Source organism: Tachyglossus aculeatus, chromosome 17 (assembly GCF_015852505.1).
Source record: "Tachyglossus aculeatus isolate mTacAcu1 chromosome 17, mTacAcu1.pri, whole genome shotgun sequence".
Taxonomy (NCBI): domain Eukaryota; kingdom Metazoa; phylum Chordata; class Mammalia; order Monotremata; family Tachyglossidae; genus Tachyglossus; species Tachyglossus aculeatus.
This window is the reverse complement of record NC_052082.1, coordinates 35896509-36020375: the sequence shown is the minus strand read 5'-3', so window position 1 is coordinate 36020375 and position 123867 is coordinate 35896509. Positions and strand designations below refer to the sequence as shown.

The 123867-nt window shown below is 48.8% G+C and overlaps 1 protein-coding gene across 3 annotated transcripts; it reads left to right on the top strand.

The window, feature by feature from the left end:
• The first annotated feature begins 2410 nt into the window (after window positions 1-2410).
• Window positions 2411-122502, top strand: KCNIP3 (potassium voltage-gated channel interacting protein 3). 3 transcript variants are annotated; one of them, XM_038759253.1, is made up of 9 exons: window positions 2411-2557; window positions 26230-26395; window positions 109764-109888; window positions 110682-110751; window positions 111196-111266; window positions 118797-118904; window positions 121086-121190; window positions 121590-121652; window positions 122245-122502. In XM_038759253.1, the coding sequence occupies exons 1-9, from the start codon at window positions 2543-2545 to the stop codon at window positions 122290-122292; spliced, it is 771 nt and encodes a 256-aa protein (XP_038615181.1). In that variant the 5' UTR covers window positions 2411-2542; the 3' UTR covers window positions 122293-122502. The 3 variants fall into 3 exon arrangements, with proteins under 3 accessions (XP_038615181.1, XP_038615180.1, XP_038615182.1); XM_038759252.1 differs by lacking the exon at window positions 2411-2557 and adding an exon at window positions 10232-10289; XM_038759254.1 differs by lacking the exons at window positions 2411-2557; window positions 26230-26395 and adding an exon at window positions 72995-73097.
• The last annotated feature ends 1365 nt before the right edge of the window (window positions 122503-123867 follow it).

The following is a 123867-nucleotide window of genomic DNA, read 5'->3' as shown; positions in this document are numbered from 1 at the left end:
CAAGGTGATCAGGTGGTCCCACAGGGGGCTCCCAGTCTTCATCCCCATTTTCCAGATGAGGTAACTGAGGCCCAGAGAATAATAATAATAATGATGGTATTTGTAAGCGCTTACTATGTGCACAGTGCTGTTCTAAGCGTTGGGGGAATACAAGGTGATCACGTTGTCCCACGTGGGGCTCCCAGTCTTCATCCCCATTTTCCAGATGAGGGAACTGAGGCCCAGAGAAGTGAAGTGACTTGCCCAAAGTCACCCAGCTGACAATGGGTGGAGCCGGGATTTGAACCCATGACCTCTGACCCCAAAGCCCAGGCTCTTTCCACTGAGCCACGCGGCTTCTCTACCTCATCTGTAAAATGGGGATTGACACTGTGAGCCCCACAGTGGACAGGGAATGTGTCCAACCTGATTTACCAGCATTCATTCATTCATTCGTCCATTCATTCATTCATCCAATCATATTTATTGTGTGCAAAACACCGTACTAAGCGCTTGGGAAGTACAAGTTGGCGACATACAGAGACGATCCCTACCCGAGAATGGGCTCACAGTCTAATAATAATAATAATAATAATGATGATGGCATTTATTAAGCGCTTACTATGTGCAAAGCGCTGTTCTAAGCGCTGGGGAGGTTACAAGGCAATCAGGTTGTCCCACAGGGGGCTCCTCACAGTCTTCATCCCCATTTTACAGATGAGGGAACTGAGGCCCAGAGAAGTGAAGTGACTTGCCCAAAGTCACCCAGCTGACAATGGGCGGAGCCGGGATTTGAACCCATGACCTCTGACCCCAAAGCCCGGGCTCTTTCCACTGAGCCACGCTGCTTCCCTAGAAGGTGGAGACAGACAACAAAACAAGTGCTTAGTACAGTGCTCTGCACACAGTAAGCGCTCAATAAATACGATTGAATGAATGAATGTGAACAGATGTCGTCAGAACAAATAGAATTCAAGCTAAATGCACCTCATTAACAAAATAAATAGAATAGTAACTATGTACAAGTAAAATAGAGCCATAAATCTGTATAAACATATATACAGGTGCTGTGGGGAGGGGAAGGAGGTAGGGCGGGGGCAATGGGGAGGAGGAGAGGAAAAAGGGGGCTCAATCTGGGAAGGCCTCCTGGAGGAGGTGAGCTCTCAGTAGGGCTTTGAAGGGAAGAAGAGAGCTAACTTGGCGGATGTGCGGAGGGAGGGAGGGCATTCCGGGCCGGGGGGAAGACGTGGGCCGGGGGTCGACGGCGGGACGGGCGAGGACGAGGCCCAGCGAGGAGGTTGGTGGCGACAGAGGAGCGGAGGGTGCGGGCTGGGCCGGAGAAGGACAGAAGGGAGGTGAGGTAGGAGGGGGCGAGGGGATGGACAGCTTTGAAGCCGAGAGTGAAGAGTTTTTGCTTGATGCGTGGGTTGACAGGCAGCCACTGGAGATTTCTGAGGAGGGGAGTAACACGCCCAGAGCGTTTCTGCACAGAGATGATCCGGGCAGCAGCGTGAAGCAGCACTTAGAACAGCAAGCACTTAACAGATACCACAATTATTCCTGTTATTATCATCAGGTAGTCATCGCTCATCCGCCCACCACAGTAGAGGGTATTTTCAGGTGACCCTTAAGCTAGCCGGTCTTGCATCTGGTCTCCCGAGCACCGTCACCGAGCGGAGAACCTGAAGCTGCCCGGATATCAGAGGCAGGCTCCCGGAGCGGACCATCTGTCGGTGACGCAAATGTCTGTGGAGCCAGACACGTGGGGGAGTTTGCACGTGGATAGCAAACCTAGTCAGTGTCTGGGATAAGCTCGCTCTCACGGGTCCCCTCTCGGTGTCATTTTTGGGGAAAGGACTCCTCCATCTCTTGGGGGGCACGAGTGTCGGAGGGGATGGGGGGCAGCGAGGAGGATGAGCTGAATGACCCCAGAGTTCAGCCTTCAGCCGCTCAGGTTCTGGCCGGTGCGGAGTGGAAGGCGGGAGAGGAGACCGGGTGATCGCCTCTCTCAGTCCTTTCCAGGACGAAGTCTCCAGAATTCGGAGACGGCTCTCCGCTCCTTACAAAGCCGGTTTGGGAAGCAGCCTCTGGAAGGGGTGGGAGTTGAGGGGGGCAGGTTTGTTTTGGAAAAACACTCGGATGCCATTCCGAGTGACCGCTCGCAGCAGAAACACGGAAGGCAGGCTCCAGCCCGAACCCCTCACAAGGCCGTGGGCCAGAACGGCCCCTCCGCCAACCCCGAGGAAAGCCCCATTAGTGTCCACTCCCATCAAGGACGAGGGCAGAGCAAACCCGGGACGGGCAAGAACGTTGGTACGAACACTGAGACAGAGACGGATACGGGGCAGAGGGAGGAGAGGAAGGAGGGGCAGAGGGATGGAGGGAGGGAGGGAGAGAGGGGGAGGGAAAGAGAGGGAGACGGAGGGAGAGAGAGATTTGAAAACAAGTCAGTCCAAGCAAGCGAGAGCTGCCAAATCCTCCCGTGGCAATCCCTGCGTGCTTCGGCATTTTATCGTACGTTCCCAGGGAGCCCGAAACAGAAGGGTTTCCGGCCACCAAGAGGATGCACCAAGATAAGGTGATTTTCTTTTATCCCTTGGGGCAGGGAGGGTGTTTCCTAAGGCCGGGTGCAGATCGCCAACTTCACATCCTGCTGAATTGTCCCTTTCCCAGAGGGAGCAGGGCCGCAGCTGGCCCGGTGTGACTCCTCTTACCCCTTTCTTGCCGCGGTAACTGAGGCCATGGCCTGGCCAGGCCGGGGGAGAGGAGAGCCTTCTCTGACGGGCCGGGCACCCTCCGGGGCACGGGCCGAGCGGGTGGCGAGTTGCTCTGAAGCGGCCGATGAAAGATTTGAGGGGAAAATGGCCTTTGTGAGTGTTCTGCTGGTCCCCAGGAGCCCGCAGGCCCAATTGAGTATAGGGGGGCGGTGGCCGGGAGACCGGGGGCCTCTGGCTGCAGATCCGCTCTTTGGTTCAGGAAATGGTGGCACCATGGGGAGGGACCGTGTGACTGGGGAACCCAGAGTTTTCTCCTGGTGCTTGGCGGGGCGGGAGGAAGGCAGGGCTGAGGTCCCCTGGGCTGGACGGCGGGCGCCTGTTAGCTCCCTGAACCGAATTTCCTTTAGGTTCTTCCAGCGCAACATCCAAGGCCTAAGCCTCTTCTCCACCCCCTTCCCTGTTGCTTCCACACATCTCTTCCCTGCCAGGAAATGCCCTCAACTTCCAGTGAGAGGGAATCACGGGGTGGGAGCGCCGGTGCTGCGGGAAGCGATGGTGGTAGAGGAGCATTTTTATCAAACCACCAGCCCGGGGGGCCCAGGCTGGCGTGAGTGGATCCAAGGGCTGGGATCCGACAGGGATCTGGAGGCGGGGGGCGGATCTGGAGAAGCGGCGTGGCTCAGTAGGAAAGAGCCCGGGCTTTGGAGTCAGAGGTCACAGGGTCAAATCCCGGCTCCGCCAGTTGTCAGCTGGGTGACTTTGGGCGAGTCACTTCACTTCTCCGGGCCTCAGTTCCCTCATCTGGAAAATGGGGATGAAGACTGGGAGCCCCACGAGGGACAACCTGATCACCTTGTAACCTCCCCAGCGCTTAGAGCAGGCTTTGCACGTAGTAAGCGCTTAATAAACACCATAATTATTATTATTATTATTATTCTACGGGAGCGGGGATCATGCAGGGGCCCGGGGGCGGTGGAGGGTGAGGATCCAGGGCCTCCCCGAGCCCCTCCATGGGGGCCGGAATAGGGCCGGGCCGGGCGTGGAGGGGCGGATGGGATAAGGGTCGCAAGCAGAAGCCCGGGAAAACTGGTCTGGAAGTTTTTCCCAGGGTGGGCGCCAGAGACGAGTGGGGAGAAGGGAAGGTGGGCGGCCTGGAGGGCTGTCAGAGGGAGAAGCAGCGTTGTCTAGCAGGTAGAGCACAGAGCTGGAAGTCTGAAGGACTCCTCCGCTTCTCTGCTGTGTGACCTTGGGCCAGTCACTTAACTTCTCGGTGCCTCCTCTGCGAAATGGGGATTAAGATCGTGAGCCCAATGTGGGACAGGGACCGGGCCTAACCCGATTTGTCTGTGGCCACCCCAGCGCTTGGTACTGTAAGCGCTCCACAAACAACGCAATTATTATGACGATAATAGCAACAATTGTTATTAGGGTAAGGGCCGTGGCCGCCGCTCTCCACGCAGCATCTCTCATTCAGTCAGTCAGCTAGTGCTATGTACTGAGCGCCCACTCTGTTCAGAGCCCTGGCTGAATGGCTTGTGGGAGGAGCTGACGGTCTAGCGGGGATTTCCCTCCGCTTCCAGGCATCCTGGGCGCTTCCCTTCTCGTCCCTCCCGCTCGTGTCCTCCCTGCCCGCAGCCAGCCATGTCCCTCCTTCCCACAGGCATCCTTGGCCCACCTTTCATTCATTCAATCGTATTTATTGAGCGCTTACTGTGTGCAGAGCACTGTACTAAGTGCTTGGGCAGTACAAGCAGACCGCTATTCCTGGGTTCCCCTCCCACTCCCAGACAACCATGTGGCATTTGTGCCCCTCCCACCCACGGAAAGCCATGTCCCACCAGCTTTGGGCAAGTCGCTTCACTTCCCTGAGCCTCAGTTCCCTCATCTGGAAAATGGGGATGAAGACTGTGAGCCCCCCGTGGGACAACCTGATCACCTTGTAACCTCCACAGCGCTTAGAACGGTGCTTGGCACATAGTAAGTGCTTGACAAATGCCATCATTATTATTATTATTACAAGTTAATCAAGTCAAACACATTCTCTGTCATAAATGCCATTAAAATAAAAAAAGTGGGCACGCCAAATCTGCTGCTCCTCCTACTCCTACAGGTCACCGGCACTTGAGCCGATTCATCCATTCATTCATTCAGTCGTATTTATTGAGCGCTTACTGTGTGCAGAGCACTGGACTAAGCGCTTGGGAAGGACAAGTCGGCAACATCTAGAGGCGGTCCCTACCCGACAGCGGGCTCACAGTCTAGAGGGGGGAGACAGACAACGAAACAAAACATGGGGACAGGTGTCAAGTCATCAGAATAAATAGAAGTAAAGCTAAATGCACATCATTAACAAACTACATAGAATAGTAAATATGTAGAAGTAAAATAAATAGAGTAATAAATCTGTACAAACATATATACAGGTGTTGTGGGGAGGGGAAGGAGGTAGGGCGGAGGGGATGGGAAAAAGGGGGCTCAGTGTGGGAAGGCCTCCTGGAGAAGGTGAGCTCTCAGTAGGGCTTTGAAGGGAGGAGCCAATTTGTACATCCCAAGCGCTCAGTACAGTGTTCTGCACACAGTAAGCGCTCAATAAATACGATTGAATGAATGAAGGAAGAGAGCTGGCTTGGCGGATGTGCGGAGGGAGGGCGTTCTGGGCCAGGGGGAGGACGTGGGCCGGGGGTCGACGGCAAGACGGGTGAGAACGAGGCCCAGTGTACATATCTGTACCTATGTATGATACCGAATAACATACTTAGCTAGGCTGTAGCAGAGACAACACGCAGAACTTGCATTGTCAACCCTTCGCGTAATGGAAATTTTATGTTAAGGACCATCTGAACTCATTTAACAAGCAAAGATGAACAAACCTATGTGCTAATTCACTCGATTTATAATATGCAGCAATTAATTCTGGACTTTGCGTGTCCTAATAACATTTAACACATTAAGTGCCGAGCAGGCCGAGCAGTTTCATAGCACGATGTGTCGTCATTCCGCACTATTCTAGGCGCTGGGGAGGTTACAAGGTGAGCAGGTGGTCCCATGGGGGGCTCGCAGTCTTCATCCCTGTTTTACAGATGAGGGAACTGAGGCACAGAGAAGTGAAGTAATAATAATAATGATGGCATTTATTAAGCGCTTACTATGTGCAAAGCACGGTTCTAAGCGCTGGGGAGGTTACGGGGTGATCAGGTGGTCCCATGGGGGGCTCATTCCCCCTCTCCCAGGTGTGGTGTCTGCAACAGAGAAGGGTCTCAGTCTTGGAGGATCTCCAAGCCTCTACCAAAGTTAGTGGGTGGCCCTCATTCGTATTCGCTGCACAGTTTTGCCCAGTCAGATTCATTTATCATTCCAAATATATCAGGATGACTTTTGCATTGGATTTGCCTTTCTCTTTTACTGATTTAGCGAAATTTAAGGTGGTAGCGTTTCCGAAATAATGATTAAATCACCGACCCTGGGGCGAATTCACTTCTAATTGTAGGGGAAGGTGCCTTAGATTGAGGAAGGCAGCCATTCAGGAAGAAGGAGGCACCCCTTTTCTGGAGGGAGGTGCCTTCCCTCAAATTAATTCCTTTCCGATCTCCCAATCTGTTAGCTCTTGCCCTGAAGGCGAAGTGGTCTGATCTGTCTGACAGCACCCTGCCTGTCCGAGGGGCCCGACTTCGGAATGGACCCGCTCACCCGCGATGGGGATTCATTCATTTATTCATTCAATCGTATTTCTTGAGCGCTTACTGGGTGCAGGGCACCGTACTAAGCGGCCGGGAAGTACAAGTCTGGATGGGAATCAGAAAAGTGTGAGCCCAGGACCCAAATCCCTCAGTACCCAGACATCTGGAAGGAAGATGTCTGAAGGGAGATTGATTGATTGATTGATTGAGTGGTGAGTTTGGGAGCCGAAACTCCTCGAGGATCAGGGGGCGAAGATGCAAAAAACAAACAACAGCAACAACGAAACCATTCATTCATTCAATTGTATTTATTGAGCACTTACTGAGTGCAGGGCGCTGTACTAAGCGCTTGGGAAGTACAAGTCGGCAACATATAGAGACGGTCCCTACCCGACAGCGGGCTCACGGTCTAGAAGACAGCCCCAGCTGCTGAAAATGGCCAGCGCTTGACAGACTGCATGTGTGGGTGTGTATGTAGAGAAGCAGCGTGGCTCAGTGGAAAGAGCCCGGGCTTTGGAGTCCGAGGTCATGGGTTCGAATCCTGGCTCCGCCACAGGTCTGCTGTGTAACCTTGGGCAAGTCACGTCACTTCTTTCAGTTCCCTCATCTGGAAAATGGGGATTAAGACTGTGAGCCCATGTGGGACAACCTGATCACCTTGTATCTGTGCTCTACACATAGTAAGCGCTTAACAAATGCCATCATTATTATTATTACTCATTCAATCGTATTTATTGAGCGCTTACTGTGTGCAGAGCACTGTACTAGGCACTTGGGAAGTACAAGTTGGCAACATATAGAGACGGTCCCTACCCAACAGTGGGCTCACAGTCTAGACATCTAGTCTAGTTATTATTATTATGTGTGTGCACGTATGCGTGCACAGTGCATAGCGCAGTCAGGACATGGGTTCCCTCACCGACTGTGAGCCCGCTGTCGGGTAGGGACCGTCTCTATATGTTGCCAACTTGGACTTCCCAAGTGCTTAGTACAGTGCTCTGCACACAGTAAGCGCTCAATAGATACGATTGAATGAATGAATGACCCGTTCAGACGTACACACCTGTGAAGAGGCGGTTCGTCATCAGTGGTGAAGTGACTTCTTCAGCACTGGGATCCTTCAAGTCACTTTTAAGGTCAGACACCCAAGATCTAGGGTGACACTCAAAGAGCCTAGGGCCCACCAGAGCTAGGACCCTCTGGGACTCCCCTCTAGTGCACCTCAAAATTACCCCAGTAGCTTTTTGGGTTCTTTAAATGGTGTTTGTTCAGCTCTTATTATGTGTCAAATGCTACTCTGAGGGTGGGGTAATAATAATAATAATAATAATGGCATTTATTAAGCACTTACTATGTGCAAAGCACTGTTCTAAGCCCTGGGGAGGTTACAAGGTGATCAGGCTCCCAGTCTTCACCCTCATTTTCTAGATGAGGTCACTGAGGCCCAGAGAAGTGAAGTGACTTGCCCAAAGTCACCCAGCTGACTATTGGAGGACCCAGGATTTGAACCCATGACCTCTGACTCCAAAGCCCAGGCTCTTTTCCACTGAGCCACACTGCTTTTCAGAAGCAGCACAGGGTAGTTACACGGGCTTTGGAGTCAGAGGTCGTGGGTTCAAACCCCGGCTCCGCCAGTTGTCAACTGTGTGACTTTGGGCATGTCACTTAACTTCTCTGTGCCTCAGTTCCCTCATCTGTAAAATGGGGATGAAGACTGTGAGACCCCCGTGGGACAACGTGATCACCTTATAACCTCCCCAGCGCTTAGAACAGTGCTTTGCACATAGTAAGTGCTTAACAAATGCCATCATTATTATTATTATTACAAGTTAATTAAGTCAAACACATTCTCTGTCCTGCATAAGGCTGACAGTCTAGGCAGGAGGGATAACAGGTATCCCCATTTTACAGTTGAGGACACCGAGGCACAGAGAAGTTATAGGACTTGCCCAAGGTCACTCAGCAAGCAATTGGCAGAACTGGGATTAGAACCCAGGTCCTTGTGACTCCCTAGGCTTCTGCTCTCTCCACTGGGCCAGATGTTCCTCCGAGCCTGTGCCCACCGGTCGGTCGGTGACTTTTAGAATTGGAAGCAGCATGGCGTAGTGGAAAGAGCCCGGAATTGGGTGTCAGAGGTCGTGGGTTCCATCCCGCCTCCGCTACTCATCTGCTGGGTGACCTTGGACAAGTCACTTCACTTCTCTGTTTCTCGGTGGCCTCATCTGTAAGATGGGGATTAAGACTGTGAGCCCCCCGTGGGACAACCTGATTACTTTGTATCTACCCCAGTGCTCAGAACAGTGCTTGGCACATAGTAAGCGCTTAACAATTACCATAATAATAATAAGGGCTGGCTGCAAAGATCTGGAGGAATCTCTAGTACCCGCTTTGCACATAGTAAGCGCTTAATAAATGCCATTATTATTATTATTATTATTATTATTATTATTATTATTATTATTATTATTTACCCACTCCTGCCTGTGATAGCCAATTCTACCCATGCCCAGAGCAACCTTTGTATTAAACAAACACCCAGTGTTTACTTCTTCAAACCTTTCAAAGGGAGCAGAACCTGTGACCTCCCTAAGGACGGCAAGTATTGTTCCAGGACCTAAGAAGCACTTAGCATTAAGTTTATAAGTTTTCAAGAAAATGAAGTAAACTGGCACGAACAGAATTTTCAACTTGATGGAAGACTACGAGCCGGCAATTCCGGATCTGGTCATTTACACCCAGGTGTTCCTCTCCTCCCCGTCCTGAATCCGTTGCTAGGCTTCCCTTAGCCGGTCCTCTGGGAGATCCTGTGAAATCCCGGCTCCGCCAGCTGCCAGCTGCATGACTTTGGGCAAGTCACTTCACTTCTCTGGGCCTCAGTTCCCTCATTTGGAAAATGGGGATTAAAACTGTGAGCCCCCCGTGGGACAACCTGCTCGCCTCGTAACCTCCCCAGCGCTTAGGACAGTGCTTTGCACCTAGTAAGCGCTTAACAAATACCATCATTATTATTATCCTTCCTTGGGAGCTCACTAATGCCTTCCCTGTGAAAACTTGCTTCCCCTTCCCATTCCCTTCAGTTATCCAGCTGGGACCCCTCCTTCCTTGTGGCTGCGAAGTTCCTCTCCTCTTTCCTATCCTCCTCCTCTCCTAAAACTGGCTGTGCAGTAGCTAACGTCCCCGACTTCCCATATTCTAAAAATGTCTGGGCCTCTCCCTCTTCTCTACAGGCAGGGCTAAACTGCCGCCGATCTCAGTGGATTTGAACGGCTGTTCGCGGTATCTAAGGCTGTTCCACACCTTCCCCCTGCTTGCTTCCCTGGCTGGAGATTTGTCTCTGGGATTTGCTGGGCCCGGGATGCAATCTGGCCGTCTCCTTGCCCTTTCCTGGGTGGAGGCTAGGAAGGGAAAGGAGCTGTCTGGACATCTTTTGACACAAGCCAGAACATCTCCCGGCCCGGAGCCTGCGTATGAATCTCCGCTCCATATGTTGGGGGGTGGGGAGATGGGGAGTGAGGAGGCGGGGAGAAGGATGCAGAGGAACCTGTAGTTCTCACTCTGTCTGGAGATAAAAATCAAACCTCTTTGCGCCGGGAGAAATCTGGTAGGCCGGGAGCCGAGAGTCCTGTCTCTCCTGCCCTCTCTTTCCGATTCCTCGCTGTTCCTGCAAACCCATGGCACAGAGATCAGGCCAGTCAGCCAACCTGGACCTGCAGCCACTGACCCTGGGTCATTCTGGGAGAGGACGAGGTCCTGAGCCAGCTGCTTTCCCTGACCTTGGCATCCTAACCCTCTCTGCTTGGTCCCCATCCCAAATCCCCGCGACTGCCGCTCCGCCGGCGCCCACGACCGCTCCCTGCCATCTGTGCCCGAGATGGAAATAGACGGCAGGGAGCCGAGAGGATGGTCTTGTCTGGAGGTAAAACATCTTGGCACTCCCGCCTGCTGATTGGCATGGAGAGACCGGGGTAGCGTAGCAGGCCCAGGGAGGGGGAAAGGCCGGGGCTGAGACTGAGCCCGGGGGAGAAACTGGCAGGATCCCCTCATCCCCCTCCTCCCTCATCTATAGATAAGAGAAAAAACAACTGGAAAGGTGGGGATGTGGCTGACGAGATGTTTTAACGGGTGTCAGTCAACATGTACAGAAGCGTTGTGTGTGGGTATGATTGCCCAAGTGCTGAAGTGATGCCGTAGAGGTGCTGAGGTGGTACTGGGGAGAAAGTGACCTAAGGAGAAGAAACATTAATCGGAGAAGACCTCCTGGAAGAGGGGTGGTGGTTTTCAGAAGGGCTTTGAAGATGGAGAGAGCTGGGCCCCGGCAGAGGGAAGGACGGAAGCGAGGGGTCGGGGGTGGAGAGGGGAAAATGAGGTCCGGTGAGGAGGTTGGCTTGAGGGGAATGAAGAATGCAAGCTGGATTGTAGTGGGAAGAGCGAGTGGGTAAGTGAGGGAGCAAAATGGAGGCACATAGGTGATGAGGAGTTCCTGCTTGATGTTGAGAGAAATAGGTAATCACTGGCCCAGTGAGCAGAGCATGGGCCAGAAGGACCTGAGGGGTGACCTTGGGCAAGTCACTGCACTTCTCAGTGCCTCAGTTGCCTCATCTGTAAAATGAGACTGTCGGCCCCACTTTGGACGTGGACTGTAGCCAACCTTTGAACTATCTCAGTGCTTAGAACAGTGCCCGGCACATGGTAAGTGCTTCTGGACTGTGAGCCCGCTGTTGGGTAGAGACCGTCTCTATATGTTGCCAATTTGTACCTCCCAAGCGCTTAGTACAGTGCTCTGCACACAGTAAGCGCTCAATAAATACGATTGAATGAATGAATGAATGAATGAATGAATGAAAGTACTTAACAAAATATCAAAATAAGCTCACCTCCTCCAGGAGGCCTTCCCAGACTGAGCCCCTTCCTTCCTCTCCCCTTCTTCCCCCTCTCCATCCCCTCATCTTACCTCTTTCCCTTCCCCACAGCACCTGTATATATGTATATATGTTTGTACATATTTATTACTCTATGTATTTTACTTGTACATAGCTATTCTATTTATTTTATTTTGTTAATATGTTTGGTTTTGTTCTCTGTCTCCCCCTTCTAGACTGTGAGCCCACTGTTGGGTAGGGACTGTCTCTATATGTTGCCAACTTGTACTTCCCAAGCGCTTAGTACAGTGCTCTGCACACAGTAAGCGCACAATAAATATGATTGATTGATTGATTGATTGATTTAGTCACTGGCAAGAGTCACAGTACTGAGGACTAAGGAACTTCGGTGGAATTAGTAGACATTCATTCATTCATTCATTCAATCATATTTATTGAGCACTTACTGCGTGCAGAGAACTGGACTAAGCGCTTGGGACGTACAAGTCGGCAACATGTTGAGACGGTCCCCACCCGACAACGGGCTCCCAGTCTAGAAGGGGGAGACGGACAACAAAATAAAGCATGTGGACAGGTATCAAGTCATCGGAATAAATAGAATTAAAGCTAGACGCACATGTTACCTGTCCTCAAGGACCTCGCAAGCCAGTGAGGGAGATAGGCAAGAAAATATTTTTACAGATGGGAGGAAATGGCAGAACATAAAGATATTTTTAGACTGTGAGCCCACTGTTGGGTAGGGACTGTCTCTATATGTTGCCAACTTGTACTTCCCAAGCGCTTAGTACAGTGCTCTGCACACAGTAAGCGCTCAATAAATACGATTGATTGATTGATTGATACGTAGATGGATGCTCTGTGGGCTTGCGACTACTGAAATGTGTAGGTGGCAAGAGAGAGCTGAAGAGAGCTTGGAGGAGCCAAGTGGAGAGGTAACAAGTTTCTAGACCGTCTCTATCTGTTGCCGACTTGTACTTCCCGAGCGCTCAGTCCAGTGCTCTGCACACAGGAAGCGCTCAATAGATACGATTGAATGAATGAATGAATGAACGAACAAATAAGGCTTTGAAGGTGGAGAGAGGGATAGTCTGTCAGAGATGATAAATACGACTGAACGAATTGGAGATTACGGAAGCGCTGACCGGGCCCTGCTTTACTCCACTGGGAATTATTGAGGAGTTGACCAGGATGAACCAAGCCCACCGCTCCGCTGGAAAAGGGGAAGGGCTCAGAGAGGACACGCTCAACTCTGGTCCGGTTAACCGTCCCATCATGATGACCTTTCCAGGGCGGCCACATCTGCTTATGAATTTCCAATCAATCAATCAATCAATCGTATTTATTGAGCGCCAACTGTGTGCAGAGCACTGTACTAAGCGCTTGGGAAGTACAAGTTGGCAAGAGGGCAGGGCTTCTCCTGCTATCCAGTGATTTGGGAAGGTCTGTTCTCTGCAGCCGGACCGGAAGATGCTACGGGTTAAAACATGTTTCCACACCTCTGGGAAACTTTCATCGCAACAGAGTGTGGCTCATCCAACGTCCTAGAAACAGTCATTCAAGGATTACCGCGTACAGGTGACAACTCCCTAGAAACTCTGTGCACATATTCATGATATATTTTAATAACAACAATAATAATAATGGCATTTATTAAGTACTTAGGATTACTGTATACAGGTGACAACTCCCTAGAAACACTGTGTACATATCCATAATATATTTTAATAATAATAATAGTGGCATTTATTAAGCGCTTAGGATTACTGTATACAGACGACAACTCCCTAGAAACTCTGTGTACATATTCATAATATATTTTAATAACAATAATAATAATAATGGCATTTATTAAGTGCTTAGGATTACTGTATACAGACGACAACTCCCTAGAAACACTGTGTACATATTCATAATATATTTTAATAACAACAATAATAATAATGGCATTTATTAAGCGCTTAGGATTACTGTATACAGACGACAACTCCCTAGAAACTCTGTGCACATATTCATAATATATTTTAATAATAATAATAATAGTGGCATTTATTAAGCGCTTAGGATTACTGTATACAGATGACAACTCCCTAGAAACACTGTGTATATATTCATAATATATTTTAATAATAATAATAATGGCATTTATTAAGCGCTTACTATGTTCTAAGCGCTGGGGAGGTTCCAAGGTGATCAGGTTGTCCCATGGTGGGCTCACAGTCTTAATTCCCCCTTTTCCAGATGAGGTAACTAAGACCCAGAGAATAATAATAATAATGATAATGGCATTTATTAAGCGCTTACTATGTGCAAAGCACTGTTCTAAGCACTGGGGAGGTTACAAGGTGATCAGGTTGTCCCACGGGGCCTCACAGTCCTAATCCCCATTTTCCAGGTGAGGTAACTGAGGCCAGAGAAGTGAAGTGACTTGCCCAAAGTCACCCAGCTGACAGTTGGCGGAGCTGGGATTTGAACCCATGACCTCTGACTCCAAAGCCCGGGCTCTTTCCACTGAGCCACACTGCTCAGCGTCTTCCCCCTCTAGACTGTAAGCTCCTTTTTTATAATAATGTTATGGTATTTGTTAAGTGCTTACAATGCTATTAATGTTATTATTATGGTATTTGTTGAGCGCATACTATGTACCAGGCACTGTACTAAGTGCCGGGGTGGATCGCGTTGGACACAGTCCCTGCCCCACACAGGGCTCACAGTCTTATTCCCCATTTTCCAGATGAGGGAACTGAGGCACAGAGAAGTGAAGTGACTTACCTAAGGTCACGCAGCAGACAAGAGGCGGACCGGCGCTTAGAGCAGTGCTCGGCACATATTCATTCAATCGTATTTATTGAGCACTTACTGTGTACAGAGCACTGTACTAAGCGCTTGGGAAGTACAAGCTGGCAACATATAGAGACGGTTCCTACCCAACAGCGGGCTCATAGTAAGCGCTTAACAATTTCCTTTATTATTATTTTTATCTGGGACTAGAACCAACGACCTTCTGACTCTGAGGCCCGTGCTCTATCCACTAAGCCGTGATAGACAGCGGAAGAGAAGCAACGTGGCTCATTGGAAAGAGGAGTCAGAGGTCATGAGTTCAAATCCTGGCTCTGCCAATTAGCTGTGTGACTTTGGGCAAGCCACTTAACTTCTCTGTGCCTCAGTTCCCTCATCTGGAAAATGGGGATGAAGACTGTGAACCCCCCGTGGGACAACCTGATCACCTTGTATCCTTCCCAGTACTTAGAACGGTGCTTTGCACATAGTAAGCGCTTAATAAATGCCATTATTATTACGGGGATGAAGACTGTGAACCCCCCGTGGGACAACCTGATCACCTTGTAACCTCTCCAGTGCTTAGAACGGTGCTTTGCACATAGTAAGTTCATTCATTCATTCATTCAATCGCATTTATTGAGCGCTTACTGTGCGCAGAGCACTGTACTAAGCGATTGGGAAGTACAAGTTGGCAACAAATAGAGACAGTCCCTACCCAACAGTGGGCTCACAGCCTAGAAGGGGGAGACAGACAACAAGACAGAACATAATAACAAAATAAAATGAATAGAATAAATATGTACAAATAAAATAAATAAATTCATTCATTCGATCACATTTATTGAGCGCTTACTGTGTGCAGAGCACTGTACTAAGCGCTTGGGAAGTACAAGTTGGCAACATACAGAGACGGTCCCTACCCAACAGCGGGCTTACAGTCTAGAATATTTATTAAGCAACTGTTCTAAGCGCCGGGGAGGTTACAAGCAGGTCAGGTTGTCCCACGGTGGGAGCTCACAGTCTTAATCCCCATTTTACAGATGAGGTAACTGAGGCACAGAGGAGTGACTTGCCCAGTCACAGTTGACAGTTGGCGGAGCAGGGATTTGAACCCATGACCTCTGACTCCGCTCTCTTCATTCATTCATTCGTATTTATTGAGGATTCCTCAATCCCCAGGATTCCTCCCCTTGGGGACTCTGGCCAGGAACTTCCACTTGAGATTCCTCAATCAATCAATCAATCAATCGTATTTATTGAGCGCTTACTGTGTGCAGACCACTGTACTAAGCGCTTGGGAAGTACAAGTTGGTAACATATAGAGACGGTTCCATTGAGCCACACTGATGATGGCATTTATTAAGCGATTACTATGTGCAAAGCACTGTTCTAAGCGCCGGAGAGGTTACAAGGCAGTCAGCAGTAAGCGCTTAATAAATGCCATCATTATCATTATTATTATGGGGATGAAGACTGTGAACCCCCCCATGGGACAACCCGATCACCTTGTAACCTCTCCAGCGTTTAGAACGGTGCTTTGCACATAGTAAGCGCTTAATAAATGCCATTATTATTATTATTATTATTATTATTATTATTATTATTATTATTATTATTCATGGATAGACAGACAGCCGAGGGGATGGAGAGACAACAAAGAGACACTGACAACCGAGGAAATGGGCCGACAACTAGGGGACAGACGGCTGGGAGGATGGAAAGACAGTTGACGGGGGGCCAGGCAGCTGAGGGGACTGAGAGACGGACGTTCAGAGATCATCAATCGTATTTATTGAGCGCTTACTATGTGCAGAGCACTGTACTAAGCGCAGAGATGTCCAGAGACTGGAACCACCAGCGGTTTGTTCGACTGAAACTGAAAAAGGAGATGACCTGATTTTGGTCATCAGTGAGACCCAGATCCCGATGCCGCCACTTCAGCAAGCGGTCATCCATTCATTCATTCATTCAATCGTATTTATTGAGCGCTTACTGTGTGCAGAGCACTATACTAAGTGCTTGGGAAGTACAAGTCGGCAACGTATACAGACGGTCCCAACCCCCTACCCCAACTTCTAGACTGGGAGCCTGTTGTCGGGTAGGGACCGTCTCTATCTGTTGCCGACTTCAACTTCCCAAGCGCTTAGTACAGTGCTCTGCACACGGTAAGCGCTCAATAAATAGAACTGAATGAATGAATACCCCAACCCCAGGGGCAGAGTTCAGGGAGCTGCCAGCCAACTTGGAGGGGCCTGGGTTAGGTGACAGAATTGCCTCCAGGGAGAGACTGGGCACAGACTGCCTGGCGGCGTCTGAGAAGCAGCGTGGTTCAGTGGAAAGAGCCCGGGCTTGGGAGTCAGAGGTCGTGGGTTCGAATCCTGGCTCCACCACTTAATGATAATAATAATGGCATTTATTAAGCGCTTACTATGTGCAAACCACTGTTCTAAGCGCTGGAGAGGTTATAAAGCAATCAGGTTGTCCCACGGGGGGCTCACAGTCTCAATCCCCATTTTACAGGTGAGGTAACTGAGGCCCAGAGAAGTGAAGTGACTCCCCCAAAGTCACCCAGCTGACAATTGGCAGAGCTGGGATTTGAACCCGTGACCTCTGACTTAGATGGGTGACTTTGGGCGAGTCATCTGGAAAATGGGGATGAAGACTGCGAGCCCCACGTGGGACAACCTGATGACCTTGTATCTACCCCAGCGCTCAGAACAGTGCTTGGCACGTAGTAAGCGCTTAACAAATACCATCGTTATTGTTATTCGGGTGCGGAAAGATTTAAGCGTACTAAGTGGTGGAACAGATACAAGCTCGTCGGGTTGGACGCAGTCCAAGTCCCCCATGATTACTCACAGTATCAATCCCCATTTTACAGATGAGGTAATTGGTGCATAGAGAAGGTAAGGGACTCGCCCTAGGTCAGCCAGCAGACAAATGGCATTCCCTTATGGGCAGGGAAGAGAAGCAGCGTGGCGCAGTGGAAAGAGCGAGGGCTTTGGAGTCAGAGGTCGTGGGTTCAAATCCCGGCTCCACCCATTGTCAGCTGGGTGACTTTGGGCAAGTATCTTCACTTCTCTGGGCCTCTGTGACCTCATCTGGAAAATGGGGATTAAGACTGTGCGCCCCCCCATGGAACAACCTGATCACCTTGTAACCTCCCCAGCTTTGCACATAATAAGCGCTTAATAAATGCCATCATTATTATTATTATCTACCAACTCCGGTATATTGTACTCTCCCGAGTGCTTTGTACAATGCTCAGCGCACAGTAAGCACTCAATAAATATGATCGGTTGATTGACTGAAGCTCTGCTATCAATTATCAAGAGAAGCAGCGTGGCTCAGCAGAAAGAGCCGGGCTTTGGAGTCAGAGGTCATGGGTTCTAATCCCGGCTCCACCAATCGTCAGCTGGGTGACTTTGGGCAAGTCACTTCACTTCTCTGGGCCTCAGTCACCTCATCTGGAAAATGGGGATTAAGACTGTGAGCCCCACCATGGGACAACCTGATCACCTTGTAACCTCCCCAGCGCTTAGAACAGTGCTCTGCACATAGTAAGTGCTTAACAAATGCCATCATTATTATTATTATTATCTGTAAAATGGGGATTAAGACTGTGAGCCCCCCCATGGGACAACCTGATCACCTTGTAACCTCCCCAGCGCTTAGTATAGTGCTTTGCACATAGTAAGCGCTTAATAAATGCCATCATTATTATTATTATTATTATTATTATTATTATTATTATCTACCAACTCTGGTATATCGTACTCTCCTGAGTGCTTTGTACAATGCTCAGTGCACAGTAAGCACTCAATAAATACGATCAGTTGATTGACTGAAGCTCTGCTATCAATTATCAAGAGAAGCAGCGTGGCTCAGTGGAAAGAGCAAGGGCTTGGGAGTCAGACGTCATGGGTTCGAATCCCAGCTCCTCCACTTGTCAGCTGTGCAACTGTGGGCAAGTCACTTCACTTCTCTGGGCCTCAGTTCCCTCATCTGGAAAATGGGGATGAAGACTGTGAGCCCCACGTGGGACAACCTGATCACCTTGTATCCTCCCCAGCGCTTAGAACAGTGCTCTGCACATAGTGCTTAACAAATGCCATTATTATTATTACTATTATAAATATTTTCAGTAAATCAGCCAAGTGTTAGGGGCTGACAGTAAATCTAAAGAAAACCAAGGTGATCTATCAGCCTGCATCGGGGAAGCCATAAACAGAACCAAACACCTGTATATTTTTTATGGCAATTTGTTAAGCACTTACTACATTCCAGGGACTGTACTAAGGGAAGATACAAGTCTGTATATTTTTTATGGCATTTGTTAAGCACTTACTATGTTCCAGGGACCGTACTAAGGGAAGATACAAGCTAATCAGGTTGGACCCAGTCCAGGTAGCATATGGGGCTCACAGTCTTAATCCCCATTTCACAGATGAGGTAACTGGGGCACAGAGAAGTGAAGCGACTCGCCCAAAGTCACACAGCTGACAAGTGGCGGAGCGAACGATGAGCCATAACAAAGCATGAAGTTTTGGAAGTTATGGTCACGTTAACCCAGCTACGAGGGGTGGGACACGTGAGGAGAAGGAACGAGGGCTGGATAACCAAAAATCTGCAGTGTGGACAACTGAAATTAGGAAAAAGACAGCAAAGGGGGGCAGAGGAAACACTTAATGGACCGTAGTAAAACAAAACCTCAAACAATGCTGCATCCCAAATGAAAACCGGGAGACACCCGCAGAGAATAGACCAGCATGGTAAACTGCCATGTAGAAAAGCTTAAAATCGTTACTTAAATCTTGTTAAGTACTTATTATGTACCACGCACTGTACTGAGCACTGGGGATACAACATAATTAGGTTGGACCCAGTCACTGTCCCACATAATAACAATAATAATGGCTTTTATTAAGCGCTCACTATGTGCAAAGTACTGTTCTTAGCGCTGCGGAGGTTACAGGTTGTCCCACGGGGGGCTCACAGTCTTCATCCCCATTTTCCAGATGAGGGAACTGAGGCCCAGAGAAGTGAAGTGACTCATCCAAAGTCACACAGCTGACAATTGGTGGGGTCGGGATTTGAACCCATGACCTCTGAGTCCAAAGCCCGGGTTTTTTCCATTAGGCCACGTTACTCATCCCTTTAAGTTAGACTGCAAGCCCAATGTGGGACGGTGACTGCGTCCAACTTAATTAACTTGTATCTGTCCCAGCATTTAGAACAGTGCTTGACGCTCTTGACTGTGAGCCCACTGTTGGGTAGGGACTGTCTCTATATGTTGCCAACTTGTACTTCCCAAGCGCTTAGTATAGTGCTCTGCACACAATAAGCGCTCAATAAATACGATTGATTGATTGACTGTAATCTCGTTGTGGGCAGGGGCAATATCTGTTTATTGTTCTATTGTGCTTTCCCAAGAGCTTAGTCCAGTGCTTTGCACACGTAAACGCTCAGTAATTACGATTGAATGAAGGAATTACACGCAATAAGCACTTAACGAATACCAAAAACCATCTCTTTTTGACCTAGAGCTTTGAAAGGAGCGAGAGACAACGAAGGAAACAAAAATAGTGCCAGAAAAACAAAATAACAGCACTACAAGGGACAACTTTCTGTGCACGATGAAGACAGGCCTGGGAATCCCGCGTTGTCCTTTTCAGTCGCACGCCCACTCGTAGGTGAATTTCACCATCAGTGGTGTCTTCTTTGGACAAGGAGGACAACTGTACTGATGAGTGGGAGGATCCGTCCGGAGCGACATTTTCGAAAAATGATCCAGGCAGCAATATGTCAGTTCCTTAGAGAAGCAGAGAACTTAGAGAGGCGGCGTGGCTCAGTGGAAAGAGCCCGGGCTTGGGAGTCAGAGGTCATGGGTTCTAATCCCGGCTCCACCTCTTATCAGCTGTGTGACTTTGGGCAAGTCACTTCACTTCTCTGGGCCTCAGTTACCTCATCTGGAAAAGGGGGATTAAGACCGTGAGCCCCACGTGGGACAACCTGATTACCTTGTATCTCCCCCGGTGCTTAGAACAGTGCTTGGCACATAGTAAGTGCTTAACAAATACCAACATTATTATTATGTACTAAAGAGAGTAGAGGTTGGAGGAGGGAGGTCAGCAAGGAGGCTGATAGAGTGCTCTATTTGGAATATGAAAGGCCTCCGGAGCGGGTCTCCTCTCCCTCATTCAACCCACCATCCTCTCTATCTCACCATGATGTTATCCTTGCCTCATTCAACCCACGCATTCAATTTATCACTAAATCCACCGCTAAAATCCGCCTTTTACGCTCCACTTGAATCCAATCCCTTCTTGATTACTATATCAGTCTCTTTGCTAAGCTCCCAAACTCCAGTCTCTCCCCACCCTGCAGTCGGGGTCATTTTTCTACAGAAACGTCCGGTCCATGTTTCTCGAGGCCTCAAGAACCTCCAATGGTTGCCTGTCCACCTCCCTCTCAGACAGAAAGTTTCTTGCCATCAGCTTTAAAGCAATCAATCACCTTGCCCCCTCCTACCTCATCTTGGTACTTCCCTACTAAAACCCAGCCCGCACGCTTCGCTCCTCTAATGATGATGACGATGGCATTTATTAAGCGCTTACTATGTGCAAAGGAGTGTTCTAAGCGCTGGGCACTGTTCTAAGAAGCTCTAATGCCAACCTACTCACTATATCTCAGTCTCATCTACCTCACTGCCAGCCTCTGTCCCACACCCTCCTTCTTCATATCCAACAGTGACTCTTCCCACCTTCAAAGCCTCCTCTTGTGCTAACCTTCTCACTGTGCCTCGATCTCTCCCGTCTTTCCGCCGACTTTTAGCCCCCGACACACAATTACCCATCTCAGCTTCAAAGCCTTATTGAAGGCCCGTCTCCTCCAGGAGGCCTTCCCAGACTAAGCCCCACTTTTCCTCATCTCCCACTCCCTTCTGCGTCCCCCTGACTCGTTCCCTTTGCTCTTCGCCCCTCCCAGCCCTTGGATACTTAGGAACAGATCTGTAATTTTGTTTATTTGTAGTGTTGTCCGTCTCCCCCCTCTCGAATAATAATAATAATTATGGTATTTGTTAAGCGCTTACTATGTGACAAGCACTGTTCTAAGAGCTGGGATAAGGTAATCAGGTCATCCCTGGAGCTCACAATCTCAATCCCCATTTTACAGTTGGGGGATCTGAGGCACAGAGAAGTTAAGTGACTTGCCCCAGGTCATACAGCAGACAAGCGGCGAAGGCGGGATTAGAACCCACGTCCTCTGATTCCCAAGCTTGGGCTCTTGCCACTAAGCCATGCTGTAAGTTCCTTGTGAGCAGGGAATGTTACTGTTTATCGTTGTATGGTACTTTCGCAAGCGCTTAGTACAGTGCTCTGCCCAAGCGCTTAGTACAGTGCTCTGCACACAGTAAGCGCTCAATAAATACAATTGATGATGATGATGATGCACAGTTAGTTCCGAGCATTGCTTCCAGAGGGTACACAATCAATGCTATTTCTACCGCTACTGCTCTACTCATTCATTCAGTCGTATTTATTGAGCGCTTACTGTGTGCACAGCACTGTACTAAGCGCTTGGGAAGTACAAGTTGGCAACAGATAGAGACGGTCCCTACCCAGCAACGGGCTCAATCACAGTAAGACTTTTGTATCAGCCCAATCACTGGTCTCACCACCCCCAACCATTCCCCACTTCAATAATAATAATAATAATAATAATAATGGCATTTATTAAGCGCTTACTATGTGCAAAGCACTGTGGAGGTTACAAGGTGTTCAGGTTGTCCCACGGGGGGCTAACAGCCTTCATCCCCATTTTACAGATGAGGGAACTGAGGCCCAGAGAAGTGCCCAAAGTCACCCAGCTGACAATTGGCGGCGCCGGGATTTGAACCCATGACCTCGGACTCCAAAGCCCGGGCTCTTTCCACTGAGCCACGCTGCTTCTCTTAGCTTCCGTCTTCGCGCTGCTTCAATCTTTCCTGTGCAGTGTTACCTTCCTCATTTTCCTAAAGCCTCACTTGGCAAACGTCTCTTCACTCCTTAGGAACTTTCACTGGCTTCCCAACTCCCTCCCCATCAAGTAGAAATTCCTTTCCATTGCCTTCAGTCGATCAATTGTATTTATAGAGAATTTACCATTGGCAGCACTGAACTAAGCTATCAAGGCCCTACTGAGAGCTCACCTCCTCCAGGAGGCCTTCCCAGACTGAGCCCCTTCCTTCCTCTTCCCCTCGTCCCCCTTTCCATCCCCCCATCTTGCCTCCTTCCCTTCCCCACAGCACCTGTATATATGTATATATGTTTGTACATATTTATTACTCTATTTATTTTATTTATTGATTGATTTTACTTGTACATATCTATTCTATTTATTTTATTTTGTTAGTATGTTTGGTTTTGTTCTCCGTCTCCCCCTTTTAGACTGTGAGCCCACTGTTGGGTAGGGACTGTCTCTATATGTTGCCAACTTGTACTTCCTAAGCACTTACTATAGTGCTCTGCACACAGTAAGTGCTCAATAAATACGATTGATTGATTGATTCATTCATTGGGAGAGTGCAATGCAATAATAAACAGACACAGCGAGCTTATAGTCCGGAGGGGGAGACAGACACTAATATTAATAGATAAATAAATGACAGATATGTACGTAGTGCGGTGGGGCTGGGAGAGGGGGGAGAATCGAGCTTATAGTCCGGAGGGGGAGACAGACACTAATATAAATAAATAAATGACACATATGTACATAAGCACTGGGAGAGGGGGAAGAATAAAGGGAGCAAGTCAGGGTGACCCAGAAGGAAGTGAGAGGAGAAGCAAGGAGGGCAGGGAAGACCTCCTGAAGGAGATGAGCCTTCAATAAGGGTTTGAAGCGGGAGAGGAGGAGGAAGGAGGGAGGGAGGCAGGATGTGGGTGAGAGCCTGGCAGTGAGATAGATAATAATAATAATAATAATGGCATTTATTAAGCGCTTACTATGTGCAAAGCACTGTTCTAAGCGCTGGGGGGGGGGATACAAGGTGATCAGGTTGCCCCGCGGGGGGCTCCCAGTCTTCATCCCCATTTTACAGATGAGGTCACTGAGGCACAGAGAAGTTAAGTGACTTGCCCAAACTCACACAGCTGACAACTGGCAGAACTGGGATGAGAGGGAGGTACGGTAAATAGGTTGCATTAGAGGCAGATTATGTGAGCTGGGTTGTAGAAGGGAAGTAGCGAGGTGATTGAGGGCTTTAAAGTTTCTGTTTGATGCAGAAGTGGATGTACAACCACTGGAATTTCTTGACGAGTGGGGAAACAAAGCCTGAATGTTTTTATAGAAAGATGATCTGGGCAGTACAGACTGGAGTTGGGCGAGACAGGAGGCAGGGAGGTCTGCAAGGAGGCTAATACAGTAATCGAGGCAGGATAGGATAAGTGACCGGATTAGAGAAGCAGCGTGGCTCGGTGGAAAGAGCCCGGGCTTGGGAGTCAGAGGTCATGGGTTCCAATCCCGGCTCCGCTACTTGTCAGCTGTGTGACTTTGGGCAAGTCGCTTCACTTCTCTGGGCCTCAGTTCCCTCATCTGGAAAATGGGGATTAAGACTGTGAGCCCACCATGGGGCAACCTGATCACCTTGGAACCTCCCCAGCGCTTAGCACATCGTAAGCGGTTAATAAATACCATCATCAATATTATTAGTAGTAATAGGAGGAGGAGTTTAATAAACAACAAAGCTAACTAGAGCCAAGATTCTAACACTATCCTTTTGCTATCATCATCGTCACTCTCAGAAGTTTTTCTGAGCCCCTATTGTGTTCAGAACACTGGAAGCTCAGTTCTGCCACAACACACTCTGTCTTTTGGGGTCAACAGCATGGCTCAGAGAAGCAGCTTGGCTCAGTGGAAAGAGCCCGGGCTTTGGAGTCCGAGGTCATGGGTTCAAATCCCGGCTCCGCTGCTTGTCAGCTGTGTGACTTTGGGCAAGTCACTTCAATCAATCAATCAATCAATCAATCGCATTTATTGAGCGCTTACTGTGTGCTGAGCACTGTACTAAGCACTTGGGAAGTCCAAGTTGGCAACATATAGAGACAGTCCCTACCCAACAGTTGGCTCACAGTCTAAAAGGGGGAGACAGAGAACAAAACCAAACATACTAACAAAATAAAATAAATAGAATAGATATGTACAAGTAAAATAAATAAATAAATAGAGTAATAAATCCTTACAAACATATGTACATATATACAGGTGCTGTGCTTCACTTCTCTGGGCCTCAGTTCCCTCATCTGTAAAATGGGGATGAAGACTGTAGGCCCCCCGTGGGACAACCTGATCACCTTGGAACCTCCCCAGCGCTTAGAACGGAGCTTTGCACATAATAAGCACTTAGCAAATGCCATCATTATTATTATTGTAACCTCCCCAGCGCTTAGAACAGTGCTTTGCACACAGTAAGCGCTTACTAAATGCTATCATTATTATTATTATTATTCTGACACCGTGAGCCCATTTGTGCTCAGGTGCCGTGCTTTCAGAGACTTCCTGGGTGTGAGCAGATGGCAGCAGAGCATTTTCCTTCATGAAAGATTTTGCAAGAAAGCAACCCTTTCATTCTAAGAGAACTGGGTGTCCTGGGTTCAGGGTTCTATAACAACGGTATTTGTTAAGCGCTTACTATAGGCCAGTAGCCGTACTAAGCGCTGGGGTGGATACGAGCAGATTGGATCGGACGCAGTCCCTTTCCCACATGGGGCTCACAGTCTCAATTCCCTTTTACAGATGTGGTAAATGAGACCCGGAGAAGTGAAGTGACTTGCCCGAGGCCACGCGGCAGACAAGTGGCAGAGCCGGGATTAGAACCCATGACCTTCTAATTCCCAAGCCCACTTCTGACCCCACTACACCAGGCTGCTTCCCCGTATAGAGAGCCTTTCAGGGCACTGTACGGGGTATCTGTTGGGTGCAGAGCGTTATTCTAGGTGCCTACTGTGTGCAAAACACTGAGTCAAGTGCTTGGGGAAGCATAGCGGTCCTCTAAACTCTAAGCCCGTTGAGGGCAGGGAACGTGTCTCCCGAGTCAGTTGTTTAGTACTTTTCCAGGTGCTCAGTACAGTACTCTGCATCCGATAAGGGCTCAGTAAATGTCATTGATTAATTGATCGACTGCCTTCTCTTGGGTCACCTGGGCCCAGGGAAGAGTCAGGGCCCATTGCTGCGGTTGGGAGTGGGACTGAGAGGGGTAAAAGACCATTCCCAAGAGATTGGAAAACGCTTCTGCTGTGGAGAAGAAATCCATCCCTCTCCATCCCCCCCGCCTTACCTCTTTCCCTTCCCCACAGCACCTGTATATATGTATATATGTTTGTACGGATTTATTACTCTATTTATTTATTTATTTTACTTGTACATATCTATTCTATATATTTTATTTTGTTAATATGTTTTGTTTTGTTCTCTGTCTCCCCCTCCTAGACTGGGAGCCCACTGTTGGGTAGGGACCGTCTCTATATGTGGCCGACTTGGACTTCCCAAGTGCTTAGTACAGTGCTCTGCATACAGTAAGCGCTTAATAAATACGATTGATTGATTGATAGAGATGGGGGAGGGAATTAAAGGAAAGAACGACCTGTGGATGCTGTTTTTGGTATGGGAGAGGAAGGCCCAGTGCAGGGCAAGAAGGGAAGGCCCTGGGTTCGGGTGACCCCCTCAGAAAGCTCTGGAGTCAGGGCAGGGCAGGGAAGGGCCTCGGGCTTGGTTCAGGAAGTCTGAAGTCAGGTTTCTCCAAGGACTTTTCCCGATCCCGGTCTCTTTCAGGGGGTGGGAATGGGGATATCTTGTCTCCATGGGGATGGGAATGGGGATATATTGTCTCCCCCTTTTAGACTGTGAGCCCACTGTTGGGTAGGGACTGTCTCTATACGTTGCCAACTTGGACTTCCCAAGCGCTTAGTACAGTGCTCTGCACACAGTAAGCGCTCAATAAATCCGATTGATGATGATGATGATATCCAACGCTGGCACCCGAGTGCCCAGAATCTCCACCTGTAGCTGTTGTCCGCTTCCTCTCCGGCCCCTACGGTGGAATGCTCCCCACAGAGAGGGGTAGAACACCTGTCCTGATGATGGATTAGGTCCCTGGAGTCCTGGACGGGGAGAGAGGGATGTGGAGGACCCCAGGAACCTTCTGATGGGTTTGTCTTGCAGGAAGAGATGAAGGAGACCGACGGGAGCCTCCTGGGAGACCCCAGCCAGACGCCTCTGGGGAAGAAGGAGAATGCCAAGTGGCAGAAGCCGTGGCTCACCCGGAAGGCCCTGAGGAAATGCTGCCTGGTCAAATGGATCCTGTCCAGTGCGGTGCCCCAGGGATCAGGTAGGAGAGGACTGGGGGAGGAACAGCATTCCCGGGATCCAGGCTGGGGGTGGGCCCGGGGGGGGGGGGAGAGGGAATGGGGGGCCAGAAGGAGTGTGACTGGGAAGAGAGATGGGGCCAGGTGAGGGGATGAGTAATAATAATAATAATAATGTTGGTATTTGTTAAACGTTTACTACGTGCTAGCAGCATGGCTCAGTGGAAAGAGCCCGGGCTTTGGAGTCAGAGGTCAGGGGTTCAAATCCCGGCTCCGCCACTTCTCAGCTGGGTGACTTTGGGCAAGTCACTTCACTTCTCTGGGCCTCAGTTCCCTCATCTGGAAAATGGGGATTCAGACCGGGAGCCCCCCGTGGGACCACCTGATCATCTTGTAACCTCCCCGGCGCTTAGAATGGTGCTTTGCACATAGTAAGCGCTTAATAAAAGCTATTATTATTATTATTAAGCACTGTACAGCAGGGAGAGGTGGGAACTCTAGACTGTGAACCTGCTGTTGGGTAGGGACCGTCTCTATATGTTCCCAACTTGTACATCCCAAGCGCTTAGTCCAGTGCTCTGCACACAGTAAGCGCTCAGTAAATACAATTGAATGAATGAGTGAACTCTGCAGGGCGAGAGCGGGGGATAGCCACAACCCAATTACTTCATGTGATTCCACGTGGCCAATCAATCAGTCAATCAGTCATTTATTTCTTTATAATAATAATAATAATAATAATAATAATAATAATAATAAAGATGGCATTTATTAAGCGCTTACAGTGTGCAAAGCACTGTTCTAAGTGCTGGGGAGGCTACAAGGTGGTCAGGTGGTCCCACGGGGGGCTCACCGCCTTCACCCCCATTTTCCAGATGAGGGAACCGAGGCCCAGAGTAGTGAAGTGACTTGCCCAAAGTCACACAGCTGACAGCACTGGGATTTGAACCCATGACCTCTGACTCCAAAGCCCGGGCTGTTTCCACTGAGCCACGCTGCTTCTCTAAGCAAGCACTTTCTAAACACTTGGGAACATAATGCAGTGGTACACTCAGTGGAAAGAGCCCGGGCTTTGGAGTCAGAGGTCATGGGTTCCAATCCCGGCTCCATCACTTATCAGCTGTGTGACTATGGGCAAGTCACTTCACTTCTCTGGGCCTCAGTTACCTCATCTGTAAAATGGGGATGAAGACTGTGAGCCCCCCGTGGGACAACCTGATCACCTTGTTAACCTCCCCAGAGCTTAGAACATTGCTTTGCATATAGTAAGCACTTAATAAATGCTATCATTACTATTATTATTATTATCCCTACTCTAAAGGAGTTTACGGAGAGAAGGGGAGACGTTAGAATGTGTTACAGATGGGGAAAGTGGCGAATTATAAGGGTGTGTCCCTAAGGATTGTAAGTAAGTTTCAGAGTATTTAAGGGCTAGAGATCCAAGTGTGGAGGTGATTCAGGAGGGAGGGCCAATAATGTGGGAAGGCCCCTTGGAGGAATCGGAAAGCCCTGTGTCTTGTCAAAAGAACTCAGGCCTCGGAGCCTCAGGCCTCCCAACACCATGTCTGAACTGCTAGGTGATCTAGAACAAGTCTTTTAACTTCTGTGTGCCTCGGTTTCCTCAACTGTAAAATGGGAAGCAAATGCCGCGCCCCGTAAGCGCTCAGTAACCACGATTGAATGAATGAATGAATGAATGTTATCCTGTTCTCCCTCCCCCTTAGACTGCAAACTTATTATTATTTAAAAATAATAATGAAAATAAGGGGGTTATTTTGCATCTCCCTCAGCACTTAGTATAGTGCTTGGAGTATGCTGAGACCCTAATAAAAACCACAGTTCTTGGGAGTTACAATTTGAGTGGAGCTTTGAATAATAATAATAATAATGGCATTTATTGCTTACTATGTGCCAAGCACTGTTCTAAGCACTGAAGATGAGGCGAGTGGTGGTCTGCTGAGTATTAAAGCGAATTGTCAGCTGTGTGACTTTGGGCAAGTCATTTAACTTCTCTGTGCCTCAGTTAGCTCATCTGTAAAATGGGGATTGACTGTGAGCCCCCCGTGGGGCAACCTGATCACTTTGTAACCTTCCCAGCATTTAGAACAGTGCTTTGCACATAGTAAGCGCTTAGTAAATGCTATTATTATTTTTTTATTATTATTATTAAGGGGAAAGAGTTCCAGGCAGGGGGGAGGACGTGAACAAGGGGTCAGTGGAGAAGAGAGAGGAGATCGAAGTAAAGTAGGTTGATGTTATAGGACCAAAGTGCGCAGGCGGGGTTGTAGTGGGAGATGAGTGAGGTGAGGTTCATTCATTTCATTCATTTATTCAATCGTCTTTATTGAATGCTTACTGTGTACAGAACACTGTACTAAGCGCTTGGGAAGTGCAAATCGGCGACAGAGATGGTCCCTACCCAACAACGGGCTCACAGTCTACAGGGGAGAAGTAGCAAGGGTGGTAGTAAGGGAAGAACTGATTGGGTGTCTTAAAGAGGAAGGAAGGAAGGAAGGAAGGAAAGGAAGGAAAGGAAGAAGGGAGGAACGAAGGAAAGGAAGGAAGGAAGGAAGGAGGGAGGGAGGGAGGGAAGGAAGGAAGGAGGGGAGGGAGGGAGGGAGGAAGGGAGGGAGGGAAGAAGGAAGGAAGGAAGGAAGGAAGGAAAGGAAGGAAAGGAAGAAGGGAGGAAAGAAGGAAAGGAAGGAAGGAAGCTTTAGCATTTAGCTGAATTCTATTTGTTCTGATGACTTGACACGTGTCCACATAATAATAATAATGATAGTATCTGTGAAGCGCTTACTATGTGCAAAGCACTGTTCTAAGCGCTGGGGAAGTTACAAGGTGATCAGGTGGTCCCACAGGGGGCTCGCCGTTTTAATCCCCATTTTCCAGATGAGTTAACTGAGGCCCAGAGAAGTGAAGTGACTTGCCCAAAGTCACCCAGCTGACAGTTGGCGGAGCCGGGATTTGAACCCCTGACCTCGGACTCCAAAGCCCGGGCTCTTTCCACTGAGCCACGCTGCTTCTCACACGGTTTGCTTTGTTGTCTGTCTCCCCCTTGTAGACTGGGAGCCCGTTGTTGGGTCGGGACCGTCTCTAGATGTTGCCAACTTGGACTTCCCAAGCGCTTGGTACAGTGCTCTGCACACGACTTGTCCTTCCCAGGCACTTAGTACAGTGCTCTGCACACAGTAAGCGCTCAATAAATACGGCTGAATGAATGAATGAAGGAAGAAACATATTTATTACTCTATTTATTTATTTATTTATTTTATTTGTCCATATCTGTTCTATTTATTTTATTTTGTTAGTATGTTTGGTTTTGTTCTCTGTCTCCCCCTTTTAGACTGTGAGCCCACTGTTGGGTAGGGACTGTCTCTCTAGGTTGCCAATTTGTACTTCCCAAGCGCTTAGTCCAGTGCTCTGCACACAGTAAGCGCTCAATAAATACGACTGAATGAATGAATGAAGGAAGGAAGGCGACGCTGGTGGGGCTCTGCCGCCCTCTGCTGGCGCTTTCTCAGAGCTACAGGCCCGATCCAGCCCCAGATCCCGGTTACGGCTATGGATTAGTTGGGAATCCAGCAGGATCTTCTGGAGCCGGTTCCAATCTTTGCCTCCAGTTTCCTTGTAAGTTCCTTGTGGGCAGGGATCGTCTATACTCTTCCTTTATTCATTCATTCAATCGTATTTATAATAATAATAATAACGGTGGTATTTGTTAAGTGCTTACTATGTGCCAATCACTCAATCCATTGAGCACTTACTGTGTGCAGAGCACTGTACTAGGCGCTTGGGAAGTACAAGTTGGCAGCATATAGAGACGGTCCCTACCCAACAGCGGGCTCACAGGCTGGTAGCTAGCACAGAGAATTTTCTTGGGATACATATCTTCAGCTGAGGTTAACAATTAGCATTTGAGCTAACCCGAAATGTCCCTCAGGCTTTCCCAGAATTAAAAATTGAGATTAGAAGTGACAGGACTGATCTGGATTAGCTAATTATCATTTGAAGTCTAATTTAAAGTCATTTGGTCAATTAGAAACAATTTCAACTTGCCAAAACAAGATCTCACTGACTTACAATCCACTATATGCGTACATATACACACATCTAGATGACATCCTAAATTTCACCATCTCTGAATGTTCTGATGGGCTAGAAGGCCAAGCACTGTTCTAAGCGCTGGGGGGGATACAAGGTGAGCAGGTTGTCCCACGGGGGGCTCACAGTCTTCATCCCCATTTTACAGATGAGGTAACTGAGGCACAGAGAAGTGAAGTGACTTGCCCAAAGTCACACAGCTGACAGTCGGCGGAGGCTGGATTTGAACCCATGACCCCTGACTCCAGAGCCTGGGCTCTTTCCACTGAGCCACGCTGAACACTTACTGTGTGCAGAGCACTGTACCTTAGGAGAGCACTATACTAAGCGCTTGGGAAGTCCAGGTTGGCAACATAGAGAGACGGTCCCTACCCGACAATGGGCTCAGAGTCTAGAAGGGGGAGACAGACAGCAAAACAAAACATGGGGACAGGTGTCAAGGCGTCAGAACAAATAGAATTCAAGCTAAATGCACATCATTAACAAAATAAATGGAATAGTAAATATATACAAGTAAAATAAATAGAGTAATAAATCTGTACAAACATATACGGGTGCGGTGGGGAGGGGAAGGAGGTTGGGCGGGGGGATGGGGAGGAGAGGAAAAAGGGGGCTCAGTATGTTGCATTCATTCATTCATTCAATTGTATTTATTGAGCGCTTATGGTGTGCAGAACACTGTACTAAGCGCTTGGGAAGTCCAAGTCGGCAACATCTAGAGACGGTCCCTACCCGACAACGGGCTCACAGTCTAGAGGGGGGAGACAGACAACAAAACAAAACATGTGGACAGGTTTCAAGTTGTACTTCCCCATCTGCTTAGTACAGGAAGCAGCAGCAGCAGAAGCAGCGTGGCTCAATGGAAAGAGCCTGGGCTTTGGAGTCAGAGGTCCTGGGTTCAAATCCCGGCTCCGCCAACTGGCAGCTGTGTGACTTTGGGCGAGTCATTTCACTTCTCTGGGCCTCAGTGACCTCATCTGGAAAATGGGGATGAAGACTGTGAGCCCCCCGTGGGACCACCTGATCACCTTGTAACCTCGCCAGCGCTTAGAACAGTGCTTTGCACATAGTAAGCGCTTAGGAAATGCCATCATCATCATTATTATTATTCCAGTGCTCTGCACACAGCAGGCACTTGATAAACGCCATCGATAGAGACCCTTCCCCATACTTGGCTTGGAGTTGGTGTAGGGGGAGAGGAGAGAGGTGGGAGTAGAGGGGCTCCGACTCTTTGTGAATTTCTCTTCTCGCCAGCGCTTAGAACGGTGCTTTGCACATAGTAAGTGCTTAATAAATGCCATGATTATTATTATTATTATTCCAGCGCTCTGCACACAGCAGGCACTCGATAAATGCCATCGATAGAGACCCTTCCCCATACTTGGCTTGGAGTGGGGTTAGGGGGAGAGGAGAGATGCTCTGACTCTTTGTGAATTTCTCTTCTCATCCACTCAGAGCTGGTCCAGGAGCCTTTGAGCAGCTGATGGGGGCTCCGATTGCTGCCTCCAGGGCCCTGAGAAAGTGGGAAGGTGGGCTCTTCCTCTTCCTCCCGCTCTTCCTCTGGCCCTGGGCCTATGGGTGGGAACCCTCACTTACCTCATCTGTAAAATGGGGATTAAGACTGTGAGCCCCACGTGGGACAACCTGATCACCTTGTATCCCCCCCAGTGCTTAGAACAATGCTAGGCACATAGTAAGCGCTTAATAAATGCCATCATTATTATTACAGGAGCTATGAGTGCAAAAGACAATCATAGGGAAGATGTAACCTGGGGAGAAGAATTAATCGGGTAACGCTTTGGGGAGGAGACAGGCTTACAGGAGGGCTTTGAAGGTGAGGAAGCTGAAGCCTGGCAGATTTGAAGGGAGGGGAAATTTCAGTCACAGGAAATTTCAGGCACGTGAGTCAGTGGTCTGAGGCAGAAGAGTGGAGAAGGAGGCACGAAGGGTTAGGAAAGTTAATTTGCTAGGGGAGCCAGCCCTCCTCCAGTCGGCCAGCATTTCTAGAGCCCACACGGATGCCTGCTCCCGCCGCCCCTGCTCCTTCTCTTCTTTCTCCTCCTCCTCCACCTGACTACAGGGAGCAGACTGTAGTCATTCTTTCAATCGTATTTATTGAGCGCTTACTGTGTGCAGAGCAACTGTACTTGGGAACATATGGAGACGGTCCCTACCCAACCACGGGCTCCCAGTCTAGAAGACGGACAGCAAAACAAACCATGTGGACAGGTGTCAAGTCATCAGGACAAAAGCTAGATGCACATCATTAACAAAATAAATAGAATAGTAAATACGTACAAGTAAAATAGAGTAATAAATCTGTATCATCTCCTCCTCCCCATCTCCCCCACCCTACCTCCTTCCCTTCCCCACAGCACTTGTATATATCTGTACAGATTTATTACTCTATTTATTTTACTTGTACGTATTTACTATTCTATTTATTTCGTTAATGATGTGCATCTAGCTTTACTTCTGTTTGTTCTGACGATTTTGACACCGGTCTACATGTTCTGTTCTGTTGTCTGTTTCCCCCTTCCAGACTGGGAGCCCGCCGTTGGGTAGGGACCGTCTCTATATGTTGCCGACTTGTACTTCCCAAGCGCTTAGTCCAGTGCTCTGCACACGGTAAGCGCTCAATAAATACGACTGAATTAATGAATGAGTCTCCACAGAGCTGCGGGGGCTTTGGCAGTGAGGGGAAACTCTCCGTCCCACGGTTTCTTTTGGCTTTAGTATCCAGGGACGATTCTTCCCCCTCACCGTGCCCCTGGTTAGGTTGGGGTGGGGGTCACAAGCTTGTCACTACCCCCATGGAAGCCATTCCCGATTTATGGTTGGGACGGCATTCCTTAGACACCAAGGACTGAGCCTGGAATTCCAGAATGCTGGGTCAGGGAGGGATGGCGGAGAGGGACGGCGACAGGTCATCTGGTCCATGCCTCTGTCTCCAGAGAAGAGCTATTCCGAAACCACACAGACACTTGGAAATCCTCCCGTCTCTATAATCAATCAATCAATCAATCAATCAATTAATCGTATTTACTAAGCACTTACTGTGTGCAGAGCACTGTACTAAGCGCTTGGGAAGTACAAGCTGGCCACATATAGAGACGGTCCCTACCCAACAGTGGGCTCACAGTCTAGAAGGGGGAGACAGAGAACAAAACAAAACATATTAACAAAATAAAATAAATAGAATAGATATGTACAACTTATAACCTCCAGGGAGAGTGACTCTAAACTCCTCCCCTCGCTTATTCCCTGTCAAACCGCTTCGTATTCAGGAAGTTCTTCCTGTTGTCTAATCTAAATCCCTCTTGCTACAGTTACACCAAAGCCATTTCAGCGATCTCTCCTCAACTGAGTTGCCTGATACTGCCCAAGTGGGTCTCCATTCTCTTTTCTGGAAGATAAGCTTCTCTTTTCTAGAGAAGCAGTGTGGCTCAGTGGAGAGAGCCCTGGATTTGGAGTCAGAGGTCATGCGTTCAAATCCCGGCTCTGCCAATTGTCAGCTGTGTGACTTTGGGCAAGTCACTTAATAATAATAATAATAATAATAATGGCATTTATTAAGTGCTTACTATGTGCAAAGCACTGTTCTAAGTGCTGGGGAGTTTACAAGGTGATCAGGTTGTCCCACGGGGGGGCTCACAGTCTTAATCCCCATTTTACAGATGAGGGAACTGAGGCCCAGAGAAGTGAAGTGACTTGCCCAAAGTCACACAGCTGACAAGTGGCGGAGCCGGGATTTGAACCGATGACCTCTGACTCCAAAGCCCGGGCTCTTTCCACTGAGCCACGCTGCTTCCCCTGGGCCTCAGTTACCTCACCTGTAAAATGGGGATAAAGACTGTGAGCCCCCCGTGGGACAACCTGATCACCTTGTAACCTCCTCAGCGCTTAGAACGGTGCTTCGCACATAGTAAGTGCTTAATAAATGCCATCATTATTAATCAATCAATCAATCAATCGTATTTATTGAGCGCTTACTGTGTGCAGAGCACTGTACTAAGCGCTTGGGAAGTACAAATTGGCAACATATAGAGACAGTCCCTACCCAAGAGTGGGCTCACAGTCTAGTATTATTTTCTGGGGAACCCCCACTTCTGGAGGTGCGGAGCCCGGAGGCCCCGGAGCTGACTGGACTGGAGGGCTTTTTGAAACAGCTGGGGCCTTTGCATAATAATAATAATGATGATGATGATGGCATTTATTAAGCGCTTACTATGTGCAAAGCACTGTTCTAAGTGCTGGGGAGGTTAGAAGGTGATCAGGTTGTCCCTCGTGGGGCTCACACGTGGGGCCCATTTTGAGCTCTAGAGGCCACTTGGAGGTTGGGGTCCTTGCAGGGGAGAGAGGAAGAGGGTAAGCGCTTGTGTTCAAAACTTACGGCCTCAGCCCCGGCTCAGAGTCGCTTGGCCTGATTACACAGACTGCAGCGGAAAGTAGGTGCCGTCAGCTAGGACTCATGGATTCCTATCTCCCCTCACCCCCTGCTCCACAAAACCTCCTCCTGCTCTTCCTCCTCCTCTTCCTCCTCCTCTTTATCCTCCCAGATGTTCAACGCGACATAGCAGTAGCTTTGGGAGATGGAAGGAGAGGGAACCTTAAACTGCGGCCTTCATCCCCAGGCTCCATTTCCCCTGTCAACTCAGTGCTCTTTTTGAGTGCCAGTGCTGTAGTCTGCTCAACCGCAGGTTGGATGGCACCCTCAGCTGAGAAAGCAGTCGCTGGCAGTGACACCCTAATCATTGTCATTATAATCAGTGGTATTTATTGAGCACTTACTATGTGCAGAGCACTGGACTAAACACTTGGGAGATTGCAATACAATGGAGTTGGTAGAAATGTCCCCTGCCCACAATCAATCATTTTTATTGAGCGCTTAACGGGTGTAAAACACTCTGCCCAGCACTTAGTACAGTGCTCAGTGCTTACTACAGTGCCTGGCACATAGAAAGCGCTTAACAAATACCATCGTCATTATTAAGCGCTCCGGAGAGTACAATAACAGACACATTCCCTACCCACAGCAAGCTTGCGGTCTAGCAGAAAGTGTTAGATGACTGCACTAATAAGAGAAGCAGTGTGGCTCAGTGGAAAGAGCCCGGGCTTTGGAGTCAGAGGTAGTGGGTTCAAATCCCGGCACCGCCACTTTTCCGCTGTTTGACTCTGGGCAAGTCACTTCACTTCTCTGGGCCTCAGTTCTCTCATCTGAAAAATGGGGGTGAAGACTGTGAGCCCCTCGTGGGACAACCTGATCCACTTGTAACCTCCCCAGGGCTTAGAACGGTGCTTTGCACATAGTAAGTGCTCAATAAATGCCATCATAATTATTATTATTACTTACAGAATACAATTACCCTAAATTCTATGAGAGGGCAGCAGGTGATCCAATAACCAATTTGTACTTCCCAAGTGCTTAGTACAGTGCTCTGCACACAATAAGCGTTCAATAAATACGATAGAATAAATGAACAATTGTTGGGAAAAGTTTATCAAGAAGAGCCAATTATGATAAAGGCATCTTCCATTATTTACTACTTTTGTCCTGTTCTGTCCCATCCTTCTAGACTGTGAGCCCACTGTTGGGTAGGGACCGTCTCTATGTGTTGCCACCTTGTACTTCCCAAGTGCTTCGTACAGTTCTCTGCACACAGTAAGCGCTCAATAAATATGACTGATTGATTGATTGATTGTTTTCAAGGGAATTCCAACCAACACTTGAGCTGCATTTCTCCGGTCTTCTTCCTCTCATACAAGGAGGCAGGACACCGTCTTATAGACGCAACCTGTTCCTCAGATGAGCTGACAGTCTAGAGGAGAGCAATAATGATGACAATAATAATAATAATAAAGTGGGTGTATTTAAGCGCTAATTTTCACCGAGCACCAAACATTATCCAACCTTGGCTTCACTGACTGTCCTCTCCTGGTTCTCCTCTTATCCCTTGGGCTGTTCGTTCTCAGTCACCTTCGCAGGCTCTGTCTCCCATCCCCCAGCTGTGGGGGTCCCTCAAGGTTCAGTTCTGGGTCATCATCATCATCATCATCATCAATCGTATTTATTGAGCGCTTACTATGTGCAGAGCACTGTACTAAGTGCTTGGGAAGTACAAATTGGCAACATATATAGTCCCTACCCAACAGTGGGCTCACAGTCTAAAAGGGGGAGACAGAGAACAAAACCAAACATACTAACAAAATAAAATAAATAGAATAGATATGTACAAGTAAAATAAACCTCTTCTAGTCTCCATTTTCACTCACTCCCTTGGAGAACTCACTCACGTCCACGGCTTCAACCACCACCTCTATGCAAACGATACGGAAATCTACATCTCCGGCCCTGATCTCTCTCCCTCTCTGCGGTCTGGCTTTTCCCCTACATGGGACGTCACTCTGTGTCATCCATATGTCAAGGAAAAGGCCTTCTCTTTGCAATCGTGTTTCCTTTTAAGGGGCTGGGAATTTTTAGGCAGCCTACCTCAAGGATTTGGAAAACAGAACAGTGCTTTGCACGTAGTAAGCGCTTAACAAATACCGTAATTATTATTATTTCCCAACAGCCCTCTCAAGAAGGATGCCTCTGATGGCTTTGACGGCAAAGAGCGGGAGCAATCATGAACTAAATGAAGCTAGCGGGAAAGTTGCTGGGTGGGTACGGCAGGGGAATGGGCACAGGAAGGGGCCTGGGGCTATCATTCCTCTTGGCCCTGAAGTGGCATTGTCCCCCTTCTCCTGCTCTGATCCCCAACCCATTTCCTGCTTATTTACCTATTCATCTTTATTCACTGTGGATGTCTACTGGGAGCAGAGCACTGTACTGAGCGGAAGAAACCATACTGGGCATGTATCGGGGGCCCAGTGTTGTACTGGATGCCTCCTGGGGGCAGAGCAATGTACTGGGCACCTATTGGGTGTATTGCTTAGACCTGGGGCCCTTCTCTCTTGTCTATTTCAGCTCCGACCTCTCGTCCACATCCTGATGCTGGTCTCCCTTTTCATATCAGACAGGCAATTACTCTCCCCACCTTCAAAGGCTTATTGAAAAGCAGCGTGGCTCAGTGGAAAGAGTGTGGGCTTGGAGGTCATGGGTTCTAATCCCGGCTCCGCCACTTATCAGCTGCGTGACTTTGGGCAAGTCACTTGGCTTCTCTGGGCCTCAGTTACCTCATCTGGAAAATGGGGATTAAGACTGTGAGTCCCATGCGGGACAACCTGATTACGTTTTATCTCCCCTAGTGCTTAGAACAGTGCTTGGCACATAGTAAGCACTTAACAAATACCAAAATTATTAATTATTATTATTGTTGAAGGCACATCTCCTCCAAGAAGCCTTCCCTGACTAAGCCCTCATTTCCTTTTTTCCACCCCCTTCTGCATCAATCGCCCTGATTTGCTCTTTTAATTCACTTCTGGCAAGTTGTGTTGCCATCTTGTACTTCCCAAGCACTTAGTACAGTGCTCTGCACACAGCAAGCGCTCAATAAATACGATTGATTGATTTATTGATTCTCCCTCAGCCCCACAGCTCTTATGTACATATCCATAAATGACTTATTTATATTAATGTCTGTCTCCCCCTTCAGACTGCAAACTCAGAATGGGCAGGGAACGTGTCTACCGTCTCTGTTAGAGTGTACTTGCCCAAGTGCTTAGTACACTGTTTTGCACAGAGTAAGCTCACAATAAATATGATTGATTGATTGATTCGGCGGACAGAGTACTGAAATGGGAACTTGGGAAAAGGCAATAGAAATATGAGATCCAGTCCCTGCCCTAGAGGAATTTACAGTCTAATAAGGGAGACGGGTAGACATGAATTGCAAACAGACAGTGAGAACAAAAATAAGAACTTGGGTACAACTGGTAGGTGGGTACGTAGACAGATAAAGAATGAAATAAACCAATACATTGTACGCCGGACTGCTAGGGATAGCTAAATGGGGTGGTATATCCGAGGAGTTGGAGACTCCTCGGAGTTGGACTCCTTGGAGTTGGAGGAGGGGAGGCCACCACAAGGAGGTGGATTTTTAGGATATTTTGAAGAGCCCAGAGATGCGCTCTGGAGGATTTTATGTGAGAGGAAAATTCCAGGCCGTTGGGAGAGTAGAGAGCCAGGGGAAAAATTTCCCATGAGGTTGCCGTGGGCTGCCGGTAAGAGAAAGGCCGAGCCGCTTCCACTGTTTAAGCCTCAGTTTCTCCTTCTGTAAATCATTCCTCTCCCCCTTCTGCTGAGGCGGGCGAGGGGATGAATGAAGTCATGTCAGTGGGGCCTGCGGGCTGGTGGAAGAGGTTTTTCGCATCCTGATCTCACATTTGAGGTCAGGCTCTGCGGAGGACAAAAGCTGTGGGCTGTTGGTTTATGGTTCTGCCTTAGAGTCCGTGCCTTGTTCTGGGGCCGAGTGGGACGGGGAGAAGGAACCGCGCGGTGGCTGTTGGAGTTGGCTTGGGACGCTTGGGAGATGTGGGGGTCAGGGGAGGAAGGGAGGGCAGGTGGAGGAGATGGGTGGGATGGCAGAAAGGGCAGGCCGCGGTGGGGACAGAGGGGGTGGAAGTGCAGACCGACAGGACGGGAGGGCAGTCAAGGCACGCTGTAACCTCCCCAGCGCTTAGAACAGTGCTTCGCAAATAGTAAGCGCTTAATAAATGCCATCAGGCGGGGCGGACAGGCTTGGCTGACCCGACAAGTGCGATGGAAGGAAGGGACGGATGGAGTGGGCAGACTAACAGATTTGGGGGGGGTGGATGGACAGGGAGATGGGACACGTCTCCCTCAGCCCCACGGCTCTTACGTACATATCCATAAATGATTTATTTATATTAACGTCCGTCTCCCCCTTTAGACCGTAAACTCAGAGTGGGCAGGGAACGTGTCTACCGTTTCTGTTATAGTGTACTCTCCCAAGCGCTTAGTACACTGTTTTGCACAGAGTAAGCTCACAATAAGTATGATTGATTGATTGATTGATTCGGCAGACAGAGTTGACAGATAAAGAATGAAATAAACCAATACATCCAGGGGTACTGAGGCTCAGGACCCAGCACAGCTCCTGTGTCGGGCGTAAGACCCCACAGAGGCTCATGGATTCTCGCCTCCATCGGGCCGCCGCGTCCCAGAATGATGGTGATGATGATGATGGCATTTATTAAGCGCTTACTATGTGCAAAGCACCGTTCTAAGCGCTGGGGAGGTTGCACAGTGATCAGGTTGTCCCGCGGGGGGCTCACAGTCTTCATCCCGATTTTACAGATGAGGTCACTGAGGCTTGGGGAAGTGAAGCGACTTGCCCAAAGTCACACAGCTGACAATTGGCGGCTCAGTGGAAAGAGCCCGGGCTTTGGAGTCAGAGGTTGTGGGTTCAAATCCCAGCTCTGCAAATTATCAGCTGTGTGACTTTGGGCAAGTCACTTCACTTCTCTGGGCCTCAGTTCCCTCATCTGGAAAATGGGGACTAAGACTGTGAGCTCCCCGTGGGGCACCCTGATCACCTTGTAACCTTCCCGTCGCTTAGAACAGTGCTTCGCAAATAGTAAGCGCTTAATAAATGCCATCCTTCTTATTATTAATTGGAGGAGCCGGATTTGAACACATGGCCTCTGACTCCAAAGCCCGGGAGCTTTCCACTGAGCCACGCTGCTTCTCGGGGCAGTCGGCCCGCCGCACAGGTGACCCGCTGTGCTAACCAGAGGGAGCAGAGGGGTGGACGGCCCACAGCCCACCCCCACGGGGGACTAGTAGTTTGGGGTGACTCAGTTGTCCCTCTCCCACGCTCCCCTGCTCTGATGTTCTGTCCCTCAGCCTCCACCATGACCCCTTCACCGTGGGGACCTCTGTGGGCATGGCCATGGGGACGGCCTTGGAGATTGCCCCTGGGACAGCGCTGTGGACTGCTGTGAGGATTGCCGTGGGAATAGCCGCGAGGATGGCCCAGCGCTTAGAACAGTGCTTTGCACGCAGTAAGCGCTTAATAAATGCCATCATCGTCATCATCATCATCATGGACACCGGAGGGGCAGCATGGAGCCACGGGGCAGCCCATCCTAGTCCATCACAAGCGAACGTTTCAGGCCTGAGGTGTGGACTTATCCTTCCCAAGTGCTTAGTACAGTGCTCTGCACACAGTAAGCGCTCAATAAATACGATTGAATGAAAGAATGAATGACTGTGGAACCTGCGGGGAGACAGGCGGAGCGGGGGGGTGGAGGGAATGGAGGTGGTCAACGCACGAGGTGGGGCGCAGTGGGGTGGGAGTGGCAGGGTGGAAGGAGTAGAGGGGGCAGGGAGGTGAAGGAGGGGAAGAAGATAGAGAAAGTGAGGGGAAAGAGGGGAGAATCTAGTGGAAAGACCTCAGGCCTGGGAGTCTGAAGACCTGGGTTCTAATTCCGGTTCCTCCGCTTGTCCGCAAGTTGCTTCGCTTCTCTGGGCCTCTGTAAAATGAGGTTAAAGACTGTAGGCCCCACATGGGACATGGGCTGTGTCCAACCTGATTCAGTTATTTCTACCCCAGCCCTGGGCCTCAGTTACCTCATCCGTAAAATGGGGATTAAGACTGTGAGCCCCATTCACCCATTCATTCAATCGTATTTATTGAGCGCTTACCGTGTGCAGAGCCCTGGACTAAGCGCTTGGGAAGTAGAAGTCGGCAACGTATAGAGACGGTCCCTACCCAACGATGGGCTCACAGTCAAGAAACAGACAACCTGATCACCTTGTATCCTCCGCAGCGCTTAGAATGGTGCTTTGCACATAGTAAGCGCTTAACGAATTCCATCATCATCATTATTATTATTATTATTACAGTGCCTGGCATGGTAAACACTTAAAAAATACCATGAAAAATAAAAGGGAGGGAGAAGAGGAGAGGGCAGAGGAAGGGAGGAGATAAAGGGAGGGTGAGAAGGAGATGGGGAGAAGGGGATAGAGTAAAGGAGGGTGAAGAGGAGGGGGCAGAGGATGGGAGGAGGAGGAGCAGAGGAAGGAAAGATTCAGGATAGAGGAGGGGCGCGGAAGAGGGATAGAGGAAGGGAGGGAGAAGAGGAGGAGGCAGAGGAAGGGAAGAGGAGTGGGGACTAGGAGAGGGAAGGGGGGGAGAAAGGAAGGGCGAGGGGCGGGAAGGGAAGGGGTCACAAAGGAAGGGCGAGGGGCGGGAAGGGAAGGGGTCACCTTCAACCAGTGGCCTGGACGGGAAGAGGGGAGGCCAGAGCTCTGCCCCTCCAGTCTCCCGTCCCCTCACCCCCCATTTCAGAATGTGTAATGCATCGACCGCCTGTGTTAAGTACATGGTTGGCCGAGGCCCAGGGGCACAGCTACACATCAACAATTAAACCAAATAAATATTTACGGCCATTCCGACGGGGGCTGAAATGGGGGTGCCATTGATCGCCTTCGATCCTGCTTACCGCTGTGAAACAAAGCCTGCTTACTCATGCTTTCTTCAAAACAGCCTCTTCCCTTTTTCATCGTTAATAATTCAGCCCTCTAATTGTCTAGCAGTGCAAACTTGAGATGGCCAGCTCGGGGCTTCGCTCCCCTTTTCTCTTTCCCTGGCTATGCCTCTCACACTCCCCTTCCTTTCGGCTCTCCTCTGTGGCTGGGATCCTCCTTTCCCACCCCTGTTCCTCTTTCCCCACTTCTCCCAAAAGGTCCTCTCCTCGGGGGAGTCATGGACCCAAGCCCCGAGCACAGCAGAGGAGGCCCTAATCCTCCGTCGGGTTTCGCTCCGGCACACCGGCCGTGATCCGCACTAATTGAGTGGAAAGGACAGGAAGCCGGAGATCCGGCTGAAATCCAAACCCAGGTGGAGGAGGAGAGCAGGGGGAGGAAACTCAGAAGCTCTTTGCTGGGCCCTTTTCTCTTTTCCCTTTTTTATCCTTTATTATTATTATTATCTTTATAGTGGTTAAACACTTACTATATGTCAAGCACTATTCTAAGCATTGGGATAGATACACGTTAATCACGTCATGTATAGTCTTTGTCCCGCATGGGGCTCATGGCCTAAGAAGACGAATAACAGGCATTGGCTCAGTGGAAAGAGCCCGGGCTTGGAAACCAGAGATCGTGGGTTCAAATCCTGGCTCCGCCGCTTGTCAGCTGTGTGAATTTGGGCAAGTCACTTAACTTCTCTGGGCCTCAGTTACCTCACCTGTAAAATGGGGATGATTGTGAACCCCACGTGGGGCAACCTGATCACCTTGTATCCTCCCCAGTGCTTAGAACAGTGCTTTGCACATAGTAAGCGCTTAACAAATACCATCATTGTTATTATTATTTTATAGAGGAGGAAACTCCACGTGGGGCAGCCTGATCACCTTGCATCCTCCCCAGCTCTTAGAACAGTGCTTTGCACATAGTAAGCGCTTAACAAATGCCATTATTATTATTATTTTATAGAGGAGGAAACTGAGACACAGAGAAGTGATGAGAACTTGCCCAAAATCACACAGCGGGCAAGTGGCAGAGCCGGGATTCTCTGATACCTCCCAGCCCATGCCCTATACAATAGGCCGGGCTACTCCCAACTCTCTCGGGGAATTCATGCAGCGGCCTGACTTTCTCCCTCTATGCGGACAATCACGATCACAAACCTCTTGCCTTGACGTCTTTCCCGCTGTCCAAACCCACATCTTCTCCTAACTTTAGGACATAAATCTCCACATGGATCGCTTTCTGGACCTTCGACCTCACCGGGTCCCAAACCGACTTCTCGTCTTCCCTCCTCCTCCTCCCTCCTCTCCTTCCCACCTCTGCTGACACCACCACTATCCTCCCATGACCCAAGCCCTCAATCTGGGTATCACCCGCGACTCCTTACTTCATTCCGTCCTCACAACCAAACTGACAAAAATGAACCAAAACCCGCCGGTTCTTCCTCAAAGACATTTTGTAGATCTGTCCCTTCTTCCGCTCCCATTTACCCACGACCTTGGTTCAAGCCCTCACCATAAAACAGTTGGGCTAGTATGTCGTGGTGATCTTCCCGCCTTCAGTCACTTCCCCTTTCACACTACATACCACGCTGCGGCCCGTACCACCTTCCCGAAAAAACCTCCCCACTCTTGAAAAGCCCGCAGTCGTTGCCCATCTGCTGCAGCATCAGGCAGAGATCCTTCACCTGTAAAATTCCCTGACTTGAGAGCCAGAGGTCTTGGGTTCTAATCCCGGCTCCGCCACTTGTCTGCTCTGTGACTTTGGACAAGTCACTTCACTTCCCTGTGTCTCAGTTACCCCATCTGGAAAATGGGGATGAAGACTGTGAGCCAACCCGAATATTTCCCTTCCCCGCTATGTTTGAACAAGATGTTTGAACAAGCAGTGTGGTCTAGTGGAAAGAACTTGGGCCTGGGAGTGAGAGGACCTGGGTTCTAATCCTGGCTCTGCCACGTACCTGCTGTGGGTCCTTGGGCAAGTCACTTAATTTATCTGTACCTCAGTTACTTCATCTGTAAAATAAGGATTAAGACTGTGAGACCTATGTGGGACAGGGACCATAAGGATTAAGACTGTGAGCCCTATGTGGGACAGGGACCATGTCCAACCCAAATATTTAGTATCTACCTCATCATTTAGTAATAATAATAATAATAATAATAATAATGGCATTTATTAAGCGCTTACAAAGTGCAAAGCATTGTTCTAACCACTGAGCACTGTTCTACAGCATCTGGCCCACAGTAAACGCTTAACAGAGACCATTAAAAAGAAAAAAATCCACCAGACCTCAGTAGATAGTAAGTTTCACTACTTCTTTTAGAGAAGCAGTGTGGCTTAGTGGAAAGAGCATGGGCTTGGGAGTTAGACGTCATGGGTTCTAATCCTGGCTCCACCACTTGCCTGCTCTTTGACTTTGGACGGGTCACTTCACTTCTCTGTGTCTCAGTTACCCCATCCGTAAAATGGGAATGAAGACTGTGAGCCCCACATGGGACAAACTGATTACCTTGTACCCACCCCAGTGCTTAGAACAGTGCTTGGCACATAGTAAACGCTTAGCAAAGCTCAAGCGCTTAGTACAGTGCTCTGCACATAGTAAGTGCTCAATAAATACGATTGATGATTGATGATGAACAAATACCATTATTATTGTTACTCAGAACTGCTCCCTCTCCTGCTCCATAGGCTTTTAAAAACAAAGGCAGAAAATCATTAAATGGTATTTATTGAGTGCTTACTGTGTTCAGAGTCCGGAGAGTACCCTAAAACACAGTTTGGTAGACATGGTCCCTGCCCACAGAAAGCTTACAGTTGAGAGTAGGAGACTGACATTAAAATAAATTAAATATATGTACCCAAGTGCTGCGGCGCTGAGCATTTAAAGGACCATGCAGTGCAGGGGCGATGCAGAAGGGAGAGGGAGAAGGGGAATGTATATATGTCTGTACATATTTATTACTCTATTTATTTATTTATTTTACTTGTACATATCTATCCTATTTATTTTATTCTGTTAGTATGTTTGGTTTTGTTCTCTGTCTCCCCCTTTTAGACTGTGAGCCCACTGTTGGGTAGGGACTGTCTCTATATGTTGCCAACTTGTATTTCCCAAGCACTTAGTACAGTGCTCTGCATACAGTAAGCGCTCAATAAATACGATTGATTGATTGATTGATTGATTGAAATGAGGGCTTCGTCAGGGAAGGCCTCTTGGAGGAGATGGGATTTTCATGGCTTTGAAGGTGGGGAGAGTGGTGGTCTGTCAGATAGGAAGGGGGGAAGGAATTCCAGACCAGAGGAAGGGATCGGCTGGGAGATAGGTGAGACTGAGGGACAACGAGAAGCGGTATGGCCTAGTGGCTAGAGCGTGGGCTTGGGAGTCCGAACGACTCGGGTTCCAATCCCCGCTCTGCCACTTGTCTGCTGTGCGACTTGCCCAAGGCACACAAGTCACTTCTCATCGGTAAAATGGGGATTAAGACTGTGAGCCCCCCGTGGGCCAACCTGATCACCTTGTAACCTCCCCGGCGCTTAGAACAGTGCTTTGCACATAGTAAGCGCTTAATAAATGACATTATTATTATATTATATACTTCTCTAGGCCTCAGTTACCTCATCTGTAAAATGGGGATTAAGATTGTGAGCCCCATGTGGGACAGGGACTGTGTCCAACCTCGTATCTACCCCAGTGCTTTTTTTATGGCATTTATGCAAAGCACTGTTCTAAGCGCTGGGGAGGTTACAAGGTGATCAGGTTGTCCCACGGGGGACTCACAGTCTTCATCCCCATCTTACAGATGAGGGAACTGAGGCACAGAGAAGTGAAGTGACTTGCCCAAAGTCACACAGCTGACACTTGGCGGAGCCAGGATTTGAACCCATGACCTCTGACTCCAAAGCCCGGGCTCTTTTCCACTGAGCCACGCTGCTTCTAACAGTGCATATAGTAAGTGCTTAACAAATACCATTAAAACACAAAAAGTGAGTAATTTGGCATTAGAGGAGCAAAGTGAGCTTGCTGGATTGTAGTAGCAACCCTAGACTATAAACTTGTTGCGGGCAGGTATCAGATCTACCAACTCTGTTGTATTGTACTCTCCCAGTGCTTAATAATAATAATAATAATAATAATTCTTGTATTAATAATAATAATAATAGCATTTGTTAAGTGCTTACTATGCGGAAAGCACTGTTCTAAGGTATTTGCTTAGCATTTGCTAGGCACTGTACTAAGCGCTGGGGTGGCTCAGTGGAAAGAGCCCGGGCTTTGGAGTCAGAGGTCATGGGTTCAAACCCCAGCTCCACCAATTGTCAGCTTTGTGACTTTGGGCAAGTCACTTCGCTTCTCTGTGCCTCAGTTACCTCATCTGTAAAATGGGACTGTGAGCCCCCATGGGACAACCTGATCACCTTGTAACCTCCCCAGCTCTTTGAACAGTGCTTGGCACATAGTAAGCACTTAATAAATGCCATTATTATTATTTCTATTACAAGCAAATCGGGTTACACCTAGTCCCTATCCCATATGCGGCTAACGCTCCTAATCCCCGTTTTACAGATGAGGTAACTGAGGCCCAGAGAAGTAAAGTGACTTGCCCAAAGTCATACGGCAGACAAGTGGGAGAGCCGGGATTAGAACCCAGGTCCTCTGACTCCCAAGGCTGGGCTCCTTCCACTAGGCCACGCGGCTTGCGATATAACAGTATCGAGGCAAGTTTCCTTGTTTGAACCATCCTATTTAATACAATGTTCTGCACATAATAAGAACTCAATTTCACGATTATAGGAAATTAGGGAGGTGAGTTAGGAAGAGGGTGAGGTGATTGAGTGTTTAAAGCCAAAGGGGAGGAGTGTTTTGTTTGATGCGGAGAGGCTTCCTGTTTTCCTGCCCCTTCCCCCCTCCATCCCTAGAGGGTTGGTGGCTACAGGCATCTTCCCCATATTCAAAGTATTTCCAAAGTCCAGCTTCTCGCCCCTTCCCTGATCAGGTCATCCCATCGGACCTGATTTATTCAGTAATTTTATTCAGTAAGCCATTCAGTAAGTTTATTTACTTAATAACTCTTTGCACACACTTGTGGTTTCCAGTTTGTTCCCACTGCGTGTCTGCATATCGCGCCTGCCCGTCTCTCCCACTCGATCAGAAGCTCCTTCGAGGATAGGTACCGTGTTTTCTACGTCGGTTGACGGCTCTCTGACACCTAGCCTGGAATGGCCTCCCTCTGCCCATCCGCCAAGCTCGCTCTCTTCCTCCCTTCAAGGCCCTACTGAGAACTCACCTCCTCCAGGAGGCCTTCCCAGACTGAGCCCCTTCCTTCCTCTCCCCCTCGTCCCCCTCTCCATCCCCCTCATCTTACCTCCTTCCCTTCCCCACAGCACCTGTATATATGTATATATGTTTGTACATATTTATTACTCTATTTATTTATTTATTTATTTATTTTACTTGTACATATCTATTCTATTTATTTTATTTTGTTAGTATGTTTGGTTTCGTTCTCCGTCTCCCCCTTTTAGACTGTGAGCCCTCTGTAGGGTAGGGACTGTCTCTATATGTTGCCAACTTGGACTTCCCAAGCGCTTAGTACAGTGCTCTGCACACAGTAAGCGCTCAATAAATACGATTGATGATGATGATGATGATGATGATAGAGAAAAATTTTGCACAGAGCAGGCCCCCGGCAGAGCACTCTGCAGGTGATGGCTTTTCAATCAATGCTGCTGCAGCTTCTCCTGGGAGTCTGGAGGAAGTGGAATTCCACAGTGAGTGATTGATCCTGAGCCTGGGAGAATTATATATATATAATATATAATATATATACACACACACATACACATATATACGTGTATATATACATATATATGTCTGTGTGTCTGTATATGTATATATATACACACATACACACATATATGTGTATATATACATATATATGTATGTGTGTATGTATATGTATATATATACACACATACACATATATATGTGTATATATACATATATATGTCTGTGTGTGTATATGTATATATATACACATATATACATATATGTGTGCATATATATATACACATATATATATGTGTGTATATATATATTCACATATATACACATATATGCATATATACACACATATATGTGTGTATATATATATATTCACATATATACACATATGTGCATATATACACATATATATGTGTGTGTATATATATATATGTGAAGCTCCCGCTGGCACCTCACCTCCGTGTGTGGGAACCGCAGGGAGGGATGGGGCCCAGCGCTCCGGGGCCTGGTGGATGGATGGAAGCGAACCTGCTCTGGAGAGGCAGAAGGACCTAGGTTCTAATCTCGGCTCCGCCACTTGTCTGCTCCTCGACGAAAGACCAGTCCCTTCTCCGTGCCTCAGTTGCCTCATCTGCAAAATGGGAATTAAGACTGTGAGCTCCGTGTGGGACGGGGACCGTCTCCAACTGGGTTTGCTTGTATCAACCCCAGGGCTTAGTACAGTGCCGGGCACATAGAAAGTGCTTAACAAATACTGCAGTTACGTGGCTCAGTGGAAAGGGCCCGGGCTTTGGAGTCAGAGGTCAGGGGTTCAAATCCCGACTCCGCCGATTGTCAGCTGTGTGACTCTGGGCAAGTCACTTAACTTCTCTGGACCTCAGTTACTTCATCTGTCAAATGAGGATGAAGACTGCGAGCCCCCCGTGGGACAACCTGATCACCTTGTAACCCCCCCAGTGATTAGAACAGTGCTTTGCACATAGTAAGCGCTTAATAAACGCCATTATTATTATTATATATACATACATATATACATATATCTATATACATATGTGTGTGTGTGTGTGTGTATATATATATATATATATATATATATATATATATATATATATAAAACCCTAACCCTAATGTCAATAAATACGATTGAATGAATGAATGAACTCTATAGCTATCCAGTGCCTACTAAAGTGCATGGCACTTGATAAGTGCTCAAAAAATGCCATAATTATTATATAAAATCATATATATATGGTTTTAGATAATAACATATATCCTGGCTTAGTGGTAAGAGTCCGGGCTTGGGAGTCGGAGGTTGTGGGTTCTAATCCTGACTCTGCCACTTGTCAGCTGTGTGACCTTGGGCAAGTCACTTAACTTCTCTGGGCCTCAGTGACCTCATCTGTAAAATGGGGATGAAGACTGTGAGCCCCACAGGGGACAACCTGATACCTTGTATCTACCCCAGCGCTTAGAATAGTGCTTGGCACATAGTAAGCGCTTAACAAATGCCAACATTATGGAGAAGCAGCGTGTCTCAATGGAAAGAGCCCGGGTTTTGGAGTCAGAGGTCATGGGTTCAAATCCCGGCTCTGCCAATTGTCAGCCGTGTGACTTTGGGCAAGTCACTTCACTTCTCTGTGCCTCAGCGACCTCATCTGTAAAATGGGGATGAAGGCTGTGAGCCCCCCGTGGGACGACCTGATCACCTTGTAGCCTCCCCAGCGCTTAGAACAGTGCTTTGCACAGAGTAAGCGATTAATAAATGTCATTATTATTATTATTATTATTATTATAAACCCCTAATTCTCTCTATATACACTTAACACAGTGCTCAGCGGATAGTAAGTGCTCAATAACTACCATTTATCGAAAGTTATATAGTACTTGTTAAGTGCTTATTAACAAACTAAGCACTGGAGTAGACACAGGAAAATATTGTCACTGGAAAGTAGTGTGGCCTAGTGGAAAGAGCGTAGCCTGGGGGTCAGAGTACTGCGTTCTAATCCCAGCCCTGCCACTTGGTTGCTGTGTGACCTTGGTCAAGTCACTTAACTTCTCTAGGACTCAGACGCTTGTAACTAGGGATCAAGACTGTGAGCCCCATGTGGGACATGGATGGCATCCAGCCTGATTGGCTCGTATCTACCCCAGCGTTTAGCGCTTAGTACAGTGCTCTGCACACAGTAAGTGTTCAATAAATACGATTGAATGAATGAATGAATGAATGAATGAATGAATGGTACATATTAAGCACTTAACAAATGCCGTATACACTGAGGCATGACTGGTGGGATAGATCTTCTAGACTGTGAGCCCGCTGTTGGGTAGGGACCGCCTCTATATGTTGCCAACTTGTACTTCCCAAGCGCTTAGTACAGTGCTCTGCACACAGTAAGCGTTCAATAAATACGATTGAATGAATAATAAACATGGGAAATCGGCCGATCCCCATCGGTCAATCGATTAATGATATTTATTGAGCGTTTACTGCTTGCAGAGCACTGTACTAAGCCCTTGGGAAAGCACAATACAGCAGAGTTGGTAGATGCAACCCTTGTCTGCAGAGGGCTTACAGTTTATAATAATAATGATGGCATTTATTAAGCACTTACTATGTGCAAAGCACTGTTTTAAGTGCTGGGGAGGTTACAAGGTGATCAGGTGGTCCCACGGGGGGCTTACAGTCAATCCTCATTTTACAGTTGAGGGAACTGAGGCCCAGGGAAGTGAAGTGACTTGCCCAAAGTCACACAGCTGACAATTAGCAGAGTGGGATTTGAACCCATGACCACTGACTCCAAAGCCCGGGCTCTTTCCACTGAGCCATGCTACCTGGTCTCCATGATAATGTTCTCCAAAACTCTGCCAGTGGTATCGAGAGTCTTGAGAGGCAGGTAATAATAATAATAATGATAGGATTTATTAAGCGCTTACTATGTGCAAAGCACTGTTCTAAGCACTGGGGAGGTTACAAGGTAGGCCTCCGGAGCCTCAGAGCCAAGATCAAGCAGTGGTAAAGGTGAGAGATACCTCTCTTAATAATAATAATAATAATAATGATGGTATTTGTAGGAAAGCAGCATGGCTCAGTGGAAAAAGCCCGGGCTTGGGAATCAGAGGTCGTGGGTTCTAATCCCGGCTTGTCAACTGTGTGACTTTGGGCAAGTCGATTAACTTCTCCGTGCCTCAGTTACCTCATCTGCAAAATGGGGATGAAGACTGTGAGCCCCCCGTGGGGCAACCTCATCACCTTGTGACCTCCCCAGCGTTTAGAACAGTGCTTGGCACATAGTAAGCACTTAACAAATGCCATCATTGGTATTATTAAGTGCTCACTATGATGATGATGGTATTTGTTAAGCGCTTACTATGTGCCAAGCTCTGTTCTAAGCGCTAGGGTAGATACAGGTAATCAGGTTGTCCCATGTGGGGCTCACAGTCTCAATCCCCATTTTACAGATGAGGTAACTGAGGCCCAGAGAAGTGAAGTGACTTGCCCAAGGTCACACAGCAGATAAGTGGTGGAGCTGAGATTAGCACCCACGGCAACCTGTCTTTCCAGGCTCTGCTCTGCTTCACAGCGTGGCGTAGTTTACTATGTGCCAAGCACTGTTTGAAGCGCTGGGGTAGCTACAGGGTAATCAGGTTGTCATTCATTTGATCGTATTTATTGAGCGCTTACTGTGTGCAGAGCACTGTACTAAGCGCTTGGGAAGTACAAGTCGGCAACATATAGATACGGTCCCTACCCAACAGTGGGCTCAGAGTCTAGAAGGGGGAGACAGAGAACAAAACAAAGCATATTAACCAAATAAAATAAATAGAATAATGATGTACAAATAAAATAAATAGAGTAATAAATACGTACAAACATGTCCCACTTGAGGCTCACAGTTTTAATTCCCATTTTACAGATGAGGGGACTGAGGCACAGAGACGTTAAGTGGCTTGCCCAGCAGACAAGTGGCAGAGCGGGGATTAGAACCCACGTCCTCTGACTCTCAAGTCTGTGCTCTTTCCACTAAGCCACGCTGCTTCTCTGGTATTTGTTAAGCGCTTAGTAGGTGCCGGGCACTGTACTAAGCACTGGGGTGGGTACAAGCAAATGGGGTCGGACACAGTCCCTGTCCCACACGGAGCTCACAGTCGCAATCCCCATTTTACAGATGACATGACTGAGGCCCAGAGAAGTGAAGTGACTTACCCAAGGTGACACAGCAGACATCAGTGTGGCTCAGTGGAAAGAGCCCGGGCTTGGGAGTCAGAGGTCATGGATTCTAATCCCGGCTCCACCACATGTCTGCTGTGTGACCTTGGGCAAGTCACTTAACTTCTCCGAGCCTCAGTTACCTCATCCGTAAAATGGGGATTAAGACTGTGAGCCCCACGTGGGACATCGTGATCACCTTGTATCCCCCCCAGCGCTTAGAACGGTGCTTTGCACATAGTAAGCACTTAACAAATGCCATCATTATTTTTATTATTACATTAGAACCCACGACCTTCTGATTCCCAGACCCGGGCTCTATCCATTCCGCCATGCTGCTTCTCCGATCCGCCCTTTCCTCTCCATCCAAACCGCTACCACGTTAGTGCAATCCCTCATCCTATCCCGACCGGATTACTGCATCAGCCTCCTCTCTGACCTCCCAACCTCCTGTCTCTCCCCACTTCAGTCTATACTTCACGCTGCTGCCCGGATTATCTTTCTACAGAAACCATTCTGGGAGTGTCACCCCCTCCTCAAAACTCTCTAGTGGTTGCCTCTCAACCTCCGTAGCAAGCAAAAACTCCTCACTACTGGTTTCAAAGCTCTCCATCCCCTCGCCCCCTCCTACCTCACCTCCCTTCTCTCCTTCTCCAGCCCATCCCGCACCCTCCGCTCCTCTGCCACTAACCTCCTCACCGTGCCTCCTTCTCGCCCGTCCCGCCGTCGACCCCCGGCCCACGTCCTACCTCTGGCCTGGAATGCCCTCCCTCCTCAAATCCTCCAAATTAGCACACTTCCCCCCTTCAAAGCCCTACTGAAGGCCTTTCTGCACTAAGCCCCCCTTTTCCCCAGCTCCCTTACCCTCCCCATCGCCCCGACTTGTGTGTATATAGGTCCATATTTATCATTCTTTTTATTTTATTAACAATGTGTGTATATCTGTAATTCTATTTATTTATATTGATGCCTGCTTACTTGTTTTGCTGTCTGTCTCCCCACTCCTAGGCCGAGAGCCCGCTGTGGGCAGGGATTGTCTCTATTTGTATTTTACAGTGCTCTGCACATAGTAAGTGCTCAATAAATACGATTGATGATGATTTGTTGCTGAATTGTAATAATAATACCAAGAATAATGATGGTACTTGTTAAGCACTTACTACATGCAAAGCACTGTTCTAAGCGCTGTACTTTCCAAGCACTTAGTACAGTGCTCTGCATACAGTAAATGCTTAATAAATACGTTGAATGAATGAATGCTTGTGCGTAATACTTGGGGTGAGGGGGGAGTTTTGCCTAATATAGAAGGCACAGGGTTTTACCTGAACCAAAGTTCTGGCTCTGAGCTTTTAAAAGGCAGATTCCTTTCAAAAAAAAAGGGGGGAATGGTAACTGTGGGCAAGAGGGAGACCAGATCAGGATAACCCTGGGACGGAGGGGGTTGGCGGGCAAAGACAAACTTGGGCAAACCCAGAGGAAATGCAGAGGGGCATTTGTGGTAAACAAAGAAGGCAAATCAGGCTGTCCATCAAATGGACATGTTGGCCAAAGTGGAAATCGGCAAAAGAGCGAAGCCAAAATATATGAATGCTATTATGCTAATGCTAGGAACTAAAACCCTAGACTGGAGGATGTGCAATCCTTGGCAGATAGCGAGACAATAAAATTGGCATCACTGAGACTTTGTGCAAAGAAGACAGTCAGAGCACTTAGGCTATAAACTCTGTAGGGAGGACAATGCTGACGCTGCATGGGAGGGAAACAGAAATAGGACTAACCCCCAAAATCTCATCAAACAAGAGGGATACTGGATCATGGAATCACTTTCGGGAGAAATGCCCAGCTTTTTTTATGGTATCTGTGAAAGGCTTACCACGTTCCAGACACTGTACTAAGCACCGGGACAAATTTCTAGACTGTGAGCCCGTTGTTGGGTAGAGACCGTCTCTATATGTTGCCGACCTGTACTTCCCAAGCGCTTAGTACAGTGTTCTGCACACAGTAAGTGCTCAATAAATACGATTGAATGAATGAATGAATGAATGAATGAATCACGAGGGCCTGGTTTCTAGTTCCAGTTCTCCTGAGTGAGGAGGCCGTGAAAGCCCTTGGAATGGAGATCAACAAACAGGAAATTAGGCGGGTCTAAAAGGAGTGGAGAGAACTTTGCCGGCAACACCAAGGCTAATTATAAAGGGTTTTGTTTTGGGGGGCTTTTTTTCCCACACCACAAAGTCACGAAGATGGCTACGGAATCAGTGGAGTCACTTGATTACCAAAGTATAAAAAGCGCACTGGACTGAAATGGAAATAAGCCGACGGGCTCAATGAATTCTTCAGTGAAGTCCTTATGAGGGAAATGCTAGGGAGGTTTCCATCATCAAATAATTTTTTGTAGTAGACAGGGCAGAGGAATGTGATTAAATTGTGGTAACTTCAGATGATCGGCAAATCCCCAGGGTTGGGTAGCATTCACTGGGCTGTGTTGAACAGATTCAAAATGGATGTTGAAGGACTGTCTGCCGGAGTATGAAACCTACTGTTACATAAAGCCACAGACCGAAGCCCTGCAGAGCTCCATTAACATGCCCAGAGCGTTTCTGCACAGAGATGATCCAGGTACCAGCGTGAAGTATAGACTAAAACTGGGAGATCAGAAAGGAGGCTGATGCAGTAATCCAGTCGGGATATGATGAGAGATTGAACCAGCAAGGTAGCGGTTTGGATGGAGAGGAAAGGGCGGGTCTTGGCGACGTTGCGGAGGTGAGACCGGCAGGTTTTGGTGACGGACTGGATGGCGATGGTGTTAGTGATGGTGATGATGAGGTGGTGGCGAGAGTGATGATAATAATGGTGATGGTGATGATTATAATAATGATGATGATATTCGCAATGATGATGAGGGTGATGATGTTGCTGACTTAGAAAGAACTTCCTGACAGAGACCTTTGGAGATACTGTCACCAAAGGAGGTTATGGGGTCTTGTTCTGGGAACTTTTAAGACTACAAAAAACACCAATCTGCCTGGGTGCCCTTTCAACCCTCTTCTCTCTGTCCAAGCTGCTACCTCACCACCCACTCTCTCCTGCATCACCCTGACCTGCTTCCTTTGGTCTTCCCCACTCCCAGGTCCACAGCACTTAATAATAATAATAATAATAATAATAATAATAATAATAATAATAATAATAATAATGGCATTTGTTAAGCGCTTACTATGTGCAAAGCACTGTTCTAAGCACTGGGGAGGTTACAAGCTGATCAGGTTGTCAATCAATCAATCAACCAATCGTATTTATTGAGCACTTACTGTGTTCAGAGCACTGTACTAAGCGCTTGGGAAGTACAAGTTGGCAACATATAGAGACAGTCCCTACCCAACAGTGGGCTCACAGTCTAGAAGGGGGAGACAGAGAGAACAAAACCAAACATACTAACAAAATAAAATAAATAGAATAGATATGTACACAGGGGGCTCACAGTCTTCATTCCCATTTGACAGATGAGGGAACTGAGGCACAGAGAAGTGAAGTGACTTGCCCAAAGTTACACAGCTGACAATTGGCGGAGCCGGAATTTGAACCCATGACCTCTGACTCCAAAGCCCGGGCTCTTTCCACTGAGCCACGCTGCTTCTCTGCACTTATGCACTTATCTGAAATTTTATTGGTTTGTGCTGATGTCTGTCTTCCCCACTCTAGACTGTAAGCTCATGGTCAGGGAATAATAATAATAATAATAATGTTGGCATTTATTAAGCACTTACTATGTGCAAAGCACTGTTCTAAGCACTGGGGAGATTACAAGGTGATCAGGTTGTCCCACAGGGGGCTCACAGTCTTAATCCCCGTTTTACAGATGAGGTAACTGAGGCCCAGAGAAGTTAAGTGACTTGCCCAAAGTCACACGGCTGACAATTGGTGGAGCCAGGACTTGAACCCATGACCTCGGACTCCAAATTCCGGGCTCTTATCACTGTATTTTGTTGTGTTGTTCTTTTCCAAGGGTTTTGTACGGAGCTCTACTCACTGTAAGCACTCCCTAGATATGAATGAATGAATTGAAAGCCCTACTGAGAGCTCACCTCCTCCAAGAGGCCTTCCCAGACTGAGCCCCCTTTTTTCCTCTCCTCCTCCCCATCCCCCCCGCCCTACCTCCTTCCCCTCCCCACAGCACCTGTATATATGTTTGTACAGATTTATTACTCTATTTATTTTACTTGTACATATTTACAATTCTATTTATTTTGTTAATGATGCACATCTAGCTTTATTTCTATTAATGAGAACGGGAGTAAAAGCATAGATAATAATCATAATAATGAGGGCATTTATTAAGCGCTTACTACATGCAAAGCACTGTTCTAAGCGCTACAACTGATAAACAAGAGAATAAGAAAGGAACGAATAAAGACATGGTGAGTAAGTGATCTATTGCATTGCATTCTATTTGTTCTGATGACTTGACACCTGTCCACATGTTTTGTTTTGTCATCCGTCTCCCCCTTCTAGACTGTGAGCCCGTTGTCGGGTAGGGACCGTCTCTCTATGTTGCCGACTTGTACTTCCCAAGCGCTTAGTCCAGTGCTCTGCACACAGTAAGTGCTCAATAAATACGATTGAATGAATGAATGAATGAATCTAGCTTTATTTCTATTTGTTCTGACGACTTGACACCTCTCCTCATGTTTTGTTTTGTCATCCGTCTCCCCCTTCTAGGCTGTGAGCCCGTTGTTGGGTCGGGACCGTCTCTATATGTTGCCAACTTGGACTTCCCAAGCGCTTAGTCCACAGTAAGCGCTCAATAAATACGATTGAATGGATGAATGAGTGAATGAATCCAAGCACTCATCGTTTCCCTTCTTTACTACTGTGTCAGCCTCCTTGCTGACCTCTCTTGCCTCCTGTCTCTCCCGCCTCTAGTCATCATCATCATCATCATCATCAATCGTATTTATTGAGCGCTTACTATGTGCAGAGCACTGTACTAAGCGTTTGGGAAGTACAAATTGGCAACATATAGAGACAGTCCCTACCCAACAGTGGGCTCACAGTCTATAGTCCTTACTTCATTCTGCTGCCCAGCTCATTTTTTGAAAAGAAAGTTCAGTCCCTATCTCCTCACTCCTCAGAAGCCTCCAGTGTTGGCCCAGTCCACCTCCACCACAGACAGAAACTCCTTACCATCAGCTTCACAGCACTCACTCCGCTCTCCCCGTCCCACCTAACCTCGTTGATCTCCTGCTAACAACACATCCCGCACACTCTAACACCAACCTACTTTCTGTACCTCGCTCTTATCTATCCCAACATCGACCCCTCAGCCACGTCCCATCTCTGGCGTGGAACTCCCTCCCCCTCCATAAGTGACAGCCAGCTACTCTCCCCACCTTCAAAATCCTAAATAAAACCAGATCTCCTCCAGAAGAACTTCCCGTGCTAACCACTTTCCCTTTTTCGCCTCCTATGTCCTGGCTACATACCTCCTAAACACTGTGATAGCCCTGCTCCATGGCACCTAATAATAATTGTGGTATTTATTAAATACTTACTATGTGCCAGGCACTGTTCTAAGCGCTGGGTTATATACAATATAATCAGGCTGTCCCACGTGGGGCTCACAGTCTTAATCCCCATTTTACAGATGAGGTAACTGAGACGCAGAGAAGTTAAGTGACTTGCCCAAGATCACACGGCAGACCAGTGGCAGAGCCCAGACTAGAACCCAAGTCCTTCTGGCACTCAGGCCTGTATACACTTGTATACATAGCCTTATACTTTCCCATTTCCCTTCTCCGTAATGTCTGTCTCCCCCCATAGACTGTAAGTTCCTCGTGTCCACCACCTCTGTTATATTTTCCCAAGCACTTAGTACAGTGTTCTGCGCCCAGTGAGCACTCGGTAAATACTATTGGTTGATTGATTGATTGCTTGGGAGAGTTGAGAAGTAACCTCAGCCCACCTCCAGTCGAGTCTATCAATCCCAGGAGCACAACGACTGCCCCCATGAGCCATCCTAAAGGTCCACTGAATGGCAGTGACCATCCGTCTACCAACTCTATTTTATTGTACTTTCCCAAGCACTTAGTACAGTGGCCTGTACACAGTAAGTCCCTTCCGATGGCCCTTCAGCACACTGACCCACGTGGACAGGGATGAGCTGCCTAACTTCCCCACTGTTCCACCCCTCCAAGAGGTCCCACCTCTCACCAGGAATCCATCTATCTAAACACTTCTTGAGCCCCTCTGGAATACACTGCGGATCTCTCATCCAAAAAAAATCTAAACTTGTTTTCTATCTTCACGACGTCCATGTTCCAACTTCCAGCAGTATGAAAAAATGTTTCAAGAATAATAATAATAATAATAGTGGTATTTGTTAAGCGCTCACTACGTGCCAAGCATTGGGGTAGACAAGATAATCAGGTCAGATACAGTCCCTGTCCCACATGGGGCTCCCAGATCTCCTTTTATTCATTTGGAACATACTACTTTTTTCAAGTGCCCCAAGGTTTGGCGCTATGGGACTTAGGGAACGACACTTCCGCGCTTGCCCTGGTCACACCCTTCATGGTTATGAAACTCCATTACTCCAAGACTTCAAAACTCCAGTCCCCTCAGGCTGCATCTCTTCAGTAATAGTGATATTTATCAAAAACTGTACTAAGTGCTGGGGAAGGTACCAGATAATAATAATAGTAATATATTATTATTATTATTATAGATGATAATAAATAAGTGGTCATAATAAATGATAATAGATGATCAGGTCCCATATGGGGCTTACAGTCTAAGTAGGAGAGAGAATAGATCTTGAACCACCTTTTTGCAAATATGAGAACTGAGGCACAGAGAAGTTAAATCACTTGCCCAAGTTCACACTGCAGGCAAACGACTCACAGGCCTGTGTTCTTTCCACAAGGCCATGCTGTCCAGACTGAAGATCCTCAATCTCTTCATTCTACTGTATCCTACTTTTTAGAAAAGCTGGGTCCTTCTCTCTAGCAACCAATTGTCTTTTTAAATAACAACTGTGGACAGGGCTGGGGAGAGGGCCATAGAATTAGGAGACAAGAGCCCCATCCTCAACATGTGTGTAGTCTAGCAGGGGAGAAAGACAGCAGATAAAACTGCAGATGGGAGAAAAAAAGGAAAGGGGATATGTGCGGGATTTAGTGCTTAAGTACTTGGACATGTGAGAAATGCATATGAGTGATGGGGGAATTTGTGAGTACACAAATGCTGCGGTGACCCAGAAGTGCTGATGTGTAATTCTATTTATTCTGTTCTATCTACTACTTGCTTTGTTTTGTTGTCTGTCTCCCCCTTCAAGACTGTGAGCCCGTTGTTGGGTAGGGACCGTCTCTGTATGTTGCCGATTTGTACTTCCCCAGCGCTTAGTACAGTGCTCTGCACACAGTAAGTGCTCAATAAATACGATTGAATGATTAAATGGAATGAAGGAATGTGGCATGGGTGATTAGAACCTGGGGAGATGAGAGATTAGTAGGGGAAGACCTGGCAGTGACCATTCGTCTACCAACTCTATTGTCTTGTACTTTCCCAAGCACTTAGTACAGTGGCCTGTACACAGTAAGTCCTCAAAAAATACCACTGATTGATAGGTTGATGTGATTACAGAAGGGTTTTGAAGACTGAGAGAGCTGCAATCTATATGTCTGAAAGAGGTGGGATTTCCAGGTGGAAGGGATGGGGGAAGGCATGAACAAAAAGCCATGAGTTAAGAATAAGGCATGGTGAGTAGAATGGGTTGAGAGAAATAAAGAGTGCAAACTGGGGTTTGGGAGGAGAAGGGAGTTGTTAAGAAGGTGGGAGAGAGCGGATTGACTCTCTTAAAAAACTTAGTACAGCACTTAGTACAGAGTCTTCACCCAGTAAGAGCTTAATAAATACCATGGATTGACTGATCGAATGAAAAACCATATACCTTCTCTAGATCCATCATGTCCGCATTAAATCGGAGCAACCAGAACAGCCTGCAGCATTCCAGTTTGTGGGCATGCCAGGACTTTATAGAGCAATGAATTTGGCATTTGGTTTTAATATTTGGGCCCTTCCTGATGATACCCAGGGTCTTACTAGACATTTGACCACTCTACAAATTAGGCTAAGCATTTGAGAAAACACTCAACAATGACTTCTGACAGGCAGCTCTGAGCCCATCATCAGATAGTTTGGATTATTTTTTCCCAGGTCCATTTCTGTTGTTGCCAACTTGTACTTCCCATGCACTTAGTACAGTGCTCTGCACACAGTAAGCGCTCAATAAATAAGATTGATTGATTGATTTCTGTGAAGTTACTCCCACTGAATCTCATTTGTTACCTTTCTGCCCATTCATTAAACTATGTGAGGAATTCATTCATTCAATCGTATTTATGGAGCGCTTACTGTGTGTAAGGCATTGTTCTAAGTGCTTGGGAGACTACAATATAATAACAAACAGACATATTCCCTGCCCACAACCAGCTCACAGTCTAAAGTCCTACAGTTTATCTCCCAATGCGCAGTATCTTGGAGTGCTTGTAAAGTTGTCCTGCTGATGGTGTGATTGGGCCCATGGAGGAGAGTGTCACCAAGAGAATCTCTACACACTTGGCCGTGAAGATCCAGTCATGCTCTTTTCCTGGCCCCTGTGCCCTTTGGATGAGCATTGCTCAGACAACCCAGGTTGAAACGGGAAAGATGTTGTCTTCTCCTCGGGATATACAATAGGGTTGTTTCTGCAGTAGTGGTGATGATTTGCACCAAGGCATCCACACTCTCCTACCAGCTTTGCAAAACAGCTGACGAGGAGACCCGCTACAGGCCGTGCTCATGGAACCGAGAGTCTCTGAGGAAAGGTTTAGTGTCGTCTGTGAATGTGGAGATTTCACTCCTTGCTCCTTCTTCGAGATCTTCCAAATTTGCTGGGTGGGGAAGTGAACCTTGCCAAAAGATAATTCCTCCAACCACCTCAAGCTCTTCCAGGCAAGGGCATTTTTATTGACTCACCAGCAGTTCTGCAGCTCATCTTTCAAGTGGATGCCATCCAGCCCGAGTGGCTTATTTATGTCAAACTCCCGATTTGATTACCAGCCCTTAATTCAGCTACTCTGGCTATCTGCTTCCCAAACTCTGAGGAGAGCTGAACCTCCCTAATACCTTACTCGATAGAGACTAAATCAAATAATCCACTGTGCCTCTCAGCCATTCCCTTGTCATACTCAGTCACATTTTACACCCAAAATATCAAGTGGGTCAACTGATTCCCTAGCTAGTTTCCTGATTTTTTAGACCTTTGAAGAACGTTTTATGATATTCTTCAAATTCCTTTTAGCTCAGGGGAAGGGAGTTCCCGGTCAGAGGCAGGAAGTGGACAAGGGGTCAGTGGCCAGAGAGACAAGATCGAGGTACAATAAGGGAGTTGGCATTAGACGAATGAAGTGAGAGTGCTTGGTTGTGGTAAGAAATCAGCAAAGTAGGCCCAAGACGATTGAACGCTTTAAAGCCTGTGGTAAGGAGTTTCTTTTTGATAAAGGTCGGAGGGGGAACACAATCACTGGAGGCTCTTGAGGAGTGGGGAAACAAGGACTGAACTTTTTTTAGAAAAATGATCCGGGCATCAGAGTGAAGTCTGGACTGGAGTGGGGAGAGACAGGAGGCGGGGAGGTCAGCAAGAAGGCGGATGCCGTAAAGACAGGATAGGATAAATGCATGTATCAACAAGACAGCAGTTTGGATGGAGAAGGAAAGGAGAATGACTTTACTCCTAGTTGGTTCAAATCATGGTCATGGGTTCAAATCCCAGCTCTGCCAAATATCAGCTGTGTGACTTAACTTAACTTCTCTGGGCCTGAGTTGCCTCATCTGTAAAATGGGGATTGAGACTGTGAGCCCCTGTGGGACAACCTGATCACCTTGTAACCTTCCCAGCGCTTAGAACAGTGCTGTGTATGTAGTAAGCGCTTAATAAATGCCATTATTATTATTATTACCTATGTCCTCATTTACTTTGCCAATTAGCCCCATAGGCTTTCTGATTGACACACATTTTATAAACAATCAGTCAATCAAACAGTGGTATTTATTGAGTGCTTACTGTGGGCAGAGCACTGTACTAAGCGCTTGGGAAGTACAAGTCGGAAACATATAGCAGCATTCCCTACCCAACATGGGCTCACAGTCTAGAAGGGGGAGACGGACAACAAAACAAAACAAAATGGTACCAAGTGCAAATGAGCTGACAAATTTTATTGGATAAGACCCAAGACCTGTTCAGCCTAGATTCCCCACCCATAATGAGCTCACAGTCTAGCTACTACTTGTAGTTTTCTCCAAAAGTTTGCATTTCATCAGAGTTCCCTTTGAAAAATGTAATATTTTTTCCTGTTGCTTTGTCAGTCTTCCCTCCCCCGTAAAAGAAATAAGTTTAATGGTTTCAGAGTGGCTCTCTTCCTGTACCTTCCACACTACGGTCTCCGAGTTAAGTCCAGTTTATGATTTTTCCTTGTGAGTTCTAAGTCTAGTGGTCCTAGAAAACAGTTATTTATGCTACTCAAAGCCTCCAGCTTTATCCCTGTAAACTGTTCAGCCAGGCTGTGTGCAGACAGTTGGGCCCCCATCTCCTTCTTTTCTTTCTTATGCTAGCGTGGCAGATTCCCACCTTTTCGGCTCACTTTCCTCCTCCTGGTCAGGTGGTCTGGAGTCCAATCCCGCTGATGTAGTGTTTACATTCGGGATCTCTGCCCACAGTGGCTCCAGAGAGCTCCTCTTGTCTGGAGAGATGTTTTGTTGCGGCAGCTGGGGCTGTTGTTTTCTCCCCGACCAGCATTTCATTCATTCATTCAATCGTATTTATTGAGCGCTTACTGTGTGCAGAGCACTGGACTAAGCGCTTGGGAAGTACCCCTACCCCCATCCAGCAGCCTCCTTCGCCCTCCGTCTTTCCTAGACTTTAAAGTCTGGCCACATTATCTCCCAGGGTATCCCACCCTTCACCAAGCAAACTTTCACTAGCTGCTGCCAAGCATTTCAGCTCAGGGCTCTGGGCCTTGGGCTATGAAAACCGAGTCGGGGAAGGGAACAGCATGTGAACATTTGGACTTTGTTCTTCCTGCTGATTTCCCCATTTCCAGGCTCCAAATGGATGGACAATCAGATTTAGCCTTCACTATTACCTCAGATTAATCAGTGGTATTTATTGAGCACTTTCTGTGTGCAGAGCACTGCTCTAAGTGCTTGGAATGCCTTAAGGAATGGCGCTTGGAGCCACTCAGTCAACCCAGACCTTCAAATTATGACTTTCCTCCAAGCGCAACTCTTTTCTCCATTTCTGCTTCAAAACTCGCTCTGTCCAGGGTCGCACGTGTGCCAGTTCTGTAGCACGGGGCTATTTAGGTCTGAGCTGAGTCGTCTTTGTCCCCAAAAGCCCCCCGATTCCAATCATTCATTCAATCGGATTTATTAAGTGCTCACTGAATCACTACTACTTGTAGTTTTCTCCTAAAGTTTGCATTTTTATCAGAGTTCCCTTTTAAAAATGTACTATCTTTTGCTGTTACTTTGTCGGCCTCCCCTCCGCCGTAAGAGAGCTAAGTTTATTGGTTTCAGAGCGGATCTTCTCCTCCACGTACCACCCACAAGGAGCTGACAGTCTAGAGGCGGGGAGACAGACAATAAAAATAAATAAAATTATAGGTATATACATAAGTGCTATGTGGCTGGGAGTGGGGAGAAGGGGGCAGGAAGAACAAAGGGAACCAATTGGGGGAGCAGCATGACCTAAGAGCACAGGACGGGGAATCAGAGGATCCAGGTTCTAATCCTGGCACTGCCACTTGTCTCCTATGTGACCCTGGACGAGTCACTTCACTTGTCTGTGCCTCAGTTCCCTCATCTGCAGAATGGGAATTTAATACCTGCTCTCCCACTTACTTAGGCTGAGCCCTAACAGACACCTGATGATTTTGGATCTGCCCCAGTGGCTGGGACAGTGCTTGGCACAAAGTAAGTGCTTAACAAATGCTATTATTATTATTATTATTATCTAGCCTACTTTGTTGGACTCTCCCAAATGCTTAGTACAGTTCTCTGTGAAGAGGCAATGCTCAGCAAGTACCACTGATGGATTGATGATGTATGCAAACTCTCTACTAGGCAGGTTCCTTAGGTTAACACTTCTCCTGACAGCAGATATTTTGCAGCACTTTTGTTCTGCCTTTTCCTCTCTGAGAAGGAGAGGCCTTGAAAGACTTCTTGGAGGAGATGTGCCTTCAGTAAAGCTTTGAAGGAAGGGAGAATAATGATCAGATTAGAGAAACAGCGTGGCTTAGTGGCAAGAACGTGGGCTTGGGAGCCAGAGGACGTGGGTTCTAATCCTGACTCCTCCACTTAACTTCTCTGTGCCCAAGTTACCTCATCCATAAAATGGGGACTAAGACTGTGAGTCCCACGTGGGGCAACCTGATTACCTTGTATTTACCCCAGTGCTTCAAACAGTGCTTGTCACATAGCTTAACAAATACCATAATAATTATTATTATTTGAGAAGAGAGGGCATTCCAGGCCAGAGGTAGGATGTGGGCCAGGGGTCGGCGGTGAGACAGGTGAGATAGGGGCACAGTGAGAAGATAGGCACTAAAGGAGTGAAGTTAGCGGACTGGGTTGTGGAAGGAGACTCTGCACACAGTAGGCGTTCAATAAATACGATTGAATGAAGGAGAGAAGCAAGGTGAGGTAGAAGAGGGCAAGTTGAGGGAGTACTTTAAAGCCAATGGTGAGGAGTTTTTGTTTGATATGGAGGTGGATAGGCAACCACTGGAGAGTTTTGAGGAGGGGGGTGACATGTCCTGAATTTTTTTTGTAGAATGATGATCCGGGCGGCGGTGTGAAGTATGGATTGGAGTGGGGAGAGACAGGAGGTTGGGAGGTCAGCAAGGAGGTGATGCAATAATCTAGGCGGGATAGAATGAGTGATTGTGTTAACATGGAAGCAGTTTGGATGGAGAGGAAAGGACAGGTTTTAGCAATGTTGCGAAGGTGGGACCACCAGGGTTTGGTGACAGATTGAATACGTGGGTTTAATGAGAGAGGGGAACCAAGGTTAGAGCTATCCGTTCATTCATTCAATCGTATTTATTGAGTGCTTACTGTGTGCAGGGCACTGTACTAAGCGCTTGGGAAGGATAAATCGGCAACATAGAGAGATGGTCCCTACCCAACGGGAAGGATGGCGACGCCGTCTACAGTGACGGGAAAGTCAAGGAGGAGGCAGGATTTGGGTGACCCCCTCACTGGGACTCGGCAGGTATGCGGGGAACTAGCAGAATTTCAGAGATGCCTCCTTGGAGGTGCTGTACCTCAGTCTCCTTCTGAAAATCTAAATTCATTTCCGAAACTACCTCCGTTCATCCATCAAAGCCTTGTCTGTGTCCCTCTCTTGCTCCTCAGCTGCTCCGGCTGAGGGCTGGGCGAACACTCACACACACACACCTCAGCACCCCCTTCCCCTCCCCCCCTACCACCTCCCGGCCCGGGGCAGGTATTCAGATCCTCAGCACCCGGTGGCCCAGATGGGAGAAACTCCATTACCTTTCTTTAAGCCCCTTTCAGTCACTCTTTTAGACTGACAAATAACCAGCAATAAACGAACGAGCTCTTTCCTCCTTCACTGCCTCTCATGGGGGAGGAAGAGAGCTGAAACACCGCTTGCCCCCATCCATGCCCTTTAGTCTCCTTAGCCCACCCAGCCCCTGCTCAGCCCCACCTGGCCTCTCCACTGAGCTAAGTCAAAGTTTAATGCATTTGAAGTCTTGTCGTACTCCGATAGCTAACTCAGAGAGGGGCCAAGCTTTTTTTTTTGGAGGGCTCTTTTTCTGTGCCTGGCAGGTTGGGCTGGTTGAAGGAGTTTCCCTCAGTCACAGTTGCCCCTGTGGCAAGTCTGGACCAACAGACCGTAAGAATCTAGACTCCAACCCAGTCCTGTCCCTTCCTAGGATGGGAAGAGAGACCTCCAGGGACAGCTTGGGGGTCCACCTGTCTCCCCACTCAGCTTCAGGGCTTCTCTTTCCTTTTCTCTCAGCTTCCCCCAGGAGAGCAAGAAGACAGCAGCTGGTCCCAAACTTCAGGGAGGGGGTCAGTCAGCAGTGTCACGGCCCAGACAGGACGTGCAGGAGGATGGAAGCACCTGCAGGAATTGCTTCATCCCTCCCATCTCCTCCCCAAGCCCCACTGAGATGGAATGATCTGAAGCCTGAGAGTCAGAGGACCTGGTTCTAAGCCTGGCTCTGCCGCTTGTCTGCTCTGTGACCGTGGGTGAGGCACTTTACTTCTCTGTTCCTCAGTTTCCTCACGTGTCAAATTGGGATCATCTTCCCCCTTAGATTGTGAAGGCTGTGTGGAACAGGGACTATATCTGGTCTGCATAGATTTATCTACCTCAGTGCTTAGAACAGTGCTTGACACGTAGTAAGAGCTTAACAAATACCATTATTATGATGATTATGGTTACGATGATGATGATGATGATGATGTTGAGAAGTGTAGTAGAACTGTCCCATCTGTTCTGGATTAGCCCCTTGAGGGCAGGGATCATGTCCCAAAATAGTGATGGTATTTGTTAAGCACTTACTATATGCCAAGCACTGTTCTAAGCACTGAGGTAGATGCAAGGTAATCAGGTTGTCCCACAAGGGGCTTTCAGTCTTAATCCTCATTTTTACAGATGAGGTAACTGAGACACAGAGAAGTTAAATAATAATGATGATGGAATGTGTTAAGCACTTACTATGTGCCAAGCACTGTTCTAAGCACTGGGAAGGTTAGAAGGTGATCAGGTTGTCCCACGGGGGGCTCACAGTCTTAATCCCCATTTTACAGATGAGGTAACCAAGGCACAGAGAAGTGAAGTGACTTGCCCAAAGTCACACAGCTGACAAGCAGAGGAGTCCGGATTAGAACCCATGGCCTCTGATTCCCAAACCCGTGCTCTTTCCACTAAGCCACGCTGTTTCTCTATGGCTCAGTGGAAAGAGCCTGGGCTCGGGAGTCAGAGGTCATGGGTTCTAATCCCGGCTCCGCCGCTTGTCAGCTGTGTGACTTTGGGCAAGTCACTACACTTCTCTGTGCCTCGGTTACCTCATCTGTAAAATGGGGATGAGGACTGCGAGCCTCCCATGGGACAACCTGATCACCTTGTAGCCTCCCCAGTGCATAGAACAGTGCTTTGCACCTGGTAAGTGCTTAATAAATGCCATTATTATTATTATCATTATAGTGCTCAGCGGGTGCTCAGTAAGTACCATTAATTGATCGATCGACTACTCTCCTTGGCTCGGCTCTGTTCTACCCAGCAAGGATGTGGCTTTTCGCTGAGACTTTCTATGTCTGGGTGCAAATAGAAGTGATGACTGGGGAGGAGGAGGAGCAGGAGGCGGAGGACGGAGAAAGAGAGAGAGGAGAGAAGGAGGAGAGAGATGAAGAAAGGAAAGGGAAGGAGAAATAAGAAAGAGGTAGTAGAAGAGGAGGAGAATGAGAAGGGGCCAAAAGGACAAAGAGGATGAGAAGGAGAAGTCGGAGGAAGAGCAGAAAGAGGAGGAGAGGAGGAGGAGGAAGAGATAGAGGAAGCAGAGGAGGTGGAGGAAGAGGAGACAGAAGAGGCGGAGGAGGAGAAGAAGGACTGTGAGCCGTTGTCGGGTAGGGACCGTCTCTACCTGTTGCCGACTTGTACTGCCCAAGCGCTTAGTACAGTGCTCTGCACACAGTAAGCGCTCAATAAATATGACTGATTGAAGGATGAGACTTCTCCACTCCAGCAGGAATGTGCCAGCAACTGGCAGTTGGGCAAGGCTCAGGCCAGGCGAGTCAGCTCCCTTCCATTAGACTAGTTGGCTGGGCCTGCTAATGCAGAAAGGATGGAAGCGAACACTCTGCTCCTGGAGCTTTTATCTATTTAAGGGTCTTTAATATTTTACAGGGCCCCAAACAGGGATCAATGTCTTGTTATAGCATGGAGCTCAGGAAGACGGCTTCTCTCTGGGACAGGGGGACGTCCCCGGAGGGAAGAAGGGGAAACTGAGGCAGCAAGCCAGGTTCAAAGAGCCGCCCAGTCCCCAGGCAGCCAAGTGGAAAACTATCCGAGTTCAGGGCTCCATCTTGCCGAGCAGGCTGACCCACACTCCTGGGTGGCCACTCAAAGCCGCCCATTGGTGTTTGAGACTTGACTTGCCAATAAGGACCTGTCCCTCTGGCAGATCTCGGCTCCGCTCCGCAAGGTCAGTGCTTACCTGGAAGCCCAAGAAGACTGCAGAGACCCCCACCTTTCCAGGCCCATCCCACCTGCACCAAAACACACACACACAGACACACACACACACAAATTCAGTCTGTTAGAAGTGGCAGGCCCACTGTGCCAGATGAACTATCACCCAGTGGATGATAGTAGTTTCTAGGACTGTCTAGATTCGGGAGACTTAATCAATCAGTTAATCAATCAATAGCATTTATTGAGAACCTACTAAGTGCTTTGGACAGTACAAGAGAGTCAGAATCGGCCAATCAATGGTATCTATTATTAATAATAATAATAATAATGGCATTTGTTAAGTGCTTACTATGTGCAAAGCACCGTTCTAAGCGCTGGGGGGATACAAGGTGATCAGGTTGTCCCATGTGGGCCTCGCAGTCATCATCCCCATTTTACAGATGAGGTAACTGAGGCTCCAAGAAGTTAAGTGACTTGCCCAAGGTCACACAGCTGACATGTGGAGGAGTCGGAATTCGAACCCATGACCTCTGACTCCAAAGCCTGTGCTCTTTCCACTGAGCCACGCTGCTTACTATGTGCAGAGCATCGTACTAAGTCCTTGGGAGAATACAGTACCACAGAGTTGGTAGACACAATCCTTGCCTATCTTACAGCCTAGTGGGGGACAATCAATCAATTCTATTTATTGAGCACTTACAGTGTACAGAACTCTGTACTAATCACTTGGAAGAGTCCAATATAACAGTTGATAGACATGTTCCCCATCCACCATGATATATTCTGGATAGGAGGATATAAGGTATGTACATAGGTGCCAGGGGATCTGTGGGAATTTTAGTTTCAAGCTGAGGCAGAGGGACGAAGTCGCAGTTGGGAGATTCAGAGACGAGTCGGAGAAGGTCTCCCGGAGGAGACGGGATCTCAGAAGGGCTTTGAAGATGGGGAGAGCTGAGGTCTGTCAGATGTGAAGTAGGAGGGAGCTAGAGGTCGGCGGTGAGAGAGATGAGAATCGAGAGAGGAATGAAGGTTGTGAGTTGGGGTGGAGTGGAAGAAGAAAGTGAATGAGCAGGAGGGAGAATTGACTGAAAAATCCAACAGGCAAACACACCCAGCCCTGCCTGAGCAGCCCGAAGGTTGTTCTGACGATTTTGACACCTGTCTATGTGTTTTGTTTTGTTGTCTGTCTCCCCCTTCTAGACCGTGAGCCCGTTGTCGGGTAGGGACCGTCTCTATTTGTTGCCGACTTGTACTTCCCAAGTGCTTAGTCGGGTGCTCTGCACACAGTAAGCACTCAATAAATACAATTGAATGAATGAAGCACCCAGCTGTAAATAATAACAGCAATCTTTGTTAAGTGCTTACTCTGTGCCAAGCACTGTACTAAGTGCTGGGGTAGATTCCAGATCATGGGGCTCGCAGCTTATCAAATCAACCAAATCAAATCAACCAAATCAACGAAATCAACCAAATCAAATCAACCAAATCAACCAATCAGTCATATTTGTTGAGCGCTTACTATGTATAAAGCACTATATTAAGCACTTGGGAAGGTACAATTCGACCGAGTTGGTAGACACACTCCCTCCTATAAGGTGCTACAAGGTTACAGTCTGGGGGGTGGGGGGGAGAAAAACAATAAAATAAATTAAGGCTATGTACTTAAGTGCTGTGGGCTGAGGATGGAATGAATATCAAGTGCTGGAAGAGGGCAAATCACAGTGCAAGGGCGATGCAGAAGGGAGAGGGAGTAGGGGAAATGAGAGTTTAGGTTGGGGAAGGTCTTAATAAGGCTTCGAAGGTGGGGTGCTATATCTGATATGAAGGGGGAGAGAATTCCAGGCTGTAAATAGGACATGGGTGAGGGATAGACGGAATTGAGGTATAGCAAATAAGTTGGCACTGGAGGAGCAAAGTGAGCGTTGCTGGAAATCACTGGGGTCAGCTAGGATGAGACAAGGTGAGTACTTTAAAGACAATAGATGGTAAGGAGTTTCTGTTTCATGAGGAGATTTGTATGGAGTGGAGAGAGACGGGCTGAACTTTTTTTAGAAAAATGATTTGGGCAGCAGAGTGAAGTCCGGACTGGAGAGGCAGGAGGCAGGGAGGTCAGCAGGAGGCCGATGCAGTAATCGAGGTGCGATTAGGATAAGCGCTTGGGTGATTGTTGTGCTCGGATAGGGAAGAGCGGGTTTTAGGGGTGATGAAAAGGTAGAACCGAGAGGATTTGGTGACAGATCAAATGGAAGTGTTGAATGTAAGAGATGAGTCCAGGATAACGCCACAGTTATTGGCATGTGAGCCAGAGAGGTTGGTGAGGGGAAAGTCATGGGGGGCAGGGTTTGGGCAGGAAGGTGAAGAGTTCTGGTTTGAATGTGTTAAGGTTGAGGGGTCTCATTCAGGTTTAGATGTCCTGCAGGCGGGAGGAAATGTGAGACTGTAGAGGAGAGAGGTCAGGGCTGGAGATGCCAGTCGGGGAATTTCAATCCACCTGTTGTAGGCTCTGGTCCCGCTAAAAGAGTGGGCACATACGCCCGCTCTACTTTAGGAGGTTGGTGGGTATGGAACAGATGGGGGTGGAAGTGGGTAGTCCTCTGGGGGGTACGGAGTGAATTGGACCGCGTTTGGGGAGAGGGATCAATCAGTCAGTGGTATTTATCGAGCACTTATTGTGCGTAGAGCATTGTACTAAGCTCTTGAGAGAGTACAGTACAATATTGTCAGCAAACACGATTCATTCAGTGGATAGAGCACAGGCCCGGGAGTCAAAAGGTCGTGGGTTCTGATCCCGGCTCGGCCTCTTGTCTGCTGTGTGACCTTGTGCAAGTTGCTTCTCTTCTCAGTTACCTCATCTGTGAAATGGGGATAGAGGCTGGGAGCCCCACGTGGGACAGGGACTGCGTCCGACCCGATTTGCTTGTATCAACCCCAGTGCTTAGTACAGTGCCTGGTACATAGTTAAGTGCTTAACAAATACCATTATTGTTATTGTTGTTGTTATTCGCGACGGTTTCGGGTGTATTGGAAACTCTCGGAGCTCCCTGGGAAGCCGGGGTGGGCGAAGGACCTGAGACCAAAGCCATGTCTCCAGCCACCCAGGGAGGTCCCGGGAGCACCGACCCCGGGACTCAAGCTGTCCGGTGCTCCATGCGGCCGGCCCCTTCCAAGAGGACTCCCCCCAAGCCCAGTCCTGGTCTTTGGAACTAGCGGGCCCTGCGCGGTCCCCTGGGTCTCCGGGGTTGCCATGGCGCTTTGCGGCTCTCGATCGATGCTGGCAGGAACAAGGAGGGTCGGGAGGCCAAGGCTGGGGGGCTCGAGGGGAGGGCGGTGGAAGGGGCAGGGACAGGGGCAGAGGCGGGGGCAGGGGAAGAGGTGGGGACAGGGGCAAGGACGGGGCAGGGGCTGGGGCAGGGGCAAGGACAGGGGCAGATGCAGGGGTAAGGCAAGGACAGGGACGGCGGCAAGGACAGGGGCAGGGTCAAGGACAGGGGCAAGGGCTGGGGTAGGGGCAAGGCCAGGGGCAGGGGCAAGGCCAGGGGCAGAGGCGGGGGCTGGGGTAGGGGCAAGGACAGGGGCAGATGCAGGGGTAAGGCAAGGACAGGGACAGGGGCAAGGACAGGGGTAGGGTCAAGGACAGGGGCAAGGGCTGGGGTAGGGGCAAGGCCAGGGGCAGAGGCAGGGGCTGGGGTAGGGGCAAGGCCAGGGGCAGAGGCAGGGGCTGGGGTAGGGGCAAGGCCAGGGGCAGAGGCAGGGGCAGGGGCAGGAGCAAGGACAGGGGCAGAGGTGGGGGTGGGGGCAAGGACGGGGGCAGGAGCAAGGATGGGGCAGAGGCAGGGACAGGGGCAGGGGCAAGGACGGGGCAGAGGCAGGGACAGGGGCAGGGACAGGGGCAGGGGCAAGGACAGGGGCAGCGGCTGGGGTAGGGGCAGGGGCAAGGATGGGGCAAGGAGAGGGGCAGGGGCAAGGACAGGGGCAGGGGCAGGGGCTGGGACAGGGGCAGGGACAGGGACAAGGACAGGGGCAGGGGCTGGGGTAGGGGAAAGGACAGGAGCAGAAGCAGGGACAGGGACAGGGGCAAGGACAGGGGCAGGGGCTGGGACAGGAGCAGAGGCAGGGACAGGGACAGGGGTAAGGACAGAGGAAGGGGCAAGGACAGGGGCAGGGGCAGGGGCTGGGGTAGGGGCAAGGACAGGGACAGGGGAAAGGACGGGGCAGAGGCAGGGGCAAGGACAGGGGCAGGGGCAGGGGTAGGGGAAAGGACAGGGGCAGGGGCAGAGGCAGGGACGGGGCAAGGACAGGGACAGGGGCAAGGACAGGGACAGGGGCAGGGACGGGGCAAGGACAGGGGCAGGGGCAAGGACAGGGGCAGAGGCAGAGGCGGGGTCGGGGCAGAAGCGGGGGCAGGGGCAAGGCCAGGGGCGGGGGCAGCGGCGGAGGACTGAGTGGCGTCTGCCCCCGTGGCCCCGGCCCCCCGCCCCCCCCACACCCCCCCCGGGGCCGTCGGGCTGCCCGCAGCGGAGGCGGCGGCTCCTCCCTCCCTCCCTCCCTCCGTCCGTCCGTCCCCCGGCGATGGGGCGGGCGTGCCGGGGGGAGTGTCCCGGGCCCCGGCCCCCCGGCCCCCCGGCCCCCAGCCCCGCCCCCGGCCCCCGGGCCCCCGGCCACCACCACCACCAGCGGCGGGCACGGCCGGCGGGCACCGCAGCGGGGGGCCCCGGGGCGCACGGCGCCGAAGTTTTCCCTCCGACCGGGAAGAAAGTTGTTCCGGGGATGTGAGGGCCCGCGGGTCCCGGGGGCAGCGCCCGGCCCGGCCCGGCCCGGGGGGCCCGCCATGGGCATCCAGGGCATGGAGCTGTGCGCCATGGCCGTGGTGGTGCTGCTCTTCATCGCCGTCCTCAAGCAGTTCGGCATCCTGGAGCCCATGTCCATGGAAGGTAAATCCTCTCTCCCCCTCCCTCCTCCTCGGACTCCCTGGGTCCCAGCCCTCTGAGCCTCCCCCCCTGGGCAGCGCCTCTCCCTCGCCCTTTCCATCCTATTTATCCAGCCCTTCTTAGGTGCGGAACACTGGGCTAAGCGCTTAGCACCGGGGGAGCTCAGGACGCCGGGCCCGCTGCCCCGTTTATCTTCTAGACTGTGAACCCGCTGTCGGGTGGGGACCGTCTCTCTATGTTCCCGACTTGGATTTCCCAAGCGCTTAGTCCAGTGCTCTGCGCACAGTAAGCGCTCAATAAATACAATTGAATGAATTTATCTGATTAGTGATGGGTCTATAGCTCTGATTCTATATCTGACTAATGAGGGGTCCATAGCTCTGATTCCATTTATTCTGATGGTACTGACGCCCGTCTACTTGTTTTGGTTTTTAAATAGTATTTGTTAAGCGCTTACTATGTGCCAAGCACTGTTCTAAGCGCTGGGAGGGATACAAAGTGATCGGTTGTCCCACATGGGGCTCCCAGTCTTCATCCCCATTTTACAGGTGAGGGAACTGAGGCACAGTTCTAAGCGCTGGAGGGGGGGGAGATACAAAGTGATCTGTTGTCCCACATGGGGCTCCCGGTCTTCATCCCCATTTTACAGATGAGGGAACTGAGGCAGAGTTCTAAGCGCTGGGGAGGGGATACAAAGTGATCAGTTGTCCCACATGGGGCTCCCGGTCTTCATCCCCATTTTACAGGTGAGGGAACTGAGGCACAGTTCTAAGCGCTGGGTGGGGGGAGGATACAAAGTGATCGGTTGTCCCGCATGGGGCTCCCAGTCTTCATCCCCATTTTCCAGATGAAGGAACTGAGGCACAGCTCTAAGCGCTGGGGGCGGGGGGGATACAAAGTGATCGGTTGCCCCACATGGGGCTCGCAGTCTTCATCCCCGTTTTCCAGAGGAGGTAACTGAGGCACAGAGAAGTGAAGTGACTTGCCCAAAGGCACGCAGCTGCCAAGTGGCGGAGTCGGGATTCGAACCCATGACCTCGCACTCCCAAGCCGGCGCTCTTTCCACTGAGCCACGCTGTTTCTCTGTTTTGTTGTCTGCCTCCCCCCTTCTAGACTGGGAGCCCGTTGTGGGGTAGGGACCGTCTCTATCTGTTGCCGTTTTGTACTTCCCAAGCGCTTAGTACAGTGCTCCGCACACAGTAAGCGCTCAATAAATATGACTGAATGAATGAATGACGGACGCCTTCCTCTCCTCCATCCCTCCCCTCCATTCCGCCCCTCCATCCCTCCCCTCCATCCCTCCTCCGGATCCCACACAGCTCCCTAAGGAATTCTCCTCCGGCCTGGTCCTTCCCCCATCCCCTCCTTCCCATCCTGTCCCGGCCTTGGAGCTGGAGGCGGGGGTTGGGTGGGAGGGGGTGGAGGAGGATTATGAGAAAGCATGGGTGAGGGTGGAGAGACCCCCCAGCTTTTTCTCCAGCCCGGCCCCTTCTCCATCCAGCGATGCCCAGCCGGGCACGTGGACCGCAGGTGGGAGCTGTCACGACCTGTGGTGACCTGTCCCAAACTCCGACCCGATGCCCCCATCTCTCCTCCGCCTCCATCGACCGCCCCCGAGTCCAGCCCTCGAAGTTTTAGAACATAGACCCTTCCCCCTGCTGCTAGTGCCCCCCACCTCCATACCCCAACGGGTCTGGGGCCTACCGAATGCCCCCCACCCCTCAATCCGGCCCTGCTCGGCGCCCGCCGCTGCTGGGGCAGGAGAAGAAGGAAAAGCAGGAGAGGCAGGACAGGGCTGGGACAGGGAGAGACACTGGGGGTGAGGCAGGGGCAGGAATTTTATGGGGGGGTGGGCAGGGGTAAGGAAATTTGTTTCTCTGGTAGCACCCGCCTTTGCCGCCTCTCCGGGAAACAGCCGGGCAGGATGCGGATGGGTAACCCGACCCCCAACTCCCGGCTGGCTCGGCCTTACGGGGCCCCGATGAAATATTAAGCGAGGAGAGGGAACTGCCGCAGCGCTCGCCCTTATCTCAGGCCGCAGAACGGTGCTTGGCACATAGTAAGCGCTCAACAAATGCCATCATCATTATCATCCCTTTCCGGGACCCTGAAGGACACCGGCCTGCGGTTGCTTTCCCACCCTCCGGTCACCTCCGCCACTTCCGTGGCGGCAGCGACCCGGTGGAGCGGGATGGAGGTCAGAGAGAGGGGGGCGGCGGGAGTGGGGGTCCCCGCCATCTCCCCCTCAGATCTCTCCGGCCCCCCAGCCAGGTCCCGGGCAGGACCCTCGCGCCTCTCGCCCTGACGATGGCCCTGCGGCCTGGTCTGGCCTAGTGGCCCCGAGAGCCATGTCAGCGTCCACTGACCTTGGCCGCAGCTTCGTGGGCCACGTCCGGGAGCTCCGCAAGATTGAGGACCACAGAGAGAGGGGACGCTCACTGCGGAGGAAGGGCCGCTCATCCTCCCCCCGGCTCAGGTCAGGGAGGGTGCTGGCAAGGAAAGGACGGCCCGTAATCATCCAAACTTAGATGGATGGTAGGTAATAATAATAATAATGGCATTTATTAAACGCTTACTATGTGCAAAGCACCGTTCTAAGCACTGGGAAGGTTACAAAGTGATCTGGTTGTCCCACGGGGGGCTCACAGTCAATCCCCATTTTCCAGATGGGGTAACTGAGGCGCAGAAAGCTTAAGTGACTTGCCCAAAGTCACACAGCTGACAATCGGAGGAGCTGGGATTTGAGCCCACAACCGCTGACTCCAAAGCCCGTGCTCTTTCCACTGAGCCACGCTGCTTCGCACTGCGCTAGACTCTGAAGTCCAAGATGATCAGATCGGATGATCCCGGCTCCACTACTCATCTGCTGTGTGGCCTTGGGCAAGTCACTTCACTTCTCTGAGCCTCGGTTACCTCGTCTGTAAGGGGATTGATACTGTGAGCCCCATGTGGGATGGGGACTGTGTCCAATCCGATTTGCTTTTATTGACCCCAGCGCTTAGTATTCCTGGAACACAGTAAGCACCTAACATATACCAGTTATTATTATTATTACATGGGGCTCTCAGTCTGGAGAGATGGAGTACACCTGTTTAAACCCATTTTACAGATGAGGAAATGGACATCCAGAGCAGTTAAGTGGCTCCAGGCAGAGTGGGGGTTTCCAGCTGAGGCCGAGGGCTCCAAGGGTCCAGAGGGTCTAGGCGAGGGATTGCCGGCATGCTGGTTAGGGGGAACGATTCGGAAGGGACCCCCAGTTCCGCGATGGCCCAGTCCCACCCCCGTCTCCGGGATAGGGACAGGGACAGTAGCTGTGCCTGGCAGCCACTCAGGCCAGGGCTTGGCCATCTCCGGGTGGGGTGAGCTTCGGACCGTGGGTTCTGGGGGGACAAAGTTGGGATCCGAGCCCCTCCAGCCTTGGGGCAGGGGCCCAGCCCAAAGTCGCCCCACGTGCCCGGTCCGGTCGGAGGGCAGACGGCGGCCAGGGGCCTCCAGACTCTGGGTCTGGCCTAACCCGGCCTCGAGAGCACCTTTCCCGGTAACTTTCTCGGCTGTCCCCCCGCCTGCTCCCCGGCACTAGCTCCGAATCCCTGCCTTTTCCTCTCCCTCCTCTGGCCAGGGATGTGGTGTAAGGGACTAAGTCGTTAATTGAGTTACACAAACTCAGCAGGGACCAGAGCGTGGCTGCAGAGCGAATAAGCTGAAACATTTATGAGAGAGAGAAGTGGGTGGCGGGGAAGTCATTCAGTACTGCCCCGGTGAGTCCCGGGATTGTCCCGGGGCAGTCCCGGGACAGTCCCGATGCGGTCCCAGGGCGGGATTCCAGCCCTGCCTGGACCAGGGGGAGGGGGCTGGGGCCTAGGAGTGACTCCCCAAAGCTCTGCACCCCCACCACTCCTTTCTGGCTACAGCTGTTCCTCCAGTGGAGCGTCTCCGGGCGGCTTCGAGGGACTGGAGGAGCCGAGATTTAGGACCAGCAGAGGGGCCTGGCCCTGTCCGGACCCCCAAGAGGGAAGAGGGTCACTCCTGAAGGCCCTGCCGTCACCGGGGTGATGCAGTAGAGAAGGGCTCATTCTCTTCCCTGCTTCTCCCTAGGGAAAATTTCCCTCAAGACTGTAAGCTTGTCGTGGGCGGGGAATGTGTCTGTTATATTGTTATACTGGAATAAGGATGATGGTATTTGTTAAGCGTTTACTATGTGCCAAGCACCGTTCTAAGCGTCGTGGTAGATACAAGGTAATCAGGTTGTCCTACGTGAGGTTCACAGTCTTAATCCCCCTTTTACAGATGAGGGAACTGAGGCACAGAGAAGTAAAGTGATTGTATGATTGTACTCTCCCGAGCGCTTAGTGCAGTGCTCTGAATGCAGTAAGTGCTCAATAATAATAAATGCAGCTGAGATGAAGCAGCGTGGCTTACTGTAGGAAGCCATGCCCTAGTGGCAAGAGCACGGATTTGGGAATCAGAAGTTGTGGGTTCTAATTCCGGCTCCGCCACTTGTCTGCTGCATGACCTTGCGGAAGTCACTTCACTTCTCTGTGCCTCAGTTACCTCATCTGTAAAATGGGGATGGAGACTGTGAGCCCCATGTGGGCCAGGGACTGTGTCCACCCTGATTGCTTTCTAGCCACCCTTAGAACGGTGTTTGGCACATAATAAGCACTTAACAAATACCATCATTATTATGATGACGGTGATGATGACGGCAGGTTTGTGGGAGAGCCCCACTGGGAGAGCTTCGAGCATCAGAGTTAGGGAAGACAGAGCCGCATTCATGAATGGCCGCTTTCTGTTTCCACAACTAGCAGTGAAGAAGGGGACGGGGTTAGGAGCCGTAGCCGAAAGAGCTTTCTGACTTCAGTAGGAGTTGCAAAGTGCCGGAAGGCATTACCAAAAGTGAGCCGCCCTGCAAAACTACCAGGGGTTAGTCTCCATGACCTCTGAAGCTCTTAATAAATACGATTGACTGACTGACTGACTCTGTGGGACGCTTTCAGTCGGCAAACCGTTCTTCCTCAGGGCCACTGAACAGAGAAACAAGGATTCGGATGGCACAGGAGCCCAGGGGCAGTAGAGAATTTACCTCTGTCACTCCTCCCCTAATAACAGTGGGGCTCAGGGGACAACTGGGTGTTTCAGCCCCAGGTCTGAGCCTAATGATGTATACCATTATTATTACTACCAATAATAAGCACTTACCATATGCCAAGCACTGTTCTAAGCACTGATGTAGATAAAAGTCAGTCAGATTGGAAACAGTCCCTGTCTCACATGGGGCTCGCACTCTTAATCCCCATTTTACAGCTGAGGTAACTGAGGCCCAGAGAAGTTAAGCGACTTGCCCAAGGTCACACAGCCGACATGTGGTGGAGTCAGGATTAGCACCCGGGTCCTTCTGACTCCCAGTGCTCTATCCACTAAGCCACGCTGCTGTGTGCAGAGCACTGTACAACGCACTAAGGAGAGTACAACTCAACAGAGTTGATGATAGAGCTTACGGTCCAGAGGGGGAGACAGACATTAATAGCGATTAATAGATTACGGATATGGACATAAATGCTGCGGGACTGAGAGAGGGATGGCTAGAGGGTACAGATTCAAGTACACGGATGATGCAGAAGGGAGTGGGAGAGAAAATGGTGATGCTTATGAGAGAAAATGGTGATGCTGTCTACACTGATGGGAAAGTCAAAGAGAGAACAGAGTTTGTGAGGGAAGATGAAGAGTTCTGTTAAGTGTGAGGTGTTCAAGGGACATAATAATAATTATAGTGGTATTGGTCAAGTGCTTGCTATGTGCCAAACATTGTTCTAAGCGCCCCAAGTAGAGACGTCCTGATGACAGATGGAAATACAAGACTGCAGAGAAGGAGAGAGATCAGGGTTGGAGATGTAAATTTGGGACTCACCCACAAAGAGATGGTAGTTGAAGAAATGGGAGCGAATGAGTTCTCTAAGGTAGGTGGAAAATAGAAGAGGACCCAGATGTGAGCCTTGAGGGACTTCCACTTTTAGGGGGTGGGAGACGGAGAAGGAGCCACGAAAATGACTGAAAATGAACAGTCAGAGAGATAGGAGGAGAACTAGGAAAGGACAATGCCACTGAAACCGAGGTTAGGTAATATTTCCAGGAGAAGGGGCTGGCTGACAGCATCAATGCAGCTGAGAGGTATAGGAAGATTAAATGAAGTAGAGGTCATTGGATTTGGGAAGAAGGAGATCATTGGTGACCTTGAAGAGGGGAGTTTCTGTGGAGAGGAGGGGACAGAGCCAGATTGGAGGGGGTTAGGGAGAGAATTGGAGAGGAATTGGAAACAGCGGTTGCAGACAACTGGCTGAAGGAGTTTGGTAGGAGAGAGACGGGGTGAGAACTGGAGGGAGTCATGGGGACAAGGGAGGGTATTTTTAGGATGGGGAGACATGAGCATGTTGGAAAGCAGTGGGGAAAAAGCCATTGGCCAGTGAAAAGTTGAAGATGGCAGTCAGGGAGGGAAGAAGAGAGGGGGCAGGCGTTCTGACCTGTGTTGGAGGCACAGGTGGAGGGGGTGGATTTTGAGAAGAGGCAGGAGATCTCATCTTAAGATTCTGCTGGGAAATAATAATAATAATGATGGTATTTGTAAGATGGGGGAATTGACAAAAAGGCAGGAGGAGGGAGGGACTCTGGAATAGCGGGGGAGATTTTAGAGAGATCACACCTGATGGTTTAGATTTTTTCAATGAGAGATTGGTGAAGTGGGGAGCTGGGGGCGAGGGTTGAGGAGGGAGTTAAATATCTGAAATAACTGTCTCCACCCTCTTGCTACCCTTCTCATGTTCAAAGCTTCTTAAGCAGCCACCTCCTTCAGGAGACCATCCCTGATTGATCCCTACCTTCCTGGTAATGTCATCTCAGCACTTATCTGTTCACTTATTCAGGGATATCAGTTAATATTAATTGATTAATATTAATTAATATTAATAATTAATTCCGACTTTGATTATTAATACTATATTAATATTATGTTGATTATATTATTATATATTAAATGCTGTAACTATATTCTATATGATTACATATTAGAATTATGTTGTATTTAATATAATTATATAATGTATTAATTACAATATATTATATTAATTAATATTAATTAATTCCTACTTTTGCTTTAGCGGTTTTCTCTATGCTCTTACTCATGTTATTCATTCAATCATATTTATTGAGCACTTACTGTGTGCAGAACACTGTACTAATCACTCTATATCTGTGACTGTGTCTACCTAAGTCCCTCATTAGGTTGTAAGCTCATTGAGGGCAGGAACTCTGTCTTCTACTTCTAATGTATGCTCCCAAGTGCTTAATATAGTGCTTTGCACAGAGTAGGTGTCCAGTCCAGTGTCCCAAGCACAGTAGTAATTGTGATATTTGTTAAGCACTTACTATGCATCAAGTATTGTACTAAATCCTGGGGTAGTAATAATAATAACAATGACGGTATTTGTTGAGCACTTATTATGTGCCGAGCACTGTTCTAAGCCCTGGGGTAGATACAAGGTTATCAGGTTGTCCTGCGTGGGGCTCACAGTCTTAATCCCCATTTTACAGATCAGGTAACTGAGGCACAGAGAAGTTAAGTGACTTGCCCAAAGTCAAAGAGCTGACAAGTGCTGGGGAGCTGCTTCCCCCTCCCCATCCCCCTCGCCTTACCTCCTTCCCCTCCCCACAGCACCTGTATATATGTATATATGTTTGTACGTATTTATTTATACATATTTGTACGTATTTATTACTCATTTATTTATTTATTTTACTTGTGCATATTTATTCTATTGATTTTATTTTGTTAATATGTTTTGTTTTGTTGTCTGTCTCCCCCTTCTAGACTGTGAGCCCGCTGTTGGGTAGGGACCGTCTCTATATGTTGCCAACTTGCACTTCCCAAGCGCTTGGTACAGTGCTCTGCACACAGTAAGCGTTCAATAAATATGATTGAATGAAGTGGCGGAGCTGGGATTAGAACCCATGACCTCTGACTGCCAAGCTCGTGTGCTTTCCGCTTAACCATGCTGCTTCGCTGCAAGATAATTAGGTCGAACACAATCCCAGTCCCACAGGGGACTCACAGTATAAGTAGGAAAAAGAGCAGGTATTGAATACCCATTTTATAGATAAGGAAACTGAGGCCCAGAAGAGTTAAGTGACTTGCCCAAGGTCACACAGCAACCTAGGTCTCCTGACTCCCAAGTAACAGGCTCTTTACACTACAGTATGCCTCTTCTAAGCAGCGTGGCACAGTGGAAAGAGCCCGGGCTCTGGAGTCAGAGGTCCTGGGTTCTAATCCCGGCTCAGCCGCTTGTCAGCTGTGTGACTTTGGGCAAGTCACTTCACTTCTCTGGGCCTCAGCTATCTCATCTGTAAGAGTGGGGATTAAGACTGTGAGTCCCATGTGGGACAACCTGATCACCTTGTATAATAATATAATAATGATGGCATTTATTAAGCACTTACTATGTGCAAAGCACTGTTCTAAGCGCTGGGGAGGTTACAAGGTGATCAGGTTGTCCCATGGGGGGCTCAACAAGCTCGGGCTCTTGCCACTGAGCCACGCTGCTTCTGTGGAACATGACTTGAGGCAGGAATCAATCGTATTTATTGAGCACTTACTGTGTGCAGAGCACTGTACTAAGCGCTCGGGAGAGGACAGTAAAGCAGAGTTGGTAGAAACGTTCCCTATCCACGATAAGCTTCATAATTGCGATATTTGTTAAGTGCTTACTATGTGTCGGGCACTGTACTAAGCGCCGATGAGGAGAAAAGCCATCCTCCCCAGTGCTTAGAACAGTGCTTTGCACATAGTAAGCGCTTAACAAATGACATTATTATTATCATCATTGCTAATAAGCACCCCAAAATGATAGCAATGAAGAATATGAAGAAGGGCAAGGGGAAATAGGAAAGATCAAGCTAGAGAAAAGTCCTTCTCCTCCCCACAGCACCTGTATATAGAAGCAGCGTGGCTTAGTGGAAAGAGCCCGGGCTTTGGAGTCAGAGGTCGGGGGTTCAAATCCCGGCTCCGCCACTTGTCAGCTGTGTGACTTTGGGCAAGTCACTTCACTTCTCTGGGCCTCAGTTCCCTCCTCTGTAAAATGGGGCTTAAGACTGTGAGCCCCCCGTGGGACAACCTGATCACCTTGTAACCTCCCCAGCGCTTAGAACAGTGCTTTGCACATAGTAAGCGCTTAATAAATGCCGTTATTATTATATATGTTTGTACGTATTTATTACTTTATTTATTTTACTTGTACATATTTATTCTATTTATTTTATTTTGTTAATATGTTTTGTTTCGTTGTCTGTCTCCCCCTCCTAGACTGTGAGCCCGCTGTTGGGTAGGGACCGTCTCTATATGTTGCCAACTTGGACTTCCCAAGTGCTTAGTACAGTGCTCTGCACACAGTAAGCGCTCCGTAAATACGATTGAATGAAGCGACCGAGGGTTCACAAGGCCTTGCCTAGGGATCGCCCTGCTGCGTGTTTGTTTCCCTCGTTCCCCGTTCTCCCCGGGCCAGGCAGACAAGATTAACTTCGGTCGGAGTCCGCCAACCTCCGCGGCCTCGCAGAGGCGGCATTGCTGGCCGTCTGTTCGCCGACCCACTGGAAGGAAAGTGTTTCCCAGTGATGGGCAGGGAAGAGTCAGGATGACCGCGGGTCAGAGGCAGCCTCTGGACGTTCTCCGGGGGAGCATAGTATAGTCTCTTCCGAGCTAGAGGTCTCCCTGCCTGGTGCCAACCTCTGCCAGCTTGGGACCCAAACTCATTTCCCCGTGATCTGTGGCCCAGCAGCCTGACAGGGCTAGCGGTTCCCCTCCTGCTAAGACTTACACACTTCAGTCCCTCTGGGCCCACCCTCAGGGCCCGGCAGTCCCATCGCTTCCCTTCCCCACAGCACCTGTATATATGTTTGTACATATTTATTACTCTATTTACTTATTTTACTTGTACATATCTATTCTATTTATTTTATTTTGTTGGTATGTTTGGTTTTGTTCTCTGTCTCCCCTCTAGACTGTGAGCCCACTGTTGGGTAGGGACTGTCTCTAGATGTCCCCCTCTCCATCCCCCCCATCTTACCTCCTTCCCTTCCCCACAGCACCTGTATATATGTATATATGTTCGTACATATTTATTACTCTATTTACTTATTTATTTTACTTGTACATATCTATTCTATTTTATGTTGTTAGTATGTTTGGTTTTGTTCTCTGTCTCCCCCTTCTAGACTTTGAGCCCACTGTTGGGTAGGGACTGTCTCTATATGTCCCCCTCTCCATCCCCCCCATCTTACCTCCTTCCCTTCCGCACAGGACCTGTATATATGTTTGTACATATTTATTACTCTATTTATTTTACTGGTACACATCTATTCTATTTATTTTATTTTGTTAGTATGTTTGGTTTTGTTCTCTGTCTCCCCCTTTCAGGCTGTGAGCCCACTGTTGGGTAGGGACTGTATCTATATGTTGCCAATTTGTACTTCCCAAGCGCTTAGTACAGTGCTCTACACATAGTAAGCGCTCAATAAATACGATTGATGATCACAAGCTGGATAATCAGTGTTTCTGAGTGGGCGCAGGGAAATTCCGCTGCAGAATCTGGTTGCAGCCCCCAGTCTAGGCCAGGATGCTCAGAGCAAGCCAAGACTCTTCTGCCAAGTGGCTGATAGACGATCATGACTAGGGAGGTGGAGGACAACCGGAGAAGACCCGGAGGAGATGGGTCGTATGGCTTTCGGGATGGAGAGGGATGTGGTCTGGTGGATTTGAAGGGAGAGGGGGGTCCCGGGCAGGTGGAGGAGTGTAACCGAGGGGCTAGAGACAGAAGAATCAAGAGCAAAGGGGGCAGCTAGGAGGTTAGCTGGGGAAAAGAGGAAGAGCAATGAGGGTATAGCGAGAAGGCGGAGCAGTCAGGTAAGAAGGAGAGCTGGAAGCGGAAAGTATTCTTTCTTTGTTTTCCCGGAACAGGATTTGCGCTTGATGATGATGATGACGGCATTTGTTAAGCACTTACTAGGTAAGCGCTGGGGGAGATATAATAATAACAATAATAATAATGATGGTATTTGTTAAGCGCTTACTATGTGCCAAGCACTGTTCTAAGCGGGTGATCAGGTTGTCCCACGGGGGGCTCACAGTCTTAATCCCCGTTTTACAGATGAGGGAACTGAGGAACAGAGAAGAGAAGTGACTGGCCCGAAGTCACACAACTGACAAGTGCTTGTGACTGTCCTTTTCTGGGGCCAGGACCCTCATCCTGCGTGCCAATAGTAGTAGTGGTAGTAGTTGTTGTAGTAGTAATAGTAGTAGTGGCGTTTATTCAGTTCCCGCTTGGTGCAGTTCACTGTACTACTAATAATAATAATGGTATTTGTTAAGCGCTTACTATGTGCCAAGCACTGTTCTAAACACTGGGGTAGATACAAGATTATCAGGTTGTCCCACGTGGGGCTCGCAGTCTTCATCCCCATTTTCCGGATGAGGGAACTGAGGCACAGAGAAGTGAAGTGACTTGCCCAAGGTCACACAGCTGACACGTGGTGGAGCCGGGATTAGAACCCATGACCTCTGACTTCCAAGCCCAGGATCTTTCCACTAAGCCATGCTGCTTCTCATTGCTTCTCATTCTTCTCGTGCTCCTAGGCACTTGGAAAGTACAGAATAATGAAGTGACCCGTTCCCTACCCCCAAGGAGCTTACATGTGAATGGGAGAGACCAACGTCAAAATATTTACAATTAGAGAGGTCAAAAATCAAGGAATAAAGTAGATTTATACATGTGAGTGTTAAGTACAAGTTGTTGCCAACTTGTACATCCCATTCAGTGCTCTGCATACAGTAAGCGCTCAATAAATACGATTGAAGGAAGGAAGGAGGACGGAAGTAAGTCAGTAAGTGCCAGAGTTGGCTGAAGGTTAAATTCCCCTTCCGAGGCCCGGGAATGAAGAGAATTCTACAACTAGGAGCCTGGGGAATCTGGATCTCCAGGCCAAGGGCACGGGGGGCACCGGAGCCCGACAACACCACTGGCACAGCTGGGGACCCCAAAGAGAGACCGCAGCCCAGAAGAAAAACCTTGTGACTTCCAGTCCCAGGGCTCAGAGCTGGGTCACACTTGGCTATTTGCTCATCGTCATCACCATCACCATCATCAATTGAGCACTTGCTGCAGCGTGGCTCAGTGGAAAGAGCACGGACTTTGGAATCAGAGGTCATGGGTTCAAATCCCGGCTCGGCCACGTGTCTGCCGTGTGTCCTTGGGCAAGTCACTTAACTTCTCTGAGCCTCAGTTCCCTCATCTGTAAAATGGAGATTAAGACTGTGAGCCCCACATGGGTCAACCTGATCACCTTGTATCCCCCCCCCCCCAGCGCTTAGAACAGTGCTTGGCACATAGTAAGTGCTTAACAAATGCCATCATCATTATTATTATTATTATTATTACTGAGCGCTTGGGAGAGGACAATACAGCATTCCCGGCCCACAGCAAGCTTGCAGTCTGGAGTGGGGAGACAGACATTAATATATATATATATATATATATATAACCGTATATATATATATATACATATATATAATCACGGTTATTTACATAAGTGATATGAGGCTGAGGGTGGGACAAATACCAAATTCCCAAAGGGCACAGATCCAAGTGCATAGATGACACAAAAGGGAAAGGGAGCCAGGGAAACGAGGGCATAATCCGGACAGGTCACTTGGAGTGTTTGGAAGGCTTCTTGCTTCCCTTGTTGTATTGTCTCTGGAAAGCTGGGAAATACCAAGTTTTAGCAGTTCTGTTTTACAGATTGGGTCACTGACGCCCAGTAACATGAGAAGCAGTGTGGACTAGTGGAAAGAGCACGGGCTTGGGATTTGGGGGACTGGGTACTAATTTACACATAGTAAGTGCTTAACAAATGCCATCATGATTATTATTATTAATCCCAGCTCTGCAACTTGCTTCCTGTGGTTTGGTGAGCAAGTCACAGTTCTGGGCCTCATCTTCCTAATCCGTTAAATGGACGTTCGATACTTGTTAAATCGATCAATCGTATTTATTGAGAGACCTTACTGTGTGCAGAGCACTTAACTAAGTGTCGGGGAGAGTACAATACAACAGATTTGGTAGATAGATATGTTCCCTACCCACAAGGAGCTTACAGTCTAGACAGGGAGACAAACTTTAAAATAAATTACAGGTAGGCACATAAGCGCTGTGGGGCTGAGGGTGAATTTCAAGAGTGATGCGGAAGGGATAGAAAGTAGGGGAAATGAGGGCTTAGTCGGGGAAGCCAATTTGGCGGAGATGTTATTTTAATAAGGTTTTGAAGGAGGGCAGAGTGATGTTCTGTCAGATTTGAAGAGGGAGAGAGTTCCAGGCTAGAAGCAAAATGTGAACAAGGGGTCAATGGTAAGATAGACGAGATCAAGCAGAGAAGCAAGATCAAGATCACGCTGAGAAGCAGCATGGCTCAGTGGAAAGAGCACAGGCTTGGGAGCCAGAGGTCGTGGGCTCTGATCCCGGCTCCACCACTTGTCAGCTGTGTGACTTTGGGCAAGTCACTTCACTTCTCTGGGCCTCAGTTCCCTCATCTGTAAAGTGGGGATGAAGACTGTGAGCCCCCGCCGTGGGACAACCTGATCACCTTGTATCCTCCCCAGCACTTAGAACAGAGCTCTGCACATAGTAAGCGCTTAACAAATACCATCATTATTATTATTATCAAGGTACAATGTGTAGGTTGGCATTAGATAAACAAAGTGAACATACTGAGTCTAGTAGGAATTCAGCGAGATAAAATAAGAGGAGGCAAAGCGATTTAATGATTTGAAACCTTGGGCAAGAAGTAGATGGGCATCTGGGTTCCGGAGGAGTGGGGAATCATAGACTTAATGGTTTTGTAGCAAACTGATCGAGGCAGCAGAGTGAAATATGAACCGGAGTGGGGAGAGACGGAGGGCAGCGAGGGCAGCAAGGAGGCCACTGCAATAATCGAGGTGTGATAAGTGCTTGGATCAACATGGTAGCCACTTGACTGGAGAGGAAACGGAAACTTTAGTGATGCTGTGAAGGTAGAACTGACGGGATTTGTTGACAGATGGAGTTTGTAGGTTGTATGAGAGAGATGAATTGAGGATAATGCCAAGGTCATTCATTCATTCAGTTGTATTTATTAAGCGCTTACCGTGTGCAGAGCACTGTACTAAGAGTTTGGGAAAGTACAATGCAACAATAAACAGTGACAATGAGCTCACAGTCTAGAGGTGGGGATACAGACATAAGTACAAATAAACAGACATCAATACAAATAAATAAAATATGAGCTTGCGATTCTGGGAAGATGGTGGTACAGTGATGGGAAAGTCAGGGCGAGAACGGGGTTTGGGTGGGAAGACGAGTAATTCTTTCGGGGACGTGTTTAGTTTGAGGGGTCGGTAGAAAATCCAAGTAGAGATGTCCTGAAGGCAGGAGGAACTAGGAGACAGCGGAGAAGGAGAGAGATCAGGTCTGGGGATGTGGATGTTTGAATCGTCTGCCTAGAGATGGTAGTTGAAATCAGGGGAATGAGTGAGTTCTCCAAGGGAGTGGGGGTGCATGGATAATTGGAAGGGGACCAGAACTGAATCCTACAGTTAAAGAGGTGGGAGGTAGAGGAAGAGTCCATGAAAGAGTCCAGAGAGATAAGAGAACTAGGGGAGGATGTTTAACCACCTCCTCCAACCCCCTGTCCTCCCGCCTCCCTCATTCCTTGCCCTCAATGACCTGGCTACCTACTTTATTGAGAAAATTGAAATGATCAGGTACGATCTCCCTAAAATCTCCCCTGCCCTTCCCCAGTCCCTCCCTCCTCCTGCCTCTTTTTCAACTCTCCCATCTTTCCCAGCAGTATCTCAAGAGGACACTTCCCGCCTTCTCTCAAAATCCACTCCCCCTGCCTGCGCCTCCGACCCCTTCCCTTCTCACCTTATCAAAACACTTGCCCCCTCCCTTCTTCCCTCCTTAACCACCATCTTCAACTGTTCCCTCCTTAATGGCTTCTTCCCCACGACTTAAAGACATGCCCATGTCTCCCCTGACCTAAAAGACCCTCCCTTGACTTCAGAGCTCCCTCAAGTTATTGCCCCATCTCCCTTCCATCATTCCTCTCCAAACTCCTTGAGCGAGTTGTCTATACCCCCTGTCTCAAATTCCTCTCTTCCAATTCTCTGCTTGACCCCCTGCAATCTGGCTTCTTCCCCCTTCGCTCCACAAGACTGGCCCCTCAAAGGTCACCAGTGATCTCCTCCCTGCCAAATCCAGAGGTCTCTCCTCCATCTTAATCTTCCTTGACCTCCCAGCTGCCTTAAGGACTGTTGACTATCCCCTTCTCCTGGAAACATTATCCAACCCCAGCTTCACTGACACTGTCCTCTCCTGGTTCTCCTATCTCTCTGGCCGCTCATTCTCAGTCTCCTTCAGGGGTTCCTCCTCTACCTCCCACCCCCTAACTGTGGGGGTCCCTCAAGGCTCAGTTCTGGTTACCCTCCTATTCTCTATCTATGCCTACTCCCTTGAAGAACTCAGATGCTCCCATGGCTTCAACTACCACCTCTTTGCAGATGATTGCCAAATTTACATCTCCAGCCCTGACCTCTCTCCCTCTCTGCAGTCTCACATATCCTCCTGCCTTCAAGACATCTCTACTTGGATGTCCCACCACCACCACAAACTTAACACGTCTAAAACAGAATTCCTCATCTTTTCACCCAAACGCTCTCCTTCTCCTGACTTTCCCCTCACTGTAGATGGCACCGCTATCCTTCCCGTCTCATCCTCCTGTAACCTTGGCATTAGCCTTGACTCCTTTCTCTCATTCAAACCCGCATATTCAATCCATTACCAAATCCTGTCGGTTCAACCTTCACAACATCACTAAGATCAGCCCTTTCCTCTCTATCCAAACTGCTCCAGTCCAAGCACTTATCCTATCCTGCCTTGATTATTGTATCAGCCTCTTTGCTGACCTCCCTGCCTCCTCTTTCTCCCCACTCCAGTTCCATACTTCACTCTGCTGCCCAGATCATTTTGCTACAAAAACATTTAGACCACGTTTTCCCCTCCTTAAGAACCTCCGGTGGATGCCCATCCACCTCTACATCCAACAGAAACTCCTTACCAACAGCTTTAAAGCACTCAATCACCTCACCCCCACCCTTTACCTCACCTTGCTACTGTCCTAATACAACCTAAGAGAAGCAGCGAGGCTCAGTGGAAAGAGCCCGGGCTTTGAAGTCAGAGGTCATGGGTTTGAATCCTGGCTCCACCATTTGTCAGCTGTGTGACTTTGGTCAAGGCACTTCACTTCTCTGTGCCTCAGTTATCTCATCTGTAAAATGGGGATTAAGAATGTGAGCCCCCAGTGGGACAACTTGATCACCTTGTAACCTACCCAGCACTTAGAACTGTGCTTTGCACATAGTAAGCGCTTAATAAATGTCATTATTATTATTATTAGTCCACACACTTCGCTCCTCTTATGCCATCGTACTCACTGTACCTTGATCTCGTCTATTTTGCCGCTGACCTCTCACCCATGTCTTGCCTCTGGCCTGGTCCTCCCTCTTCGTGTCTGCCAGACAGTGACTCTCCCCATCTTTATTGAAGGCCCATCTCCTCCAAAAGGCCTTCCCTGACCAAGCCCTCCTTTCCTCTTCTCCCACTCCCTTCTGCATCACCCTGACTTGTTCCTTTTATTCGTCCCCCCTTCTAAACCCATAGCATTTATATACATTTCTGTAATTTTATTTATTTATATTAATGTCTTTCTCCCCCTCTAGATGGTAAGCTCATTGTGGGCAAGGAATGTTTATTGTTATTGTAACGTTTATTGCTATATCGTACTCTCCCAAGTGCTTAGTACAGTGCTGAGCACATAGTAAGTGCTCAATAAATGCAATTGACTGACTGAGCGACTGACTGTGTCGGTGAAACCAAGGTTAGATAATTTTTAAAAAATATTATTTGTTAAGTGCTTACTATGTGCCAGGCATTGTATTAAGCGCAGGGGTAGATATAAGCAAATCAGGTTGGACACAGTCCTTATCTCACACGGGGCTCACAGTCTGAATCACCATTTTACAGATAAGGTAACTGAGGCACAGAGAAGTGAAATGATTTGCCCAAGGTCACATAGCAGACACGTGGTGGAGCTGGGATGCTCCCTGGGCCCAGGGAACATTTTCTGGTCTGCATCTGTTCCCAGCCTGAGGTGTGGAGATCTATTTCTAGTAATATTCATAATTATAAAATTCAATATTTAATAATAAATTATTAAATATAAATAATAATTGTAAAGTTTTAGTAATATTAATGTCTGTCTCTCCCTCTAGACTGTAAGCTCATTACAGTCAGGGAACGTTTCTGCTAACTCTCTTGTATTGTGCTCTCCCAAGTGCTTTAGCACGGTGATCTGCACGTAGTAAATGATCAATAAATACCATTGACTGATTGATTGACCACGTCCAGAATTTTGGGGTAGATTGAATGAACCATTGTTTTATTTCAATGGAGGTGACATTGGTAATGCAGGGCAAATACGTGCTGATACATGCAAATAATTGATGTCAGGCAATAGTATTTATAATGATGGCATTTGTTAAGCGCTTACTATGTGCAAAGCACTATTCATTCATTCATTCATTCAATCGTATTTATTGAGTGCTTACTGTGTGCCGAGCACTGTACTAAGCGCTTGGGAAGTACAGGTCGGCAACATATTGAGTGCTTACTGTGTGCAGAGCACTGTTCTAAGCACTTCTGAGAGTACAATATAATAATAAACGGACATATTCCCTGCCCAAGACGAGCTTACAGTCTAGAGAGGGAGACAGACATTAATATAAATAAATTATGGATAGATACATAAGTGCTGTGGGGCTGGGAGGGGGATGAATAAAGGGAGCAAGTCAGGAAGACTCAGGAGGGAGAGGGAGAAGAGGAAAGGAGAAGAGGAAAGTTAGGGAATGTCTCTTGAAGGAGAAGTGCCTTCAATAAGGCTTTGAAGTGGGGGAGAGTAATTTTCTGGCCAGAGGCAGGTTGTGGGTGAGAGTTAGGGGGTGAGATAGAAGTACTGAAATACTGAGACTGAAGTATAATGAAAAGGTTAGCATTTAGAGGAGTGACCCATCCAGGTTGGGTTATAGTAGGAGAATAGCGAAGTGAGATAGGAGGGGCAAGGTGATTTAAAGTGCTTTAAAGCCAGTGGTGAAGAGTTTCTCTTTGATGCGGAGGTGGATGGACAACCATTTCTGGAGGAGTGGGGAAACAAGACTGAACCGTTTTTGTAGAAGAATAATCCAGGCAGCAGAGGGAAGCGTGGACCGGACTGGGGAGAGACGGGAGTCCTGGAGGTCAGCAAGGAGGCTGATACAGTAATCACGGTGGGAGAGAATAAATGGGGTAGCAGTTCGGATGGAGAGGAAAGAGTGGATTTGAGTCATGTTGTGGAGGTCAAACCTATGGGATTTAGTGATGGATTGAACACGTAGGTGGAATGAGAAAGAAGAATCAAGGATAACACCAAGGTTATGGGCTTCTGAGACAGGAAGAACTGTGGTGCCATCACTGTAGATCACTGCACAGGGTTTGGGTGGGAAGATAAGATGCTCTGCTTTAGACATATTCAGTTTGAAGTGACAAGAGGGCATCCAAGTAGAGATGTCTTGAAAACTGGAAAACATTCAAACAATGAATGTTTGAATCAGGGTCCCAACCGTAAGGGCAGAGAGAAAGGGGCAGATCGGTGAGATGGTTTTGAGGAGAGATTAGTTGCCAGGTTTCAGCTGCGGTTCAGAAGTGCGAACGGAACACCCACGAGTAATAATAATAATAATAATAATGATGGCATTTGTTAAGCGCTTACTATGTGGGTGGGAAGATAAGACGCTCTGTTTTAGACATATTCAGTTTGAAGTGACAAGAGGGCATCCAAGTAGAGATGTCTTGAAGGCAGGAGGAACGCGAGACTGCAGAGAAGGAGAAAGTGCAGGGCTGGAGATGTAGATTTGGTATCGTCCTCATAGTTGAAGTTATGTAAGAATAAAAGAGGACGCAGAACTGAACCTTGAGGGACACCCATTAGGGGGTGGGAAGCAGAGAAGGAACTCATGAAAGGTACTGAGAATTAGTGGCCCGGAGATAAGAGGAGACCCAGAAGAGGACAGCGTTTAGGAAGCCAAGGTTGGATAATGTTTCCAGGAGAAAGGAATGATTGACAGTGCCTAAATCAGATGAGAGGACGAGGAGGATTAGGTTGCAGTAGAGGCCACTGGATTTGGCAAGAAGGTGACCCATGTATTTATCTGTAATTTTATGTATTTGTATTGATGTCTGTGTCTCCCCGCCCCAGGCTATTAGCTTGTTGTGGGTAGGGAATATCACTGTTTATTGTACTGCACTTTCCCAACTGCTTAGTATAGTGCTCTGCACACAGTACGTGCTTAATAAATATGATTGAATGAATGAATGGAAGGAGTAATAATACTAATAGGAGCAGTTGTAGTAGTAGAAATGTCACTGTTTATTGTTCTGCACTTTCCCAACTGCTTAGTATTGTGCTCTGCACACAGTACGTGCTTAATAAATATGATTGAATGAATGAGTGGAAGGAGTAATAATACTAATAGGAGCAGTTGTAGTAGTAGAAATGTCACTGTTTATTGTACTGCACTTTCCCAACTGCTTAGTATTGTGCTCTGCACACAGTACGTACTCAATAAATATGATTGAATGAATGAATGGAAGGAGTAATAATACTAATAGGAGCAGTTGTAGTAGTAGAAATAGCAGTAATCATAGAAGTAGAAATAGTAATAGCAGTAGTTGTAGTAGCAGTAATAATAATAATGGTATTTATTAAGTGCTTACTATGTGCAAAGCACTGTTCTAAACACTGGGGAGGTTACAAGGTGTAATACTAACAACAGTAATGGTAGTAGTAGTCGTAGTAATGCATATCCTCACAACTGCTGAGGATAAGCATAACTAAATAAAAATGGAAATGGAAAAGATGGCCTAAGGGATGGTAAGAATTGGGGTGCTAATAATTGGTCAGGGAAGGCCTGATGGATAATAATAATAATAATAATAATAATGGTATTTGTTAAGTGCTTACTACATGCAAAGCGCTGTTCTAAGCACTGGGTGGGAGGGACACAAGGTAATCAGGTTGTCGCACGCGGGGCTCACAGTCTTCATTCCCATTTTACAGATGAGGTAACTGAGGCTCAGAGAAGTGAAGTGACTTGCCCAAAGTCACACAGCAGACAAGTGGCGGAGTCGGGATTAGAACCCAAGACCTCTGACTCCCAAGACCGGGCTCTTTCCACTGAGCCACGCTGGTGATGGGGTCAGATGGGGTGAGAAGCAGTGAGGCTTAGCGGAAAGACCGCCGGCTTGGGAGTCAGAGGATAATAATAATAATAATAATAATAATAATAATAATGGTATTTGTTAAGCAACTACTATGTGCAAAGCACTGTTCTAAGCGCTGGGGAGGTTACAAGGTGATCAGGTTGTCCCCGGGGCTCACAGGCTTCATCCCCATTTTAATAATAATAATAATAACGGTACTTGTTAAGCACTTACTATGTGCAAAGCACTGTTCTAAGGATGTGGGTTCTAATCCCGCTTCTGCCATTCGTCTGCTGTGTGACCTCGGGCAAGCCGCTTAACTTCTCCGTGCCTCGGTTCCCTCATCTGTAAAATGGGGATGAAGACTGTGAGCCCCACGTGGGACAACCTGATTGCCTTGCCAGCACTTTGAACGGCTCTTGGCACATAGTAAAGGCTTAACAAATAATATCAATAATAATATTGTTATTAGATTTTGAAGGGCTGAGGTCTGGAGGACTTCCAGGTCCTAGGGGCGACACAAGTGCGGGGTTGGAGGCGGACAAAAAGGAGAATGAGGGAGAAAAGTGTGAACAGGGGAGCAGGGGGAGAGGACACCCAACCTTCTTGAAGCTTCTGAGAAGGTATCTGGGTTGGCAGCTGAGGGAGGTGGGCGACCACTGAAGAATTTTGAGGAGAGGGGAGATGTGTGCTAAGCCGCTTTTTGGGATTTGATCTGGGCATCTTCCTGAAATACTGACTGAAGAGGGAGAAAGGTTGGAGGCGGGGACGCCTGCGAGGAGGCCACTGTAAGAGTCAGTCGAAATATGATGAATGTTTGAATCAGGGTCCCAATCGTAAGGGCAGAGAGGAAGGGGCAGAGCAGTGAGATGTTTTTGAGGAGAGATTGGTTGCCAGGTTTCAGCTGCGGTTCAGAAGTGTGAATGGAACACCCACGAGTAATAATAATAATAATAATGATGGCATTTATTAAGCACTTACTATGTGCAAAGCACCGTTCTAAGCGTTGGAGTAGTAGAGGATGGAGGAAAAAATAAATAAATGATGGCATTTGTTAAGCGCTTACTATTTGCAAAGCACTGTTCTAAGCGCTGGAGAAGTAGAGGAGGGAGGAAAAAGTAAATAAATGATGGCATTTCTTAAGCACTTACTATGTGCAGAGCACTGTTCTGAGCGCTGGAGTAGTAGAGGAGGGAGGAAAAAATAAATAAATGATGGCATTTGTTAAGCGCTTGCTATGTGCAGAGCACTGTTCTAAGCGCTGGAGTAGTAGAGGAGGGAGGAAAAAATAAATAAATGATGGCATTTGTTAAGCGCTTACTATGTGCAAAGCATTGTTCTAAGCGCTGGAGTAGTAGAGGAGGGAGGAAAAAATAAATAAATGATGGCATTTGTTAAGCGCTTACTATGTGCAAAGCACTGTTCTAAGCGCTGGAGTAGTAGAGGAGGGAGGAAAAAATAAATAAATGATGGCATTTGTTAAGCGCTTACTATGTGCAAAGCACTCTTCTAAGCGCTGGAGTAATAGGGGATGGAGGAAAAAATAAATAAATGATGGCATTTGTTAAGCGCTTACTATGTGCAAAGCACTGTTCTAAGCGCTGGAGTAGTAGAGGAGGGAGGAAAAAATAAATAAATGATGGCATTTGTTAAGCGCTTACTATGTGCAAAGCACTGTTCTAAGCGCTGGAGTAGTAGGGGATGGAGGAAAAAATAAATAAATGATGGCATTTCTTAAGCGCTTACTATGTGCAAAGCACTGTTCTAAGCGCTGGAGTAGTAGAGGAGGGAGGAAAAAATAAATAAATGATGGCATTTCTTAAGCGCTTACTATGTGCAAAGCATTGTTCTAAGCACTGGAGTAGTAGAGGAGGGAGGAAAAAATAAATAAATGATGGTATTTGTTAAGCGCTTACTATGTGCAGAGCACTGTTCTAAGTGATGGAGTAGTAGAGGGGGGAGGAAAAAATAAATAAATGATGGCATTTGTTAAGTGCTTACTATGTGCAAAGCATTGTTCTAAGCGCTGGAGTAGTAGAGGAGGGAGGAAAAAATAAATAAATGATGGCATTTCTTAAGCGCTTACTATGTGCAAAGCATTGTTCTAAGCGCTGGAGTAGTAGAGGATGGAGGAAAAAATAAATAAATGATGGCATTTGTTAAGCGCTTACTATGTGCCGAGCACTGTTCTAAGCGCTGGAGTAGTAGAGGAGGGAGGAAAAAATAAATAAATGATGGCATTTGTTAACCACTTACTATGTGCAAAGCACTGTTCTAAGCACTGGAGTAGTAGAGGAGGGAGGAAAAAATAAATAAATGATGGCATATGTTAAGCACTTACTATGTGCAAAGCACTGTTCTAAGCAAGCGATGGAGTAGTAGAGGAGGGAGGAAAAAATAAATAAATGATGGCATTTGTTAAGCACTTACTATGTGCAAAGCACTGTTCTAAGCGCTGGAGTAGTAGAGGAGGGAGGAAAAAATAAATAAATGATGGCATTTGCTAAGCACTTACTATGTGCAAAGCACTGTTCTAAGCGCTGGAGTAGTAGAGGAGGGAGGAAAAAATAAATAAATGATGGCATTTGCTAAGCGCTTACTATGTGCAAAGCACTGTTCTAAGCGCTGGAGTAGTAGAGGATGGAGGAAAAAATAAATAAATGATGGCATTTGTTAAGCACTTACTATGTGCAAAGCACTGTTCTAAGCACTGGAGAAGTAGAGGATGGAGGAAAAAATAAATGAGGGCATTTGTTAAGCGCTTACTATGTGCAAAGCACTGTAGCATGGCGGAGTGGATAGAGGACAGATCTGGAAATCAGAAGGTCACGGTTCTAATCCCGGCTTTGTCACTTGTCTGCTGTGTGACCTTGGGCAGGTCCCTTCACTTCTCTGGGCCTCAGTTCCCTCATCTGGAAAATGGGGATCAAGACTGTGAGCCCCACGTGGGGCAGGGACTGTGTCCAACTCATTCCTTCATTCATTAAATCGTATTTATTAATTCATTCATTCACTCAATCGTATTTATTGAGCGCTTACTGTGTGCAGAGCACTGTATTAAGTGCTTGGGAAGTACATGTTGACAACATATAGAGACGGTCCCTGCCCAACAATGGGCTCACAGTCTAGAACTCAATTTGTGTGTATCGACCTCACTGCTTAGTACAGTGCTTGGCACTTAGCAAATACCTTAATTATTATTAATAATAATAATAATGGCATTTATTAGCGCTTACTATGTGCAAAGCATAGTTCTAAGCGCCGGAGAGGTTACAAGGTGATCAGGTTGTCCCACGGGGGGCTCACAGTCTTAATCCCCATTTTCCAGATGAGGGAACTGAGGCCCAGAGAAGCGAAGTGACTTGTCCAAAGTCACGCAGCTGACAATTGGTGGAGCCGGGATTTGAACCCCTGACCTCGGACTCCAAAGCCCGGGCTCTTTCCACGGAGCCACGCTGCTTCTCTGATATTAATTATTATTATTCCGAGTTGTGGGTTTGAGTCACAGGGAGGATGCTGATGTCCTTAACGGTGTGGCTAATAGAAGCAGCGTGGCTCAGAGGAGAGAGCCCGGGCTTGGGAGTCAGAGGTCATGGGTTCTAATCCCGGCTCCGCCACTTGTCAGCTGGGTGACTTTGGGCAAGTCACTTAAGTTCTCTGTGCCTCAGTTCCCTCACCTGGAAAATGGGGATTAAGACTGTGAGCCCCATGTGGGACAACCTGATTACCTTGTATCCCCCCAGCGCTTAGAACAGTGCTTGGCACACAGTAAGTGTTTAATAAATGCCCTCATTACGGAGAAGCAGCGTGGCTCAGTGGAAAGAGCCTGGGCTTTGGAGTCAGAGGGCATGGGTTCAAATCCCGGCTCCACCAACTGTCAGCTGTGTGACCTTGGGCAAGTCACTTAACTTCTCTGGGCCTCAGTTCCCTCATCTGTAAAATGAGGATTAAAACTGTGAGCCCCCCGTGGGACCGCCTGATCACCTTGTAACCTCCCCAGTGCTTAGAACAGTGCTCTGCACATAGTAAGCGCTTAACAAATACCATCATCATTATTATTATTATTGGTGAGGTGGGATGGAAGGGTATGGGAGGGAAGATAAGCGCGGCACTTATGTACATATCTGTAATTTATTTATTTATTTATATTAACGTGTTCCCCTCTAGACTGTAAACTCATCGTGGGCGGGGACTGTGTCTGTTTATTCATTCATTCATTCATTTATTGAGCACTTACTGTGTGCCGAGCACCGTACTAAGCGTTTGGGAAGTACAAGTTGGCAACAGATAGAGACGATCCCTACCCAGCAACGGGCTCCCAGGCTAGAAGGGGGAGACGGACAACAAAACAAAACATGGAGACTGGTTTATTATTATACTGTGCTCCCCCAAATGCTTAGTACAGTGCTTTGCACATCCTAAGCGCTCAATAACTACGATTGAATGAATAAATGAGGTTTGGGATATATTGATTTTGAGTTGTCAGTGGGCCATCCGGGCCTGGAGACGGGGGGAGATGTGGAATTGGACTGCAGAGACGTTGATGCCCGGGAACGAGGCTAGGGAAAGGGGCCCCAGCCAATCAATCAATCAATCAATCGTATTTATTGAGCGCTTACTGTGTAGAGGCCCCTCCGCCACATTCCCATTTCCCTGTCTTCCAACATCAGGTCCTAGAAACGGGGCTGGGCTGTTTCCTCAGTTTCTGCCCAAGGTTCTGGGGGATTCCAAGCTAGAATCAATCTGTCAATCAATCGTACCTGTTGAGTGCTTACTGCGTTCTAAACACAGTAAACCATTTGAAGATGACGGTGATGATGATGATTCATAAAGCGCTTACTAAGTGTCAGGCACTGTTCTAAGCGCTGGGCTAGATACAGTCAGGTTGGACACGGTCCCTGTCCCCGTGGGGCTTGCAGTCTTAATCCCCATTTTGCAGATGAGGTAACTGAAAAGTTACCAAACTGAGAAGGTACTGTACTGTACTCATTCATTCATTCAATCAATCGTATTTATTGAGCACTTACTGTGTGCAGAGCACTGTACTAAGCGCTTGGGAAGTACAAGTTGGCAACATACAGAGACGGTCCCTACCCAACAGTGGGCTCACAGTCTAGAAGAGAAGCAGAGAGACGTACTGTAGAGAAGCAGCGTGGCCCAGTGGAAAGAGCCCGGGCTTTGGAGTCAAGGGTCATGGGTTCGAATCCCTGCTCCACCACTTGCCAGCTGTGTGACTTTGGGCAAGTCACTTAATCAATCAATCAATCAATCAATCAATCAATCGTATTTATTGAGCGCTTACTGTGTGCAGAGCACTGTACTAAGCACTTGGGAAGTCCAAGTTGGCAACATATAGAGACAGTCCCTACCCAACAGTGGGCTCACGGTCTAAAAGGGGGAGACAGAGAACAAAACCATCATCATCATCATCATCAATCGTATTTATTGAGCGCTTACTATGTGCAGAGCACTGTACTAAGCACTTGGGAAGTACAAATTGGCAACATATAGAGACAGTCCCTACCCAACAGTGGGCTCACAGGGGGAGACAGAGAACAAAACCAAACATACTAACAAAATAAATAGAATAGATATGTACAAATAGAGTAAAAAATATGTACAAACATATATACATAAAACCAAACATACTAACAAAATAGAATCAATAGAATAGATATGTACAAGTAAAATAAATAAATAAATAAATAGAATAATACTTATCAAAGTATCTTCCAGAGAGCTGACCAATCATTCATTCATTCAACCGATGGTATTTATCGAGTGCTTACTATCTGCAGAGCATTGTGCTAAGCACTTGGGAGAGTCCAATAGACAAAAGAGTTGGAAGGCATATTCCCTGCCCACACAAGCTTACAATCTAGAGGGAGCAATGCAGGTGTGCCTTGATCCTGAGGGAAGGCCAATTTCAAAACAGTACAAGGATGCTTTCATATTTAACGAGCTTACAGTCTAGGGATTTAACCCTCGGAGGTCAACAGAGGTTTGGGAAGCAGAGAACTGAAGAAAGAAAGTCTTCAGTTCTCTTAACTTCTTAAGTTGACACTTGACTTCTCTGGGCCTCAGTTACCTCATCTCGAAAATAGGGATGAAGACTGTGAGTCTCCCGTGGGACAACCTGATCACCTTGTAACCTCCCCGGCGCTTAGAACAGTGCTTTGCACATAGTAAGGGCTTAATAAATGCCATTATTGTTATTATTATTACTTAGCTTCTATGAGCCTCAGTGCGCTCATCTGTAAAATGGGGATTATGACTGTGAGCCCCACGTGGGACAACCATATCACCTTGTAACCTCCCCAGCACTTAGAACAGTGCTTTGCACATAATAAGTGCTTAATAAATGCCATTATTATTATTATTATTGTTGCTTAACTTCTCTGAGCCTCAGTTCCCTCATCTATAAAATGGGGATGAAGACTGTGAGCCCCACGTGGGACAACCTGATCACCTTGTATCCCCTCAGCGCTTAGAACAGTTCTTTGCACATAGTAAGCCCTTAACAAATGCCATCATTATTATTATTATTACTGTACAGAGAAGTTGTGACCTACCCAAGGTCACCCAGCAGATGAGAGGCAGAGCCAGGATTAGAACCCAGGTCCTCCTGATGGCCCGGCCCAGGCTCTTTCCACTAAACCAAAGGGAAAGTACTTCCCAAGCGCTTAGTCCAGTGCTCTGCACATAGTAAGCGCTCAATAAATACGATTGAATGAATGAAGTACAATAGAGAAGCAGCGTGGCTCAGTGGAAAGAGCCTGGGCTTTGGAGTCAGAGGTCATGGGTTCAAATCCCGGCCCCTCCAATTGTCAGCTGTGTGACTTTGGGCAAGTCACTTCAATTCTCTGTGCCTCAGTTCCCTCATCTGTCAAATGGGGATAAAGACTGTGAGCCCCCCGTAGGACAACCTGATCACCTTGTAACTTCCCCAGCGCTTAGAACAGTGCTTTGCACGTAGTAAGCGCTTAATAAATGCCGTTATTATTATAATAGGTGGAGGTCCTGGTAGCAACTGTAGGACTAGCCTGGCTCTGGATTCCTCCCCTAGGAAAGGGGTAGGGAGTCCTCAGTGTAGTCCTGGGGCGGAATTCCCCAAGCTCGGGTTGGAGCAGCGGGTCAGAGGGTGCAATTTTCCCGGGAAAAACGAAGATTTGTCTCCTAACAGTGGAAGATTCCCTCGCGGCTGTCAACGTGGGGCGCGGCCAGGAGCGGCCGGCAGGGGGCGCAGGAGAGGGGCCGGCGGGGGGGGGGGCAGTGCAGCCCAGAGCGGCCGGCAGGGGGCGCAGGAGAGGGGCCGGCAGGGGTCGGGGGGGGGGGCAGTGCAGCCCAGAGCGGCCGGAAGGGGGCGCAGGAGAGGGGCCGGCCGGCCGGCGGCGGGGGCGGTGACACGCGGCTCGGCTCCCGCCAGGTGGCGCAGTGGCCGGCTTTCCTAGGGCAGATGAATTCATTCATTCATTCATTCATTCATTCATTCATTCATTCATTCAATCGTATTTATTGAGCGCTTACTGTGTGCAGAGCACTGGACTAAGCGCTTGGGAAGGACAAGTTGGCAGCATATTCATTCATTCAATCAATCAATCAATCGTATTTATTGAGCGCTTACTGTGTGCAGAGCACTGTACTAAATGCTTGGGAAGTACAAGTTGGCAACATATAGACACAGTCCCTACCCAACAGTGGGCTCACAGTCTAAAAGGGGGAGACAGAGAACAAAACCAAACATACTAACAAAATAAAATAAAGAGAACAGATATGTACAAATAAAATAAATAAATAGAGTAATAAATATGTACAACCATATATACATATATACAGGTGCTGTGGGGAAGGGAAGGAGGTAAGATGAGGGGGATGGAGAGGGGGACGAGGGGGAGAGGAAGGAAGCGGCTCAGTCATTCAATCGTATTTATTGAGCTCTTACTGTGCGCAGAGCACTGGACTAAGCGCTTGGGAAGTACAAGTTGGCAACATATTCATTGACTCATTCAATCGTATTTATTGAGCGCTCACTGTGTGCAGAGCACTGGACTAAGCGCTTGGGAAGTCCAAGTTAGCAACGTATAGAGACGGTCCCTACCCAACAGTGGGTTCACAGTCTAGAAGCGAACTCATATTCATTCATTCAATCGTATTTATTAATAATAATAATAATAATAATAATGGCATTTATTAAGCACTTACTATGTGCAAAGCACCGTTCTAAGCGCTGGGGAGGTTACAAGGTGATCAGGTTGTCCCACGGGGGGCTCACAGTCTTCATCCCCATTTGACAGATGAGGGAACTGAGGCCCAGAGAAGAAGAATAATGATGATGGCATTTATTAAGCGCTTACTATGTGCAAAGCACTGTTCTAAGCACTGGGGAGGTTACAAGGTGATCAGGTTGTCCCACGGGGGGCTCACAGTCTTCATCCTCATTTGACAGATGAGGGAACTGAGGCCCAGAGAATAATAATAATAATGATGGCATTTATTAAGCGCTTACTATGTGCAAAGCACCGTTCTAAGCGCTGGGGAGGTTACAAGGTGATCAGGTTGTCCCACGGGGGGATCACAGTCTTCATCCCCATTTGACAGATGAGGGAACTGAGGCCCAGAGAAGAAGAAGAAGAATGATGGCATTTATTAAGCGCTTACTATGTGCAAAGCACTGTTCTAAGCACTGGGGAGGTTACAAGGTGATCAGGTTGTCCCACGGGGGGCTCACAGTCTTAATCCCCATTTTATTTTCCAGATGAGGGAACTGAGGCCCAGAGAAGTGAAGTGACTTGCCCAAAGTCACACAGCTGACAAGTGGTGGAGGCAGGATTTGAACCCATGACCTCTAACTCCAAAGCCCGGGCTCTTTCCACTGACTTAGTACCAGGAAGTAAGACCTGTGGGCTGGGAGAGAAGTGGTGTTGTCTAAGTTAGCAGAAACTGCATTGTGTTTATATAATAATGATGACGATGGCATTTGTTAAGCGCTTACTATGTGCCAAGCACTGTTCTAAGCGCTGGGGATATACAAGGCAATCAGGTTGTCCCACATGGGGCTCACAGTCTTCATCCCCATTTTACAGATGAGGTAACTGAGGCCCAGAGAAGTGATTTGCCCCAAGTCACACAGCTGTCAAGTGGCAGAGATAGAGTATTCACTCATTCAATCCTATTTATTGAGCGCTTACTGTGTGCAGAGCACTGTACTAAGCACTTGGGAAGTCCAAGTCGGGAACATATAGTGACGGTCCCTACCCGACAATGGGCTCACAGTCTAGAAGGGGGAGATTAGAACCCATGACCTCTGACTCCCAAACCCGGGCTCTTTCCACTGAGCCACGCTGCTTCTCATATGATAATGGAAATGCAGATAGGGGTTGACTTTTGATTAGGCTTCCAAACAGCTCGTATTAGGTGAGGTGTCTAACATCCATTCACTCATTCACTTGTATTTATTGAGCACTTACTGTGTGCAGAGCACTGTACTAAGCGCTTGGAAATTACAATTCAGCCATAAAGAGAGACAATCCCCGCCCACAACAGGCTTACAGTCTAAAATCAGCGTGGCTCAGTGGAAAGAGCCCGGGCTTTGGAGTCACAAGTCATTGGTTCAAATCCCGGCTCTGCCACTTGTCAGCTGTGTGACTTTGGGCAAGTCACTTCACTTCTCTGTGCCTCAATTCCCTCATCTGTAAAAAAAATGGGGATTAAAACTGTGAGCCCCCGTGGGACAACCTGATCACCTTGTAAACTCTCCAGCGCTTAGAACAGTGCTTTACACATAGTAAGCGCTTAATAAATGCCATTATTATTACTATTATTATTATCCCGGCTCCACCACTTATCGGCTGTGTGACGTTGGGCAAGTCACTTCACTTCTCTGGACCTCAGTTACCTCATCTGTAAAATGGGGATTAAGATTGTGAGCCCCACGTGGGACAACCTGATCACGTTGCATCTCCCCCAGGGCTTAGAACAGTGCTTGGCACATAGTAAGCGCTTAACAAATACCATCACTATTATTATTAGAAGCAGGGAGAGAGACATCAAAACACGGACTTTGTGGGTTGAATGAGGGGAGTCAAGGATAACGCCAAAGTCATGGGCTTACGCGGCAAGAAAACTACACAGTGGGGCACCAAAGTACTGTCGATTTGGACTTTCCAGTGCTCTGCACGCGGTAAGCGCTCAATAAATACGACTGAATGAACGAATGGAAAGAATTCTAGGCAGAAGGGACAGTGCTCTGCACGGGGTAAGCGCTCAATAAATACGACTGAATGAATGTGAACACACAAGAGGTCAGTGATGAGAGAGATGAAAATGAGGAACGAGGAGTAGGCAGGCTTGGGAGGAATAAAGCGTGCATGCTAGGGGATAGTAGGAGAAAAACCAGGATTGGTAGGGTCAGCCGCCCCCGGATCCAATACACATCTAGTACAGTGCTCCGCGTGCAGTAGATGCCCAGGATAGCGCTCTCCTCAGATTGCCACTCATCCATGAGAAGCAGCGTGGCCTAATGGATGGAACATGGGCCTGTGTTCTAATCCCAGCTCTGCCACTTGTCTGTTGTGTGACCTTGGGCAAGTCATTTCGCTTCTCTGTGCCTCAGTTAACCTCACCTGTAAAATGGGGATTAATAATAATAATAATGATGGTATTTGTTAAGTGCTTACTACGTGCGAAGCACTGTTCTAAGCGCTGGGGGGGATACAAGGTGATCAGGTTGTCCGACGTGGGGCTCACAGTCCGTTGTTAAGCGCTTACTATGTGCGAAGCACTGTTCTAAGCGCTGGGGGAGATACAAGGTGGTCAGGTTGTCACACGTGGGGCTCACAGTCTTCATCCCCATTTTACAGATGAGAGAACTGAGGCCCAGAGAAGCTAAGTGACTTTCCCAAGGTCACACAGCAGACTTGTGGTGGAGCCGGGATTCGAACCCATGTCCTCTGACTCCCAAGCCCGGGGTCTTTCCACTGAGCCACCTGTGGGACAGGGACTATGTCCAACCCCAGCGCTTGACACGTAGTAAGTGCTTAACAAATATCGTTATCATTATTATTATTATTATTCAGTGCTCTGCATACAGTCCATGCCTGGTAGAGTGTTCTGCCCAACGTAGGTGCACAGAACAGGGCTCCCCACCCAGATGATACGCGGCCCATCCCAGTCAATCATTCCAAGTGCTTAGTACAGTGCTGTGCACACAGTAAGCGCTCAATAAATACAATCAAATGGATGAATCAATCAATCAACAGTATTTATTAATGATGGTATTTGTTAAGCGCTTACTATGTGCAAAGCACTGTTCTATTAAGTGTCAACTATGCAGAGTACCGTACTAAGCGCCTATAGACTTGAGTTAATAGGCACAATCACAATCACTCGTTCAATCGTATTTATTGAGCGCTTACTGTGTGCAGAGCACTGGACGAAGCGCTACTGGGGGAGACAGGTGCTAAAATAATTTGGACGAGGAGGGGGAAGGAAAGTGGATATATGGGTGAGTAAATTTCTTAAGTATTAGGCTGTACCCCAAAGTGCCTCAGGCAGTGGTGGTGAGTCCATGGTATGGAGTCCATGATGGGGTGAAGCGGGGAACAAACACAGACATTAAAATAAATAATTGTTAATAAGTGCTGTGGGGTCCAGCGCTTAGAACAGTGCTTTGCACATAGTAAGTGCTTAATAAATGCCATTATTATTATTATTATTATTATTATTATTATTATTATTGAGGGTGGGGGAATGCCACATGTCCAAAGATCATGGTTCCAAATGCACAGATGACACAGAAAAGAGAGGGAGAGATAGAGGGCTTAATTGGGGAAAGCCTCTTGGAGGAGATGGGACCTTATTGAAGGTCTTTAATAATGTTGCCCGGTGTATATGGGAAGAGGAGGGAATTCCAGGTCAGAGGGAGGATGTAGGAAAGAGGTTGTTGGTGAGGCAGATGAGATCAGGGCTAGTGCTAGAGGAACAAAGTGTGCAGGCTGGGCCGAAGGAGGAGATCAGGGATGTAAGGAAGGAGGAGACAAGCCCATCGAGGGCTTTAAAGCTGATTGATGGTAAGGAGCTTCTGTTGGATGTGGAAGTGGATGGACAACTATTGGACTGAGCTTTTTTGAGAAAAAATGATTGGGTAGCAGAGTGATGTACGGACTGGACTGGGGAGAGACAGAAGGGAGGGAGGTCAGCGAGGAGGCTGATGCAGTCGAGATGAGCTAGGATCTGCCCTTTCCTCTCCATCCAAACCGCTCCCTTGTTGGTACAGTTTCTCATCCTATCCCGACTGGATTACTGCCTAAGCCTCCTTTCTGATCTCGCATCCTTCTGTCTCTCCCTGCTTCACAGATTATCTTTCTACAGAAATGCTCTGGACGTGTCACTCCCCTCCTCAAAAATCTCCAGTGGTTGCCTTTCAACCTTCATATCATCATCAATCGTATTTATTGAGCGCTTACTGTGTGCAAAGCCCTGTACTAAGCACTTGGGAAGTACAAATTGGCAACATATAGAGACAGTCCCTACCCAACAGTGGGCTCACAGTCTAATATGCTTCATATGAAGCAAAAATTCCTCACTGTTGGCTTCAAAGCCGTCCATCCCCTAGTCCCCTCCTACCTCACCTCCCTTCTCTCCTTCTACATCCCAGCCCGCACCCTCCACTCCTCTGCCACTAACCTCCTCACCGTGCCCCGTTCTCACCTGTCCCGCCGTCAACCCCCAGCCCACGTCCTGCCCCTGGTCTTGTACTTTCCAAGCACTTAGTACAGTGCTCTGCACACCGTGAGCGCTCAGTAAATATGATTGAATGAATGAATGATTAGTGTAGTAGCCATTTGGGCGGAAAGGAAAGGGCAGACTTTTGTGATGTTGTGAAGGTAGAACAGACAGGCTTTGGTGACAGGTGGAATATGTGCACTATATGACAGAGTTGAGTTCCAGACCAGAGGCAGGACGCGGATGAAGGGTCAACTGAGAGTTCGACAAGATCAAGGTACAGAAAGTCATAATAATAATTTTGGTGTTTGTTAAGCGCTTACTATGTACAAAGCACTGTTCTAAGCACTGGGGAGGATACACGGTGATCCAGTTGTCCCATATGGGGCTCACAATCTTAATCCCCATTTTCCAGATGAGGTCACTGAGGCCCAGAGAAGTGAAGTGACTCGCCCAAAGTCATATGGCTGACAAGCGGTGGAGCCGGGATTTGAACCCATGACCTCTGACTCCCAAGCCCGGGCTCTTTCCCCTGAGCCACGCTGCTGGTGTCAGAGGAGCGAAATGTGAGGGCTGGGTTGTGAAAAATCAGTGAGGTAAGATAGGAATGGGTAAGGTGATTGAGTTCTTTAAAGTCGATGGTAAGGAGTTTCCGATTGATGAGGAGTTGGATGGGCAATCACTGCTGGTTCTTGGAGGAGTGGGGAAATGGGACCTGAATGCTTCTGTAGAAAAATGATCCGGGAAGCAGAGTAAAATATGGACTGGAGTGGGGAAAGACTGAAGGCAGGGAAGTCAAAGAGGAGGCTGATGTGGAAATCAAGGTGGGATAAGATAAGTGCTTGGATCGGCGTAGTGGCAATTTAGATGGAGAGGTGGGTTTTAACCATTTTATGAAGGTACAACCCACAGGATCACACAGTGAGCGCTCAGTAAATACGATTGAATGAATGAATGAATGGTGGCGGATTGTCCATGTGGGTAGTGTTAGAGAAATGGGTTGAGAATAGTGCCCGGGTTATGGGCTCGTGAGATGGGGAGACTGGTGGTTCTGTCTACAGTAATGGAAAGTTAGGAGTAGGACAGAATTTGGGTGAAAGACAAGGAGTTTAATTGGTGGGGGCGGTTTATGCATTTTGTTTGAGGTGTTGGTGGGACATCCAAATTGAGATCGCAAACCCCGGCCCCCCTGGCTGGTTTCAGGACTTTTCTGGAGCGGATGAGCCTCGGTGACGTGTAGTAGAGTTAAACCACACCACAGACCACCAAGGTTACTGTGAAAAGTTTTTACTTTGTTTTTACTTTACTCATGAGCAAGGGAGTAACACATACACACTCTCACTCACTCCACTCCACCAAGGGTCCAACACCAGTCTGCTGGTCCAGGGACCCCGCTCTGCCGGCGCTTCTTTCTGCTTCTAAGTTCCTCCGCCTTCTGCTGCTTTCGATTGCTGCTCTCCTGCTGCTCACTTCTTTAATGCTTGCTTCTCTGTGCTGTTTCTACTCCAGGTTTTTCACTCCGCATGTCTCTTTTTTGCTTTCTGTGTGCCTTCTTGCGATTCAAAGCGACCGCCTTTTATCCGTGGCTCTGTGTGGCAGTCATCACCTGTCTCAGGTACAGCCCATCAGTGGCTTCACCAGTTTTTCCTTGTTGTTATTCGTGGGATCATAAACAGTCACTAATCAGGCAGCTTGTTTTGGGCTCGCCACGTCGTCCTGAAGGCAGAAGGAAAACGAGACTGCAAAAAAAGAGAAAGAACAGGCTGGAGATGTAGATGTAGGAATCATCTGTGTAGAGTTGGGAGTTGAAGCCATGGGAGCAAATAAGGTGGAGATGAAGGATAGAAGGAAGCCCAGAACTGAGTCTTGAAGAGCCCCAGGGGGTGGGAGGCAGAGGAGGAGCCCAAGAAAGGGACTGCGGAAGAATGGCCGGAGAGATGGGAGGAGAACCAGGAGAGGACAGTGTCAGTGGAGCCAAGGCTGGATAATGTTTCCGGGTGAAGGCAGGTGGGAGGTTGAGGAGGATTAGAATGGTACAGAGGCCATTAGATTTGGCAAGAAGGAGATCACTGGTGTCCTTAGCGAAGGCAGTTTTGGGGAAGTGAAGGGGTCAGAAGCCAAACTGGAGGGAGTCAAGGAAAGAATTGGAGGAGAAGAAGTGGAGGGAGCAAATGTAGATAACTCGCTCAAGGAGTTGGGAGAGCGGTGATAACTGGAGGGAGTCATGGGGTTAAGGAAGGGGTTTTTTTCGGATGAGGAGACATTACTATTATTATTATTATGAGCTTGTTTGAAAGCATTGGGCAAGAGTGGAAGCCATTGTGGAGAGTGAAGAATCAAAGATTGTGGTCAGGGAGGGAAGGAGGGAGGGGATAAGGTACAAAGGGATGGGGGTAGATTTTGAGAGGAGGCGGGAGAACCCCTCTTGAGATATTGCTGGAAAAGATGAGAGAGTTGAAGAAGGGGCAGGAGGAGGGAAGGCCTGCAGAGGAGCAGGGGAGATTTTAGGGAGATCACACTTGACGGTGTCAATTTTATCAATAAAGTATGCGGCCAGATCATTAGAAACAAGTGATGGAGGGTGGAAGTACAGGGGTTTTGAGGGGGGAATTTAACATCTGAAACAGCTGGTGCGGGCAGTGGAAGGGGAGTCGGTAAGGAGGGAGAAATAATGTTGCCGGACAGTGGAGAGGATAGAGTTGATGGGATGCGGCCTCTCTTCCCTGGGAGCTGTAGGTCTGAGGCTCCGACACGTCCCGGCCTCCAGCTCCATCCCCTAGGGTCCCGCTGGCTGGCTGGGAAAGAGGGAGCGGTTCCCTCCCCGCCTCCCCCCATATCCCTTTCTCCACCTCTGGAGCCATGGATTTCAGCTCCCAGTGAGTGTATGGGAGCAAGCAATTTTGGAATCACTCAGTCGACCATCATTGGCGTTTATTGTGTGCTTACTGTGTGCAGAGCACTGTACTAAGTACTAGGGAGAGTCCTCTAGACTGTAAATTCATTATGGGCAGGCAACCGGTCTGCTAATTCTGTTGTAGTACCCTCTCCCTGGTACTTAGTACAGAGCTCTGCACGTAGTAAGAGCTCAAAAAACACCATGAATCGATTGAGACGACAGAGTCGGTGGTCACAGCCCCTGACCACGAGAACGTACAATCCAGTAATCTCTACGGTGTTGGGCGCGGATTCCGAGAAGGCTGGGGAGGGGGCCTTTGTGAGCAGAGCTTTCGTGAGCCATACCTCGCCCCTGGATAGGGGGTCCTCATAGGCCGGAAGTGAGGGTTGAGGGGGTGGGCGGGGAGTGCTGACCACTGGTTTTCCCCAGCAATGCAATCCAAGGAACAAAGAGCCCTTCTTTGAGCGTGGAAGAGCAGGGGCCCGTGAGGAGCCTGCCCCGGTGATCCGTGCCCAGATTTCCCCCGACGTGCCCCAGCCCGGCTGGGGGTCCGGCCTGCCGTTCACCCCCTCCTATGTGGGGGAGACCCCCTCCCCGGGCACTCCTCAATGCCCTCTGTCCCTCCAGACAGCAGTGACGGCGAGCTGGAGCTCTCAACCCTGCGACACCAGCCGGAGGGCCTGGACCAGCTGCAGGCCCAGACCAAGTTCACCAAGAAGGAACTGCAGTCGCTGTACCGAGGCTTCAAGAACGTGAGCGTCCCAGCCCGCTTCCCCTTACCAGGGCTGACCCAGCTGCCCCCACCCAAACGGTGGTCCCCTACCCCTCCCATTTTCCCTACCCAGTGCATTCCTCACCGTCCTCCCGCCCAGGGCCGAACCTGCGGCCTCTTTCGTCTTTGATGACCCCTGACCGGACTGTTCCCAGCGCCCCACCACCCCGCAACCTCCCTGCCCGGGGCTGCCCTCACAGCCCCGCCTTGCCCAGGGTTGCCCACGCTCCCTCTGGCCCCAAGGACTAGGGCTGGCAGAGGCACTGAGTCATGGGAGCTGAGCTGTCAGGGTGCCAGAGGAGGAGGGAGGGGCGGGAATTGCTGCAGGGTTGTAGTCGGGCCAAATCTGAGGTGGCCAAACCTCCCTCTCGCCCCACCTCCCAATCCCTCCGAGGGACTAGAGGGGTCACCGCCTTGAGTTTTTAGCCTCCTTACCCCGGCTAGGGCCCATGAACGGAACAGGGTGAGGATGGGTTCCTCAGGGTTACTACTGGAATATTTTCCAGGATGGAGAAGACAGTCCTGGGACAAGGGAAACAGTAAATCCTTTAACGCTGCACCACCCAGGTCTAGCCAGAGAGACCACATTTATGATAAATAAAAGGGTTACAGGGGCTTCCACAGGAGGGAAGCCCCCGACGGGGAGTGGAGATAGGTGACAGGTCAGCCGTGATGCCACAGGTCACGGGAGAGGAGGTGAGCCCCTGCGGGGAGCGGCCAGGGAAGCTGGGCCGGGCCGGGCCACTGTGACCAAGAAATCCTCCTTCCCGCAGGAATGTCCTACCGGCCTGGTAGACGAAGAAACCTTCAAGCTCATCTACTCCCAGTTCTTCCCTCAGGGAGGTGAGTCGGCCGCCCGCAGACCTGACCCTTCTCGGAGGGGCCGTGACCCTCCCAAGACTGCCCGGGTCCTGTCCCCCAGTGCCTCTCTTTGGCTAGGGTGGCCCTGGTTGCGGGGCCCAAGAGGGAAGGTGTCCCCTTGGGGTGGTGGCCACAGCCCCTTGCCCCCTGTGGGAAGCCCCCTCTCTCACCAGGCGGGGGTCATCAGGCCGGGGACTCTACAGAACGGCTTCAGAGTCCACTTCATCTGGGTGGTGGCATGGGAGAGCGAGGAGGCCCTGGGGTTTCTGGTGGGCCTGGCCCTCGGGGGACTGGAGCCGCTCTCTGAAACTGGGCCCACCGCGGACCCCGCCTCAGTGTCCCCTTCCTTACCCTCCCCTCCCGGCCCGCTGGGGCCACCGCGGGGCCCCGCTGTGACCTGGACTGACCCTCTCGCTCTCCTCACAGATGCCACCATGTACGCCCATTTCCTCTTCAACGCCTTTGACGCAGACGGCAACGGGGCCATTCACTTCGAGGTGGGTCCTGGCTCCCGGCCCCATGGGCCGCCCGTCAGACGGAAATGGACCCTATCCCGGAGCCCACGGCGCTGCCTTTCCCGAAGATTCCCACCTGAGACCCTGGGAAGGGATGGCTACGGGTCCAGAGGCTAGAAACCAGTGGGAATGAGTCCACATGTGTCTGCTGCACGTGGGCTTCTGGGGAGTGGGTCTACTGAGGGACTGCTATGTATGCGTCTTCTGCGTGGGCTTGTCTACTCTTATGTATGTGTTGGGTTCATGTGCCAACTGTGTGACATAGGTGTGTCAGCTATGTGAGCTTGTGAACTATCACATACGTGTCTACTGACTGACTGATTGATGGCTATAATAATAATAATGATGATGATAGCATTTATTAAGCGCTTACTATGTGCAAAGCACAGTTCTAAGCACTGGGGAGGTTAACAAGGTGATCAGGTTGCCCCACGGGGGGCTCACAGTCTTCATCCCCATTTTACAGATGAGGGAACTGAGGCTCAGAGAAGTGAAGTGACTTGCCCAAAGTCACACAGCTAACAGTGGGCGGAGTCAGGATTAGAACCCACGACCTCTGACTCCCAAACCCACGCTCTTTCAACTGAGCCACGCTGCTTCTCAAGGTGTCAGCTGTGGGCATTTGTCTACCTAATGTGTGTTCCGTGTCTACTGTGTTTGTCAGCTGAGTGTGTCAGCCACATGCAGATGCCTTATGTGTGCAGATGTCCACTGTGTGACTGCTAAGTGTGTCAGCTGTGTGCGCTTGTATTCCCTATATGTGTCACGTGTGTGATTCTACTGTGTGACTGCTATATGTGTGTCAGCTGTGTGCGCTCCGTGTGTTTGCTGTGCGCATCGGTTGCTTGTGTCTACTGTGTATCAGCTCCATTCTCACCCTCTAGGCTGTAATCTCTTTGTAGTCAGGGAATTTGTCTACCAACTCTGTTATATTGTGCTCTCCCAAGCGCTTAGTACATTCATTCATTTATTCAATCACAGTTATTGAGCACTTACTGTGTGCAGAGCACTGTACTAAGCGCTTGGGAAGTACAAGTTGGCAACATATAGAGACGGTCCCCACCCAACAGCGGGCTCACAAATAGTACAGCGTTCTGCACACAGTAAACCCTCAATAAATACCATCGCTTGATTGGTTGTTAGCTGTAGACTTATCTACTCTATAAGTGTGTCTGCTGTGTGTGTTACTTGTCCACTTTGGGTCCACTAAAACTGTGTCCTTTGTGTGAGCTTGCCTACCCTATGTATGCATCAGCTGTGCAGGTTATGTCAGTGTGGCTACTGTGTATGTTGTAACTAAGTCTTCTGTATGTGTGTGAGCATCTGCCTTCTGGGTTTGTCTATGTGTGTATTTACTGGGTGTATACATGTGATATGTGTATCTAATGAGGGTGTGTTTATTAATAACAACAATAATAATAATAATTTGTTAAGTGCTTGCTATGTGTCAGGGCTGCTCTGAGCACTGGAGTAGATACAAGGTAACGAGGTTGTCCCATGTCAGGGTTCACTGTCTTCCTCCCCATTTTACAGATGAGGTAACTGAGGCACAGAGAAATTAAGTGACTTGCCCAAGGTCACACAGCAGACAGGTGGTGGAGCGGGATTAGAACCCAGGACCTTCTGACTCCCAAGCCCGGGCTCTAGTCATGCTGCAAGAGAAGCAGCGTGGCTCAGTGGAAAGAGCCCGGGCTTTGGAGTCAGAGGTCATGGGTTCAAATTCCGGCTCCACCAATTGTCAGCTGGGTGACTTTGGGCAAGTCACTTAACTTCTCTGTGCCTCAGTTACCTCATCTGTAAAATGGGGATTAAGACTGTGAGCCCCCCATGGGACAACCTGATCACCTTGTAACCTCCCCAGCTTTGCACATAGTAAGCGCTTAATAAATGCCATCAGTATTATTATTATTATTAGCAGGCTGCAACTCTGTTTACTATGTGTGCATATGTATGTGCTTGTTCTGCTGTGTGTGTGTGTGTGTGTTGTTACTATGTGCACCTGCTGTTTGTTGTATGCACTCCTCTAGACTGTAAACTCACTGTGGGTAAGGAGTGTGTCTGTTTACTCTTCCAGTTGCTTAGTACAGTGCTCAGCACACAGTAAATGCTCAATAAATATGATTGATTGTATTCATTCCTTCGATTGTGTTTACTGAGCGCTTACTGTGTGCAGAGCACTGTACTAAGAGCTTGGGAAGGACAAGTCGGTAACATATAGAGACGGTCCCTACCCAACAATGGGCTGTTATGTGTGTGTGTGTCTCTATCAATCAATCAATCAATCAATCGTATTTATTGAGCGCTTACTGTGTGCAGAGCACTGTGCTAAGCGCTTGGGAAGTCCAAGTTGGCAACATATAGAGACGGTCCCTACCCAACAGCGGGCTCGCAGTCTAGAAGGGGGAGACAGAGAACAAAACCAAACATATTAACAAAATAAAATAAATAGAATAGATACGTACAAGTAAGATAAATACAGTCTCTACTGTGCATGTGTGCGTGTGTGTGATTGTTTTGTGTGGGCATCCTCTGCTGTGTGTGTGTGTGTGTGTACGCACGCGGGCATGCCTGACTTCACCCAGAGGGCTCCAAACTTGTGAACCTGAAGGCAACACAAAAAATTTTCAGCTCCCAGCTGGGCTACGTAGGCCGATCCCCCCACCGTGGCACCAGGGTGGCCGATGGCCGGTACCCGCCGCTGTCTCTCTCCCAACCTCAGCGTCAGACGAAAGGAAGACTGGACCTCCGTCCCCACCCCCAAAGTCCAGTCCCATGCTCCCTAGGGGGCTGCCTCTCCAGCTGCGTCGGTGAGAGTTGGGGGAAGCCAAAGTTTGGACGATAGGATGGGGTAGGAGAGAGGACTGTGGGAGACAGGCCATAAGGGCTCTAAGAGCTGTGGGCAGGGGTTTCACCGAGCAGGCCAAGGCTGAGGGGCAGCCACCTGTCTGCTGTGTGACTTTGGGCAAGTCACTTAACTTCTCTGTGCCTCGGTTACCTCATCTGTAAAATGGGGATCAATCAATCAATCAATCAATCGTATTTATTGAGCGCTTACTGTGTGCAGAGCACTGTACTAAGCACTTGGGAAGTACAAGTTGGCAACATATAGAGACGGTCCCTACCCAACAGTGGGCTCACAGTCTAAAAGGGATGAGGACTGTGAGCTCCACATGGGACAACCTGATCACCTTGTATCCTCCCCAGCGCTTAGAGCGGTACTTTGCACATAGTAAGCGCTTAACAAATGCCATCGCTATTATTATTCTTAAGTGTGAGCAGCAGTGAAGGGATGGCAGCGGTCCCCCTGGCATGCTCTGAGAGATGCCCCACCTAGCCAGCCTCCTGGCCGCCACTGCCTTCCCACCTCTCCCCACCCCCTCCGCCTCCCGGCCTTTGGGCCTGGAGAGCAGAGCTTTAAAATAGCTCCGGCCAAACCCGCAAGACCAGGAAATCCTTCCTGGGCCCCTCACTGCCGATGCTGCTTCTATCTCGGGCTCCAGAGGAGGGTCAAGGGCAGCTGGGAGGGAAAGACGCCGAAACAGCCTGTGGGAGTTCAGATATCCGGGCTGGCGGTGACGGCGTAATAGCAAGCAGCACGGGGGCTCTGAGGAGCTATTGCTTTCACCTCGTCTGGGCAAACGGGGAGAGGGCACGACTGGCAGAGAGCCAGCCGGAGGGATTAGGTCTCACTGAACCTCCATTTCTCCACCTGTAATTGGATAGATGGCAGGGACGAGGAGGAGGCTGGAGGGATTGGGGTGATCGATGCAAAATCTTCTCTGCCCATCCTCTCCTGCCCAGTTCGTCTCCCTTTTCCCCTCCCCTGCCCTCTCCTCCCCTCTCCTCCCTACCCATCTTACCCACGTTAGTCCCAACACCTGGGGAACCTGAGGAGAGGCGGGATGGCCTAGTGGCTAGAGCACAGGCCCGGGAGACAAAAAAGACCTGGGTTCTAATCCTGGCTCCACCACTTACCTCCTGTGTGACCTTGGGCGAGTCACCTCACTTCTCTAGGCCTCGGTTTCATCAACTGGAAAATGAGGATTAATACTGTGAGCCCTATATGGGACAGGGACTGTGCCCCGCCCAATTTGCTCGTATCGATCAATCAATCAATCGTATTTATCGAGCGCTTACTGTGTGCAGAGCACTGTACTAAGTGCTTGGGAAGTACAAGTTGGCAACATATAGAGACGGTCCCTACCCAACAGTGGGCTCACAGTCTAGAGATCCAACCTCAGTGCTTAGTACAGTGCCTGGCATGTAGTAAGCACTTTACAAATGCCACTGTTGTTATTATTATCATTCATTCATTCAATCATATTTATTGAGAGCTTACTGTGTGCAGAGTGCTTTGCACATAGTAAGCGCTTACTAGATGCCATCATTATTCTTATTATTATGAAACACTTGGAAAGTACAATTCAGCCACAGATAGAGACGATCCCTACCCGACAACGGGCTCACAGTCTAGAAGGGGGAGACAGACAACAAAACAGAACATGTAGTCAGGTGTCGTCATCAGAATAAATAGAAGTAAAGCTAGATGCATCGTTAAATAAAGCTATTGTTATTACTATAGGATAAACCGCCCCCCGTCCCGGGGCTGACGGGCGGATTCAAGGTGCCGGAGTGGCCAGAAGGGGCCGGGAGGAATCGCCCAGAGCCCCGTTGGCCTCCATTGAGAGGCATTCATTCATTCATTCATTCAATCGTATTTATTGAGCGCTTACTATGTGCAGAGCACTGTACTAAGCACTTGGGAAAGTCGGCAACACATATAGAGATGGTCCCTACCCAACAGTGGGCTCACAGTCTAGAAGGGGGAGACGGACAACAAAACAAAACATGTGGACAGCTGTACTTGGTAGAACCCAATACAACAGAGTTGGTAGACATGATCCCTGCCCACAAGGTTGAGGAATCAGGGAGTCTTAGTCCAGCCTCTGGCCTTTCGGCCGACGCCTTGGGCAAATCACAACCTCTCTGGGCTCCTGTTTCCTCTTCTGTAAAATGGGGATAAGATACCTGTCCTCCCTGCTTCAGGGATGTTGTAACATTAGAGGGAAATAACTGATATCAAAGAGCTTTGGGGAAATAAAAACTCCAGCCCCATCCAACTTTTAGTTTGGGTCCCATTATCCTGTGTCTCCCCAGGACCTTGACCTTCCCGACTTCACTCATTCATTCAGTTCACTCATTCGTATTTACTGAGCACTTACTGTGTACAGAGCTTGGGAGAATACAGTACAACGATAAACAGACACATTCCCTGTCCACGACGAGCTAACAGTCTAGAGCGGGGGAGACAGACATTAATATAAAAAAATAAGTTTCAGGTATGTACTGAAATGTTGTGGGGCTGGGAAGGGGGAAGAACAGAGGGAGCAAGTCAGAGCAACGCGAAAGGGCGTGGGAGAAGAGGAAACAGTGGGCTTAGGGAAGGCCTCCTGAAGGAGATGTGTCTTCAATAGGGCTGTGAAGACTGGGAGAGAGTAATTGTCGGATTTGAGGAGGGAGGGCATGGTGGGATGTGGGTGAAGGGTTGGTAGATAGGTGAGATGGAGGCTCAGTGAGAAGGTTAGCATTAGATTTGCTCTCTCTTTCTCTTCCACTCTTTCTCTCCCCCTCTCTCCCTCTCTCCTTTCCCATCTCATCCCTTTTTTTGTGCCATTTGTTAAGCACTTATAATGTGCCAAGCACTGTACCAAGCGCTGAGGTAGATACATAGTAATCTGATCGAATACTGTTCCACTCCCACGTGGGACTCCCAGTCCTAGTGGAAGGGAAAACAGGTAGTGAATCCCCATTTCACAGATGTGGAAACTCAGGCCCAGTGAAATCAGTTGACTTGCCCATGCTCATTCATTCAATCATATTTATTGAGCGCTTACTGTGTGCAGAGCACTGTACTAAGTGCTGGTCACACAACAGGCAAATGGCAGAGCCAAAATAAGAACTCAGGCCTGTCTCCTGACTCCCAGGTTCTTTCTACAAGGCCACACAGCCTCTTCGTCCCACACAATTTTCCCCTCCTCTTCTCATTTTTCCTTTCCCGCCTGCTCTCTCTTCCCTTTTTCCTTTTCACGTACTCCCTGACTGTTCCTGAAGGAGTTTACTCAGGGGACAGAGAGGGGAGAGAGGAGACCTCCTGCTTTTAACTCCCTCCCACTCTGCTGCTTACAGACCACCACTCTCTCCGCCTTCGGATCCCTCCTAAAATCACATCTCGCCAAGAGGCCTTTCCCTCTTTTCCCCTCTTTTCCCCTCCTCTCCCTTCTGCATTGCCCTCTCACTTGGATCTGTACCCTTTAAGCATTTGATATCCATCCCACCCTCAATCCCACAGCATTTATGTACGTATCCGTAATTTATTTTAAAGTCTGTCTCCCCGTCTAGACTGTAAGCTCCTTGTGGGCGGGGCTCATTTCTACCCACTCTGTTGTACTGGGCTTTCCCAAGTGCACAGTCCAATGCACTTAAATCAATAAATCAATCAATAAATTGATTGATTGGGGAGTCCATTGCCACCTGTCTAGTTGGGTTCTGGCTGTAACCCAGGGGTACCAGGGGTGCTGGCTTAGGGGCCATACCTGGAAGTGTCCCAAGCACTTAGTATGATGCTCCAAACTCTTAGTACAGTGCTCTGCACATAGAAAACTCCTCCACTTGTCCGCTGTGTGACTTTGGGCAAGTCACTTCACTTCTCTGGGCCTCAGTTACCTCATCTGTCAAATGGGGATGAAGACTGTAAGCTCCAACCTGATCACCTTGTATCCTCCCCAGTGCTTAGAACAGTGCTTGGCACATAGTAAGTGCTTAACAAATGCCATCATTATTATTATTATTATTATTCTCTGGGCCTCAGTTACCTCATCTGTCAAATGGGGATGAAGACTGTGAGCCCCACGTGGGACAACCTGATCACCTTGTATCCTCCCCAGTGCTTAGAACAGTGCTTGGCACATAGTAAGTGCTTAACAAATGCCATCATTATTATTATTATTATTATTCTCTGGGCCTCACTTCCCTCATCTGTCAAATGGGGATGAAGACTGTGAGCCCCACGTGGGACAACCTGGTCACCTTGTATCCTCCCCAGCGCTTAGAACAGTGCTCGGCACATAGTAAGTGCTTAACAAATACCATCATTATTATTATTATTATTATTATTCTCTGGGCTTCAGTTCCCTCATCTGTCAAATGGGGATGAAAACTGTGAGCCCCACGTGTGACAACCTGATCACCTTGTATCCTCCCCAGCGCTTAGAACAGCGCTCAGCACATAGTAAGAACTTAACAAATGACATCATCATTATTATTATTATTAAGAAGATTGATTGCCAGCCCTCAGCCGGCCTCCCACGTTGCTAACTTGATGGGAAGGTGGGCAGTCTACCCAGAGCTCCGGGCCTGCCGATCTCCTATCTCCCCATCCCGCTCTGGGGCTCTTGGGCTCCACTGGTCATTTGGCTTCCGTGATCCCCACCCTCCTCGGTGCTCTGGTTACAGGACTTTGTGGTCGGCCTCTCCGTCCTGCTGCGCGGCACAGTCCACGAGAAGTTGAAATGGGCCTTCAATCTGTACGACATTAACAAGGACGGCTACATCACGAAGGAGGTGACCCGGACGGGCTGCGGTTTGTGTTTGTGTTGAGGCTGGGGGGTGGGGGGATGGAGCGGCAGTGGCAGGGATGGTGGGGAGGCTCTAGGGATGGGGAGGAGAGAGACTGGGAGGCACAGGAAGGTCAGGGCCCGGGGAGCCCCGAGTTGGATTTGCAACCAGTGAGGGTGTGTACAGACTCCAAAGATTCATTCGTAGATGAATTCTACATTCATCCATTCATTCAGTCGTGTTTATTGAGTGCAAAGCACTGTACTGAGTGCTTGGGAGAGTACAATATAACAATAAACAGACACTTTCCCTGCTCACGATGAGCTCACAGTCAAAAGCGGGAGACACATCTAGACTGGAATCTTCTTGTGGGCAAGGATAATAATGATAATAATCATAGTGGCATTTATTAAGCGCTTACTATGTGCAAAGCACTGTTCTAAGCGCTGGGGAGGTTACAAGGTGATCAGGTTGTCCCCCTGGGGGCTCCCGGTCTGAATTCCCATTTTACAGATGAGGGAACGGAGGCACAGAGAAGTGAAGTGACTTGCCCGAAGTCACACAGCTGACAGGTGGCGGAGCCGGGATTTGAACCCATGACCTCTGACTCCAAAGCCTGGGCACTTTCCACTGAGCCACGCTGCTTCTCTGTGGATGGATCGTGCCCACCAACTCTGTTGTATTTTACTCTTCCAAGCGCTTTGTTCAGTGCTCGGCACTCAGGAAGTGCTCAACAAATACCGCTGATTGGAAGAGGGCTCTGGGATCAGGCGGGCCGGGTTTAGGGGAGGTAGGCTTGCCCCCATCCCCTATTTCCTCTGTCCTCAAGCAGGCCTCAGAGTAGAAGTAGAGTAGAAGGGTGGCTTCCTCCGAGGCCACGTGTGCGGGGGCCCAAACTCGTATCTAAGACCCTCAGGGAGCGGGAGTTGTAAGGGCATCACTTCTCTTCACCTCCCAGGGTGTCACCTCCAGCGGCCAGGTCATTCATTCATTCAATCGTATTTATTGAGCGCTTACTGTGTGCAGAGCACTGTACTAAGCGCTTGGGAAGTAGAAGTTGGCAACATCTAGAGACGGTCCCTACCCAACAGCGGGCTCACAGTCTAGAAGGGGGAGACAGAGAACAAAACAAAGCATATTAACAAAATAAAATAAATAGAATAAATGTGTACAAATAAATAAATAAATATGGGAGAGGACTCTGTGGCAGGGTTGGGCCTAGTTTGGCCAATCCCTCGCGCTTCCGGGTGGGCCTGGGCCTGGGAGATGGCTGAGAGAGGGTGTGCGTCTCCCTGACCGCTGGCCCTCGGGAGCAGAACCTGTTATCAACACTGATTAAGCACTTAGTACAGTGCTCTGCACACAGTAAGCGCTCAATAAATACGATTGAATGAATGATATTGGAATTATCGTTTTGGGATTGTTTTGCCCCATTACGTCTGGTGTTTACTAGCCGCTTGCTGTGTAGCAGGACCCGTTATTAGTATCGTTATCGGGATTATAGTTATTACTGCTATTGAGCTTGTTTTGCTCAATAGCTTTTGCTCAGTTTCTGTTATTTGCCAGTCTCTTGCTTTAGGCAAAGTATTGTCCCAGGTGCCGGAAAGCCAGGGCTTTGGACTCACACCAGATCCCTGACTCCCAGGGAATTCGCGGCCTCAAAGTGGCAGAAGGACAGACCCTGGGAAATAATAATAATAATAATGGCATTTATTAAGCGCTTACTATGTGCAAAGCACTGTTCTAAGCGCTGGGGAGTTTACAAGGAGATTAGGTTGTCCCACATGGGGTTCACAGTCTTAATCCCCATTTTACAGATAAGGTAACTGAGGCACAGAGAAGTTAAGTGAAACGAAACAACCAAGAAAATTCTATAATAGCCCGATTACCCTGTATCATCTCATCAGTGGTATTTATGATGCACTTACTCTGTGCAGAGCTCTACTCCTGTGCTTGGAACAGTGCTTGGCACATAGTAGGTGCTTCGCAAATGCCATTACGAAGAATAAATACCATTATTAACACCAATAACTCCAGAGCCACAGCAAGAAGCCGCTCTCAACCCTGCTTGAGGGAAGAGTTCTTGGCTTGTGCATCTTTTTAAGGGGACCTCCCCATCCCCAGCGGCACAGGGACTCCCCTAGCTTCAATTCCCTCCTCCTCCCCTTCCTCCTCCTTCTCCTCCAGGAGATGCTGGCTATCATGAAGTCCATTTATGACATGATGGGTCGCCACACCTTCCCCATTCTGAGGGATGAGGCCCCCCTGGAACACGTGGAGAGGTTCTTTCAGGTAACGTCCCGTGGAAAGGACGCCTACGAGATGGTGAGCCCTGGAGAGAAAAACTAGCTGGGAAAGGTAGATCTGGAGGCTGAGGGAAATGGGCTAACTGGGGAGAGGGAACTTGAGAGAGAGAGGCACCCAGGGCAGGTAGAAACCTTGGGCTTGGGGTGGGGGCAGGAGAAGGGAAAGTCTGAGAGAGAGGGAGAGAGGAAACACTGCAAGCACTTTTGTGTGTAAACTCTGTGTGGCTGGGGATGAAGCCCACCTGGCCCCATCCAAGGGAGAGACCCACCCAGCCCCAGCCAACAGCTGAGCCTAGACTCAGAAAGCCCACTCTAGAGCCCCTCGTCCAGGCCTGCTCCATCCCAGAGGGTCCACCATCTCAAGGCGCGGGGGTTTGTGTTGCAGAAAATGGACCGCAATCAGGACGGAGTGGTTACAATGGAGGAGTTTCTGGAGACTTGTCAAAAGGTGAGCTTCTTGCCTCCTGACTCTTCCCTTCCAAGGGTCCTCGGGAATTCCGAACCTGATGCCACGCGCCTCATCGCCTCCCCGCCTCTCATGCCTCCGCCCCAGAGCTTAGCTCTCTCCCACATCTCCTGTTGACTCTGTGAGGCTGGAAAAGCAGCCTGGGGCAGGCCAGGCGTGGTTCTACTGAGTTCTGTTATTGGGGCCTGGGGCTTCTGAGAGTGTGTGTATGAAAGAGGGAGCAAGAGAGAGAGAGAGAGAGAGAGAGAGAGAGAGAGAGAGAGAGAAAAGTAGTCTGACAATATCACGGGATCTAAGAACAGGAACTGAAAAGGGGCTTGGTGACCACCTCAAATGTGCAAGTATGCAGGGACATCTATGAGTCCTCATTGCCAGCAGCCTCATCTTCCAACGAAAACTCACATCACTCATTCACTCATTCGTTGATGACAGTTTGCCCCCCATTACCAGCACAGTCATTGGTTTTGGGGCCCGCCCCTCTGACCTTTCTCTCCAGTTAGGGTGGGAGTGGGGAACGGTCACTGGCCCCCCACAGTTTCAACACTCCCTGTTTTTTCTCTCATTCACATCACAGGACGAGAACATCATGAGCTCCATGCAGCTGTTTGAGAACGTGATCTAGCGGCGCCGTGGCCCGGCTTCCTGGGGCTCTGTCAAAATGGCTGTGCTGCGGCCAGCCACTGCCGCCACCAGAAACAGTTTTTATAGATTTCAAGAAAAAAAAACTGTTCAAAACGTTTGCTCCAGATGCACATATCCAGGGGACCGCTGGACTTGGAAAGGGCAAACCAGAGACTAAGTGACTGAGACAGACCAGGGGAGAGAATGTGGGATGGGGTTTTCTGAGGAGGGGGAGGAGGGGGAGGAGGAGGAGGAGGTGGAAAGGGTCTCTTCCTCATGGTCTGTGGACAGTAAGTCACACCAGTAGACTGCACAACAGAAGCTCTGGTCTTGGGGTCAAATGGGCAAAGATCTGGAATGCTTGGGATTTCTTCTGGCGTCAGCCAGAGGTGTCCATTGTCTTAGTGGAGAACTGGGCCCCCACCTAGGACAGTGATCTGGCTGACCAAAGGGACAACATGACCTCCAGAAGAGACTGCCCCTTCCTCTCCCAGAGTATAGCTAGGCAGGGGTGTGATCTCCAGGCCCTGAGGGGCAGGTCTCATTTCTCTTCCAGATTCCCCATCCCAGCCTCTTCCTGTTCATCTTGCCCTCCTGTCCCATGATTCCACATGGGGTGGGAGTCTGGCCGGGCTGAAGCCCTGATCCTCGGCAGCTCCCGGCCAAGGGCCTCACGTCCTCCTGGAAGCCGCAGGGTCCAAACTTCCGTCCCTGACCGGCCCCTGGAGCTGAATCCCTGGGAAATGGGCTGGACACCATTGGGACACCCTCCTCTGACCTGTGGGGAGTCACACCGTTGCACTTGGAGAGAAGGGGGTGGCGGGGGGCGGGAAGGAGGAGAAGGAGGAGGAGGAGGAGAAAGAAAAAGGAGGTTTTATCAACTCAGGGACCCGGGTGTGCTATTGAGCAAGAGAAGGAAGAGACCCCACCAGCCAGAACTGAGGACAACCCCCCTCTCCTCCCATACACTCAGGGTGGGGACACTCTTCCAAACTCCCATATTGACACCTAAGTGAGCGGCATTGAGGGTCCAGAGCTCCCATCAGGGAGGGTCTTCTCCCACGCCCCAAAAAAGGGACTGCCCCTACCTGACTCAGGTTTCAGACAGGTGTTCATACAGTGAGGAGGCCTGCAGTGGGGCTTGTCTTTGGGACCAGTGAGGGCAAGTATGTAGTTAATGTGACTAAGGAATGGCATGGAGTGGGGCTGGTTCCTTGGCCCGGGGAGGGTTGATGCGACTAGCCAGGGACATGGGGTGTGATTGGTCTCTTGGTCCAGACTGGGCGAGCAGCTGCCCGGGGGATGGAGGCAGGGGAGGGGACCGGCTAATGGAGCAGCTCCGGTCGGGCGCTGGAGGAGATGAAGAGGATGGCACGTTTCTACCAAAAGGGGAGACCCGGTTCCCCTGAGGTAGGCCCAGGCACCCCACCCTTATCCCTTCTGAAAAGCACAAACAGTTCCAAAGGCAGACACATCCCGCAAGGGAAAATTTAGCCAGCAGCAGCAGCAGCAGCTGTGCCCAACGCCTTCCCCAAACCCCACCAGGGAGCTCACCAGCGCGGCCCAGGGACCCGCA

Excerpts from the sequence above, each read along its gene's own strand:
- KCNIP3 (XM_038759252.1), top strand. The coding sequence starts at position 10,245 with ATGGAAATAGACGGCAGGGAGCCGAGAGGATGGTCTTGTCTGGAG. Across the intron at positions 26,396-109,763 it reads TGCGGTGCCCCAGGGATCAG|ACAGCAGTGACGGCGAGCTG; the intron begins GTAGGAGAGGAC and ends CTGTCCCTCCAG. Across the intron at positions 111,267-118,796 it reads ACGGGGCCATTCACTTCGAG|GACTTTGTGGTCGGCCTCTC; the intron begins GTGGGTCCTGGC and ends CTCTGGTTACAG.